This window comes from Anomalospiza imberbis, chromosome 24, assembly GCF_031753505.1.
Source record: "Anomalospiza imberbis isolate Cuckoo-Finch-1a 21T00152 chromosome 24, ASM3175350v1, whole genome shotgun sequence".
Taxonomy (NCBI): Eukaryota; Metazoa; Chordata; class Aves; order Passeriformes; family Viduidae; genus Anomalospiza; species Anomalospiza imberbis.
This window is the reverse complement of record NC_089704.1, coordinates 865,246-1,001,176: the sequence shown is the minus strand read 5'-3', so window position 1 is coordinate 1,001,176 and position 135,931 is coordinate 865,246. Positions and strand designations below refer to the sequence as shown.

The 135,931-nt window shown below is 51.0% G+C and overlaps 1 protein-coding gene across 2 annotated transcripts; it reads left to right on the top strand.

The window, feature by feature from the left end:
* Positions 1-43,561: 43,561 nt before the first annotated feature.
* On the top strand, positions 43,562-135,265 carry FLI1 (Fli-1 proto-oncogene, ETS transcription factor). Of its 2 annotated transcripts, XM_068172252.1 has the most exons (9): positions 43,562-43,966; positions 45,833-45,914; positions 92,571-92,779; positions 104,164-104,318; positions 107,483-107,686; positions 114,069-114,134; positions 130,692-130,754; positions 131,797-131,844; positions 132,838-135,265. In XM_068172252.1, exons 2-9 carry the CDS (start codon positions 45,876-45,878, stop codon positions 133,365-133,367), a joined length of 1,314 nt encoding a protein of 437 aa, XP_068028353.1. In that variant the 5' UTR covers positions 43,562-43,966; positions 45,833-45,875; the 3' UTR covers positions 133,368-135,265. The 2 variants fall into 2 exon arrangements, with proteins under 2 accessions (XP_068028353.1, XP_068028354.1); XM_068172253.1 differs by lacking the exons at positions 43,562-43,966; positions 45,833-45,914 and adding an exon at positions 58,031-58,544.
* Positions 135,266-135,931: the final 666 nt, after the last annotated feature.

The following is a 135,931-nucleotide window of genomic DNA, read 5'->3' as shown; positions in this document are numbered from 1 at the left end:
GAGGGAAAAATTCCGGTAGCAGAAAAGTGAGTCTGGGTTTTGTGGAAATGAGTTATTAACATGTCCTTTACCTCTCTGTTTGTTTTCCACACGGTTCCAGGTCAAGGAAAGTTTGTCTGTGACAAGGATTAGGCTTTGGGAACAGCTGTGTCTTTTCATATTTAATTCCTGAGCTGTGCCCAGGGCGTTTGGACAGATTCTCCTCTGTCGATTGTCAGGGAGCTCAGGACAACAGGACACAGGTGACATCCCCAGGGTGTGACGTCCCCTCCATGAAGGACACCCAGAGCTCTGGAGGAAGAAAGGGGATAAATAAGGCATGTTCTGGCTGAATCCACGCTGTCCCCGTGGCTGGCTGGTGCTGCAGGGTTATTTATGGCCGGGCTGGGAATTGCAGGGCTGGGTCCCACATGTGAAGTGAAAGTGGAAGTGTGTGGGTGGGAGGGGAAGCAGCAGCATCCCATTTATCAGCGCTCCCGAGGCCGAGCAGCTTTCCCGGATCCAGGCTGACATCTCCCAGGCAGCACTGCAGAACCCCAAAGGCACGATCCTGTCCCAGGATCCGTCCTCGGGGATGCCAGGGGCAGGCACACCCACCCTGGAGAGGGAAAACCCTTCCTGCTGTCCTACAGCCTGCTCTGGGTGCTTCACTCACCTGCCCACCCTCAGTGCAGCTCCTGAAAAAGGCAGCTGGGAATGGCCCAGCCTGCCTTCCCCCTTCCAGAGCCAGCGTGGATCTGTGGGGTTTCAGCAGGGGAGGGGGATGGGGCTGCAGGGCTGGAGGGCTGGAGGGCTGGAGGGAGGGGTCACGGCGGGGTGAGCTGATGAACAGCAAACAATCCTAATTTATGCAAAAAGCAGTCTGGAAAAAATGACATTCCTGCTTGTCTGCATGTGTAACATGCAGAGATCCTAAAGAAAGGAGCCAAAGATGTGCCCATGAATCAGAGCTTTATCCTGCCAGCCCCCCAGTTGGATTTGGGGCAGTTTGCCTTGGTAATTGCCTGGCTCCCCAGCACAGGCTGCACCAACAGTGCCCCATTGGAATCAAACAGGTCCTTTGGGCCTCGGATTTTCTCTGGTTTTCCACCCTCTTAGACAACAAACAAGCCATTAATGTCTGGAAGCACAGCCTGGATTCCCACTCCCAGTGCACAGCTCAGATCCCTGCTGGGGATGCCCAGTGCCACGTGTCCCGTGCCTGCCGCCACCTCCCGTGCCAGGGGAGACACTCTGGGTTCACAGCTCTGAAAATAGGATCCCAGTGTGCCTTTTCCTGATGGAAAACTCCCAATAGAGAGCAAGCACAGACTTTACTTTTGACCCCTTTTGGCTCTCCGCTGGGACAAGGACGTTTGCAGAGGATCTTTGGGCTAATTTGTGGATCTGTATCTTCATTAACAGGAATCTTCTCTGCCTTGAATAACCCCTGGTTTCTTCTGCTGGCGAGTCATAGACTCATGGAATGGTTTGGGGTGGAAAGGACCTTAAATCCCATCCAGTGCCACCCCTGCCATGGGCAGGGACACCTTCCACTGTCCCAGGTGGCTCCAAGCCCCATGCAGGGATGGGGCATTGACAGATTCTCTGGCAGCCTGACCCATAACTCCAAAGCTTTACCCATCTGTCCCTTGTCTGCAGGGTCTCTGCCCAAACCCAACCCTCTGGGCACATACCCAGAGTGCCAACCTGTGGAAAGCTGCATGTTTTCCCCAGGTTTGCCCTGGATATTCCCAGGCACAGCTGGCAGCTCCAGCCGGATGCCCCACAGCAGGATATGGAAATTTTGGCTCAGGCTGAGAGCGGGCGAGAAAGGGAGCCTGGCTCACAGGAAGGGTGATGGAAGGAGCCATGGAGCAGCGTCCTGGCTGCCACTCCTGCTCCAAGGGCTTGTCCCAGATGATGCCTCAGGTTTAGCTTTTCTACTCTGTGCTGCTTTAGTGTGTGGGTCTGGGCTCCATGTTAGGGGGATGCTGAGCTCTCTGCACAGAGCAGGGAGACAAAACAATTCCTGTTCCAGCTGGGGACCAAGGACAAATGATCCAAATCTCAGCCCCAAGAGCACAAACAACGTGGGCTGGAGAGAGAAAAACAAGAAGGATGGGACTGCATGGGCTAAAGCTGGAATGGGACAATGAACTCCAATGTGCAAATGGAGCAGAGCTGATCCCAGTGAGAGCCCCCGGGAGCGCTCGTGCATTTTGGGACCATTTTGGTTCATCTTGGGTGTGGCCCTGGCTGGGCTCTGGTGCTGCCCAAGGTGGATCCATTGAGGCCTCCTAATAAACCCCTACTTTAGCTCTGTCTAGTCTCTGTTCTAGGTCAGCCTTCACAAGGCATCACCGATGGGAGCCGCCCCAGGACTCACCGGGCAGTGATAACCAGCATTAGCTTCCTCCCAGTCCCTTGGGATCTCCCCAGAGTGACCTTCCTCCCCTTTTCCACCTGGATCTGTCGTGTCAAGTAGGCACTGGGGATGGTGATGCCCATGGTTGGCAGGGAATGGATTTCCTATCCTTGGCCAGCCTTTCCCAGCCCTGCAGGGATTTCCCCCCACAGCCCCAGCTCCGGGTGATGCTCCTGGTGGCAGGAGGAGCACACCCCGCTGAGGACATTGTCCTTGTCATTGTCCCTGCTCAGAAGGACTCAGCTGGTACCGTCCTGGGCCTTTTGAAGTCAGCAGGAGCCCGGCCTGGGGAAGGTTTATGGGGTGAGCCCAGCCTGGGGAGGGTTTATGGGGTGAGCTCTGGCAGTGCTGACTGAAGCTGTTTCCAGAAATCAATGAGTGCCATTTCCAGCACACTGAGGGGCTCCAGCACTGGCTCCTTCAGTGCCTGTAAATCTGCCCCTGAGGATTCACCAGCCTCAGCTGGGAGTTTTATCCCATTTGGCCCCCCCGGGCACTGCCATGGGCATGGATAAGCCTTGCAAATGGGATGAGGAATTATTCTGTTTCAATCCCATCCTGTGGACTGAGAGGGACCTTGCTGAGACCCAGCGCAGGCTGGATTCACCTACTCCCTCGATGAGCTTCATTAGCTCCAGCTTTTCATGGATGTAGCAAATGAGAGAAATAAATACTACAATCAAAGTGCTCAAACCTACGCCTTGCCTATGCCAACACAAGCCCTGAATGGGAGGAAGTATTAGGCTAAATTTAGCTCCTCAAGCAAAATCCAAGAGCTTTTATTTTTTCTTTAATTTTTTTCCTCTAGGTTCATACTGTAAAACATCTGCTGAACAGTTTCCTATAACTGTTTTTGGCTTTTAAATCAAAGAAAGAAGAAACAATGTCCCATTTTTGTAGAGAGAAAAGGAGGAGGGGAGTAATAGACCTTCCTCTCAAAGGAGGATGACAATGAGGATAGAAATAGAAAGGGGGGAGGTTTGAAACATCTTGAGTCCAGAAAAGGAGTGGGTGGATGACAGGTTCAGGTATCTCTGCTTGCTTTGGCCACTTCCCATTCCAAGAGGGGGCTGGCAGAACTGCTGACAGCCAGAGGGAAAAGCCACGGGCAGGGCTGGATCTGCCCGGGTGAAGGGGGGGCTGGGAAGGGGGTGCAGCAGGGCTGGGGGTGCACAAGGGAGGTCGTGGAGGAGGAAAATCAAAGTTATTTAACAGGAAAAAAAAAAGAGAAATTGTGCTCGGTTGTGCTGGCTTTTCCCCCAGCCCGGGAGAAAATTCCCTGCTCCTTCCAGTGTCCCATGGTCCAGCTGAGCTCCTCGGGGTGTCCCACAGCTGCAGCCACCTCCACCCACCTGCAGCATCCCTGACATCGGCGTGGGTGGCCCTGAGCTGCCACATCTGTGCTTGGTCCCCTGCCAGTCTCAAGCCATCCCCTGCCTGGATAAACCCACTCTTCCCTGCCCTTCCCTGCCCTTCCAGGCTTTTCCCTGCCCTTCCCTGCTCTTCCCTGCTTTTTCCTGCTCTTCCCTGCTCCACGGAGGCCACAGAGCCCTCCCCCGGGAGCACATGCACCCCACGAGGGGATGTGCAGCCCCTGGAGGGATGTGCAGTCCACGAGGGGATGTGCAGTCCCCGGAGGGATGTGCAGTCCACGAGGGGATGTGCAGTCCCCGGAGGGATGTGCAGCCCACGAGAGGGATGTGCAGTCCCCGGAGGGATGTGCAGTCCTTGGAGGGATGTGCAGCCCACGAGGGGATGTGCAGTCCCCGGAGGGATGTGCAGCCCACGAGGGGATGTGCAGTCACTGGAGGGATGTGCAGTCACTGGAGGTGATGTGCAGCCCCCAGTGGGGATATGCAGCCCCCAGTGGGGACATGCAGTCCCTGGAGGGATGTGCAGCCCACGAGGGGATGTGCAGCCCACGAGGGGATGTGCAGTCCCTGGAGGGATGTGCAGCCCCCAGTGGGGATATGCAGCCCACGAGGGGGATGTGCAGCCCACGAGGGGATGTGCAGTCCCTGGAGGGATATGCAGCCCCTGGAGGGATGTGCAGCCCCCAGGGGGGATGTGCAGTCCCTGGAGGGATGTGCAGCCCCTGGAGGGATGTGCAGCCCCCAGTGGGGATATGCAGCCCACGAGGGGATGTGCAGTCCCTGGAGGGATATGCAGCCCCTGGAGGGATGTGCAGCCCCCAGTGGGGATATGCAGCCCCTGGAGGGATGTGCAGCCCCTGGAGGGATGTGCAGCCCCCAGTGGGGATATGCAGCCCCCAGGAGGGATATGCAGCCCCTGGAGGGATGTGCAGCCCCCAGTGGGGATGTGCAGCCCCCAGGGGGGATTTGCAGCCCCTGGAGGGATGTGCAGCCCACGAGGGGACATGCAGGCCCTGGAAGGACGCGCAGCCCACGCTGTCACACCTCGCGGGCTCCTTGGCAGCGGGGGCTGTGCGCAGAGGCCTTTCCTGCCAAGTCACAGGATGCGATGACGGCGCGGCTGGGAAAAGCTTCAAACCAGCCCAAACAATCGGAGATTGTCTGCGGAGAGCGGGCTCTAAAATTGGCTCCTTGGATCAGCACCAGGCTCACCCCGGGGCCTTTGTCAGGAGCGCCGGGCCCGGCAGCGATGACGGAGAAGGAGCTAATCTCGCTTCCCATCTGGGATCGGGCTCGGATTAACCCGGCCGTGCCCGTCCCGCCGAGAGCCGCGGGCATCCCGCGCCCAGACAGCGGCAGGAGCCCTGCACTGCCTGTAGGAGCCACGAGGCTCAGGGGCCAGCAATCCCATCTTATTTACTGCCCCAAAAAGTTGCTTAGGAGCGTGCATCCCTGTTCCTGTGAGGGCTGGGGGATGGGGGGAAGAGTTGCGCTTTTTAAATGGATTTAGCACCAGTTGGGCTGGATTTGCTGCTTTTAAGTAAATTCCAGTTAGGTGGTGGCAGAGCCTCTCCTGTCCTTCGGGGTTTCTCATCACGTTTGTCATGAGGGGCTCTGTCACAAAGCCGCTGTAGCAGCACTGGGGGCTGGGGCCAGCATGACAACACATTCCCATTAGCCATGAACCTTTCCCCGCAGCTTTCAGCCTTGGCCCGGCATCCTCCTGACCCCAGCAGCCCCGCAGCACTGCAGAGCTGCTCCCGAGGGGGCGTCAAGCACGGGCAGCGTGTGGCCGACGGCTCTGGCAGAGCCCTGCGCTGCCCCGGGCTGGGCACACTGGCTGCTCCCAGCCCCACCCAGCAGCATCCCTCCAGCATCCCTCCAGCATCCCTCCAGCATCCCTCCAGCATCCCCCTGCCAGCCCGGCCCGGCCCGGCCCGGCCCAGCCCAGCTGGGGAAACCTCGGACAAAAAGAGCTCAGAGGAAATCCAGGAGCGGGGAAGTGGCAGGCGAGGGGCTGTGTCAGATCAGCCGGAGCCTCAGGAGGAAATAATCGAAACAAGGCTCTGGAACGTGCCGGGGATGGGATGGGATGGGATGGGATGGGATGGGATGGGATGGGATGGGATGGGATGGGATGGGATGGGATGGGATGTGTCAGGATCGTTCCCTGCCAGCCCTCTCTGGGCACTGTAGGCAGGAGCAGCCACTCCCCTGCCCCAGCCCCAGCCCATGAGAGGGTGAGGGAGAGGAGACCAGCAAATGGCATTTTGGTGGAAAAACTTCTCTGTGACCTGAACTCCTCAGTCTCCATGGAAGGGGCTTTGCTTTCCCCAGGAGATTCCTCTCAATCCCACTAAAGCTGGAGAGAAAAGTGTTTCAGGCACTTCCCAAGCAGCCAGAACCACTTCTCACCATCCTCTCTGGAACACACCTTCTCCTCCAGGCAAAGGGGGTCTCCAAACCCTAAACACCTCCAAGGCCCCTTTACCAGTCCTGGCTCTGCAGCAGGGGAGCTGTAGGGGATGGGGGCAAGTGCCCAGTGCCAAGGGGGCTGTGGTGGAAGCCCAGCACTGGGATAAATCTGTGAAACACATTTCAGCTCCAAAGGGATGTCTGTGGGATGAGAGGGCAGCGGTGGGGGGCAAAATCATTTGTCACACAGCTCGGCGCTGTGTGCAGGTGCTGGGGCTCACACAGGGGGAGGGCAGGGACTCACAGCAATATTGGGAAAACCCACAGGAATTGATGGAGAAACAGGGAGAAACGTGGAGAAACAGGGCTGGGGGACAGTGGGGCTCCCCAGGACGCCCCCACCCTGGTGAGGTGCCACACCGAGGGCAGAGGTGCGTCCCTCCTTCCCAGAGAACCTACCCAGGATCCGTGGGAGAACTGGAATGGGTTTGGATCTATGCATGGACACACAACACGTCCTTGTCTGTTGAGGTGCACCCCAGTGAGCAGGACACCCCGGTGCTGGGGCAGGGGTGGCACGAGGGGTCCGGTGGGTGTCCCGTGCCCCAGGTGACAGGGAGGCGATGCCAGGAGTGCTGCCTGCAAAGCCGAATTCCCCGGCTGCGTTTACATTCCTGCAGGCTGCCTTTGCCAGAGCGCTGATTGCAGGCAAAGCTTTGCAGCTTGGAAACTTGGACGGCTCCGGCTGTTTTCACTCTCTCCCTCTCTCTCCCAGGCTCTTTCATTCATGCTTCCTCTCTCTTTTCCCCAGTGCATTTCTCACTCACGCTCTCATTCATGCTCGCTCGCTCATTCTCATTTTCCTGGCTGTATTTTTAGCTCCCTCGCCGTTCGGAGGATGTGAACATTATCCCTGAGTCATGACTTTGTGAGGAAGCAGCCAGCCAGGGCTCCCATTACAGCCCGGCAGGGCTCTTATCAGCTGCAACACAGCCTTGCTGGGGAGGGGGCTTTATCTCTCCGCTCCTCTCCCCTTCCTTTCCCTCCAGCTGCTGCAGCTCCGGCCCCTCTGCGAGCCCACGAGCCTCATCCCCCCCGGCCGTGTCGTGATGCAGAGCCCGAGGAGTTAAATCAAGATTGGCAGCCAGGAAATGGGAGTAAAGCGTGGGGGCCAAAGAGCATCATCCACCCTCTATCCTCTGTCCTCCATCCTCCCCCCTCCATCCTCATCCTCCCTCCCCCATCCCCGGCCTTGGGGTGCTGCCGCCGGGATCGCAGCCAGGGAAAAGGTGTCTGGCAGGCTCTGACTCCGAAAGCTGCCGGGTTATTCCCAGCCCGAGCAAACAGCCATGAGGTAATGGCACCTGTGGGCTGAGCCCCGAGCCTGCTCCGCATTTGCAAACACAAAATCGCCCCCGAGGATTTCGCTGGCTCGCGATCAGGTGGAAGCAGCGGCAAAGCTTGCAGCGGCTCTGTTCCCACCCCGGGATGAGCCGTGGAAATAAAAAACATCCCACGTAGAAAGGATTGGAGCCAATCATTCATTCGGGATTCGTTCCCGAATGCCAGCGACACGCTGCGTGTCCTTTGGAGGGAACAAACAGGCGTTCCCTCGGGACAGGAGCAGCCTGGCCGGCACAGGCGGTGCCCCTGCCTGCGTCCTGCCCTCGGCAGCCCAGGGACAGCAGGGATGATTTCCAGGTGCCCCGGGTGGCTGCCGGGGGCAGGGGGAGGCCAGAGGGCAGATTTCGGTGTGTCTGACGCAGCCCCGAGCATCACGACAGGGCTGGGCTGGTCACGGCGCTGGGCGGGAGGCGAGGCTTCACCCTCCGGTGACATCCAGGCTGTTTTCAGCTCACTTCCTCTGCCTTTCCTCTCTAACCTTTCTGTTATCTCCCTGATACTCTCTCCTCCCTTTTCCACCCCTCCGCTTATTTTAGCTGCCTCTTCCTGCCCGCTCGTCTGGCCGCTGCCCTGCCCGGGTCCCCTCCCGTGCCCTGCCCGGGTCCCCTCCCGTGCCCTGCCCCGGTCCCCTCCCGTGCCCTGCCCGGGTCCCGTCCCGTGCCCTGCCCCGGTCCCCTCCCGTGCCCTGCCCGTGCCAGAGGAGGGCTCACTGCCCCACCCTCAGCTCCAGGGCAGACGTTGGCCCCATTTTCATCCCCATCCTCCCCAAATGTCACTTCACCCCCAGTCCCCGGGAGCAGAACTTATTGCCCCTTTTCCATGCACACTGCTGGGCACGGGAATCCCTGCAGCCTTTTCTCTGGCGTGGAATTCTCTGTGGTTATCCCTCACCATTTCCCTAAAAAACCTATTTCCGCATCCCAGAAGCCTCTTCCTGCTCGTGCCGGCCGCACTGATGCTCAGCCTCGGGCTGCTCTTTCCAAGTTAGACAGATCCTTGTGATCTGATTCATCTCTGATGTGAACAGAGCTCCTGCCCCCAGGAGAGGCTCCCAGTCCTTCCCCCCTGACTGCAGCGATGCTGTGCCAGCAGCCAGCAGCCAGACCTCGCTGTATTCCACCCTCACGGCCCTTTGTCCACCCCAGAGGACAACAAAAGAGATGCCACTGGAAACTGCCAGGAGAGATGAAAGCTGGCACGGGATCAGGAACCAGCTCAAGAAATTCAAGGAAGAAAAATCCACCCAGGGCTACTAAAGAAACAACCTTTGGGTCAGGAAATTCCAGTGCTGTGCCACTTGGAGCTCAGAGAGGATCCCAGGGGGTGGATCAGTCCCTTTTCTCCTGGTTTTATCCCTGGTTCCCAGTAGGAGACGAGAGTGGAGCTGCTGGTTTGGCTTAGCAGAACCATTTCTCCACACCCCTCTGAGCTGGGGGCTCTCTTCCTGGGATACACACAGAACTCTGGGGAAAAGGGATCTGGGCAGGGAATTTTTCCATCTTGGGCCATGGCAAGACACAAGGCAGTGGAGGGGGTGCTGATGGTGCAGGATGTGTCCCTGTGATACCCTGGGGGTACACGGGGGGCGGGAGGGGACCTGCAGGAACTCGGGGTCTTGGCTGGTGGTGTTTGTGCAAGAAATGAGCCCTTTGCAGCCCCGAGCCAAAACACTCCCACAGTGGAAGCCGGGGCTTCCTGGGCTGAGCCCCGTTGCTAAATAAAAGACAAAAGAAAGAGTAATTAGGTGCCATTAATTGTTGTTAAGAGGATTTTTGCTGGCAGCCAGCACTCCTCTCCAGGGACACAGCCCCGGCCTCACCCAGAACGGCTGCAATAACACTCACTGTGGATTGGGGTTATTTCCAGTGCCCTGATTGACCATTTTCTCCCAGTCCCAGTGGCCACCAACCCTCCCATCCTCCCCATCTCCTCTGGTCGTGCTCACACTGAGGCCAGGGGTGCTCTGGGATGGGGTTGGCAGGAAAGGAGAGGACAAGCCAGCACCACAGCAGGATCTGGCCCATTCCAGGCTAACCTGGAACAGCAAATCCATGGATGCTTCCAGTGTGGCAGCCCTGGGAATCTCAGCTGCCCTGTTGGTATGGGGATGCAGTGCAAGGGAATGAGGAAATGATTTTCCTGCAAGGACAGACTGAGGGAATTAGGATTGCTCACCCTGGAGAAGAAAAGGCTCCAGGGACACCTTTCAGTCCCTTCTAGGGCCTAAAGGGGCTCCAGGAGAGCTGGAGAGGGAATTTGGACAAGGGTCTGGAGTGACAGGACACAGGGAATGGCTTCCCACTGCCAGAGGACAGGGATGGATGGCAGATTGGGAAGGAATTGCTCCCTGAGAGGGTGGGGAGGCCATGGCACAGAGAAGCTGTGGCTGCCCCTGGATCCCAAGGCCAGGCTGGATGGGCCTTGGAGCAACATGGGCTGGTGGAAGGGGATGGAATGAGATGGGATTTAAGGTCCCTTCCCACCCAAACCATTCCTGGATGTCATGAAAATACTTGTGGTGCATCTGGCTTTGAGGGCAGTGCAGGGCGAGTCCTGGGGACGTTAAAAGGCTCCTGTGCCCCTGTCATTCACCTGTGCTCTGGCTTCTGTGCATTCCCATTAGAGTTTATTAATTATGATGGCTGTTATCTTCCTGTGTGATGGACGCAGCCCTTGGCAGGCCCTGGGACACTGCTGAGAATCAGAAGCAATTTAATAACGAGGAGCCAATGGCGAGGCCCTGCTTTCACTCTGCCTCACTGCTCAGGATCCCTCTGGTCCTCATCAAGGGCAGAGTTCAGCCAGAGCTGTGTTCCCCAGCTCCATCTGGTGCTTTCACTGTGGTCCTGAAACTGAGAGAGAGGAGTTTCAGACTGGAAATCAGGAGGAAATCCTTCCCTGTGAGGGTGGACAGGCCCTGGCACAGGGTGCCCAGGGCAGCTGTGGCTGCCCCTGGATCCCTGGCAGTGCCCAAGGCCAGGCTGGACAGGGCTCGGAGCAGCCTGGGACAGTGGGAGGTGTCTCTGCCCATGGCAGGGGTGGCACTGGATGAGTTTTAACTCCCTCCTCACCTAAACCATTCTGGAATTCTGTGATCCTGCTCAGAAACATCACAAATTTGTGAGGCTCAAGCAAGGATCCAAGCACTGCCAGAGCTGCTTCCCAAACTGGGGAAGGGGATGCCAAGAGGGAATGCAGCCCTGGGGAAAGAAATAAGGACGTTTGGTGCTGAGACTTGACTTAAACTTTCTCCAAATTATTTTTGGTTTTCCTTCAGTTCTCCCCAGGCACTCCCACTTGCCCCCCACTCTGCTCAGAGCAGGCATTCCCTCCCTGCCGAGGCCGCGGGGCAGGTGAGGAGAGGGCAACCACTGCTGGGACACCAGAGTGACCCAGAGCCCTGCCAACCTGCCCGCGGGGAGAGGACGTGAGCCCAGCCTGCATCCCCACGAGGAAACAACATCCTTGTAGGGACCCCATCTCACGCCAGACCCCGCTGGGGACGGGGTAACCCCGCATCTCACAGGCAGCGAGCCCAGTTATTGGCAGCACTGCAGCCCAGATCTTCCCCCCATTTTTGGCGTCCGAAAAGTTGGGTTTGCGAAGATGCAAAGACCAAGCTTTGCTTGACCAGGCTTAGAAGACCAAGCCCCAAACCTTTGTAGCTCCCCATTAAAAGCGCTTCTTCAGGCGAACTCGGGGCGGCAGCGCCTCCTCTGAGCGCCGCAGCTCCCGAGTCGAGAGAGGCTTTGCTCTGAGCAGCAGCCGCCTCCCGAGCAGCTCGGGAAGCACACGGACGCCTCCCGAAGGCGATCCTCGCCCAGGCTTCCCCCCGCTCCCGTGGGCTCCCCGGGGTTGCTCAAGGAGGCTCCGCACTCCTCCGGCGAAAGGAATTCATTGTGCCCAAGCCCATCCCGGCTTTGGCAGAAATCCCTGCGCCGCCCTGAGGTTTGTGGACAAAACCTCAGGTGGGGTTTTGTCCTGCTCTGCTGCGTTGTTTTCTCCCCCGGCAGCATCTGGAGCAGCTCAGAGCCTTCGGGCTGTTTATCTGCGCAGCACATCTGCAGGGCAGCGGATTGACTTTCCGATCGTCGGCTGCTGAGCTGCAGGGAGAGGTCAAGAGTCTGGCTCAGAGCACAGCAGGGCCAGGGCAGGCACCTCCAGGGAGCAATGCTGGAGCACGCCAGCACAGCGAGGGATCACAGAGTCCCAGAAGGGTTTGAGTTGGGAGAGACCTTAAAGCCCATCCCATTCTACTCATCCCTACACCTTCCACTGTCCCAGGCTGCTCCAAGCTCTGTTCAGCCTGGCCTTGGACACTTCCAGGGCTCCACTGCCTTGGCCAGGTCCATGCAGGGCACCCACACACAGCAGAATCCGTGGGGACAGCACAGGACAAAGCCCCAGTTCTGCTGCAATTCTCATCCCCAGCACAAGCCCGTGGCTCCTTTATGGATTATGTTATCCTCATTATTCAGCTGGAAACTGGAGCACGAGGAAAGGGATCTGTCCACTGTCACCCACTGCTTGGCAGAGTCGCTGCTGAGTCCCCTGAGCTCCACAAACCCCTCAGGCTCGGAGCAGGACACTGCCAGTGCTCCCCCTCCAACAAACGCCACACATCGCTGACATTTATTTGGATTGTGTTAAAAGCCCATTTTCCAACTCAAAGAGCAAATAAAATTGCCACTGGTGTTACAGCAAAGCCCCTCCATTCCTACACCTAAAAATCAGAATCCTTTTCTTTTCTTTTCTTTTCTTTTCTTTTCTTTTCTTTTCTTTTCTTTTCTTTTCTTTTCTTTTCTTTTCTTTTCTTCTTTTCTTTTCTTTTTTTTTCTTTTCTTTTTTTTTTCTTTTCTTTTCTTTCTTTCTTTCTTTCTTTCTTTCTTTCTTTCTTTCTTTCTTTCTTTTCTTTTCTTTTCTTTTCCTTTCTTTTCTTTTCTTCTTTTCTTTTCTTTTCTTTTCTTTTCTTTTCTTTTCTTTTCTTTTCTTTTCTTTTCTTTTCTTTTCTTTTCTTTTCTTTTCTTTTCTTTTCTTTTCTTTCTCTCTCCCTTTCTCTCTCTCTCTTTCTATCTCTCTTTCTCTCTCTCTCTTTCTCCCTCTCTCTTTTTTCTCCCTTTTTTCTCTCTTTCTTCTCTCTCTCGCTTTCTCTCTCTTTTTTCTTTCTTTCCCTCTTTCTTTCTTTCTTTTTTTTTCTCTCTTTCTCTCTCTCTCTGCCCTGGGGGTAATGATCTCAGCATTCCGTCAGTGCCACTTCCAAGCTCTCATCCATCAGCAACAGCGCTTGGCTTACAACATCATGGTTTTGTTCAAATTAAAGGAAAAAGAGGAGGAAATGTAGAGGTATTTCTCCGCTGTTGGAGCTGCTTGTTTGGAAGGTTCAGGTGGATCTGAGCTCTTTAAGGCAGTTTTAAACTGTCGACTTCACTTTAAAGACTTAATCCTACATGAAAAGCCTGGAGCTGCAGCAAAGCCGGGAACGCTCCAGGTGCGTCTCATCACTTGCAGCATTTCCCGGCATCTCTCGTTATTTTTGCTATATTTTCCTTTTTTCTAGGGCTAAATGTATGCACAGACTTCACATTTTGCTTTTCTCTGAAGTGACACTCCGCTGTGTTCTGGGGTTTTTTACAGCCTGCAGCCAGCAGCGTCCCTGGGAGCCGCCTGCCGCCGTCCGGCCGCACTGCAAGGCAGGGCTGGAGCCCGAGCCCCCGGGAAGGGAGGGGAGGGATGGGGCTGGAGCTCCCCGACCTCCCGGGAAGGGAGGGATGGGGCTGGAGCCCCCCGACCTCCCGGGAAGGGAGGGATGGGGCTGGAGCCCCCCGACCTCCCGGGAAGGGAGGGATGGGGATGGAGCCCACTCTTCTAGGGAAGGGAGGGGAGGGATGGGGCTGGAGCCTCCCGACTTCCCGGGAAGGGAGGATGGGGATGGAGACCCCCGCTCCCAGGGAAGGGAGGGATGAGCTCGCCCAGCCAAGGGCAGCACAAACCACCTTCCATCACGAGATCTGGCAGGTGCAGACAGTCTTGGGGCTGAATAAAGGCTCCTTTCTCTACCATTTTCTCCTCTTGGGAGGCAGAAGTCACAAGTGAGATGCTCTTTTCCTATTAAATATTGTTAAACATGTCCAAGGATTAAATATCCTAAACTCCCAAACCTTGGTCTCTGTGTTTTTGGCTTCACCTGTGCAAGACCTGGAGCACAAAGTCGCTGTTAACAGTTGCTGGATCGAGATTTTAATCTTCATTTTGAGTTCAGTGGATTCCCTCCCTCCTGGCTTTCCTGGCTTGCTTTCCACATCCATCTCCTAAGTGCTGGAAAGAGCCAAAAATAAGTTCTCCAAGCTCATCTCCTCTTGGCCACTCTATTGCAGGGCTGGGGAGTTTGTTCCAGCTTCCCCTGCTGTGGTAATTAGCTGAAGTTTTATTATGAGATTGCTTGGCATGAGAGGATGGAGGAGAACCACCTCCAGGTGCTGAAGAGCTGGGAAGGGCAGGGGTGCTGGAGAACCTTTGGCAATCATTGAGTGCCCAAGCTGGGAGCAGGAAGCTGGAACGTTTGGAGGCTTTTGGGGAGTAGAGTGAACCAAGTGAAGTCCAGAGCAGAGATCATTTCCTGGGAAGTGGCACTGCCTCAGGTGCCAGTGAGGAGAGATCCGCAGCACTGGGAGCTTTGCAGGCAGTTCAGAGGCTTTCCCGCACCCCAGGGCGCTGCTCTGCCAAAGGCACGTGAGGAGCCTCCCACTTTGGCTGCAGATCTGAACTTGCACAGCCCTCGGAGCCAGAGAGGACCATAGATTATCCAGGCTGACTTCCCGTCTAACGCAGGCCAGATGAGTCCAGCCCCTCATCCTGCTCTCAGCTCAGCGCTCCTGCCTGGCTCCACATCGCCTCCAAAATGGCATCCGGTCTTGATTTAAAGACTTCAAGAGATGGAGAATCCATCACTTCCCGTGGCAGCTTGTGCCAATGGTTATTTCTAATAAAGGAGGAAGTGATTTAGAGCTGGGCTTACATGTCAGAAGCCTCTTTGGGTAAAGGATGGCTCCCAGACTGCCTCCCCCTTCAAACAAAGCACAGATTACTCGCAGAAGGATTTGCCCCCAAGTGTTTCTGTTCTCTCCAGTGTTGCAGCTGATGAACCCTAAGTTGGTCTTTTCTCTACGAGCATCATCTTCTGAAGCCCATTGTGGCTGTGAAGATATTCCATTGGCACATTCCTTAGAAGCTGGTTGTTTTTCCCAGAAAAAATCCCAGCACGTTTTGCCAATGCACAGAAGAAATCCTCCCTGGGACCCTTCAGCCACCCTGGTCCTTCCAACCCCCACGGGCTGCCAGATCAGCAGAAGTTCTGCAGAAAACACCCCCAGAACTCCCCTAATCCCTATTAATCCATGGCTCCTCCGGCCTCTTTCCCATCCTCCTGGAGGAGCAGGGAAGAGCTCGCTGGTCCCAGCCCTGCTGGGCTGCCAGGACGGACAGGGACACCTGGGGCTGCCTCATCCTTCCAGGTTTTCTGAGCTCACATCCCTCAGCACGGGGGTGGGACAGCCCCGGCTAGGGCTCAACTCACCTGGACAAGACATGGGGGAGCAGGGACAGGGTTTGGGAGAGCTGCTGACCACTGGGACGTGCCTTGGGTGTGGGACGTGTGTCCCCTCCCCGTGCTCCTGCCTTGGACTCATCTTACTCCTGGATTCCCATTGGAGCTGACAGGAACTCATTCTTGCATGCCAGTCTTTGGATTCTTTTTTCTTCCTCTGTCAAGGTCGGGATTGAAGCTCTCGAGATGGAATTTAGTGTTCAGGTTTAGATGTCTATTATTTCTTATCTATATACTCTATATATAACTATAACTCACAAGTCATGAGTTCTACAGCATTCTACTAACAAGCTACAAAGTGGCCAACTATCTTTTGTTACAAGGTCTTTTAAGGCTAAACTGTCCAATTAAGAAATGAAACCTAAATTATTTTCACTTTTAACCCAATAACTAATCACCCGTGCCCACAATGTGGACTTTTCTGTTCAAGTGCACAAAACCACCCAAACCCATGGAGAAGAAGGTGAAGAAGATGTGCCCCATATATATTGCTGTATTCCAAAACCCCAAACTTTAAGTTTTCCACCACACGATATTCACAGAATTCTCAGAATCACCAGGTTGGAAGAGACCTTCAAGACCATCGAGTCCAACCCAGCCCCAACACCTCAACTGAACCCTGGCACCCAGTGCCACATCCAGGCTTGTTTAAACACACCCAGGGATGGTGACTCCAGCACCTCCCCGGGCAGCCATTCTAGAACTTTATCACCCTTTCTGTAAAAAACTTTTTCCTAATATCAACCTAAATTTACCTTGGTGCAGCTCAAGGCTGTGTCCTCTGGTTCTGTCAGTGCTGCCTGGAGAAAGAGACCAACCCCACCTGACTACAACCACACACTTCAAACCAAATTCCACACCCGTAATCCCAGTGCTATCAATCAATTTTGGGAGCCTTCTCCACGGCCTCAGGTCAAATGCAGTGTTCTCCTGGGGGTCATGGTCTGTCAGCACAAAAAGTCTGAAATTCTCAGCAGCCAGGGCTCCAACACTTGGGCAGGCTCAGAGGGCCCTGCTGACACCCCAGGGCCCTGCTGTGGGCACAACTGGGATCTCTCCCAGCTCCTGTCCCAGTGCCCTCAAGCCACACGGAGTGTGCAGAACCAGATGCTCTCCTGGGTGATTTTTATCCCTGGAATATTTGATGTTTCCTGCTCTATTAAAAGTGCTCCAGGTTCCCAGGTCATTTTTCAGAGCAGAGGGCCACAGGAGGTCCTGGAGCATCCCAGGATGTGTCCCTGCCAGGAGCGGCGCAGAGAGGGAGGGTGGGAGCTGCTCGTGGTGACTTAATGCTCTGAGATGAGAATTTGTGCATCCAGGAGGGCTCTGAGGGAGGGAATCTGGCACACACTGAGCGCCTGGGTGAATCCACCTGAAAGTGCAGCTGTGGGAGCTCCCTTGTTCCAAGGGATTAAACAACCCTTCCCCTGCTGGACGAGGACTCCCAGCACCGCAGCTGAGCTTGGCTGAGAGTCCATCTGCAAAAGGAGCTGGAGAAGAGCTGAGCCAAACCCACAGAGATTTTTCACCCCTATCTGGCACTGGCTTGGAGGGGACAGAGCTGCCATCAAATCTCAGGTCCCTCAGATCTTCCAAAATCAGATGAGAGAGATCTCCAGGGTGAGGGAAAATGTCTCATGTGGTCTCAGCTCCTCGGCTGATTGACACAACCTCCCAGCCCAGAGACCACAGGCAGGGCAAAACATGGCATGGAGGAAGAATGGGGATCAAAATCCATCTGGGAAGTTCGTTGTTTGATAACCACATCCTCCGAAAGGGACAGGGCTGCAGCAGCAGTCGGGCATTGGGAGGAGCAGGACTTCCATATCCCCTCTTCCCCCCGAACAAATGCGCCCGATTTCTCTCTTTGCTTACCAGAATTCCATCCCCATCCATCAGGATCCGAAACAACCAGGGATTTCTCCAAGCAGCAGCCTCAGCAGAAATGTTGTTTTCCCCAGCAGAAATGTTGTTTTCCCCAGCAGAAATGTTGTTTTCCCAAGCTGCCACAAGATGCCAGCATTTCAGAGCGTTCCTGAGCCGGGAGCCCGCGGCGTGGGCTGAGCCCCTCTGCTCCTCCAGCACCCCCGGGACCTCACCGAACCCCTCTGTCCCCTCATGGACCCGGGACGAGCATGGGCAAGGTGAAGGAAAGCGTCTTCATGGGAGCTGAGGGAACAACCTGCATTGGAGGTGGAGGAAAAGCATTTTTGTAGGAGATGAGGAAAGCACTTCTGTGGGAGATGGAAGAAAGCCTCTCCATGGGACGTGAGGGAAGCATCTTCCCGGGGAGATGGACGAAAGCACCTCCTTGGGGGATGGAGGAAAATACATTCCTGGGACCGGAGGAGAGCATCTTCCTGCGGGGTGGAGGAAAGCCCGTTGCTGGGAGTGGGAGCTGTGGCTGTCTGGGCTGCAGGCAGAGCAGGCTCAGCAGCTCTGCAGCTCCCTGCTGGTGCCCAGCCCGGGCTCCCCTGCTATGGAGCGCACCCCGGGATTTGTGGATGCAGGGAAGGGCACCCTGAGCCTGGGAGGGCCACAGACCCTCTGGCTGGGCTGAGGCTGCCTCTTTCCATGCCCAGAGGAAACCTCCTCCTCCTCCTCCTGAACTGTGCACATGCTTCTCTGAATCCTTCCTCAGCATCCCCAGGCACTTGCAGCAGCAGTTTTCCCTCTCACTTCCCCAAACAGAGAGAGCCAAACGAAGCAGTTCCCCATTTTCTCCTATCAGTTATCCCTGGCAGCCCTGGGGAGCTCCCAGCTCTCTTTCAGTTCTGTTTCTGCCCCACCTGCTCCACCCTCAGCCCTCCCGCAGGTCCCAGCAGGAGGAGAACGACTCTGTGGGCCCGGTTCTCCTTCAGGAGTCACTGCCCTGGGGCACAGAACTCCTGGATGTCCCTAAACCTGAGGGTGCCATCGAGAAGGAGCAGCCTAAGGGGCTTTTCCAATTCAGACGAGCTTCTTTCCTCCTGTGGAAAGACATGGAAGAAATACAGCTCCTCCCTCCCACTGATAACCTGCTGACCCCCGCTTGTTTGCCAGCAGCCCCCTGCAAGCCTTGGGTAATTCCCCTAATCCTGCAAACATCCCAAACCCCACTGGGCTCTCCCAGTCCATCCCTTCTGCAGGGGATGAGGGACAGGGGGTGCAGGAGCTGCCCAGGGCAGCTGAAACCCTCGGGGCTCCTCTGTGACTCCTTAACAGCACATCCACAGTGGCAGTGGGCTGGAGGACACCCCTGAGCACCCCTCAAAAGCTCTCCAACAAGATCCAGCAGTCCCCATCCCCTTTTCTGTCCATTCTCCCAGAGATGGGGAGATGGGACAATCAACACTCATTTGTTTCTATAAATAAATGTATTCCTTTCCCTTTTTTTCTTGCTTCACGGATCTCCCTTCCCACCCAGAGGGATAAGGCAGATAATCGGAAATGATGGATAATATACTAAAAATCCAAATCCTTGTTTGCTTTGAGGGTAGCCAGCTGGTTTGGAGCTTTATTACCCAGACCACAGCACGGAAGGACAATTTTCCTTGGGAATTTGTCTTTGCAATCACAAAATTCCTCACCTCACTGCAGCAAATCGGGATTGATGTCAGCAGAGAACTCCGTTTTCACAGCCCGGAGCCCAGGCCAAGGACTTTTTGTACCTTGCCATGATTTTTACACTTCCCAGTCTTCCAGCACTCTGCTTTCCACGGCTCCACAGAGGTGTTGGATAAATTTCCTGTTTCGCTCCTGCAGCAGTGAGCCACAGCTTTATCAGGGAATATTTAGGGAGGCAGACACTGCTTCCAGACAATGCTGTCTCCATAAAAGAGAGCTGTGAAATGGGGTTGTGCAATAATTCCTTTCCTGCTCACCACAGGCTGGCAGGTCAAACCCTCAGCTGGAGCTGACAGCGTGGGCTGGCCTGTGACACACAGGGATGCTCAGAAATGAATCTCTTTTTTCCACACACACACACATAAAATGGACTTCTCTGCTCCAGAGCAGAAAAGCAAATGTTTTACCGTATGCTCCTAATTGATTTTTGTTAGAGAGCAACTATCTCTTTCTTTAAGCAACCACAAATTATTGATTTGTAGTTTTCTGATAATATTTCCATTCTGCAGTTGAGGCTGTGCAGTCTTTGCACTCAGAAAATAAAGGAGTATTTCATCATCACCTTTCCTCAGGGAAAACTTCCTACCAGAGCTTTGGTACGTGGCAAGTTGGAAAGACTTTTCCCAGGTCAATGAGCAAACCTCAGCCCTAATCAGCCTCCCTGATCATTCTGTACCACACCCCACACCCAGCCCGCCTGGCACTGGGAATCCTGGAGGATTTAACTGGGACCTGCTGCCAGCCCCCCCCCAAGCCACAGGGTGCCCCTGGGCAGCAGCAAAGGCACCAAAACCTCTGCATTGTGCAGATGTGGCAGGGACATCCCTGCTCCTTCCCCTGCTGCTGTGTCACCAACACAGCACAGACCAGCCTGCAGAGCAAACATGCTGTGGCCAGATGTGTGGGACATCTGCTCAGACCAACAAAGCAAAACCAACACCAAAAAACAACTGAAAGAAAAGGGAAAGGAGGAGCGTCCATGGATCCTGCAGGGTGCAGGGTCTGGCTGATGTGGTGGGGACCCCAGGAAAGGCTGTGGCACAGTGACAGCTCAGCCTGGAGTGACATCCCTGCTCCCAGGGAGAGCACTCACAGGCAGGCCATGGAACCCAGGGGGATTGGGACACTCCAAAGGAAGTGATCCATGGGGATCTGCATCCCTCCTGCTGCCCCGGAGCCTTGGATGGACACTGATCCATCTGCACAGGACATCACAGGGTCTGGACTCACAGCATCCCTGGGGGTGAGGAGGGTCCTCATCCCCTCCTGCAGGCTGATCCCAAAGTGCAGACAGGCCCCGTGCTCCAGGGAAATGTCATCTGGGAGCCAACAGGGAGCAGGGCACAGCAGGGCCTTGGTGGCTCCTGCCCAAACCTCGGCCAGGATCACCCAGGATGTGAAAACAGGAGTGTCCAGCCAAGCCCCGGGTCCTGCTGGGATGATCCTGGACGCTCTGAGCACAGGACAGGAGCATGGGGTGTCCCCAGGCCTGCCTGGAAACACTGCCCCAAAAGCAACACCCCCATTCCAGAGGCAGGAGGGCACAGCCCCAGAAAGGGAAACGCACTGGGTTCCACCAGTGCTGGGGCAATCCCCTTGGGGACACCCTGAGCTGGTGTCCTCCCCCCTGGGGACACCCTGAGCTGGTGTCCTCCCCCTTGGGGACACCCTGAGCTGGTGTCCTCCCCCTGGGGACACCCTGAGCTGGTGTCTTCCCCCCTGGGGACACCCTGAGCTGGTGTCCTCCCCTGTGGGGACATCTTGATCCAGTTTTCTTCCCCATGGGGACACCCTGAGCTGGTGTCCTCCCCCCTGGGGACACCCTGAGCTGGTGTCCTCCCCTGTGGAGACATCTTGATCCAGTTTTCTTCCCCATGGGGACACCCTGAGCTGGTGTCCTCCCCCTTGGGGACACCCTGAGCTGGTGTCCTCCCCTGTGGGGACATCTTGATCCAGTTTTCTCCCCCATGGGGACACCCTGAGCTGGTGTCCTCCCCCTTGGGGACACCCTGAGCTGGTGTCCTCCCCTGTGGGGACATCTTGATCCAGTTTTCTCCCCCATGGGGACACCCTGAGCTGGTGTCCTCCCCCTTGGGGACACCCTGAGCTGGTGTCCTCCCCTGTGGGGACATCTTGATCCAGTTTTCTCCCCCATGGGGACACCCTGAGCTGGTGTCCTCCCCCTTGGGGACACCCTGAGCTGGTGTCCTCCCCTGTGGGGACATCTTGATCCAGTTTTCTCCCCCATGGGGACACCCTGGGCTGGTGCTCTCCCCGGGGTGACCCCAGCCCTACAGAAATGGGGCTGTTCTCAGCCTCACCCCCAGCCCACCTCCTGCAGAGGTTCATTGATTTAAGCTCAGCCCCGGAGCTCTCCAGGTGTAAATCCATGGGAGAACTCCCATCTTTTCCCCTGCCTGACTCCACCAGTCAGTGACAGGTCCCAGGACATGAAACCCCAACCCTGCCCCTTCCCCTGTGTGCTCACAGCACCCCTGGCCACCTCAGGGGCCTGATTCTGGTTCCAGTTGTCACATCAGGGCCTGTGGCTGGTTAAGGAAATCTCAGCAACCACAGCTGGCAGGTTGGGATTGGGTCACAGGCTCACGGATCATTCCTGCTGGTAAAGTCTGGATTGGAGGGTCTGGATCCCCTTGCATGATGCTCACACCCCAGTGGAGTGTGGGCTCTGCTCCTCTGAGCCCTGTGTGTGGGGCTGGGGGCAAAGAAGGGATGCTTTGTCTTGCTTGGGCTGAGCTCTGCTGCAAGCTGGGATTTGAACCCAGCCCTGTGACCCTGCTCAGAGAGCTGTCCCAGGAACAGGACCCCCCTCCCTGGCCCAGAGCTGGGGACAGCAGGACACTGTCACCTCCCAGCCACCACGGTGGTGGGTTTGACTCTGTAAATGTCTCTCTAGAAATACATTTCATGTCTGAAGTCAGGAGCAATGAATCACTTGGCAGAGGTGGAGCTCTGCTTTGGTGACAGGCTCTGGCTGTCCAGGAGCTCTCCTGGAGACACCAGGGTGCCACGGCTGAGACAGCCACGACGCCCAGAGTGCCACCACAGAATATCAGAAAGCTTCAACCCATACAGAGTAACACCACATCACTTCAGAAGGCTTCAAGCCCTTCTTGTTCTTTAGCCCAACCTTTTACACCCCTCATGTTCATGCCTTACACCTGTGTGCCCTCTGTTCCCTGTGTGATTGCTCAGCACACCTGGGCACTCCATGGCTCATTGCTGTCAGTGCTGCTCACCTGCTTCTCACAGCTGCACCCACTGGGGATGAGGCTGGGCCACAGCCCCACTCCCAGTCACCACAAACTGTGTGCGTACAATTCCCCTTTTTTTCCTTTGAAATAAATGCTGTCTCCTATTTCTCTGCACCAGGGCCTGGTGCTGCGCGGGACAATCCCTGATCTGGGTAGAGTGTCCCAGCAGCTGGAGCCTGCAGGAGCCACGTGCTGCACAGGTGACCCCAGGGGCAATGGACAGGTGACAGCAGAGCTGCTTCCAGCTTAAACACACAGGTGTTCCCCAAGGAGCCTTCCCCCAGCCCCTCTGGAGCCTGCCCTGCTCGTTCCTCCACAGCGATTTGAAAAGGCCGGCAGAAATGCAGAGACTTCTCTGCACCAGCAAACCTGATTTCCGTGGCCAGAACTCTCCTCTGTGCATCGCTGAATCCCACCGGAGTGAGCGGTTAGGTAAAATAAATGAGGAAAACTGGAGTTACAATGCTCAGAGAGCAGAAGTTGGCTTCTTTGCACAAAGAACATTTCTTTCTGTGGATGCTGCTGTCCTGTCTCTGTGCTTCACATCCCACTCCTTGTCTGCCAGCACTGCTCACCTGATGCTGCCCAGCCAAGTGGAAGCTGTCATGATCTGCACCTTCCCTTGGCAGTTTGGGGATGCAGTGAACAATCTCCAGCAGCTGGAAAGCTCCTGTGACACTGCCACGAGTGAGAACAGGAGTCTGACTAAGGCAGGGGTCAGCCTAAGCTCCCAGCCTCACTGAAGATATTTCCCAGGATTTCCACTCATCACCAAGAGCAGAATCCTGCTTGGAGTGACTGTGAATTTCTGTAAAAATGAAGAAAAATCTGATTATAGAGGAACTGGCTGTGCCCCTGTGCAGGGACAGGAACATCTCTGGAGCTGGGACCATCCTCATCACCTCAGCAGGGGATCTGAGTTTTATAAATGGGTGGGTATGGGGACAAATCACACAGACTCCATTTTCTTCATGGTGGAAAAAGCCCGTTCTTTATTCACACAACTCCTCTTTATACAGCTGTGCACCCCTCGTGTGGGACTCCAGTTGGTTGGTAGCTTTTTGCCAGTGACTTTATTGGTCAGTAACAAGTTGTTATTCTGTATTGACTGGTGACTCCAGCCGCCGGGGTGAACGTGCAGGGACATTTGTTTGTGAGAGATAGTTTTCAGTTTCCTATCTCATGGTGTAAAACCAGTTTATACAGGTGCCAGGCGTTTTCTGCCCGGGAATAGATTGTGATGTTAACGAACTCCTCACACCAGGACTTTTACGTGGGAATTTGCAAAGTGCTGGCTTTGACAAGGCCAGCCACTGATTCTAGGAGAGCAGGCTGGATTTTATGAAGCTTTTCTTTTTGATTTTTCTCCCTTACTGCAACAGGTGGGGAAACTTGAGAAGAGCTGTGATCCCAGGTATGCTGGGAAACCTGGGTTTTTATGTTTGAGGTAGCCTAGGAGTGGAGGGTACACACTTTTTCCTGCTGTTTCAGAGGTGCAGCCACCGAGGCCAGCTCAGCTGGAAGCTGTGCCCGTTTTCCTGGTGCAGATGGGCAGTGAGGCCATCCAGGCTCTGGAATGATCCCTTTCCAAAGGGGCCAGCAACCACAGCATGGGGCACAGGGTGTCGCAGAGTGTCAGGAGCCCCTTGGCAGACACGCAGACACACCCAGGGCAGGCAGCGCTGTGCCCATGGCAGGGGTGGCACCTGCTCCTGCCTCAGCCCGTGCCAAGCCTCCCACAGCAGGAAAGGTCTGGCTGTGACCTCCACAGCTGGAAAAGCTCCAGGAATAATTCACCCTCCCCCAGGGCTTGGGAGGTGTTGTTTGCCCAGAGAAGGGGCAAGGAGCTGTTGGGGATGGAGAGCTCCTTTCTCAGGGGTTCAGGAGACACCCAGAGCGCCCTGGAAGCTTCCATGAACACCACAGCAAACCCCCAGGGATCTGGGCTCATTCCAGGACCAAACCTGGAGCGTGGCTTTGGAGGGGATGGAAAGAGAGAGGTGTGGGGTGGGAGATGATGGTTTCCCTCACGGACCCATCAGCCGGGGACGATTCCTGTGGAGCTGCCAGGAGAAATCTCCTCTGATGGACACAAATCTCCACCCTGGGTGACATCAGGGCTGAATTCCAGAATTCCCAGGCAGACAGAGCCTGGGCAGGGTGCCCACACTGCCCTGCCCTGCCCGAGGCTCGCCCAGACAATCCTCATCCCTCAGCCCAGCCCTTGCCGAGCCCTCTGGCACTGAGGATGCCCCAGGAGCAAAGATTTACCTTTGGTAACACTTTGCATTTATGGCAGCAGTGTCACCATCTTGGTGTCTACAGCAGAAATGTCACCAGCCCTGAGCTTCCAGACCCAAACCCAGGGTTCCCCATGCCTCACACCTGGGTCCCAGGGGGAGCAGGCCAAGGAAGAGCCACGGGCCAAGCACCCCAGGACAGGCCACTCCACCAAGCAGGGTGAGAAATGCACTTTCTGATTCATTGGTGATTTTGAAGCTTTGACTATTCCAGATTTTTAAAAAAAAATAATAAAGAAAAAGAAGAAAGGGGGGAAGGAATAATGAAAATATTTATTTATTATTTCTAATTATTTTATTTTTTATTTATTTTTTAATCATGAAATATTTATTTTTGACAGAATCAAACCACCTAAATCCTGAGCTGTTGTGTTGTTTGACGTAGAATTAAAGGGCTTTTTTAAACCAAATGGCTCTCAGGATGAAAATAAAAAAAGTATTTGACAGCTACCAAACCAGGAGACCTCAAGTTTGAAAACACTGAGAAGGAAGTCTGAAACTGAGAGACATTTGTGAGGCATTTCAGAGCTGCAGGGAAGCTGAGCTGGGCTCCTGACAGTGGAACCTGGAGCAATGTCCCTGCTCATCCATCTGATCTAACTCCCTCTCCACCTCCTAGACCAACTTCAACCACACCCCAAAGTATGGATGTCCCAGTCATGATTAAATTTCTACAGATTTTATAAAAATCAGCAGCTGGGTGGAGGGAAGAGCCAGGCAGGGCCCTGATGTGACACCTTCTGCTTGGCTCAGTGGGGCCAGCCCAGCCCTGGGTGGTGGGAGAGGACATGGAGGGAGGAAGGGGAGCAGGGGACCAGGAACAGGATCCCACAGGGAAATAGGCTGGTTTCATTCTGCTGTCCACAGCACATCTGTAACAACTCAAAAAGCAATGGCCATGCAATGCTATTCATCCTTCTCCAGGACCCTCCTGGTACCTGGGTGGGCAAGGGCCAGGGCAAGGCTGCAGCCTCCCCTCTTTGATCCCGAGTCCAGGCTGGCCCCCTCCTGCTCCCCCTCCTGGGGCTCTGCTCTCACTGAGGTTCTGCTCCTCTGTTTCTGTTTATTTGTCCTCGACTGTGTCTTTGTCTTAGCCAGGAACTTGGAAAGCTCCTTGGAAAGCTGGCTCGGGCTGCCTTTGCCATCTGGCTGCTGCTCATGGCTGAGGATTCCAGTAGCAAACCAAACCCAAACACTGGGAAACGAGCCTGAGGAGGGCTCGTTTTTATGAGGACAATGGGATGGGAAGTGGGAGAAAGCCTGTCTGGTCCCAGCCTGGAGAGGAGCGCTCCCCAGGGCTCCTCAGACACTGGGAACTCCCGATGGTTTTGTGTCTCCAAGGTCCTAATGAACAGGGTGGAGAAACTGAGGCACAGGGCCACTCCTTGTGTCTGTGGCAGAGCTGAATGTCCTGACCCCAGGAAGAGTCTGGGAGGCCAGCCAAGGGAAGGTGGCTCTGAGGTCACCTCTCTCCCCAGTTTGGGTGCTGACCATGCTGGGACAGTGGCAGCTCCTCCCGGAGGGATCACTGGGAATGGGCCAGTGACAAATGGGCTCTGGCTGAAATGAAGCGATGTTATCGTGGCCTCTGTTCCTCCCCCTGGGGGGACCACGAAGGGCCCTGGCTGCCTGGGCCAGCTCCCATTTCCCTGGGTGGTCACGGGTGGCCGGGCACCGTGAATCAAAGTGTCGGCGCAGAGCAGGAAATGCCGGGATGGGAACGGGAGCTGAAACCACTCTGCCACGGAGGCTCCAGCCAGGGAAACCCACCCAGACCTCATCTGCCTTCACCCAGCCGCGCAGGGTGGTATTTGAGCAGCTCCCCAGCCCTTCAGAATCCAACCTTGGCATTTTTGAGGCCATTTTTTGATGGCTCAGCCATAAAAGCTGGGAGTTTGCAGCTGCCCTCTGTTCTCATTGCCCTCCTCTTTCAATGGCACTGTGGGAACATGAGCAGGTGAAGGATTTTTCTGGGGGAGGCCAGAGATGGTGTGTGGAGGTGATGGAGCAGAGAATCCCCATGGATTGAGCTGCTCCTCCTTCCTAAAAAATCCCCATGAGAGGCTGCAGGCACTCCCTGTGTGAGACCTGCACTGCTTTCCCTGGGAAAGCATGGGGCAGGGATGCTCTGCTGCTCACTCTGTCCTTCCCCAGCTCTGCCCTCAGCATGCCCAGCAGCAGCCAGCCGTGGCTGCCATGGCACTGGGCACAGTTATCCCTCAGGGATGGGGGAACAGAGCCGTGCTCTCATCTCCAGTCTGCACGACAGGCCTGTGAAAACTGCCAGGGACCAAGGAATCAGTGCTTCATTCCCAGAGCCAATCCCACAGCCATCCCTATAGCCAATCCCACAGCCAATCCCACAGCCATCCCCACAGCCATCCCTATAGCCATCCCTATAGCCAATCCCACAGCCATCCCTATAGCCAATCCCACAGCCAATCCCACAGCCATCCCTATAGCCAATCCCACAGCAACCCCTATAGCCAATCCCACAGCCATCCCTATAGCCATTCCCACAGCCAATCCCACAGCCAATCCCTATAACCATTCCCACTGCCAATCCCACAGCCATCCCTATAACCAATCCCACAGCCAATCCTACAGCCATCATTATAACCAATCCCACAGCCATCCCCCAGCCAATCCCACAGCCATCCCTATAGCCAATCCCACAGCCATCCCTATAGCCATTCCCACAGCCAATCCCACAGCCATCCCTATAGCCATTCCCACAGCCAATCCACAGTCATCCCTATAGCCAATCCCACATCCAATCCCACAGCCATCCCTATAACCATTCCCACCGCCAATCCCACAGCCATCCCTATAACCAATCCCACAGCCAATCCTACAGCCATCATTATAACCAATCCCACAGCCAATCCTACAGCCATCATTATAACCAATCCCACAGCCATCCCTATAGCCATTCCCACAGCCAATCCCACAGCCATCCCTATAGCCATTCCCACAGCCAATCCACAGTCATCCCTATAGCCAATCCCACATCCAATCCCACAGCCATCCCTATAACCATTCCCACCGCCAATCCCACAGCCATCCCTATAACCAATCCCACAGCCAATCCTACAGCCATCATTATAACCAATCCCACAGCCAATCCTACAGCCATCATTATAACCAATCCCACAGCCATCCCTATAGCCATTCCCACAGCCAATCCCACAGCCATCCCTATAGCCATTCCCACAGCCAATCCACAGTCATCCCTATAGCCAATCCCACATCCAATCCCACAGCCATCCCTATAACCATTCCCACCGCCAATCCCACAGCCATCCCTATAACCAATCCCACAGCCAATCCTACAGCCATCATTATAACCAATCCCACAGCCAATCCTACAGCCATCATTATAACCAATCCCACAGCCATCCCCACAGCCATCCCCCAGCCAATCCCACAGCCATCCCTATAGCCAATCCCACAGCCATCCCCACAGCCATCCCACAGCCACCCCTATAGCCATCCCTATAGCCAATCCCACAGCCATCCCCACAGCCAATCCCACAGCCACCCCTATAGCCAATCCCACAGCCATCCCACAGCCATCCCCACAGCCATCCCTATAGCCAATCCCACAGCCATCCCTATAGCCAGTCCTACAGCCAATCCCACAGCCATCCCACAGCAAATCCCACAGCCAATCCCACAGACATCCCTATAACCATCCCTATAGCCAATCCCACAGCCAATCCCACAGCCATCCCTATAGCCAATCCCTATAGCCAATCCCACAGCCAATCCCACAGCCATCCCTATAGCCATTCCCACAGCCAATTCCACAGCCATCCCTATAGCCAATCCCACATCCAATCCCACAGACATCCCTATAACCATTCCCACCGCCAATCCCACAGCCATCCCTATAACCAATCCCACAGCCAATCCTACAGCCATCATTATAACCAATCCCACAGCCAATCCCACAGCCATTCCCACAGCCAATCCCACAGCCATCCCTATAGCCAATCCCACAGCCATCCCCACAGCCAATCCCACAGCCATCCCTATAGCCAATTCCACAGCCAATCCCACAGCCAATCCCACAGCCAATCCCACAGCCATCCCCACAGCCATCCCACAGCCACCCCTATAGCCATCCCTATAGCCAATCCCACAGCCATCCCCACAGCCAATCCCACAGCCATCCCTATAGCCAGTCCTACAGCCAATCCCACAGCCATCCCACAGCAAATCCCACAGCCAATCCCACAGACATCCCTATAACCATCCCTATAGCCAATCCCACAGCCAATCCCACAGCCATCCCTATAACCATCCCTATAGCCAATCCCACAGCCAATCCCACAGCCATCTCTATAGCCAATCCCTATAGCCAATCCCACAGCCATCCCCACAGCCATCCCTATAGCCAATCCCACAGCCAATCCCAGAGCCATCCCTATAGCCAATCCCACAACCATCCCTATAGCCATCCCTATAGCCAATCCTACAGCCATCCCTATAGCCAATCCCACAGCCAATCCCACAGCCATCCCACAGCCAATCCCAGAGCCATCCCTATAGCCAATCCCACAACCATCCCTATAGCCATCCCTATAGCCAATCCTACAGCCATCCCTATAGCCAATCCCACAGCCAATCCCACAGCCATCCCACAGCCAATCCCACAGCCATCCCTATAGCCAATCCCACATCCATCTCTATAGCCATCCCTATAGCCAATCCCACAGCCACCCCTATAGCCAATCCTACAGCCAATCCCACAGCCATCCCTATAGCCAATCCCACAGCCAATCCCACAGCCATCCCTATAGCCAATCCCACAGCTAATCCCACAGCCATCCCTATAGCCAATCCCACAGCTAATCCCACAGCCATCCCTATAGCCAATCCCACAGCCATTCCCACAGCCATCCCTATAGCCATCCCTATAGCCATTCCCACAGCCAATCCCACAGCCAATCCCATAGCCATCCCTATAGCCAATCCCACAGCCACCCCTATAGCCAATCCTACAGCCAATCCCACAGCCATCCCTATAGCCAACCCCACATCCAATCCCACAGCCATCCCTATAGCCAATCCTACAGCCAATCCCACAGCCATCCCTATAGCCAATCCCACAGCCATCCCACAGTTTATCCCACAGCCAATCCCACAGCCATCCCTACAGCCAATCCCACAGCCATCCCTATAGCCAATCCTAGAGCCAATCCTACAGCCATCCCTATAGCCAATCCCACAGCCACCCTATAGCCAATCCTAGAGCCAATCCTACAGCCATTCCACAGCCATCCCCACAGCCATCCCTATAGCCATCCCTATAGCCAATCCCACAGCCATCCCTATAGCCAATCCCATAGCCAATCCCACAGCCATCCCTATAGCCAATCCCACAGCCATCCCTATAGCCAATCCCTATAGCCACCCCTATAGCCATCCCTATAGCCAATCCCACAGCCACCCCTATAGCCTTCCCTATAGCCAATCCCACAGCCATCCCTATAGCCAATCCCTATAGCCAATCCCTATAGCCACCCCTATAGCCATCCCTATAGCCAATCCCACAGCCATCCCTATAGCCATTCCCTGGGCCCAGAGGTTTCTGCCAGTCCCGCCAGGACCCCTTTATGTTGGGAAGGATGAAAGTTTGACAAAAAAGTCTCACAGATATGTATGCTTGGCAGAAATATTTTTGAATGTAGAATCTGAAGAAGGGATAGAATTGAAAGCAAGTTTTGATACAGAATAAAAGATTTGCTGAGCCAGTTTACTGGATAAGTAAGAAGGCAAAGGGTATGTTGGTTAGGAAGGGGTTTTTATGGCTTAGAGCAAAGGATAAACCCACCTCAAACAAGAAGATGTTTTTACCAAGGAAAAAATACCACAGGCAAACAAGACTGCCAATGTTGCAGGTAGAAAAAAGGTCTCAGAATTTTCCACTGGAAGAAAACTGAAAAACCACTTCTAGCTTAAACCGTAACGTACTAACTTTTAGTGATTGGAGAATAGTAACATGGATATGGTAATGATAGTAGTTCTGATAGGCTGTAGGTAAAAGTTAAGGTATAGATTGGTTCCTCTGGATTACGATGCTCAGCAAAGAAAAGTATATAATGCATTGTAACCAAAACCAAAGGGTCTCCAGGCTTGCCTGCAGCTGGAGCTGACAGCCCTAGGCACAGGCTCTGCCACCCACGACCCTGGACTGCTGTAAGGCCTTGGGTACAATGAACTGCATTTTGAAGAGCCGCCTGGAGTCCCGCATCTCTCATCCAGGCTCTTACTCCTCTGCTTCCACAGGTTCAGACTTCTCCTTGCACACAACTTGCTGCAGGTCGAGGAGCTGCTGCTTGGTCCCCAGCTCAGTCAGCAGCTCACATTCCCCTCCCAGCTCCAGGAGCTCCATCAGCTCTCTCTGATCCCAGGAAATGAGTTTTCCAAATGAGCCGTGCCCGGCCCATCGATAAAGAAGGCATCAATGGCCTGCCCAGTTTCTCCTTTGCTTTCTTAGGCCCCATAATGGATGAGGTAAGGAAGGTGTCCCTGCCCACGGCAGGGGTTGGAATGAGATGGGCTTTAAGGACTCTTGCAACCCAAACCATTCTGGGATTCTGGGATTCCACAACAATTTCCTCCTGCTTCTGGGTTTTCCCAATGTGTTTGTTGCCAAAGCTGTGTAAAATGTGGGTGTTTCCTGCAGCTCAGAGCTGCCTGGATCTAAAGTGTGTCCCGAGAGGAGGATCAGCCCCTCGGCTTTCCCTGGGCTGGCTGCATCCCTGCTGCATCCCAGCTTCTCAGGGAATGCATATCTATGTCTCCAAATTCATCCCTGGAGAAGCTCTAAACCTTGCACCCAGTGGAGACAACAGTGGGGCTTGTTGACTTCAGCAGCACCAGGAGACCAATCCATAAATTAACACAGCGTGCCGGGCTCAGGAACTCCCTTTATTGCTCCCTTCAGCCCTGGGCTGCCTCGGGCCCGGAGCCATTACCTGATCCATGCAACCAGGGGTATCTCGGGACCTCAGAGATCAAAAGGAAACTGCACGGCTCAGAGGGAAGCACTCTGGGCTGCTGGACTGCTCCCTCTGACTTTCTCTTCCGCAGGAGCTTTGTCACTGTGACCAAACACTGTGACCAGTTGTCACTGTGCCCAAAGCTGCGCTGGAAATCTCTGCTCGCAGCCCCTGCCTCACACAGGGACACTGGATAAAAGGGTTTATAGCCACGGAGCTCTCCACTTTCCCTCCACCCTGAGCATTCTGCCAGCACAGGAGCGTTCCCACACCCCCAGAGCCCCAGAGCAGTGAGTCCTGAGCTCCCCCTGAGCTTCCCACATCCTGCAGAGAGTCCTGAGCCCCTCCTGTGTTCCCCAAAGCCTGCTGTGAATCCTGACTTTCCCAAATCCTGCAGAGAGTCCTGAGCTCCTCCTGAGCTTCCTAAATCCTGCAATGAGTGCTGAGCTTCTCCTGTGTTCCCCAAAGCCTGCAGTGAATCCTGACTTTCCCAAAGCCTGCAGAGAGTCCTGAGCTCCTCCTGAGCTTCCCAAATCCTGCAGTGAATTCTGAGCTTCCCAAATCCTGCAGTGAGTCCTGAGCTCCTCCTGAGTTTCCCAAATCCTGCAGTGAATTCTGAGCTTCCCAAATCCTGCAGAGAGTCCTGAGCTCCTCCTGAGCTTCCCAAATCCTGCAGAGAGTCCTGAGCTCCTCCTGAGCTTCCCAAATCCTGCAGAGTCCTGAGCTCCTCCTGAGTTTCCCAAATCCTGCAGAGAGTCCTGAGCTCCTCCTGAGTTTCCTAAATCCTGCAGAGAGTCCTGAGCTCCTCCTGAGTTTCCCAAATCCTGCAGTGAATTCTGAGTTTCCTAAATCCTGCAGAGAGTCCTGAGCTCCTCCTGAGTTTCCCAAATCCTGCAGAGAGTCCTGAGCTCCTCCTGAGTTTCCCAAAGCCTGCAGAGAGTCCTGAGCTCCCCCTGAGCTTCCCAAAGCCTGCAGTAAGTCCTGGCCTGCTCAGGACCTGGGAAATTAAATAAGTTTGTTCTGCTGATGAGAACAAGTGACAAGGTGTCACCCAGCACTGCAGGGACATGGAATATGGAGCATTTTGCATCCACACAGGAGGACAGATTGCAGGGATAGAGGTTTCGTACTGTCGCAATTTAAGCACTGGGTATAAATGTGTTTACACTGGCATTTTTGGTTGGTTTAGAGATCAAGTCCCACCATGGGACTTGGCAGAGCTCCTCTCATGGGGTGTCCTTCCAAGATGTGAGGAGCTGTGTGTCACTCCAGCCAAACTCAGCCTTGGAGAGCCTGGAGGGAGCTGCTCACCCCAGGGCTGTGCATTCCCCTCCTTTGGGAATGGCCCCGAGTTTGGGACCAGGGCTGGACAACGGGAGCACAGGGGCTCCAAGGGCCTTCGCTGAGCTGCCCTCATCAATCTCCATCAATCCTCCCTCTCGTGTGCCCCAGTTTGGTCTCTGGACCAGCTCCCTTCCTCTTTCCCCTCCCCTCCCGCTGCCCCCCAGCACACACAGGCACATTTCCTTTTCCTTAAGCAAACACTTTTCAGATTTAAAAGTGAACTCCGGGTGCAGGCTGTGAAAAGACAATGTGGCCTGGCCCCTTATCTGCTGCTATCTGCTCCCGACAAGCTGCGAGCCCAGATTGGGCCTGCAGGAGACTGCAGTGTTTATGGCCACAGGAGGAGGGACGGGAGGGGAAATCTGCTGGGGCAGATAAGTCCAGGAAATGGGGCTGGAGCGGAGTCAACAAAGCCGAGCGATCAACCGGACACCTCAGGAGTGGCAGGGATGTGACTCAGTGTCACGACTCTGTCACGACTGCAGCTCCCCAGCAAGCAGAGAGGATTCACCTGCAGTGGTCCCTGCCTGCCATGGAGAACGGGAACATCCTGATCTCTTCACACACCTGGAATGTTTGCCAGTGAAGAGCCCAAATTTAAGCTCCTCAACCCATAAGCAGGTCCCTGAAATAACCCTCTTGGTTTTGCAGGACTGGGAGCACGAGCTGGGCCCAGCTCGGTGGGTCCCACCTGGGGTTTGTCACGTGCTGTGTAAATCCAGAAGCTCCCTGGGCCCCAGAGGATCACCTGGTCTTGTCCATGTGCCACCAGTGTGGCTCAGAACCCACAGCACGAGGCAGGAGCTGCTCACATGGGCACCAGGAGATTTTTAGAGCCGCCACGTTATTTTTATAATCACCTGTTATCCCCATGTGCACGAGGGGTTTGGTGGTAACTGGAAAAGCGTGTGGGCTTCGTCTGTAATGTATTTCAAGCACAAAAATATCTGGGCTAATTATATCCAAGAACAGCAGCTCACATTGTTCTGGCAGCCCAAAAACTGTTGTAAGCATGACTGCGGAATGGAAAAGTGAGGCTGCCTGCTCTCCTCTGGAAAACCAACTGAAGGAAGCTTTCATGTTCTGATGGTTGTTTCTAAGCAGGAAAACTTCTGCAAACTCTGTTCTTTGGGGCAGCTGCTCTGGTTTTACCTTAAACTCTGTAATTTATGACAGAGCCTTCATATCTGAGCTACTGAGAGGAAAGGCAGCCTCATGGAGAGCAGAGTGCCACTGAGGTCCAACAGCCTCCAGCTGCAGGGCCCTGGGCCACCCCAGCTCCGTCCTGGTTCAGGTTTTACTGGCTGAGCTCCCTGAGTTCACAGCATTTTCATCTGCCATGCACTGCTCCAGCCCTGGTTTGGATGCTGCTGTTCCACACTCACCTTGCTCCAGCAGGTTCCGTTCTGCTGCCCTGGCACACACCCAGCTCCAGCTGTGAGCCCCACGGGCCCAGCACTGGTGTGCTGGACTAAACAGTGCCCCAGGCAGTGCCCCTGCCCCAGGCAGTGTTCCTGTCCCAGCAGTGTCCCTGTTACAGGCAGTGTCCCTGTCCCAGCAGTGTCCCTGTTCCATCAGTGTCCCTGTTCCATCAGTGTACCTGTCCCCGGCAGTGTCCCTGCCCCAGGCAGTGTTCCTGTTCCATCAGTGTTCCTGTCCCAGCAGTGTCCCTGTCCCAGCAGTGTCCCTGTTACAGGCAGTGTCCCTGTCCCATCAGTGTCCCTGTCCCAGCAGTGTCCCTGTCCCATCAGTGTCCCTGTTACAGGCAGTGTCCCTGCCCCAGCAGTGTCCCTGTCCCAACTGTGTCCCTGTTCCATTAGTGTCCCTGTCCCATCAGTGTTCCTGTCCCAGCAGTGTCCCTGCTCCAGGCAGTGTCCCTGTCCCAGCTGTGTCCCTGTCCCAGCAGTGCCCCTGTCCCAGCAGTGTCCCTGTCCCAGCAGTGTCCCTGTCCCAGCAGTGTTCCTGCCCCAGGCAGTGTCCCTGTCCCAGCAGTGTCCCTGTCCCAGCAGTGTTCCTGCCCCAGGCAGTGTCCCTGTCCCAGCAGTGTCCCTGTCCCAGCAGTGTTCCTGCCCCAGGCAGTGTCCCTGTCCCAGCAGTGTCCCTGTCCCAGCAGTGTCCCTGTCCCAGCTGTGTCCCTGCTCCAGGCAGTGCCCCTGTCCCAGCAGTGCCCCTGCTCCAGGCAGAGTCCCTGCTCCAGGCAGTGTCCCTGTCCCAGCCGTGTTCCTGTCCCAGCTGTGTCCCTGCTCCAGGCAGTGTTCCTGTCCCAGCTGTGTCCCTGTCCCAGCTGTGTCCCTGTCCCATCAGTGCCCCTTTCCCAGCAGTGCCCCTGTCCCAGCAGTGTCCCTGTTCCAGCAGTGTCCCTGCTCCAGGCAGTGTTCCTGTCCCAGCTGTGTCCCTGTCCCATCAGTGCCCCTTTCCCAGCAGTGCCCCTGTCCCAGCAGTGCCCTGTCCCAGGCAGTGTCCCTGTTCCATCAGTGTCCCTGTCCCAGGCACCTCTGAGAGCATTCACAGAATCCTGCAATGGTTTGGGTTGGAGGCACCTGAAAGCTTCCCCAGTTCCATCCCTGCTGCGGATCCCAGGATATTCCTCAGGTGCTTTCCAGAGCTGGCACAGAGGAAACCAAGCCTTCCCTCCCCCTTCCTGCAGATTCCTCTTTCACCCCCACACCTTTTCCTGTGAATGGTTTGATTCCAGGTTTCATCCCCTCCATATTTTGCTGTCTGAGGCTGGTGGAAGATTCCCTGCCCACAGCAGGGCTTGGAATGAGGTGATCTTCAAGTTCCCTTCCAACCCAAGTCATTCTATGAAATCTGCATTTCTGCCATCTCCTCCCCTTGCACAGGGAACTGCTGGTTCTTGGCTTTTTTCAGTCAAGGTCGGGATTGAATCACTAGAGATGATATTTCACATTCAGACTTGGGTGTTTGTTATTTCTTATCTGTGTTACAGTCTCACAGCAGTGAGCTCTGCAGTTCTTCACTAACAAGCTACAAAATGGCTCACCATCTTTCATTACAAGATATTTTAAGGCTAAACTGTCCAATTAAGAAATGACACCTTAATTATTTTATCTTTTAACCCAATAACCAACCACCCATGCCCTGCAATGTGGACTTTTCTGTCCAATTACACAAAACCACCCAAACCCATTGGGAAGAAGAAGAAGGAGGAGAAGAGAAGGACAAGAAGGAGAAGGAGAAGGAGAAGGAGAAGGAGAAGGAGAAGGAGAAGGAGAAGGAGAAGGAGAAGGAGAAGGAGAAGGAGAAGGAGAAGGAGAAGGAGAAGGAGAAGGAGAAGGAGAAGGAGAAGGAGAAGGAGAAGGAGAAGGAGAAGGAGAAGGAGAAGGAGAAGGAGGACCAGGCTCTGCTCTAAAACCTCCATTTTGCTTTATATATATTCCTGTGTTCTAAACCCTTAAACTCTAAGTTTTCCACCCTGTGATATCACACACTTCTATCCAAACTCCACACCCACAATCCCAGTTCTGTCATTCCATTTTGGGAGCCTTCTCCACGGCCTCAGGTCAAAAGCAGTGTTCTCCTGGGGGTCAGGGTCTGTCAGCACAGAAGGTCTGAAATTCTCAGCAGCCAGGGCTCCGACAGGGAGCAGCTCTCCCCTCTTGCCCCAGGCAGCCTCTTTGGCCCATAGGTTGGTCAGAGTTGCTCTCAGCCTCTCCTGCTGTCCCTGCTCCGGCCGGGATGCCCTGGCAGTGCATGACAAAGCCCTGACACGGAGCCATCTGGTGATGCAGCGAACTCTCACTTCACAGCATAGCCAGGGAGATTTCCCAGATGGTGGCTCCTCCCCAGCTGGGAGCAGTCATTCCCCCAAAGCACTGTCCCATGGATAGGCTGCTCCAGCAGCGGCTCCAGGAGCCCTTTGATCTGCCTGGAGCCCCCGAGCTGCTGGGACAGTGGGAGGACAGGGGCCGAGGTCCCAGAGCTCCTCAAGGGAAAGCCCTGAGTGGGAAGGGCTGTAAAACACCATTTTTCTGGGTTGTTCTAAATTTCCTCTTTGTTTTATGGCTCATCTGATTCAGAGAGAAACCTTCTCGGTGGAGGAATGGAATGGGAAACACACTTCCATGTCAAAGCCTTGGAATGACATCAAGCTGCTGCTTTAGTCATTTATTTTCCTTTCATTCACCTTGGGCTTGGGGTTGTTTTAATCCTTTTCATTCCCCTGTTTATGTTTTTTGTGGAGCTGCCTTTCTGCTCCCTCCTGCTCTCCTCCTGTACCCTCCACAGTGGATGTCACAAGGTGAGATATTTTCAAGGAATTGATTTCTGGGAAGAAATAATGGATGTATTAGTTTGGTTGGTTGTTTTTCTGTGGAGATCAGAGCAGGTGGAGCCCCTTTCGAGCTCCAGAAAGGTCTTCAGGGGCTGCCTGGTCTCTCCTGAGCTGGAGAGCTTAAGTCCAGGTTGGCCAGGGAGGCTCCAAGGGAGAATCAGGGCAAGAATTTAGTGTTTTGCTTTAAAAAAAAGAGGAAAGAAGCAATCCCAGAGTGAGTAAAGGCCTCAGGCTGTGGAGCTGGGCTATCCAAAGAGGGGAATCTTTAGCAGAGGCAAGGGCAACCTCAAGTTTTATATCCCAAAAATGAAGATTTTTTATCTCTTCTAGAAGAGGTGCTTCATGTAAAATTTACTAAAAAGCAAAGAAACAGCAAATCTTGCAGGGAACCTGGGGTCGCAGCCACTTCTCTTTTCTGAAGAGGCAAAACTCCTCTGGAGGAAGAGGTTGGTTTTTCATTTCTTTTCCTTCTTTTCTTCCATTTTTCTAGTCAGCATCATCTGGCCAGGGATCTCTGTGTTGAAGGGACCTCAGAGAGGTGGCAGTGCTGTCACCAGGGGCCATGGCCACCCAGGTGAGCCTCTGCAGGTGCCACTTTGAGGGGTTGCATCATGGCCCTTCTGCCACTAAAAGGATGCTGAGGGGGCTGAACACGAAAATCCTGGGCTAAAAGAGGAGTGTCCAGGGCCAAGTGTCCAGCAGAGAGGTCCAGGAGAGGGGAGGCTCCTGCTGGGAACTGCTCAGGAGGGGCTGAGCTGGTGTGGGGTGAGGCTTTGTGGGATTCCTGTCTTGCCTCAGCCACTACAGGATTAAATCTCTCTGCTACAGGAATTCCTGTCTCCCCTCTGCCACAGGGATAAAATCCCTCGGCCACAGGGATGAAATTCCTGTTCCACTTTTGCCACTGTGGGATTAGATCCCTCTGCCACAAGAATTCCTGTCTTGCCTCTGCCACAGGGATTAAATCCCTTTGCCACAGGGTTTCCTGTCCCACCTCTGCCACTACAGGATTAAATCTCTCTGCTACAGGAATTCCTGTCCCACCTCTGCCACAGGGATGAAATTCCCGTTCCACCTTTGCCACTATGGGATTAGATCCCTCTGCCACAAGAATTCCTGTCCCACCTCTGCCACTCAGGGATTAAATTCTGCCACAGGGATGAAATTCCTTTTCCACCCTTGCCACTATGGGATTAGATCCCTCTGCCACAAGGATTATTCTCCTCCCTCTGCCACAGGGATTGGATCCCTCTGGCACAGGGATTAAATTCCTTTTCTACGTTTGTCACTAAATGATTAAATCCCTCTGCAACAGGAATTCTTGTCCCACCTCTGCCACAGGGATTGGATTCCTCTGCCACAGGGATTCCTCTCCTCTCTCTGCCACAAGAATTCCTGTTTTGCCTCTGCCACAGGGATTAAATCCCTTTGCCAAAGGGTTTCCTGTCCCACCTCTGACACTCAGGGATTAAATCCCTCTCCACAGGGATGAAATTCCTGTCCCACCTCTGCCACTACAGGATTAAATCCTCTGCCACAGGAATTCCATCTCTGCACAAGGATGGGATCCCTCTGCCACAGGGATTCCTCTCCTCCCTCTACCACAGGGATTAAATCCCTGTGCCAAAGGGTTTCCTGTCCCACCTCTGCCACTACAGGATTAAATCTCTCTGCTACAGGAATTCCTGTCCCACCTCTGCCACAGGGATGAAATTCCCGTTCCACCTTTGCCACTATGGGATTAGATCCCTCTGCCACAAGAATTCCTGTCCCACCTCTGCCACTCAGGGATTAAATTCTGCCACAGGGATGAAATTCCTTTTCCACCCTTGCCACTATGGGATTAGATCCCTCTGCCACAAGGATTATTCTCCTCCCTCTGCCACAGGGATTGGATCCCTCTGGCACAGGGATTAAATTCCTTTTCTACATTTGTCACTAAATGATTAAATACCTCTGCAACAGGAATTCTTGTCCCACCTCTGCCACAGGGATTCCTCTCCTCTCTCTGCCACAAGAATTCCTGTTTTGCCTCTGCCACAGGGATCAGATCCCTCTGCCACAGGGATTAAATCCCTTTGCCAAACGGTTTCCTGTCCCACCTCTGACACTCAGGGATTAAATCCCTCTCCACAGGGATGAAATTCCTGTCCCACCTTTGCCACTACAGGATTAAATCCTCTGCCACAGGAATTCCACCTCTGCACAAGGATGGGATCCCTCTGCCACAGGGATTCCTCTCCTCCCTCTGCCACAGGGATTAAATCCCTGTGCCAAAGAGTTTCCTGCCCCACCTCTGCCACTCAGGGATGAAATTCCTGTCCCACCTTTGCCACTACAGGATTAAATCCTTCTGCCACAGGAATTCAGTCCCGCCTCTGCCACAGAGATTGGATCCCTCTGCCACAGGATTCCTGTACCACCTCTGCCCACCCCACTGCCTTGGGGTCTGAGGTCTTATCACCCCATCCCTAAACTTTCCTTCCTGCCTTTTGTCCGTGAGGCTTTCTTTGTCCAGGAAATGTCACCGTCACCCTGCCATCCCACCCCACACAGCTTCAGGAGGATCTCTCCAGGGACTGGTAAAAAGCCACAGGAACTGAGGCTCACAGCAGCCCCCAGCCCAAACTGCTTTAACGGGAGTTCCACGGCATCCCACAGACAGTAAATCATTTCCTTGGATGTTTATAAACAACGGGAGTGGAAACTCCCACCTTCTGTAAATGATCAGGACTTTAACAACACCAAACTCACACTTTTTGTAACTCCACAATAAACATCCCTCAAAATAAATGCTCCAAACCTGTCCTCAAATCCAGACAGTGAAAAGAGAAAGGTTCTCATTCCCATCAAACAGACAGGGAACAAGGAAATTAAAATTCCTGGGGCACTCATGAACCTTCACCTAACATTCCTTTTTCAGGAATAATTTAACATCCAACAATGACAGCAATCCCTTTTTCCCTATGCCCTCATTTTATCTCTGGAACTAAAGCTTTCCCTGTGTTGTGATAATGATTTTATCAAGAATTTATGATTATTTATTTGAATACACTGACCATATCCATCACTAATATTAGGGTGAAGTGTGTTCTATTTCAAAGGTGTTTTTCCTGCTAGAGAGTGATTTAGCAAAGCTGAAATATTTGTCCCAAAATATATTTACAGTGGGTTTGCGGAATTTCAATGGACTTCATCAAAGTGCCTTTAATGATTAAACTAATTAGTGGAAATGAAGGAGCAGATCCTTGCTGAAATGGGGATTTCTGAGCTTTCTAAAGGAAACCTTTTAGCATTGGTAATTTATGACAGAAAATAATGCTAAAATTCTAAAATCATGCTAAAATTCTAAATTTGTCCTTCTTATCGATGGAAAATGAAAATAAATTCTAACAGAGAGGATTTTTCTCTCAGAATAATAATTTAATTTCAGGAATATGGCTAATTTTAATTCAATTTAACTTCTCCTTGAAGCGCCAGCTATGCAAAAGTACCTTTGTATCAGGTGCTGCTTAAAGATAGCACAGGGGAAAGGCAGAAATTGCAGGCACAGAGGGTTTTTATCTTGTCCCCAAACCCCGCAGCAGCACAGCAGATGCAAACCCAGCTGGACATCTCTCCATGGCAGTTGTTTCACCATTTCTTCCCGAATCCAGGAATTCAGGGGAATTCAGGAGCCTGGTTTTATTGCAGCTCCTGGACTCACCTGTGAGGTATGAACCTGGTGCCCTTAGAGCACACAGTCGCAGTCCCTGCAGTGTGGAAGCTGTTTGGGATCCTTCATTCCTGGAGGTTCTGCCCTTGGTCACTGCTGGATCTTCCCGTTCCCACCCCAAACACCCAAATCTGGGTGGTGTGGTGGCCAGTTCCACTGAGACAGTGGTCACCTCACCTGGGGCAGCTTTCCTTGGCAGGTCTTGAGGTGCCATTAAATTATGGGCCAAGTCTGGGAGAGGAGCAGGGACCAACAAATTGTCATTATTTGCCCATAGCATGTGGTGGCCAGTTCAAAAGCCCACGTTGCCCTGCCAGGAGGGAGAAGCTGAAGCACAGCAGTGTGTGTGTGGTTCCATGTCAAGCACTGGAGCTCCATCTGCCTTCCCAGACTTTCCCCTATTCCTAATTAACATGTTGAGGAATTTTAAAATGTAATAAACATTATTTCTAAACAACCTGAAAGGAAAGCTTGCTTCTCTCTGGTTTGATGTAAACATTTATAGCGCAGCTCCATCCCTAAACAGTTAATCTTATAGTGACCTATTAAAATAAAATGAATTGTGTTATAATTCATCCTAAAGCAACCTCGGGGTGAGTGTATCAGGTAACTCCTGCTTTTGCAGCCCTCATGACGTTTTTAATCAAATTCAGCTGTAATTGCTGGAGCATTCACATGCCTCTTTTAATACCCTGCCTCCATTTGGGACTCATATGAGTCTGTTTTCTCTTAACGTAGCTAATAAATAGAAAACATGAAAAGAGCACATTTTGCAGGGCTCGGAGCTTTTCCACCGTTGCGTTTGTTCCAGCGATTGTCTGCCGGGCTGATGGGAACGCGGCACTTGTCAGTGCCCAGGATAAAACCCTTTGTGGGGTGGAAGTCGCTGGGTTTGTGTCGCTCACACCCCGTTAAAGGGGACAGGGACAGGGCCGGGAGCCGAGGGCAGGATTTCCTCGGCATCTTTAAAAACCCACTGCCGCTGATGGACGCCGAAATGTTGCTTACGAACAACTCCCCCACGTTTGGGCAGGAAAACCTGAAATGCGGGCTCTGCCTGCGAGATGTAAACAAAACTCCTGCAACTTTCCCTGCCCAGCGGAGCAGGGGGATGGTGGCTTGGGGGTTTTTCAGTCTCCGACGCTACAGCTGTTTCCAATTTGCCAGCAATTTTCTTTTGGGCTAGTAAAGCTCCCAGGATGGCTGGAACTGGCCACATGGGTTTCTCCCCTCGGCTGTGGGGTTTGGTTACAAGGGGCAGCAAACCCAGCTCGGGATTCGGGGCAGGCGTTTCCCCTGAACTTGGGAGCGCTTTACATCCCAAATTCCTGTTAACGCCAACCTTTAAAGGATTTTTCATTGCAGGTTGTGCGTGTGCTCAGGGGTCCCCGCCGGAGCCAGGCTGAGACTGCTTTAAAAGTGCAGGAAAATAAGAGGAAAATGAGATCCGGGGCAGGGATGCACTCGCGAGTTCCCTGCCCCGCCAGGAAAACGGGAAGAGGCGTCAGTGAACACGAGAGCGGAGCCTGGGGTTCCTCCTGTGCCGTGTTCTGTGTAATTCACACGTGGAAACGTGAGAAAAGAATGAGCGATGGCTTTGAAACGTGAGCCCGTGCGGTCCCGGCTGGCCCGGCTGTGCAGAGAGTTGTTCCCATCCTCGCAGAATAATGAGATTAAGGCTTGGAAAGAGCATTTTTAACCCCGTGCACGCGATTTTTAAAAAGCCTTTAATGATGACAACGCTGCTTTTGATTTTAGAGCGTTGTTCTCCCTATTCCCTTTCTGTCCTGATTGTTCCCCCGATCCCTTCCCTCCTCCGCGTGTGTCCCTCCTGTGGCTTTGCTTTTCCTTCCATCCCAAGGAAGCTTCTCCCTATTTTAGGGAAGCTTCTCCCCCGTCCCCTCACCTTACGAAAGGGTTTCTCTCGCCACAAACAACAACAACAATTATAATAACAACAAAGAATCCAAAGAATTTCTATATTAAAAAGTGGCGAGGTCCCTGGTTGCTGGGTCCAGGTCTGAGTCTGTTTTCCTTGGAAATTGGGAGGAATGCTAAACGCCTCGTCTACCAGGGAGTAAATTGTGTGCGGAGCTCAAGGCACGGCTCCCAGGTTGCCCTTTCACCCCTTCACTTTATATGTTCCTCTTATTAAGGAGAAAAATGTTTCAATATGTTGGAATTTGGGGCAAAGCCGGGAAGGAGAGAAAGAGAATAGAGAATGGAAGAACATTTTCCAAATAGTTTTGGTAACCCTTCTGAGGGTTGCATTTAAAATTGATGTTGTACGAAAATCCCTCGAAGTTTTTGCCCAGGTTAACGCAAAATATTGTCTGTGAAGGTTTCTGAAGTGACAAAATGCACCAGGAACGTGACTCCGATGGGGAAAAACCATCCCTGGATTGAAGATGTGTTTCCTTTCCCTCCTGAACACGTTACTGTTTGATAGGCTCTTGTGAAATAGCTAAAAAGAGCCGGAGGTTTCGGCTTGCAGGCAGAAATACGGAATTCTTTAACCAAAAGAATCGTTTGGAGCCGATTCCATCCCGCTCTCCCAGCCGTGTGCATCTGCAGCGTGCTCCGTCATGCTTTGGGTTAACTCTTTTCTAGGTAAGAGTCAGGAAAGAAAACCTCAAAATAAGGACCGATGATTTAAAAACGGATATTTGAAACTTCCTTATTTTAAAAGGGGGATTTAAAGTAGCACTTGAGCTCCACTCAGCGTCTCTTTTCGGCTTGACTCCTCAGCAATACTTTTTTTAAAAAGTTGTGAATTTTTTCTTCTTTTTTTTCTCTTTCTCTTTTTTTAGTGTGTTATTTAAAGTCGCTCATAGCGCCAGGAGGGCTCACGGGGCGAGGATGTCCCATGGCCAGGAATAATCTGAGGGAACAGCTGGAATATTGATAAGGGGGGGAAAACGGAAATCAAATGAAAAGTAGAGGGCAGAGAAGCAAGGGAAAGGAAAGCAAAGCACGTCCTGGAGCTGCGAGCAGCACAGAAGCCCCCTGAGGAAATGCCTGCTTGATGCAGCCTGTCTGGATGGGCTGGGAATTTTAACTTCAGCGCTGCTTTGGATCCAGCAACTTGAAATCTCTCTTCTCCCCGCAAAACTGCAGCGGCAAGGGCAGTGCTCCGCAGCTGGGGGGGAGCCGGGGTTTGGTCTCAACCTGGATCTTTACAAACTGCTCTGCCACTGGCTGAGGGGAAAGGCTCTAAAAGGTGAGTCCTTCCAACCATAGCAACAAGAATAAGCGACTCTAAAAGTAGTTTAAGAGGCCTTTTTCTATCGCGGCTGACGCTGGCAGGGCGAGCCGATCGATAAATAATCCGCTGCAGGCTCTTGAGAACCGGCTCCAAAATATGCAGATGTATTTATTTACATGCACAGGCGTAATTACAACAGGGAGGTAGAGGAGGCGGGAGGGGGATGCTAATCAGGGGTAAAGAGGAGAGCGCGGAAAACCAATATGGGAATCCTTGATCCCAGAAAATTTACTGGCGAGGCAAAATTACCTTGTCCCTCCACTCTGCCTGCCCCCACCCCCCGTCGCAAGTTCAGAAGCAAAAGAAACTGGAATGTGTTAGGAGGGAGGACGACAGGAAAAAAAGGAATTGTACTTATCAGAAACACATTGTCCGCTTTAGAGCCGCTTGCCCTCCCGTGCCAGCTGGACGGGCAATAAATACTTTAAAAATCAATTAAAGGGGGGTTACGTGCAGATAGCGAGCTTTTGTTTTCCAGTTGTTGGGCTGAGGATTTTTTTTTTCCTTGTCTTTATTTCTTTTTTTCCCTGAACTTCACGGATGGTTCCGCGGCTCCAGGGGTGCGGGGGTGTCCCCGGGCTCTGCGGGGTCTCAGCTCCAGCGGCCGGGCAGCCACATGAACGCGGGTCTGTAACTAACCCGGGGCTGGCTCGGATCAGACCGGGACAAGCCGAGCTCAAGGCGCTGGCAGGACCCCGCAGCTTTTCCTCAGGAGCTTGGCAAAAAGCCCCAGGCCAGCAGCCGGGGTGCGCGGCTCCTGCGCATCCTTCCCATCCCGGCGGCTCCTTTCCCTGCGGTAATTCCCGGCTACATCTCTGAGCCTTCCTTCCACCCCGGAAAGCGGCACAGAACCGCAGCAGGGAGCGGCAGGCGGGGACGTGTGCGAGGGTGCCTGGCAATCTTAACGATGCACTACTTAGGCTTCGCTAATTACACTTAGCTAATTGTTTTCTGGCGCGTTCCAGAAGGGCTGAAGACCCCCAGAGGATCGGGGAGGACAAATAAAATCGGTTTGTCGGATGTTTTGGTGGCTGCGGGTTTGTTTTCCCACACACCATCACGTTTTGCACCATCGTTGTTAATCTCTGCGTCTCTGCAGTGACGATTTTGGGGGTTGGAGGCAGAAAACACTCTGTTCATCAGGAGCTCATCAAGGCTTAGGAGAACAGGAAAACAGATGGGGTGCCTTGAGTCTGAGACGAAGTCTGAGCAGGACCCGAAATAGAAACGGGACTGACAACCCTGAGAGTTCTTTTAATATTTGCAGCGATGCTTTCTTTCGGGGTATTTTTTAATTTATGGTTTAATTATTGTTGGCGAGGAAGGTTCCTTAAATCAGTCGGGGCCGGCGGGTTAATGGCTCGGGATGGTTTCAATGAGCCAGGAAAGGCAACTGCCCCTCGCTCAGCCCAGGGAAACCTCGGGGTACGAGTCAATGGGGTTAACTAGGCTCGACATGAAAACACGAGTATTTCAGCTGGCTTTTAATTGTTGGCTAAGAAATTCAGTTAATCAAATGTCAAACATTTCCCTCTGCTCTGGTCTAAAGTGAAGAAGGCTCTTTTCCTGAGGAGGAGGGAGAATCCAAAGGGAAAACCAAACTGGTATTAAAAAAGAGAAATTAACCCCTGCTCTGTGAGTCTCTTACTTGATTTTAGTTACTGTGTTGATGTGGTTCTCTGTGCTTTAAAAGTAACACTTAAATGCTTGCTCATTCCCCTCTATATTTTATTACCAATCTTATTATTTAAACCAGGCTTTATTCCTTTCTATTTCTACATGCATATATATGACTGGGAGTATTTTTATTATTTATTTCAGGTCAAATTTAGGACCTTTAAATATATCTAATAAAGAAGTAAGGATGTTTCAGACTGTACCAGACACTTCGTCTTACGTCAAGGTAAGACATGACAGCATCTTTAAACAGGTAATGTCAAAAATTACAATCCTCCCAAATTCACGGTCATTTGTATTGGTTGAAAATCTCATTCCCTTTCTTACTGAATTTAGCAGGAAAAAAAATCCCTTGATCTTCAGTGGGAGAGGGGTCAGAGACTGAAATATCAAATGTATCATTTTGGAAAGGTGCAGGGTTGAGCCAGAAGCTGTAACATCGATGACAAACGATGAGTTCAAGCGGGTTTGTCTTTTACCCCTCATCGGTGCTGGCTTTGCTGCGTTACGCTGTGGTCTTCAACTCCAGTGTGGTTTGGTGCTCTGGAACCAGCACACCCATGGGGCTGTGCTCCCGGGCTGTATCCCAGAGTTCTGGCACAGTGGTTCCTTCCATTTCCTTCCAACTTTCTGCTTTCCCAGCCCCCCTTAGTCCTGAGCCAGGGCTGAATTTCATTTCTCTTCTCTGCCGTGCCAGCTCCTGAGCTCCATGTGCAAGATGATCTGTAGAGTTGTGTGGTTTCTGAAAGGTCCATTTCAGAATGGATTTAGAGGGGGAAAATATTGAATGAGTTAAAGGCAAACATTTCTGTCAGCTGCTGAAGCAATGGATTGTCACACCAGGCAGTGCTGTGTGACACTGGGATTTCTTTCTGTGTTCCTGAAGTTCCTTTCTGTGCTTCAATGTTTCCATGCAATTTAGTAGGAAAATTAACTTTAGTTATTTTGTTTTTAACTGATATTACCAGATCTGGCACTTTAAATACTTGTTTGCATTTATTTATTTATTTAAAGTAAAAAAAAAAAAAAAGGATCTTACAATGTATTTTGATGGACCACTTCTGCCTCTTTCTTTTTTAAAGATTAAAACAGAAACCAAAGCAGGGTTGGTTGGGCACAGCTTTGTCCCTTTATACCTCAGTTGAGCTCTATATTATATTTGACATCATATAGAGGTTTTTTCACAACAGCTCCCAAGAATGTAAATAAACCAAGCCTGGGACATCTGGGTTACACGTTTGAGGCAAACCCTGCATGCAGCAGCACTTAGGGAAAATCTAAACCACAAGCTTCTCCTGTGTCTGAAGAAACACAGGAGGGTGTTAACTACAGCTGGGTGGATAATTTGTAATGAATAATTTATTACAGGAATTTGGTCTCTCTTTCTTTTCCTCTTTCCCTCTCTCAATGATCTGTGCCCTAGGATTACTGGGGATGATTCCTGTGAGTAATTCTGAGGTCATGGCTCAGTTTGGGCACTGGTTGGGACAATCAGCAGTGGAAATGAAAGCTTGGGATGATCCCAGGTCGTGTGGCACTGGCTGAGCTTGTGATGCCGCTCCACATCACTACAACAAGTCCAGCCAGGAACGGGCAGGATTCTCCCCTGGGCTGATATCCCCCAAAATCCCACTCCCATCTTGGTGGTTCAGGGAATGTTGGTGAGGTAATTTTGCTCAGTAAGTTCTCGTAGCTCTGGACCAGGTTCTGGAACAACAGAAATGGTGGAAAACAGCCGAAATCCGAGTCTGGGGGAGGCAAATCCCCTTGGCGTTCAAGCACAGGAAGGTGCTCCCCAGAGTGTGACTGGCTGTGGCCAGCTGGAGTCGGGGGTGCAGGAGATGCCCCAGGAGGCTCTGTCTGCAATGAGGAGATGAAGGCCCTGTGACATCCTCTGGAGTGGTGTCACTGCCTTGGGCTGGGAGGCAGATCCAGGGCTGCTCCGTTGGGAGCAAAATTCCTTTGGGATCGTGGAAGAGAGCCCCAGGCCTGAAATCCGGAGCGCTGCAGCAGAGTGGGAAGCCTGTCCCCGGCTGTGGCTGTGTCGGGCCAGCCTCCTCAGGAAGTGCAGTCCTGCAGGAAAAGGGCTGGGACAGGGCTCCCTTCCCAGGAGTTCGTGCTCTATCCACCAGGGAGAGTCCCCAGGTGGGACCCGCAGTGTGGAGGGAGGCATGAGCTGCGGGGTGCTGGACTCTGCCTCTGGCACAGCCCTTCTTCCTCAGCTGATGGCGTTTTGGGCAAAGATACTGTCTCTGCTGTTTTGTCTGCAGAGCTTCTCCCACACCGATGGCAGCGGGGAAATGATTTGTTCCTGTGCTTAAAAACATCAGCAGGATTTCAATGAAGGCTGACCCAAAATCCTCTGGAGACAAAGGAAATGTCTGCCACTGGCTCTGAGTGGTTTGAGCTGGGCAGCTCTGTCCCAGAGGGACCAGAAGGGTCTGGGCAGCTCATTCAGAGCAGTTCATTAAGGTGGGAGTGTGGTGAAATTCAGGGAAGTTTGAACCTTGAACACACAGGTGAGGTCAGTCTCTGCCCCTCTGGGTTTGGTGGCAGCTTCCAGTGACCCAAATGCACCGAGAGGCAGCAGAGAGCCTCTGACAGTGCCTGCCTTATTCCCAGAAGGGCTGGCATTGATGGATGTTCCAGGCAGTGGAAATGTGGCTGTGGATCCCCTCCGTGGTGCAGTGAGCTCCATGCTCCTGAGCAGGGCTCCTCCACCCTCTGCTGCTGCATCTCCCCCTCTTGGAGTGTGGGTGCAGCTCAGCAAGGTCCCCCTGAGACCTCCCTGCCTTCCTTCCCTTCCTGCTGCCCCACCCTGGCCTGGGAGGGCTTCCCAAGCTCTGGGGAGCACAAAGTTTGAAAATCAGAAGATTGAGAGGTTATTGAGTCCAAATTCCTCTCTCTTTCCGTGTCTACTCTGCTTATTATTACTCTAATTATTTTTTTTCATGGCATTCCTTCTCCACCAAGCCTTATTTGCTCTCTTATGGAAGGGAGAAGTATTTTCTTTGTTACTTTTGTGGGATGTGTACACCACCCGCACCAGAAAAAGAGAGATGGGGATTGATCTGTTCTACAAATCCTCCCCAACAGATGGACGGTGTGCGTTCACTTCAGGCTTACTCCGTTCCTTGGACAGAAAATGCCTCATCCCCCTCAGCTGGAGCCCAGAGGGGGCGGCTGCAGGGTGTTCCACACACCTACAGGGTGTTCCACAGGAATTCCAGGAGGAACAAATCCACCAAATATCCTGAGACACCTTCAGGCCAGGGGGTTCTTGTCACGGCTTTCCAAAAGCAGGCTGAGGGGTGAGGTGAGGTGAGGTGAGGTGAGGGAGCTGCAGGAGGCAGAGAAGGATTTCATTCAAAAATGCTTGGTTTTAACAAGGATTTTTATGTGGAGTCACTGGGATTGGAGCTCAGCTTCTCGGTGCTGCAGCCTTGAATTCCATCAGAGCACAGAGGGGTTATCAAAAGCACGGACAACAGATCCCACGGAACTCCTGACAGGGGATCCCAATCCCACAGAACTCCTGACAGGGGATCCCAATCCCACAGAACTGACAGGGGATCCCAATACCAGAGAACTGACAGGGGATCCCAATCCCATAGAACTCCTGACAGGGGATCCCAATCCCACAGAACTGACAGGGGATCCCAATCCCATAGAATTGACAGGGGATCCCAATCCCACAGAACTCCTGACAGGGGATCCCAATCCCACAGAACTGACAGGGGATCCCAATCCCATAGAATTGACAGGGGATCCCAATACCAGAGAACTGACAGGGGATCCCAATCCCATAGAACTCCTGACAGGGGATCCCAATCCCACAGAATTCCTGACAGGGGATCCCAATACCAGAGAACTGACAGGGGAACCCAATCCCACAGAACTGACAGGGGATCCCAATCCCACAGAACTCCTGACAGGGGATCCCAATCCCACAGAACTCCTGACAGGGGATCCCAATCCCACAGAACTCCTGACAGGGGATCCCAATCCCACAGAACTCCTGACAGGGGATCCCAATCCCACAGAACTGACAGGAGTTCCCAATCCCATAGAACTGAGAGGGGAACCCAGTCCCCCAGAACTGACAGGGGATCCCAATCCCACAGAATTCCTGACAGGGGATCCCAATCCCACAGAATTCCTGACAGGGGAACCCAATCCCACAGAACTGACAGGAGTTCCCAATCCCACAGAAATGACAGGGGATCCCAATCCCACAGAATTGACAGGGGATCCCAATCCCACAGAATTGACAGGGGATCCCAATCCCACAGAACTCCTGACAGGGGATCCCAATCCCACAGAATTGACAGGGGATCCCAATCCCACAGAACTCCTGACAGGGGATCCCAATCCCACAGAATTGACAGGGGATCCCAATCCCACAGAACTCCTGACAGGGGATCCCAATACCAGAGAAATGACAGGGGATCCCAATCCCACAGAACTCCTGACAGGGGATCCCAATCCCACAGAACTCCTGACAGGGGAAGTCAAGCTTCTCTCTCATACCCACTTCTTGTAGGGGCCTTAATACAATGGAGGGCTGGGAATTCATAGAAATAAAAACAATTTTGACCCTTCATGGCTTATTCTGCATAACTGTTGAAGAATTTCTATTCCTCCGACCATTAGGGACTGGCTAATCTGCAAGTATTTAATAATTCACAGTGTATCAGAGGGTGCTAATCTCGTCTAAACACAAGGACTTGACTTTAGAGAATGAAACACAGAATATAATTGGGAAATTAAATTTTAAAAGAAGACAGCACTGGAATCCTGACTGGAGGGATATGGAAGGGTTTAGAGCCATAAGCAAAGCATCATGACCTCTGAATACTGATTTTTTAATTATTATCATTGTGACAGCTCCTCCGGGTCACAGCAGCCCTCGCTCCCCTCCTGCCCTGCCAGTCTGTGCTTTCAGATGTGTATAAAGCAGCACAAGGATAATTTGGGAGTTCATTGTTCACCCGTGCTTTTCTTCTGCCCTTGAGCAACATCCAAACGCTTCATGTCCTCGTCCTCGCACACTCAGCGCTTCTGCTTTCGCTTCCCGTGCCCTGCCCTCCCCGAGACAGCCCCGGCGCTGGGTTGAGCCTCTCTCCCTTGCTGCTCCTGGAGCTCCTTCCCTGCTCCTGGAACCCTTTTCCTTCTCCTGGAACCCTTTTCCTTCTCCTGGAGCCCTTTTCCTTCTCCTTTTCCTGCTCCTGGAACCCCTTCCCTGCTCCTGGAGGTCTTTCCTTCTCCCGGAGCTCCTTCCTTCTCCTGGGACTCTTTTCCTTCTCCTGGAGCCCTTTTCCTGCTCCTGGAGCCCCTTCCCTGCTCCTGGAGGTCCTTTCCTGCCCCTGGAGCTCTTTCCTTCTCCTGGAACTCTTTTCCTTCTCCTGAAGCCCCTTTTCCTTCTCCTGGAGCCCCTTTTCATTCTCCTTTTTCTGCTCCTGCAGCCCCTTTCCTTCTCCTGGAGCTCCTTCCTTCTCCTGGAGTCCTTTTCCTTCTCCTGGTGTCCTTTTCCTTCTCCTGGTGTCCTTTTCCTTCTCCTGGAGCTCCTTTTCATTCTCCTGGAGCTCCTTCCTTCTCCTGGAGTCCTTTTCCTTCTCCTGGAGCTCCTTTTCCTTCACCTGGAGCTCCTTTCCTGCCCCTGGAGCTCCTTTTCCTTCTCCTGGAGCTCCTTTTCCTTCACCTGGAGCTCCTTTCCTGCCCCTGGAGCTCCTTTTCCTTCTCCTGGAGCTCCTTTTCCTTCACCTGGAGCTCCTTTCCTGCCCCTGGAGCTCCTTTTCCTTCACCTGGAGCTCCTTTTCCTTCACCTGGAGCTCCTTTCCTGCCCCTGGAGCTCTTTACTTCTCCTGGAGCTGCTTCCTTATCCTGGAGCTGTTTTCCTGCTCCTGCAGCCCCATCCTTCTCCTGGAGGCCTTTCCTGCCCCTGGAATTTCCACTCTGGGGCAGTTCCCAGTCCAGGTCCCAGCCCGGCCAGGCAGACCCTGCCGGGAATGTCCCTTGGAGGGGCAGGGAAGCACAGGGCGGAGAGGAGCGGCTGTCCCGCGTTTCCTCTTTCCCCCTGCAGTCCTGCTGCCCCCGCTGCCCCTGCGGAAAGCGGCCCCGGCCCTCGGGAAGGGCACGGAGGTGGATTCTGCCCCGGGAAGGAACCTCACTGCAAGCGCGGGGTTCCCGCTTTAAGCCCGGGTTTAACGCAGCCCTAAGGTTTGTGGTGCAGCACAAAGAAGGATATTCATGGAGGGAAAAGGGGCTGCGTGGCTGGGAACAATATTGGGTTTGTTCTTGCTCTCCCTCCGCCTGGAAAGTTTACAGAAGCCCTAAAGAGAGAGGGGGTAAATTCTTATTTTAAGGACAAAACAGTGGAGTTTTCTTTGGAGCGGCCACTGCCAAACCCCGGCACGGACACGTCCCTCTCCCGCCGAGCAGGAGCAGAGAACAGGTTGCCAGGAAAGAATATCCCGGGATTTCGTTTGTTTTGAGGCGGGATTGGTGCCTGCTGGACCGAGCGCTGCAGGGGGACCCGTGCGGGCTCAGCCCGCAGGTGCTCGGGGATAGGCGGGTGGAGCGGGCAGAAACCTGCCCGTGCTCCCAGGAACAGCTGGAGAACCTGAGCCCGGCAGGAAAGGCAAAACCAAAGCCTCCCTGGACTGGTTTTTCCCCGCTCCGGCGGCTGATGTTCCTACTGAGTGCATCCTCCAGCGCTTTATCCGTTTCTGCTTTTTTTTTTAATTTTATTTTTTCCCCTTTTCCCCATTCCTGGCATCCCGGAGGGTTCCAGTCCTTCTCCGCTGGGCTCGGGAGGAGGGGACAGGCACCTCCAGAGGGTGGGCACTGCAGTAGCTTCGGGGGCAGAAGCTGCTGTGGACTCCTCCGTCACTCACCTTCCACGGTCACTAATGACGTTTATACCCATTCGTTTCTCTTGCTTTCCCTCTTTGACACCCATTTCTCAGGGCACAAACGCTGCTAAATTGTCGGACTTTTAGCAAGTCGTTGATTAACGCCTTATGACAACTTGGTGCTTAAGGATTTAGGTCTTGTTTGCACCGATCTTTCTACTTTAAAGAGAAAAATCCCTCTCCATGTCCCCGTGTCCTGCCTTTTTCCCGTACTCAGCCCCGCGCTGCGTGGGGAAGGGCTGGCATTGTTCCTTTCCTCTTTACCTTCAAGATGCGGCTTGAATTCAAGTCGAGGTGGGAGGAAAAAGTGTTTTTCTTCTGGAATTGTGGCACGTTGGAGCTTTCTAAAATAAATCGGGCACAAGGGACGAGCTTTTCCAGTGACCTCTGTCTTTAGACAGCAGCAACCAACCCCCCTCCCCAGCTCTGCGACCTTTTAAAGGCCCCATTCTTTCCCAATTTACAGGAAAAACGCCCCCCTCCCAATATGCTGGATCCAGGGAATTTTGTATTCCAGCCCTCCCTATGCTTCCCAGCCCCGTGGTTAGAAGGAGAGGAGGTGTGGAGGGAAAGGGGAGCAAAAAGGGAAGAAAAGACAGAGTGAATGCTAAGGGGAAAAATGCTTTAAATCTTTCCTGTAAATCTCCAAATATATGAAGTCTGAGGAACAAATTCAAAGCAGGCACGGCCGCCAGAAGAGAAGTTAGAGAGAAATATTCTGTTCCATTCAAGCGCATCAAGGGTCTCGCTGAAGTCTTGTTTGGCTAAGGTCAGACGAGACTGGTTTCTCCAATAAAAATAAATCTCAAATTAATTATGGCCTCAAGCGAGGGGCCAGACGTTCGGAGCTAGTGCACTGCAGTCTGTTTTTTTGGCCTTCAGTATTTTTGTTTTTTGTGCCTCAGCTTTTCAATAACTGCGGGATGGGGGAGGGAAGGAGGGCGGGGGCTGTTTTATTGGGACACGGAACTCAAATAAAAGCATCCAGGACACCCCTGGCTCGCCCCGCTCGCCCCTCATTGCGACGCAGCTTCAAAGCTCCTGCATCTTCTCCACCCCACTTTTAAGACATTATGTTTTACTTAGTACCGATTAGCGGGGAGTAACTTCCAGGCTTCAGCTTCCCAGATCTCCTGGGCTGTTCCTGTCGGGAGGAGGGACCCGATCCTTCAGTTTTGCGGCTGGAACACTCTCCTGATTCCCTTTTATTGCTGCAGCTGAAAAGCGGAGGTTTGCCCAATTAACTGGGTCTAAAATTTGGATTCGTTTCGGGGGATCAAATCCCAGGGCTGCAGTTTGGGCTTTTTGCTTGTAAGAATGTGGGGTTAGAAAATAAACACGTTTTTCTTTCTGCGATGGGGTCAGTGCCAGAGGAAAGTCAGAGCTGGGGATTTTAAACGTCCACTGGAGCTGGGGGAGAGTTTCCTTCCAGTGAAGGCTGGACGGGATAAACTGTGGCCCCCTGCAAGTCCAGGATGACGGGAATTGTGCATGCGTTAGAGAGAATAGAACGTATGGCAAATTATCCAGAAAGCGATATTATTAAATATGTAACACACACAATGTACCCGGCGCGGGCTGTGTAAATGCACGTGTACTGAAAGCTCGTTTTACAAGGGGGACACTTTGTCACATTCAGTGGGAAATGAGGCACTTTCTAGCCACAAAGCCAGGGCGTGGATGTTGGGGGGTTTTTTTGAGCTCCTCTTCCTTATCCCCGCGTTAGTTCACAGCGACAGCTCCAGGCTGGGCTCAGCGAGAGCTCAGCTGATGCTGCTGGGGTCAGAGAGGGTGACAGAAGCCAATCCCCTCTCCTCTCCTCGGAAAATCAGATTCCCAACCTGCAATGGGGCTCGGGAAGGTTTTCACTGTGTTTGTTCCTAGGGAATAACCGGACGGTTTTAACTGTGAAGTGATGCCCGCTAATTCCGTGTGGGTAACAGACAGAACATCCAAATGTTTGGGGTTCTGCGAGGGACTGGCACAGAGCTACACCGGGGGTTAACTCCTTTGGGTCTGGACACGAAACAGCTCCAGGCCACATCCCCCCAGTGGGATGGGGCGATTCCATTCCTTTCGTTCAGATCGCGCCCAACGCGGCGTTTTCACCTTCTCCGTGTGGGGCTGCAGCCCTAAGGACGGGGAGAGGAGGTGGGGACGTGCCAGGCGCCCGAGATCAATATTGAGCTAATTAAAAACGCCGCTCGACAATTCCGTTCCAGTCGTTAACGGAGTGAAATCGGAAAGTAATAATAATAAATAGTAATAATAGAGGAGTAACTGATTTCTACCAGCCTGTCCCGATGTAAGCATTTGAAATCTTCCGTGGTTACCAAGATCAAATGATTTTCCAGCTGTCTAGTGGTGGCCACATTAAACAGATCCTAATTCCTTTGCTGTACCTACATGTGCATCCGAAGGGCGAGCAACAGATCCAGAGTGGCGAACACTGCTCAGCCCCGTGCCCGCCTTTCCCCCGCCTGTCCCGGCTCCCTCTTTCTTGGTTAAATGCAACAACAGTTAAAAACTCCGTTAGATACCAGTTAAATACCACTTAAAACCTCAGTCCAATATTCAGTTAAATAACAGTTAAATACCCAGTTAAATACCAGTTAAAACCTCAGTCCAATACTCAGTTAAATAACAGTTAAATACCCAGAGTCACGGCACAACCACCTAGGATGATTCAGAGCTTGGCGTCCGGAGGTTATTAATATTTCAGCCTTTTCCAAAAAGTATGGCATAACTTCAAAGGCGGCTTTGGGTTTGGTTTTGAGGTTTTTAGGGGTTGTTTGTTTTTTGTTGGTTTTGTTTTTTTGGTTTTTTTCTTTTGGGGGGGGTGGTGGGGTGGAAGGTGGGGGATTAAACCTAAAGCAGAAAGAAAAATAATGCAAAGCTTCTCTTTTCTATTTTTCGTTATTTGGAGGAAAATAGCAGATTGTCTGGCTTGTCTTTAGAATGTATAACACCTTCGCTCATTCCCTCATCTCTTGGGTTCTCCCAAATGCTGCTTTAGCCCAAATACAGGAGGAGAAGCACGGAGCATCCCTGACAGAGCCGGTATCACAAGTGACCTGAGCAGGCTCCGCTCTAGTCATCCCCAGACATGCAAAATAAACCCCTGCGGGTCACGGTGCCCTTCTGGCCATAAAATGCAGAGTTGGGTTCCAAAAATATCTCCCGGTGGGATGGCGGGGGGTCTGTTTGGCAACTTCCCGTCTTTGGGAGCGCCGGGGATGCGCAGCGGGGGCCGGATTTGTTTGTCCCTTCAGCCCGGAGCCGCGCAAAGGGGGTTTGAAGGTGCCGGGCTCAGGGGTTTTGAGGGTGTTGGGCTCAGAGGATTTTGAGGGTGTCGGGCTCAGGGGTTTTGAGGGTTTTGGGCTCAGAGGATTTTGAGGGTGTCGGGCTCAGGGGTTTTGAGGGTGTCGGGGTCCCGTCCCGCGAGCTGGGCCCGTTTTCAGGTGGTTTCCCCCGCCTCTCCCGGATCCTCGGCTCCCCCACTGTCGGTCCCGCAGCCCCGACTCGAAGTGCCCTGTGAGGTCGATGGGTGACAGAGGTTCCTGCCAGGGGATTTTTTTCCTCTTCCTTTCGCGGTTGAGATCCTCAACCTGTGCTCTCCCTCACCCCCCACCCGCGTTGTTTGTCGGGGCTGGTGGGGAGCGTTGTCTAGAGAGGAAACCATTCGGGTTTTGAAAGGATGCGTTTCACTCTTCCCTTTAACCTCTCGCTTTTCTGGTCGCTGCAGTCTGCAGCCATGTGGGAACGCCGAGGGGGGAGCCGGGACCGGAGCACTGCCGGGGGGGCAGGACAGAGGGCATGGAAAAGCAAGAGGAATGAGGAAAGCAAAGGGTTAACGGTGATTTCTTTTAATTGAACTCCAGTTTTGTGGCCCTAGGCAAGGGGGGACCTGACCCCGCTAGCAGCATCCAGATGTGCCGCTCTCGGGGGACCCCGGCGCAGCCCCCGGGAGCGCGGAGCAGACAGGAGAGGCCGGGGCCGCGGGGCGAGGGGAGGCGGCCGGGCTGGCCCTGCGCTCCCCCTTCACCTCCCGGCTGCAGGCGGCCTCAATCGCTGGCAAGCAGCGAGCCAAAAACCTCCAGGTCTGGTCACGTTCAGCCCCGTGTCTGCATCCGAACTGAAAAATTGTAGCTGAATTGATGAGGCTAATTTCAGAGGAGGGGGAGGGAGGGGAGGGAGGGGCAAGGGGGATCTGCGGCTCTCTCCTGCCAGCTTCGGGCTTGGAGAAATAAAGTATTAATAAAGCATCTCTGCCGCGGCCGGGGAGAAACACTGGTGGCATTATTGCATTTCCCTTTTGGAAGGAGCAGGGGCAGGATAACTTTGGATATAATTTTGCTTCCCCTCATCCCCTTCCCCGTGGCTGGACTAAAGACGGGGGAAACAAAAAGCCTGGACACGACTGGCACTGGACAAGGTAACGCTCTCCACCGACGGGCAGGGTGTCCTCCTGCCCTGGCACTCTTCTTTCTTGCCTCCACCCTCCTTTCCCTCCCTGCTCTGTGCCCGGTTTGTGGAAGTGGGGCAGGAGGGCTGTTGCACGATGTGTTCCGCCGTGGTTATTTTGGCAGGGGCGGGGGAGCGGGGGAGCTGGACAGGCGGGTATTGTCTCATTTCCCCGCTCCTTTGGAAGGCTTCGGCTTTTCCCGGAAAAAGGAAAACGCGCGTTTCTCCTCCGCCGCTCGCTCCGGTTTGAATGAGAGGGAGGGCTGCACGTCAGGGGCTCGCCAGCTCTGAAGCGAGGTCTAAAGGCTCCTGGCTGAGGGGTTTTGTTTGCTGTGCCCGTCAGGACACGGCACCGGAGCGCTACATTGGGCTGTTCTGATAATTATTGTGAGGTTCTGACATTTTTATCAAGTGGGGGTGTCCCCCTGCTCTGAGAGGATTTCACATCTTCGCGGGGAGCTCGCACTGGGAGAGGAGGCTGGGAAAGGACTCCTGGAACCTGAAAGAAAGGACGGAAAACCGTCCATCCCAGTGCTTTCCCTTCCCAGCCCCACACCCCACCCCGCGAGACGAGTGGGAGTGAGGGAAGGGGCGAGAGTGGCCGAGAGCCGCGGTTTGCCCGCAGCCTGTGTTTGATCCGTCTGTCTGTCCTGCATTATTGCACTCAGCGCTCGCTCCTGGCAGGGGCTGCACCCTCGGCTCACGCTCCGTGCTGGGAGGCGTGAAGGAGAGGGCTCGAAATATGCTTTGAATACGTTTTAATAGTCAGACTTTTTCTTTTCTCCCTCCGCCTGCCGTCACCGAATTGCATTTACGGTTTTCTCCCCTTAATTTTTCCCGTTGACTGGAAAACGCATTAATAAAAAAATCTGTGGGAAGAGACGGAAATTCAGTGAGTCAGGCTAAAGCTGCTCCAGCCAAAAGAAAAAAAAAAAAAAAAGCAAAACCCCACGTTAAACTAAGCCGTGAGATGACACAGGCTGGCTAACACGGGCTGGGGTGCGAGGCAAGCTCTGCGCTGGCCGGGCTGTCCCAGCGACAAACAGGAGCTGTGACAGAGGTAGCTATTGTTCTGCCTCTTCTTATCTAAATGGAGCAAATATCCTGTATGTAAAATATATATATATTCATCAAGAAGGCAGGACCAGCGTAGAGACGAAGGTTTCCTCCTCGAGTGACTTCACTTCCCAAAATTAGCAGAAAAAAACGTTTCATCCGGTTAACTGTCTCTTTTTCGCTCTGCTGCAAGAAGCAAAGTTAAAAAAAGAGAGAGACCGAGAGAGAGGGAGGGAGGGAGAGAGAGGGGGAGAGGGGGTACGGAGAGAGCAACAAAACCGCTGGAAGGGCAGCGCGAAGAGCGAAAAGAGAGAGAAGGATAAAAAACTTCAGGAGGCGTCAGTCGCAGGCTAAACCGGGTCAATGTGTGGAATATTGCTGGTCCCGGCTGGAAGTTATTCCCGATGGACGGCACTATTAAGGTAAGGGGGCAGGAGGGGCTGGGGGTCCCCTCGGGCTGGGGGGGCTCCGGGAAGGGGCGCGGGGCTGGGGGCCGGCTCCGGCCGGGCTCTCTCCTCCTCCTCCTCCTTCTCCTCCTCCTCTTTCGCCGCCGCCGCGCCTCGGGGCTCTCCCGTCGCCTCCCCGGCGCTCGGGGGATCGCAGCCGGGCCGAAGCCCTGGGCCAGGGCCCGAGGAGGGGCCGGGGAGTGCCCGGCTCCGGGGGCAGTGCCAGTGGCAGCTCCTGTCCCCGGCGTGGCGCGGAGCTGCCCCCGCAGTCCGTGTGTCCCTGGCCCTGGTCCCTCGCCCGGCCCTGGCCGAGGCGCTCCCGCTCTGGTGCTCTCCCCTGCGTTTCCTCCAGCAGCTTTTTGGGGGGTTTGGCGGGGAAAAAGCCCCGGGCTGGAGGAGAAACGTCTCCCTGGCTTGGGGGAAAGGGAAGCAGAGTGAGGCAAATAAACCATCAACATAACCAACCTCTGGTGGCCTTGAGCAACCGGGGACGCTGCTGGGGCTGCGAGAGCAGTTCCCGCTCCTGCCCTCCGGCCAGCCGGCCGCTCCTTCAGCCCTGCAAAGCTAAACCGAGCCCTTCCAAGCACCCCGAGCTGCTTCTCCAAGGCGAGGCAGCACAGGGCTGCCTTTGGGGGACACTTGTGCGATTGTGACGGGCTCTTCTTGGGGAGCGCTGCGGAACAGAAGTCGCTCGAACAGAGGAGCCTTGAAGCGAGAGACGCTGTGGGTGTGTTTGGGTTGGAGGATTTCGAAAGAAGCCTATCGCCTGCCTGGGTGGGGTGTCGAGCTCGGCTTAAAAGTGCTTTTTTTTTCCCTCTCTTTTTTCTTTTTTCTTTTATTTTTTTTAATTTTCTCTTTTTTTTTTTTTTTTTTTTTTTTTTTTTTTTTTTTTTTTTTTTTTTTTTTGCTGACCTGGGTAGAACGAAGTTGCAAACGGGCAGGAACTGAAACTGTCTCCCTTAGATTGCAGCTTGTGACAAGTGCACGGTTTGGAAAGGTCTCAAGAGAAGGGGGAGGGAAGGAGATGGGCAGGAAGAGAAAATGGAAAGAGGAAAGAAAGAGGGAATGAAAGGGTGAATATCAGAAAGGAAGGGAGAAAGCAGGAGTGTTGAAAGCACAATATTTGGGAGGTATGGCTGGAATAAGACAGGTTTTCCCCTCCACCTCCTGTGATCTGTAGCAAAAGTAACCTGGGCCTCATTCAGGATACATTTAATGCACCACAACTTTCTTTGATTTGTGGAGCCCTAAATATTGTGCAGTGAAAGTGCAGAAATTCCCCATCTGTGCCTTTGCTGTGGTGCACAGGTGGACCTGCTTTTCTGCACAGGCCAGGAGCCCCCCGGCCCATCCCTGGGCAGAGCTGGGCCGTTCTCCTCTCCTCTGGAGCCCCGGGAGCTGCTCCTGTCCCCGCTGCCCTGAGCTCTCCCCCCGCTGCGGTTTGGGGATGAGGAACTGCAGCGCTCCGAGCTGGGCTCAGTCACGCTGGAGGCTGTGGCCAAAGGAGGAACTCGGCCACAGCCCAGGTCACTGGCCCGGGGCTGGGCCTGCCCTGGGGCTGCTCTGCAGCCGCTCTGCCATGCCCCGCTGCCCTGCTAGGGCAGGAATCCTGACACTCTTGGGGCTGGGAGACACAGGATCTCCTCCTGGGCTCCTTCACCGAGCCATTCCAGGATCAGCAGCACTTTGCAGGTCCCTGTGTCCTGTTTGTCCCCTCTGCCAACGTACCCTCTTTCTGTGCCATACACTGAGATCAGTGCTCCTGTCCTGCCCACAGGATTAGCCAAGACTTCTTGTAAATTTTCATGCTGGGCAGAAAACTGCGGGATGGAGGGAGTGCCAGCCTCCCCCACAGAGAGACTGGCTGCAGGGAAGGGTGAGACCCCCTTGCCTGGCTTCTCGCAGGTGAAGGGCAGCACGAGAGGATGTGGCTTGAGATGCTGCAATGCTTTTGGTGTGCTGAGCTCTGTATTTAACCTGTGCTGCAGGGTGGGTGTGACTCTGAGGGCACAGCAAGGCAAACCCGGGCACATCCAGAGCAAAGCAATTAAACAGCAATCGTGCCCTCAGCTCTGCTCTTCCATCGAGGCGTTGATTTATCTCAGAGCTCTGCATCTGTGTGTGTGAAAAAATACGGCAGAAGGATGCACATCAGTGGCTGGAGAGCAAGAGAAAGGTTATTTCATCATCTACAGCAAGAACACGGGGCGGTCCCAGATGAAATCTGAGTTCCGGCATGGGGAAAGGCGCTTCCCACCCCAAAGTCAGAAATATTCCTGTCCTTGGAGAGGACTACTGCTGGATTTGGGACAGGGCTGTGCCCTCCAGATGATTTTCTTCTTGAGCAATTTAAATTTGTCAGGTGGCTGGTTTTTTAAGCCTATGCAATGCTATTGCACAGACTTGATTGTTTTAATTGAGCTGAAGCCTTTCACTGCAGGCTGGCAGATGCAGGGGTTTGGTCCAGCCTACAATGCACATCTCTCCCTTTGCCTGCAATCTCCAGTATTTGGCTTTGTCTTAGGCTGCATTACCAAGATAGGCTTGTACTTTCCTCTTCATCTTTCAATCAGAAAGGGTCTTGATGACTCCTGACTGCTGGTTTTACCTCCCTAGAGTAATTTACCTGCAAACCTGCCCAGCCGCAGGTGAAGGGATAAATCCACTGGAGGCTTGAGCTGGCCCAAGGGCTCAGAGCCATGCTGGAGAAACAGGGCATGGGCAGAGAATAAATGTGGTTGGGATGATCCTTGTGGACATGGATCCCACGTGGACATTGTGTGCAAGGATGAATTGAGTTGTCCTCAGGCTTTCAACCCAAGCAGGGAATTCCATGGATATAAACATAAGCCACAGAATCAGCTTGGGATTTTAAGTCATCTTTCCCCACCATGCACTGACTGACATCACATGTGACAGTGCCGAGCCAATGCACCATAAAAATGAACACATTTGTATTTATTCACAAAGGATATTTTATCTTGAAAAGAATTACATCACCTGCTGAGGAGGTTGTTTTTTGCTGCGTTCTCTGAATACTCTGTGTAATACCTGCCATGAGCAGAACTGGCTGGCTTGGGATGTGCCCCCTGCAGCAATGCTCAAAGAGCTCTGTGGAGGAAGAAGTGCAGGAAATCTGAGTTATTTCCACCTTCTGTTCATATTCTGCGAGCAGCACTGGCAGATGATGATGGCAGCCAGTGAAACTCCTGACTCTTGTGTTAGCACTAATTTTAAATAGTCACCAACATTTTTATTGCACCTCCAGACACTCAAATCCCATCTTCTTTGGGCTAACACCACACTTTGACTGACTTGCATTGTGTTTGGGGGACTTGGCTTTCATTGCCTCACAATAAATCAGAAAAGGGCACATCTCATCAACAGCAAGATGCTCATGCATGGCCTTCTTCACAATAACAAATGGTGTGGTTTCGAACTGCTTTAATTGTTTCAGTTCCACTTTATGTGTGGAGAATTATTAAAGCAATTATACTGGCCAGAGCCTGCCTGTTCATGAAAAAGCATATTTTGTGTGGCTCTTGCCTTCATTCCAGGAAAAAAAAAATTATTCTGCTGTTGTGGCCATCAGAGAGCCCCTCCGAGGGACGTTCAGTGAGGATTTTGCATTATTTAAGTGGAGGACAGCAGTGCCCTTGAATGGAGCACTGGTGTGTTGGCGTTGCCATAGCAAAGGGTGGGGCCGGGTTTTGGAGCAATCACTGTCTTTTGTGAGCTGGAGGCGTTTGCTCACCCTCTCAAACTTGGCCGTGGGGATCTCGGACTAAGAAAATGTTTCCTTTTTGAGCAATTTTAGTGTCTTGTTTGGCTCTTTTTAATCACCCCAGCTTTGGCCCCAGAGGGACGGCCTTTCCTGGCTAAAGGGTGTTGACTCCTGGGGCAAGGCTCCTAATCTCCACACTGGAAAAATAATAAATAAATCACAAAGATTTGAGGGACAACAGCTTTCCATGTTGCTGTCCCTCAAAAGCAATTTGGAACAAAACCATCTGGAATTTCCAGGGCACAAACAGCAATATTCCCTCCTATCCCCATTCAAAGATACTTGCATTGCATAATAACTTTCTAACATCAAAAACCATTTAGAAAGATTTTATGATGGGGATATTTTGATGCTGCTGCTCAATTTTCCCCTCGAGATTTGTGTGCAAAGGGACATCTCCTGCCCTAGCATGAACCTCCAGCCTCAGTGTCCTGCTGGGTGCTGCCAGCTCACAGTGCTCAGTGCTGACTCCCACTTGCCAGCAAACACTGGGAAAGCCTTTTCCAAGCCTGTAGTATATTTTTTCCTGCTCAAAAAAAAAGATGTTTTCTCTGAAGAAAACCTTTACCCCAGAAAACAATGCAACTGCTTGGATTTGAAGCCCTTGGGGTTTCGCTGCGAGGCTTTGAGGAGGTGCTGAGAGCCTGGTGTAGTTTCTCTTCACCTCCACAGGATGTGGTCACTCAAAGGAGTAGCAGTACATGTCTTGAGGATTTAATGCTTTTATTTTAGTTATTGATTTTAATTCTGGGCTATTCCTTCTCTGAGATGGGGGAAGAAAGAGCTTCTGTCCCTGCTCCCAGCATGTCTTGCCCTGGGAGTTCTGTGGGGTGCAGAATGCTGTTCCTTGCAGTGTCACCATCAGGAGCAGCACAGGGGAGGCTGCACCTCGGAGTGAGCTCTTAGATGACACCCTGAGAAGTGAGATGTGCTGGGGGAAGGGCACTTGGAGCAAGGTTTGCACACAGCAGAGTTTATTTCCTTCAGGTCTGCCCTTCCTGGACTTACAGGAACGTTTTCCTCTTGAGTTCAGCTCCCATCTGCTCTGAAGGGTCAGGTCTGGAACACGTGAATGTACAGCCTCAGCACAGAGCATCTCCCAGCCTTTTTGTCCCCACAACCCATCGGTGTTTGAGGTGCCTTTACAGCCCCTTATCAGCTGCCCTTGAAAAACAAAAGTCTCTCCTTGTGGCTGTGTTCATCTGAGCACTTACAGAGAGACCCTGTGTCCCACCTCAGAGCAAATATGCACCAGCAGGAGAATTAAAGGAGTCAAGGGAGCATTAATTTCAGGGTTTCAGGTATTTGTGGGTTTGCTGAACCCCTAAAGTGGCAGAAGCCTGGTGTGCATGGATGTGCCCCTAGAAAAAGCAGGTCTCACACATCCAGTTAAGTTCTACAACTTGGTTTGAAGCCAATTTGCAGCAGATATGTGAAATTCTCTTCAGATCTCTCACCTGAATTGGACAGCAGGTCTGTTTCCCTGCCTGTGCCTCTCCTGTGCTTTGAACACAGGTGCCCCATGCACATGAGGCTCTGGCACCTCCCTGACATGGGGCCTGTCACACAGCCCTGGGCGAGGGCCAGGGACATTTTCTGAGCCAACAAATACTTTCAGACAAGATTGTGGCCACACATTTATAGCTGGGTTTGAAATACAGACGAAAATATCCCCCCAAATGTGGGTTTCTGCCTCCCTTGGGGATCATTTGCCTGAGGTGGAGCCGAGTCGGGGGTGCTGTGTCACCTCAGACACCAGGGCAGCCAGGTGCCCTGGGCAGCCACCGTGTGTGACAGGACAGTGCCTGCTCTGCTCTGCTGAGTTCCAGGTATCAAAGCCTTCAAGATGTTGATGCATTTTCTGCTTGTTTTCTTCCTCCCTCTCATTACCAGGCCACATAATTACTGATGCGTATCTCCCCCGCTGGTAACACCCACCTGGAACCTGGCTCTGGTGCTGAGCTTACCACAAACGGTGCCTCCCTCTTGCCCTCCTCCCCCACCTGAAGCTTCTCCTTCAGCCCGAGGCAGAGCCCCAAACCAAAGGGATGTGCAGCAGGAGGTTCAGGCTCTCCTGACAAACCTCTTGCCTCTCCAACAGCACCAAAGGCAAAATTTGGGAATAACACCATGACAAGGACTAGGGGAAATAGAGGAAGAAGGTTCAGTCACACAGAGGTTGTGCAAAATTCCAACCTTTGCTTCTCTTCAGGATGCTGTACAGAAAATAACTCTTCATGAGTGTTCAGCACTCTTTTTTTCCTGATTTTTCACTAAAATCCGGTAAGAAGCACAGCCCAGAAGAGGAAGTGTCATGGATAAGCTTGCTGCTTTATTTGCATTTATCTCCTTCTTGTTCCTCCAGCACAGACCAACTCAGGACTCTTCCAGGGCTGTGAAGGAGTCAGAAACAATTTAAATAAATTAGAAAGCCTTAAGCCCAGCCTGCCAAAGCTGCACACCCAGGAACTGAACGTTATAATCCTTGTCAGTCATCCAGAGGCAGTGAAAAATAACCTAGCAGGCAGCAGAGCCTCTCATTACTCATCTGCTGATTCTTCATTCAGCAAAAAAACTGCCCTTCTTAATACTGCTGGTTTTGATCTGAGGGGAAGAGATAAATCAGCAAGAATACAGTTTTTTAAGTTGGTTGATGAGTGAAAGAAAGAAACTGGAGTAAGGTATGGTGGGGTCAGGGGAAGGTGTGGTGAGTTCAGGAAACCGACTTCTGTATGATGAGAACATACTTATTTGAATGGCTTTTATAGCAGCTTTTCTCAAAAAAAAAAAAAAAAAAAAAAAAAAAAAAAGGAAAAGATTAGGTGAGGTTAAAATACTTTTTTACAGCTAAATGCAGAATTTGGCTCTCTGGTTTCTTCTGAATATCTCTTCTTGTTGTTCCAAGCTTGATTGACTTATAACTGCATCTGAACCAATCTCACATCAGTTCCTTTTTATCGGGCAGAGTGAGACTTCCTGTGCTCCACAGTCTGGTTTCCTGATGTGTTTCCTTTTTCCTTTTAACAGAACAAAGGAAACTGTAACTCCTCCGCTGCTCCTGTTCCCAATCTCCTTGGGACTGCACACACTCTCACCATCCAACCTTTGCCTTGTCTTTTCTCTGCCTGGAGCTCCAGTGCCCTCTTCATCTCTGCCAGCTGCAGAGGGACAAGAACTCGGTGCTATTGAAAGGAAACCACTGCCACTGCCAGCTTTTAGTAGCTAAAATGAAGTAAAGCAGAAAGGGAAACTCTTCACCCAAAGGCTCAGTGTGTCACTGCAGATATGGGATTTTTAATGTCCTGCTGAAGAAAATATCAAGTGTTGAGGTCTCAGTGATTTGCTCAGGCTGATGTTGTGAACTTTGATACTTGAACCTGGGAATTTATGTCCTGAAATGTGTGGGCCACTGGTGGAAATGCACCCCAAAAAGGTCACACATGCACAGTCACTGCCGTGGCACACACTGGAACTGGCAGCTCTGTATATTATATTTTAAACTGGATTATTTTCAAAGCACCACACTGAAGGGCAATTGCCCTCTTCTTGCTCTGGTTTTCCCTCAGTTGTGAGAGGCTGCAGTTCTCCTTCAGTTCTGCCATTCACACAAGGCTGCAAAATCCAAATCCTGCCCTGAAGTGAGGATCCTTTTCCTTGGGAAAGCCCTTTTCCCCCCGTTGTTCTGCTGAGATGCTCCATTCCTTTATAATCCCCATATCTCAGAGCTGAGGCTTTTTCTGCACAAAAATCCCAAGTTCTTGTTCACTTGAGTGACAAGGATCCCTTGTTTTCCTGTTCAGACAGAGGAACACGAGCCCAGAGCAGGACTGAGTAGATGCCTATCCAAATCCTTCAAACACAACCAGAATCCACTGGACTAGCGTGGAGTTGATGTTAGTGCAGAGTTCAGAGCAAAGCTGGGCCTGATTACAGGGAATAGACATGGGATATCCACAAATTCCCACTGAAATCAGTGTAAAGTGTTAATGCTGAGGTTTTATCCATTCATCCAGACCCAGGAGCTCAGCAGGATTTCTGTGAATTCTGTGAGTTCTGTGATGAGAAAGGAGAAGGGAAATTGGGCTGTGCAGCCCCTTGGCCACCCGGCTGGGGAGGCAAAGGGAATTTGCCAACTCAGCCTGCCCAGAGCAGGCAGCTGAAATCCAAGGCTCATTTATTCAAACCATCAGCACTCAGGAATGGCAGAATATGGAATAGGATTGGAGATTCTGGACTTGGCTCTTTCCTGGATATGCCTGAACGTGTGTCTGTGGTGTGGAAGGGTGGCCAGAGCAAGGCCCTGGTTACACCAGGCTGAGGCAGCAGAGGATTCCTGCACCACATCCAGGGACAGGCAGGCAGAGTTTCCAGGGAATCCTGCTCACCCAGCACTAAGGAAGCAGTAGGAGCTGCATTACTTGAATTCAGGAAAATAATTAACATCACTGCCCCCCCTAGAGAACTGCCTTTCTGCCCAATTCTGTGCACTGCTTTGAGGTGTTCTCATGCACCTTTAGAGTTGGAAATGGCATTTTTAATCAAATCACTTTGGGCTGCCCAGCAAAAGGCATCAGAAAATTATATCCCTGCTGTAAAATCCAGGGGAAAATCAAGGAAGTTTTGCCTTTTCTGCTGTGTTCTGTTTATGGAACAATTTCTATACAGTATAATTCAATTTCCATAAAAACTCCATTGATTTAATCCCTAGTAAATTTTGAGGATTTGTCTGTGAGGGTTGTGCTGCAGCTCAGCCTTTAGGACTGACTCCTGATTAGAACCAGAAGTCATGGCTCTATGATTAATTCCCTGTATTATGGGGATTGTCCCCAGAGGCTCCCATCAAGGAGAACCCTGGCACGTAGATGGAATAAGAGCCCAAAATCCAAGCAGGCAAAAGGAAAAAGGAAAAACAACTAGGAGATGAAATGCAGGAAGCATCTGGTCACTCAGCAAGGCACCAGCAGAGATGCAAAGATTCTGTTCACAAGTTCCTGGCGTCAGAATTTCCCAGGGACTGGTGAATTTTAAACACCTTCCATGGTTCTACCACTGAAAAATCACCAGAGGCAGAAATGATTGATACGGTACAGGCTGAAAATGGGACAGATCCCTTCAACATTGATCCCAGAAGCCTGAGAGCTGTTTTGAGCAGTTGCTGGGGGTGTCTCCAAGACCACTGAGGATCCAGACCACAGGTCCTTCCAGGCCACTTTGCTGCATCAGGGACAAATTTTCTGCCCATGACACTCCCAACCCAAAGCAGAATTCACATGACACAAGCCGTAACAGCCTTCCTTAATTAGCTCTAATATGCCCATGTATATCTTTCCACAGCACAAATATTTATATTTAGCAGATATTTCTAAACTCATACATCTGACTTTGTTAGAATCAACCAAGCTTTAAAATAAGCACTCACTGGAGTGATATGTTAGGCCAGAAGTCTCAGTATCATCCTGCAAATATTACCAAAATTGTCTTTACCAGCTCCAGTGACAGGAGAAGGAATGAGCCCCGGTGAGGGACAAAGAGCACAGGTCCCTGGTCAGGGTCTGGGGTGCTTTGACCTGCACACATTTCTCCTGAATCTGTTTTTCTGCCAGACAAGTGTGTGTGCAAGTTTTCCTTGTGTCACATTCTACCCCAGTGATGTGAATTCCCCCAGGACACTGGGATTGTGCTGGAGATCTGAGATGTCTCCAGAAGTCAAAGGGAGGGACGTGATGGCTCCAGCTCCAGCTCCTGCCCTGCCCACCCTCATCCAGCCTCTGTGCCCAGCCTCCCAGGACACGGTTTTGTCCTGCAGTCTGGGCTGCAGGAAGGGGAGCAGGAGCATGGGCAGGTCCAGGATGGAAAGTGTTCTTACCCACACAGGAACTGGACAGAGAAGATGCAGGACAGGACTTTGCCAAGGCACCTCTTGGGCCTTTCCTCTGTGCTGCTCTTGGCAGCGAGACTGGATCCTCTGGAGTGTGAGCAGAGTGTGCAAGTCTGGGTAAAAACCTTACTCACATGCAGCCCCACAGGATCCTTTTCATGGCAGGAAAAGTGTGAATCCAGTCTTAACTCCAAACCCAAATTTCTTCCTGCCAGGGATATGTTCTGTCTGTCAGCACTGAAGTTATGTTTCTCTCCTTTGCTGCTTTCCATAGAGCACCCCAAACCCAGCTCCACAGCTGCAGGAATGCTCTCCCAGAGCAGCAGGCAAAGGTTTCAACAAAGGGACAGAGTTCATCCCCTTCAGAGAGGGAAAGCAATGCCCTGAGGTTCAAGTTGGCCTGTGATAAATCCTCTGGATTTGCACCACGGCATGTGAGAGCAGACGTGCTCTCATCCTCACAGGACACAGGCTGCTCAGTAATGGATGGAACAAACTTGCAGTTTGCTCCCTGCTCCTCGGTCTTGGTATTCTCCTATGTCATCTGTGCTGCAGGAAGGATGTAATTATGGTTGGTCGTTAGTGTGAGGAATTATTTGTGCTGCAGCAGTGCCTGGAGACCAGTGTGGTCTCTGCTGTGTGTAACAGGAGAGTCCTCCTCAAAATTCCTAAACAGTGAAGAAAAGTTAAGGCACTTAATTTGAACTCCAGAGTGGGAGCAGTTCTAGGGCTCTGCTCTGCTGTCAGACAGGACCAGGTTCTGTCATTCATTTCCCAGAATCTCCAAGGTTTCTGTAAAGGATTTTCTTTCCATCCCCACTGCTCCCCATTGAACAGGACTTCCGTAACTTCTTCCTTCTGAGGTTTGGACACTTTCTTCTGACTTGGGGCTGGCATTTGCTCATGACTGATTCATGCCTTTCTCATGCCAGACACACTGCAGCACTTTCCCTTCCCAGGACTTCTGTCCCCAGTGCATTTACAGACCACTGCTGTACCTCATTTGCTGGGACAAACAAAACCCTCATGATCCCTTCACATCTTCCTTCTCCTGGTTATTCCTTAGCCCTCAGCTGCACCTGATTCCATCTGGATTTGCCTTTTCTCAGCATCACTGGAGTGGCACACGCTGTTCCCAGGGCTTGGCTGGAAATGCCCTCCTGATGCAATCCTGGGATTGGGATGCTTTGGCTTTTTTAGGTTCTGGTGAATCAGAAAAATCTGTGCTGTTAATTGACTCCAGTCTTTGTGCCAGCAATGCCCAGCCTGGCTCAGTCAGTTGTGGTGCCACTGTAGGATCTCAGGCACTTCACCTCTCTGTACCTCAGCTTCTCCTCCGTGGGACTCAGCAAATGCTCTGTTCCCTCCCTGCCTCCTCTGCTCGGGTTGCAGCGATGCTGTCCCAAGTTGGGAATGACTGGCTCTGTTCAGGGGCAGCAGAGATCTCAGTGCAGGCCTGTCCTGCAGTGCCATGACATGGGCAGAAAGATCAGTGGTCGTTCCCGTCCTTGTCCTTCATTAACATCCTACAGCCTCCTGCCTGTCCTGGGAGATGGGCGTAGTTCCCAACCTCTGGGGTCCTGCACGTATTTTCAGCGTGGCTTTGGAGAATGGCAGGAATGCTTTCCCACAGACCAAAGGCCATTCCAGAGGAAGAGGCAGGGTGTGAAGGCCTCCAGGTTTTCCAGGGGTTTGCAGCAAGTGCCCTGGAGGAGGAGGCAGCAAAGTCCATGTGTGTGCCTGTGGAGCTGCTCCATGGATCCACACACACAGCACTGCCAGGGTTTCAGCAGGGCCCAAATACCAGATGGCTTCTTGCATAAGCCAAACTTGACGTGTTTAAAAGCTAGCAGCCAGCACAGGCTCAGGACTCTGCTCTGGTTCTCTCTTCCATCCATCCATCCATCCATCCATCCATCCATCCATCCATCCATCCATTTCTTACCCTATTGCAGTGTGAGGTTCTGTTGTTTCAAAACTAACAGCTGCAGGCTTCCAAAAATAAAAAAGAGTTCATTAATTAACATAACCCTAAGCCACAGAAACTCCACCTTGTGAGCAGCCCTTTGCTCACCACGTGCGGCTCTGTGCCAGGCTGGGGGTGCTCAGGTGGCCGGGCAAACCTTTGCAAATATGGGATGTGGAAGGTGTGGGCACTCAGCAGAGAGGGGAAATGTGGATGGAACAGGGTAGCAGAGGAGCAGAGAGGGAACTGGCTGTGCAGAGAAATCCCTCCAAGTCCCGACAGACCACTGTCCCAAGTGCCACCAAGGTCTCTCCTTACCCAGGTCATGACCTCAGCTGTTTTTAGGTGGGCTCCATTCTGGTTGAGCTGAGCCTCCACAAGGTGTGTTCTGCTTTCACAGCCTCTCCTAGCACACAAGAACCACTCTGTGGTCCCCTCACGTTTCCATCAGTGCCTCATGTCCTCCCCAGGCTCCTCTCCCTCTGCCTGGGTGTTTGGGGTGCCTAAAAATGCAGCAGTGGGGGATACAGGGTTTGTGCACACAAGGCTCAGTGGATGGGCAATGTCCTGAGTAAACAAAGGGCTCTGGAGTGTCATCAGCTCAGGGATTAAAGGGATGTGCTCTCACCCTGTACAAACAGCAGGGTAAAGTGGTGGAGTTAAGCAAACAGCTGTAAAATGGCTCAGTCTCAGGCAATACTAATTTCATATATCACAGAATAACTGCATGGGGTGGGTTGGGAGGGACCTTAAAAATCACCTTGTTCCACCCCCTACTGTGAGCAGGGACACCTGCTAGACCAGCTCCAAGCCTGGCCACGGACCCTTCCAGGGATGGGGCAGCCACAGCTTCTCTGGGCAATCTGTGCCAAGGTCAAAAATTTTAATTTATGATCCAGGACACTTGACATTCATCCCTGGCTCTGCCAGTGACTTTTCGTGCAGCCTCAAGAAGCCATTGAACTCTCAGGCAGGCCTGTCATTCCCTGTTTATCCCTGCCTGCCCATCCTTGAGCTGTTTGGGATAGGAGCCATCCCCAGGGTGTATTTGCACAGCACAAGCATAGGGGCAACTTGAGGGTTGCTCATCCTGGGTTGGGACGTGAGAATTTCCCCAGGAATTGTGTCCAAGACCTGCCCTTGGATATTCACCTTCTGTTATGACTCAGTTAAAGGGTTATGGAGAAAAGGATACTTCTAGAAGAGAAACATGTTCAGAAACCTGCCACTATCTGTGACAAAGTTTTCTTAGCACATGAGATCCTAATCAGACATCTATTATTTAGTGAGAAGATAAGGAGGAGAGCTCTCTCAGCTGGTATCTGCTCTGCTCAGCAGATAACAATCAGCTCACATGGCCCTCTTTAAAAACTCTCAACTTTGGGTAGAATCAAACCCTGCAAGTGGAGTCTCCTTGGCTTTATTCTTTCTCCTTACCCAGAAACCCAGAGCAAATCAGCAGAGGTTTCTGTGCCTTGATTTTCCTAATTGTAAAATAATAATGGGAAATGGTCTTCTGAGGTAAAGCTGAGAAGTGACAAATCTCCACAAAGAGTTTTGTAAGCCCTGGATAAAGAACGTGCAGGTGCCTGAAATGTCAGCAGAAAATCTCTCTGAAATCCAGTTCAAAGCAGCTGGATGCAAAAGCTGCAGCTTTTGAAACTAGGAAAGAACTATTTATAGGACATAAAGTGTTCTGGTGCTTGTGAAACACAGAAACAGTCTGTGCTCTGCAGCCCTACAAGCTAAAGCAGTGCATTAACAGGGCCCTCGTGGGATGCGTTGTTCTGGGCCTGTGCAGCCCGAGCTCTTTGGGATGAGCAGGGAGCGGGGGATGCATCCCACAGCGTCCAGAGCCCCGTGGGATGGAGCTGGCATGGTCTGCTCAGTCCTCCCAGGACACTTCTCCTCCTTCCAGCCCTGACAATCAGAGATGCTAAGGCCCCATTAGCCAGGCGCTGCTCTTCTGGGGCAGAGAGGGGTGTGAGGTGTCTGGGATCCCAAAAAACCTGTGCTCTGGTGATGTGCTGACCAGAACCTGAGAGCAGCAGAGGAGCACAGCTCCCTTTGCCGTGCCTGGCTCTCTCAGCACTGTCATTGTTTGATTTTGGGCTACTGGGGCAGGTGCAAATCTGTTTCCAGATCACACCCCGGCACATGGCAGGCAAATTTTCCCAAGAGGCTGCAACCACAAGAAACAGCTCTTGTCTCTCAATGCTCCATAGAACTGGGGGCTCCTCTGCAGCACCTGACAGGGCCTTTCCTCCTCTGCTGCACCTTTGTGTCTGCTTGGACAGTCATTTGTGACGAGTGCCATTTGTGGCGAGCTGGTTCTTAAAAGACAAAGGGGTGAAAAAAACGCACTTGAAATGAGTTTTGGTTTTTGAGCAAGCCCAGAGCCTTGGTTGGGTATGGGGGCAGTGCAAGAGTGAGCGCAGGTGTGGGAGGCTGTTACTTCATCATTCAGAGAGAAAGGATGCATAGGCTAAACAAAAAGATGAAGAAGGCAAATGAAAAGGTGCTGAAATTATATAAAAAGATGCACAAGTTATACAAAAAGATGCACAAATTAACAGAAATATGCAGATCCTAAATAAAAAGATACACAAGGTAAATTAAAAGATGCCCAAGTTGTATAAAAAGATGCCCAGTTTACATAAAAAGGTAAGCCAGGCAGGCAACCTGAAGCCTAGAGGACCTGGTCCCTTGATAAGGTCATTCACCTGCTCTTCTGGGCATGAATTAGCGTGATTTAGAAAAGTGTTTTTTATCTCACTAGTCAAGGACTTTGTTATTGCAGGAGCTGCGAAAGGGGCCATGAAGCCCAGGTATCCTCCCTCTGGTTGTACCTCAGTGGAGTGAGGCAGGGTGGGATGAATTTGTGGAATAGTAGGACATTCAGAAATACTCTTTGCACATAAATAGCAGGAGCTTCAGTTGTTACCTTAGTGAAGGAAATGAGAACAGCCTGGAATTTGCAGTTTTTTTAAGGACAGTACCATTGCAGATTCGATGAAACTTCTGCACCTCCCAAAGGCACAGAGGGCAGCCCTGGGATGAGGCTGGAGTGCATTCCCTGTTTGCCAGCAGAGCCTGAGGAACATGAGGAGCTGGTGGGAGCCACCAGGCAGGTGGCAGCAGCCACCAAGGCCCCTGCAGCCACTGCTCCCCTGTCACCGAGCTGGGCCCACCACAAAGCCCAGGTGTGATGGGAGTGCCCGGGCCAGAGGCGATGGGATCTGGACACCACATGGCCAGGGAGGCTCTGGGAAATCAGGGAACTCAGAAGAGAAGCCCGAAAAGGGGCAGTGTGAGGCCAACTGGCTGCTGCAGAAGAATGGAAAGAGGGATGCTGGGTGACAGGGCAGTGCTGCTGCCAGCTCTTGCGGGATTTGGTTTTCATCTGGAAAGCCTGAATTATGCTCTAACTGCATAAGAATGTCACCTTTTATTTAATAGAACTGAATTTCTTAAGATTGCAGGGAAAAGCTTGAAATTACATCCTAAAAAGTTTGAAAAAGTAATTATAAATACAATTCCATGTTCAATTAAGGTTATGTTCAATTAAGGTTATGCTCAATTAAAGCATGGGACTGGAAAGCTCCTCATGGCTTGTTGTGTGCATCCTACTAAGGCTCATCAGCGCCAGCCATGAATAAAAGTGTAAAAACCAACAGCAGAATGGCTTTAGGAGTCTAATTTTAGTCTGTGAGTGATGAACTAGCAAGGGAGGATAAGGTAGAACCTGGGGGGTCAGGGATGGACAAGAATGACTTTATAAAGGAGATCTGAGAGGACCCAAAGCAGACACGCCTGGGGCAGCCTCGAGCCCCACCAATTTGTAGGACGGAGGAAGAAGCCCTGGGGCAGAGCTCGGGGCCAGCGTTAGTCCTGCCTCAGCCGTCACTCCGTCAGGGATGGGAGCTCTGACAGGTACGAGCTCATCGCTTCAAAATTAAACCTGGCAAAGCCCCAGCAAAAGCCTTTTGGGGAGATGAGGTCAGGTTGTTCTGCCCCCCCCCCCGCAGCCCGTTCTCTATTCTTGCCTCTCTCCCACAGACGCTGAAAGGAGCAGGGGTCGGAGCATGTTTATTAATTCGGGATGACAATAGGACACCTGGACCAGCACCTGTCAGAATAGGATGCAAATGAGCCCGGAGAGCTGCCCGTGCTCCTGCAGCCCCAGTGAAGCACTAAGAGCACTGATAATGCCTCGCACGGCATTCACGGGGCATTGGCTCAATTGCAGTAATTAATGCGCCCGTCCCGAGCCGCAGCTCCCATTCACGGGCACTTCCTGATGCTTTGCTCTCGCTGTTTGGTTTTAAACACACAAACCCGGGACTTATTATATTTGCAAACAATGGCCTCGTGGAGATGCTCTGATTTACTGCAGAGATAGAGGGGGATGATCTTTGAAAGCCTAAATTAAAGCAGGATTTCCTTCTGTTTTCTCAAAGGAAAGGTTAACATTTGCTAATAACTGTCACAGGCTGCAAACGGTCTCAGTGTCATATGATGGATTTCTCTGATTGCTTTTAATCAAGGTTTTCAGATATCATGGGGTGTAAACAGAGAAATGAGCTGAGCGCTCGTGAGTTGAACAAACCTCAGGAGATGTGACTCAGATAAGGAAGAACTGTTCTGACAATGAAGTAATAGCAGGTTCTTTGCTGCTCGAGTTCCACTTTTTATCATGATTATTTTAGCCTTCCCCATTCCGTATCTGTGGCCGAGATAAACTGCTTGGCAGGGATGGACATGTGCTTGCAAAGGCTGTGTGGGAGGGTGGAGGGCTCTTTACCCCACAGAGATATTAAGTTGCTGCCCTATTTCCCCTCCCATATTTGGGGTTTTTTTTGCCTCTTCAGGGAAATTTAGATAATGGGAATGAATAAGAAAAAGTCTCTTTACATGTTCAAACCAGAGTGAGATGGTAAAGGTGAGGCTGGGGATATGGAGATGATCTGTCCATGAAAATTTTTACTTCTTGTTGGAGGCCTTCCCTCGAAGAAGGGATAAATGGGAAGGTGTTTCAATACCCCATCTGAAAATACAGGACACAGAAATGATCCCCCAAGAGAATTGCAGGAAAGCACGAGTCTGTGCTGCAGAGCTGAGCTGTGATAAAAGATATTTTGTGCTACCAGTTTCTTTCTTAATAGGACCCAAAATGTGAGAAGAACTTTTGCGTGGCTGCAGCAGGGCCTGCATTTCTCAGCGACTCAGGACACGGATGGGTGAGAGGTTGTTTTCCTCTCGTGCCATCTCAGGGGGGATTTGCAAACCTGCAGAAACCAAGATTTGGGCCATACCCAGTGGTACCAGGGCTCAGTGGGAGAGGGGGGTGGGGGGACTCCTGGTGCTCAGCAAAGCTAGGAAAGCCAAGGGGATGAGGGAGTCTGGCAGGAGCACATGGGGTGAAGTGCATGCAAACCTCCAGCTGACACAAGCTGTGTCCTCTCCCACGAAAAACTTCATCATAATCTGTGCAAACATCACTTCAGGATAAACACAATCCTGCTATAAATACCCCCGGCCATTTCCTGTTGTTCTTTCTGCAGCTTGCACAGGGTTTGTGTCTGGCTGAGGGTGTGACTGAATCCACACAGTCACTCATACGTCCCCTGCTCTGTGCTCCAGTGAAAATAGCCTTTTCAGCTTAAAATCAGCCTCTCTGGGGTTTGTGCCACTGAGCTGAATGTTCATCCTTAATGAACCAGGAGTAATCTTTATGGAAGGAATTCAGGGCAGCAAAATGGTAAAATCTCCTGCTATTGACATGAGTTGATTTGAATGTCTATATGAACTTAATTGCAGTTAAATTAATTACACTTCATGACTTAATTACACTTTAATATACACTTCCCATCCCTGGAAATGTCCCAAGCCAGGTTGGATGGGGCTTGGAGTAACCTGGAGTAGCAGAAGGTGTCCCTGCCCATGGGGTGGAACAAGATGATTTTTAAGGTCTCCCTTAAAAATTTGTTCCATCCCAGGTTATTTCAGTTTATACCCATTCTTAATTTTGATTGTCAAAGGAAATCGAGCACATTAAAACCTGAATTAAGAGAAGCAGAAATGCAAGCGCCTCCTGCCTTGTTTTATGCCTGATATTTACTGAATTTTGTGTTTCAAGTGGATATGTTATTTCAGTGAAAATGGAAGCAAAAGTCATACTCCTGTCTGCTTGTTAATCACAGACATACCTCAAGGAGAAAGGAAACAAACTGAGGGGAGGGCTTTGGATCCTAGTGTATGAATTAAGTCTTTAGAGAAGTGGACTGAAAGTTTCTGCAAGTACAGAATTTTAACTCAGCAGTTTCATTCAAACCACTAATTTTGTTTTTAATTTTTTTTAAATAGTTTTGGCAATGTGCTTTTTGCTAAAGAGAATGAGCTGAAAGCCTGGGTTATAAATACTTGGCTTGGGCTTTCTACCCAAATAGAGCTAAAAACTTAGGGTCATACATTAAAGGTAACTTGGGCACATCCAAAGAAGATACTGTGCTGTTTGAATCTTCAGAAGTTCCTTCCCAAAGTGAAAAACAAACCCAGATTTACATTGCCCAGAGTTATTAAGCTTGGATCTGTCTTTGTGGTTGGTTCTAATCAGAGGATCGATCCCATCTTTATGAAACTACAGAAATTAAAAATTGTTCCTTCAGTTTATATGAGAAATTGAGAAGGGAATTTTTCAGATCATGGACAGACTGGAACTGCCCCACTGGGGAAGGAATCAGGGCCCAACTGATCCCTTTGCTCCTGTCCACAAAATCAGGCAGGAATGCTCAGAAGCAGAATATTCTTTTAAAAGACCATTGTAAACCAGTTTCCCTGTGAGTGCAAGCCAGTGAGGCAGAGTGGGTGTGAGCAATGGAGCTGTTTGCTGTGAGAGGCAAGCAAGGAAATGGGAATTGCAGGCAAGGCTGGGGAGAAAAGGCCTAATGAATGAAACAGAGACAGAATGTTCTGTCCCTGCTCTGGCTGGTTGGTACTTTACCTCCGTGTTATTTTATATGAGCTGAGCGAAGGCACAGAGTAGGATTTGAGAAGATTTAAATGAAGGATAAAATGTATTTGCTTGCCTGATTCAGATTTTCCCCTTCAAAGATGCCCCTGAAGAAAACCCCTTGTTTACACATCCCCCTGTGGCTCAGCACCTGAGGCAGTGCACTGGGAACCCAAATCCTTGTGCTCTCAGCCCAGTTTTGCTGCAGTTGTGCTGTGTGACCCTCAGTGAGTGACATTCTTGGGCCTCCTGTGACTGTGTGTTACAGAAAAGTTGTTCAGAGATGAGAAAAGCAGCGTGAAATCTGCCCCTAAAGGTGACCTTCAGCATGTGAGAGAGGGGCAGGCAATATTTTGACATGTTTAACAATCCCCACCAACATTTTTCCTTGATGACACTGCAAAGGTTGTTTCCCTGGTTAACCCTGAGGTCCCCTGGCATTCCCAAACAAGTTCTTTCTGGGGTGACATGGAGAAGGAGGAGGGGACAGTAAAACATCAGTGATTACATCAGTGTAAGATATGTAAAAGATCTGCCCATGATCTCCACAGCCTCTGCTTCCCCAAACCTACATTTCTCTGTGTAATTAAAGTGTGACCAATAGAGGCTTTTGCCCCACCAGCTTCTACTGGGAGCTGACTCCTATTTCCAACCTATTCCTCCCCACATCCCTGACAGTGCCCAAGGCCAGGTTGGACAGGGCTTGGAGCAGCCTGGGATAGTGGAAGGTGTCCTTGCCCATGTAAGGGGTCAGACTGGATGGGCTATAAGGACCTTCCAGCCCAAACCCCGCTGTGACTCTGCAATTCTAATTTTGAAATGCTTTACCCACTGTAGCTCCATCAGGTGTTTTGTCAGCAAGTCTCCAACAAGGCCCCGGGTCCTTTCAAAGTTTTGTTCCTTGTGAGAGACTGATTTTTTTACTGACAACCCTATAAACATCATCTGAACCAAAGTTTGGGATCTCTTTGTTGCCCCCATGGAAGAGGAATTCCATCATCACCCTCACCTGAGACCCCCAGGAAGAGGCAGGGCAGCTCCCAGGGAGGCACTGCTGAATTGCTGAAATCTCACTCCTAGAGGATGCTGATGAGGAAGGTGACTGTAAGACCTGCCACGAGGCACTCCTTCTTCTTCCCTTGAATGTTCCTGTGGGACCTTCCCAACCAGGGAGAACCTGTGCCTTCAAAGGGGCCCCACTGAGCTCTCTGAGTGCTGAGGGCTGGGAGGAAAATCAGACCCCCAGAAAACTCAATTCAGGTTTGCAAGAGCTGCTCAGAGCAGTCCGTGCCAGGTATCACAGGAAGATCCAGCTTTCTTTTGGTCTCTCTGAGACCTCCATAGTCCTGCCAGGATAAGAATCTGATGTAGTTTGAGTCACCATGATATCAAAATGCCAAATGTCAGTATTGCCAAACCTCAATATTGAGGTACCTGTGCAGTCAAAGGGCATCAGCCAGAGCCAAAACAAAATAGATTTTCTTAAATTATTTCTAAGCATCCAATTGCTTCTTTAGTGTTTGTATAACGTATTAAAAATATAATTAAAAGTCTACAGATTCCAACTGCTTGGCTATTGGAAGTTTTCCAGGACAGATCCTGTGTGGATTGGAATCATTCTTGCATTCACACAAAGCACACAAATACACAAAGAGTTACAGGGAAGGCTGGATCACACATCACCCCAAAGGCAAAGGCAGAGCTCCCATGGGCAGCTTTAATTTGGCCCTGTCCCCAAAGGCTGTGACAGAATTCACTGTGTTTGCACCAGGGACAGATACAGGAGATTCCTGTGAGATACAGTCTGACCTTTTCCTACATGGTGTCTTTTCCTCAGAAAGATGCAAATGGATCCAAGCCCTCCTGTTCCCTGGAAAGGCTGAGTTCTGACAGGCTGCCCTACTTGGTGCCTTCTCAGGTTTTTCAAGTCTTCCTTTCAAACTCCACTTTAGTTAGAAACCAATTGCAATATTTTAAGGACACTGAAAAGATTAAAACTGCAATGAAACACTCAGAATATCCAAAACAAACTTTGGTTAATTTAAGGTGGAATTCTATGGATAATTGTTTTGACCTTCTGTCAGAGATTAGGATAGAAAATTTTCCCCCAACCGCCAGATTTTTTTCAGGATACAAGAAGGATCTCCCACCACATTCTGGACTTTTTCATCCCTTACCCCATGGCCTTGACACCCTTTTTACCCCTCATTTTACACAGAAAACTTTGGCTAGAGCTGAACAAACAACTTTGCTGCCGAGATGGTAAATGAGCCCCCATTTCCCAAATGTCGCTGTGGTACTGAAACCACAGGACCATCTTGTGGGTGCTTCCTGGCCATTTCCTGCTTGCTTGAAAGCTGAGGAAATGAGGTATGCTGAGGTGTGAACTCTGTTTGTTTATAGGGGGAGAGCACTAAGAGACAGAGACACAGCCCATGACCAAGGTGCTGGGCTCAGAAAAGAGAAAATCCCCTAAGAGCATATTCCTAAGGCATTTACAAATGAATGTTAAACCCTGCACCTGGATTAACCTTCAGGGACTGTCTGACACTCTCAGCCAGGGCAGAACCTGGCCTTGGCTTAGGACTCTGCCAAGGTGTGCCTCAATTGATTTTCTTGGGTTTAAGCCCTCAGCTACACTAAAATCAGGAATGGGTCTTTGAGGGATGGTTGGTTGTTGGTTTGGTCTAGTGTGGCTTGGCCTGGTTTGGTTTGGTTTGGTTTGCTTTGCTTTGCTTTGCTTTGCTTTGGTTTGATTTGGTTTGGTCTGGTTTGGTTTGGTTTGGTTTGGTCTGGTTTGGTCTGGTTTGGTCTGGTCTGGCTTGGCCTGGTTTGGTTTGGTTTCCTTTGGTCTGGTTTGGTTTGATTTGGTTTGGTCTGGTTTGGTTTGGTTTCCTTTGGTCTGGTTTGGTTTGGTTTGATCTGGTCTGGCTTGGCCTGGTTTGGTTTGGTTTCCTTTGGTCTGGTTTGGTTTGGTTTGGTTTGGTTTGGTTTGGTTTGGTCTGGTTTGGTTCAGTTCATTCTGGTTGGGTTTGGTTTGGTTTGGTTTGGTTTGGTTTGGTTTGGTTTGGTTTGGTGTGGTGTGGTGTGGTTTGGTTTGGTTTGGTGTGGTGTGGTTTGGTTTGGTCTGGTCTGGTCTGGTCTGGCTTGGTTTGGTATGGTTTTGTTTGGTTTGGTCTGGTTTGGTTTGGTTCAGTTTGGTATGGTTTGATTTGTTTTGGTTTGGTTTGGTCTGGTTAGGTTTGGTTTGGTTTGGTTTGGTTTGTTCTGGTTGGGTTCAGTTTGGTTTGGTTTGGTTTGGTTTGGTTTGGTCTGTTTGGGTTTGGTTTGGTTTGGTTTGGTTTGGTTTGGTTTGGTTTGGTTTGGTGTGGTTTAGTTCAGTTTGGCTTGGTTTGGTTTAGTTTGGTTTGGTTTGGTTTGGTCTGGTTGGGTTCAGTTTGGTTTGGTTTGGTTTGGTTTGATCTGGTTAGGTTTGGTTTGGTCTGATTTGGTTCAGTTTGGTCTGTTTGGGTTTGGTTTGGTTTGGTGTGGTTTAGTTCAGTTTGGTTTGGTTTAGTTTGGTTTGGTTTGGTCTGGTACAGTTTAGTTTGGTCTGATTTGGTTCAGTTTGGTCTGGTTGGGTTCGGTTTTGGTTTGCTCTGCAGTGCTCCCGTTCTCCTGCCAAGACAAGAGCAGGGCCATCCCTGGCTGTGACCCAGCCACAGGGACTGGCACAGTGTGAAATGCCAGCCCAGGGACTGGCACAGCTCAGGCCACGGAGGAATTCCTTGGGCAGGGATAGCCCCTTCTCCTCCACACCTCGGAGAACCCAGGCTGATACCAATTGTTTTAATCCTCTTTAATCAGAGCTTTAACAGCCAGCAGGTTCTCCCTTGAGCCCTGCCGGCAGAGCTGGGTCTCTGCAGGGTGGCTGCTGCTCACTGCAGGCAGGGCTGGGAGGCAGGCTGGGTTATTAGCAGGGAAAGCTGATTGATTTATGAGAGCAGAAGTCTCCTGCTCGCTCCAGCACAGGTTATTCTCCAAATGCAAACTCTCCTTCACTTCACACACACAAAGTGGCCGAGTGCTGTGTTATGAATGGGCCCCTTTGTTACCCCGGGCCTGACACCACAGACTGTTTAGTTCATGCCTGTGCTTTAGCAAAGGAGGACAGGGTCTGCAAGACAGATGTGCCCTTTAATTGCAGGGAAATATTAGAAGATCGTTAAGCCATTTCTGACAGGGCTTTCCTCTGGCTCAGGGAATGGGGAGTTGTTTTGGGAAGGCCAAGGAGCAGCCCTGTCTTGCCAGCCCCACAAACAGGACCTTGTCCTGCTCCCTCACCCCAACACTAAACAAAACCAGAGAAGGTTCATTCAGAAGCCCCACTTTGCTGCCAAAGCTGCAGAGCTACGTCTCAGAGAGAGCTCTCCTTACACTGCATCTGATAAAAGGCTTTTCAACACAGCTCAGGGGACTTGCCCTGCTGGAGATAAGAGCAGCGCTATCAGCACTGCTGAGAACATGGAGATGTGCCGAGGGTTCTGCTTCTTATTTGTGTTACTGAGCCCAGGCTGAGTGGAAGAAGCTCTCCAGCAAAAGGAAGACACACTGCAGTCAGCTCAGAAAACACCCCAAAGTGCAGGGGGAAAAAGGCAGATCTTCTACTCCATAGGAGAGAGATCTTCAGGGGTGGCCTGGGGTTTAGTTTTGGTTTAGTTACACTGACACAATGACTTGGAGCAGTGTTTGGGTGCTTTGTGTTGGTTCCCATGCTGCAAAATTACTGGAACAGCCACATCTGTGTCTGCAGGGCACCCCTGAGATGGTGGCTTTATTTTTTGAGATCATTGCTCTTGAACTTGACAGCCCCTACTTCAGTTATCAACTCAGAGCTAATTATTTAATTTAAAATACAGCAAAATAAATCAGGACAAACCCATCACATTGATTGTACAGGTGGGGATCTGCTGAGGGATAACGTGAATCCCATAGAGGTCTGAGCACAGGTCCTGGGGATGGCAGAAACCTGCAGAATCAGCCCCAAACTGGCCCTTGGGGACAGTGTGAAAGAGAAGGAGAAGGATGCAGACCTGAGTGACCTGGCCAAAGTCACAGCACTGAGTGGGCTCTGGGCTGGGATTTGCCTCCTGGCAGCCCTGGCTCCCAGCCCCTCCCAAACTTACCAGGAGCCTCTGCTGCAGCTCTTGTCTGCCCTCCCTGCAGCAGAACATCCAAAATCCCTGCCAGGGGCTCACGCACAGACCCTGCTGCACCAGACATTGGATCTGCCAGGCATGGAAAACTGCCCTTGGGCACAGACTTGGACCATTCTATGACTCTGGGACTTCTCGAGGTGCTAAGGGACCTCATTTATCTGAGCCAGGCTCAAAGCCCTTCTCAGTACCACACTGATAAAGCCAACAGCCTTTCTGTTAATGGTCATGATAAGATATTTTGGAGAGGGTTTTTTGCTCAGTCTCAGAGGAAAGTCAGTTTTACTTTGTCTATCAATCCTGCTCCTGGGGTAACACTTGGCTGTTCTGTGGCCTTCTTCTCCAAGGACAAGGGATTTACAAAATCTGAGCTGTTTGGAGGGCATCATCATACAGACAGGGAAACTGAGGCATGGGGACATTAATACAGCTGTGAAAGAGCACTTCTCTCATTTTTACTCTCACATCTGCTGTTGGATGAGCCAGGAGCCAGCATGCACTGCCTGGTTCTTGTAGATTCTTGCTGATTCAAGCCTGGTTCTTGTAGGTGTAACACCAGAGAAGGCCTTGGACGTGTTTATTTAGTGGGAATGTTTGTCCTCAGCAAGAGCTTCACTATGTTTATGCAGCAGAGGCTCTTTCCCTGCTGCAGCTCCCTGGAACTGTTGGTGGGATGGTCTTTGCTCTGCCATGTTTGATATCAGGAGGAGGAACAGCACCTTGTCAACTCCTTTTTGTATGGCAATGTAAACTTTGGGTTCCAGCCCAGATGCCAGGATGGGATTCAGCCTTTTTGCCCACGAGGTAGGTGTGATGGCAATCCCTGAATCCTTCCAGGACCTTCCTCTTGCACCAAAGTTAAAACACCAGTGTTCCTTTGTAAAGAAATCAAAAGTCCCTGGGAATTTCCACTGGTGTAAACTGAGTTTTCCTGTTCAAATATCTTGATGGGGATTGACAAAGAAAATATCTCCGTGTAATCCTGCAGAGCTGTTTTCCTTGGAATGCCAGGGGCAGGCTTGTTCACAAAATCTCTGCTTTTGCTAAAGGCGTAGGCAGAAACAATCCCCTCACTGGAGCCACAGGGGCTGGGCTCGGTGCACAAAGAAAACACAGATCCATGCCATCCCAGCAGGGTGGCAGCCCTCAGCGCCTCTGCCAGGGTCAGCAGAGCAGCTGGGGTGTGGGTCAGGAGCCAGCAGAGGCTGGAGTGCTGCACAAGGGCACCTGAGTGTGCCCAGAGGTAGGGAAATGCAAATCTGGTCCAATCATGATATTTGAGAGGGATTTATGGCACTGTGGCTCCCAACACCTGTAAATGAAAGTGTGATTTGTGTGACTTCAGGCTCTTTGGGTATCTCTCCATCAAGACCTGACCATCCTAGTCAGAGCCCTTTTTCTGGTACAGAGGCAGAGATCAGACTCCCAGTGCTGGATCAGGAGAATGCATCTGCTCCTTGGGGAACAAACAGGTTCCTGTGAGTCCTGGACCACCTCCCCCCTCTCCTCTTATCTCTGGGCTCTGTGTGATGCAGGCCCTGGCCCAGCCTAAGGAACCTGCTCTGGGCTCAAACTCCGAGTTTGCACTCTGGGTGTCTTGGGCACCCAGAGCCTGAGATCAGATTTAACCCAAACCTGGCTCAAGGCTCAGGACACAAATAGACTCAAGCCTTCACACTGGAAAACCCAAGCCACATCTCATTTTGGACTCAGCTGCAGGGTTGTGTTGGACTTGTGTTTTACCCCATAGAGTGTCCAGAGCTTCACTATGCACTGTAGGTGTCAGTGATGGATTATTCCTTATACTTCCTTTTAGCTGAGCATTCCCTCGAGAGCTGCTGAGGTGCTCCAGGCTCCTGGCCCAGGGAGCAGCGCAGGCTGTGCTCGCTCCTGGAGATGCTGCTGGGATCCTTTCGTGCTGTTGTTTTTCCTCAGTCTGGGATAAGTCATCTCAGGCTGCAGGAGCTTGTTTTGTTCTCTGCGGATGGAAACAAAACAGCCCCTGATGGCCACTTCCTGATGGGCTTCCTGCGATTGTGCAGGGAATGGTGTCAGGGAACAAAACAGGATACGGCACGGGCTTGTGAATGTAGCAGGGACAATGGTATCAAAGCGGAATAAAAATAATGAATGGGCACTGCTGGAGCCTTGAGTCACAACCTGAAATATTTGTGTCTCCCGAAGCTGCCACCTCCCACCTCTTGAATTCCTGGGAGAATGCTCTTTTTACAGTTTCCAGTGCTTTGGCAGTAGGAACCCAAAGAGAAAAGATGAGGTTTCATGGTTTGCATCTATTCCTTCGTGCTTTTAAGACTCTGCTTTCTGTCCTTTTCCAAGGCAGCCTCAGAGGAAGCCCAGAGATGGGACAAACCTTCTCTCATTACAAACCCCCAGTATTTTTGGGTTTCTCAATTTGTTGTTTTCCTTTCTAGGGCAAATCATTTATATTGAAAAGCTTCAATTTATCTCTGCATGCTGGAAACAAAACCAGCGGGATTGTCACAGTCTCAGTTTCTGACACGAGTAAAAATACCCCTCAGAAGCTCAGTTTGGAGGGACAAGGTGACACCACTGCAGTGGCAGATGCAGCTCAGGGTGAGCTCAGCTCTCCTGACACAAAGTGCTGGGTCAGTCTGCAAAATCCTGATGGAATTCTGGCCACTGGGAAGAGCCTCTGGCAGCACATCAAGACGAGGGGCTGGGCACTGGGTGCTCCAGGACAGAGTTGAGGTCAGCACAGCATTTCTGCATTTGTGCTCCAGGATTCTTGGGGTTTGTCCGCGAGCCAAACTCTGAAACCATCTTGCAGTTTCCCTCCCTGTTTCTTCAGCAGAGAAGACCATAAAAATGCTACAATAATATTTACTGAAGGGTGCATGTTCCCAGTTAGGTCCATGTGTCTCTGTTTACAAACACATCTGCTCAGAGCAAGGCAATTATTTTAAAAGCGTGAGGGGACAAAGAAATGAAATGAAATGAAATGAAATGAAATGAAATGAAATGAAATGAAATGAAATAATGAAATAATGAAATGTGAGCTAGCTGGGTGGATTTGAATGATCAGCCCTGGGAAGCAATCACCCAACAGTGTCAGTCTCAGTGAGAAGGGGATACAGCTTTGGAGGAGAAAAGCTGTGGGCACAGAGAAATGGAGATACAAGCACAGGAAAGTGACTGAGGGGAGTGCTAATACCTGGCCATGGCTGATTGATTTTCTGGGAACATGACATGGCTTGGAAAAGATCTTGTGAGATCATACAGTCCTCAGCCTGAGCAGGGTCAGGCTGGTTAATCCATAGAGGTGAATCCTTTTGTGTTCTGTTCAGGCTCCTGAGAAAATCTGCAGCTCAGGACTGTCCCTCCCAGTCAGAGCCATTCTCTGGCTTTGATCAGATACCAGATTTCCAGTGATTCAGTAAAATCACCTCCAAGATAAAAACCTGGCCCAAGCCATGCCAAAGGTAAAGCTTCCAGCACTCAGGACAGGTTTCACTCTGGCCTCATCCTGAATTGTCTCATGTGTCCTGGCTGGCAGAACCGGGCAGGGAACAGAAGCCAGGGAATTCTCTGGGAAGGGCAGCCAGGAGCTGCGCTTTGTCCCAGCGGACACACACCACCTCCCAGCAGTGGGGAGGGCAGGAGTGCTTGGGGAGCTCCCTGTCCACAGCCCAGGGATGGGATGAGCCAGCTGGGGACTGACAGGGCTGCTCCTGCTCCTTGCACAGCTGCTCATGTTCCAAGGGAAGAGCTGCAGCACGCTCCAGGATTTCAGGTGATGGGGATGGGATGGTCCACCCAGCCTCAGCTTTCACATTTACATTACTTTCACATTGTGAAAGTAAATGTCACATTTACTTTCCAGAGGTCGAGGGGCCACAGACATCATTTGGGCAGGTTCTTCTTAAATTCTACCTCCATTCCTGGGCCTGTGTTGAGATCTCACAGAGGCTTTTCCTGGGGATTTCCCACAGTTCCAGGCCTGGTTTAAACCTCCTTATCATTATGCTTAATGCAGCAACTTGCTGGGAAAGAGAAACTGTCACCTGGTTATTCCCAGTTGGCTGGAAACAAACCAAAATAGGCCCTGAAACCATTAATGTGAAGTCTAGACGGAGGAAAAAAAAGTCTTTGGTCCAGATCCTATAAAAGTGTGCCTGAAGTAAAGTGCTTTTCTGAGAAGTGAAGTACAGAAGAATGATTTATATTTTTATCCTTTTTGAGTCTACTTTTGGGGATCTTGAGATGAAAATAATAGAGCATTGATTTTAGCAGCCTTCTTTTACCCACTTGATACAAAATTTCATGGGAATAGTGAGCATAAAAATAACCCCCAAAAGATAAAGGTATATGTATTTTTTTTTTCCTTCTGAGGAGTTTTACCAAGTCATTTTGCCCAAATTTTGAGCTAATTTCAGCATGATTTTGGTGGTTTTCAGAGTTTTTGCTGTTTCTGCTGCTATTACTCCTGCTCTGTTTCCCCCTAACATGAGTTACCACTTTATGGTTTCCCATTCGTTTGAATTGTGAAGGAACTATGGTGTATTCCAAGGCTGCCAAGCTACACTTGGATGGAGTAGCCTGGGTGGAAAGAGAAGGAAAGGGGAGGAAATGGAAGAAAAGGCAGCCGGGGCCGAGTGGGTGGCCCTCTGTCCAGGTCACTGTCCTTCTCTGTGGCTCTGAGCAAGTCTCCAGTGCAGACTGGACAAAATCCTGCAGTGTGGGATGCCCTAAAATTATTAAATGAAGCCTCTCTTTTATACCCACAGAAATCCTCAGATATGCAGAGGCTTGGACACAGTGTTCAATGTTTACTGCCATCTTAACCCTGAGTGCTGCTGCAGCAGGAAAGGGGCTTAGAGCAGCCTGGGATAGGGGAAGGTGTCCCTGCCCTTGGCAGGAGGTGGAACAGGAGGAGCTTTAAGGTCCCTTCAAGCCAAACCATTCCATGATTCTGTGACAGCAGCCTGCATCTCATCCCATCCCTCCTGGGGCAGGGCCAGCTCTGGACAGGCATTCCAGCAGCTGGGATGTCCCAGCCCCACCAGCAGCAGCTCAGTGGGGAAATGCTGTGAGCAGCACAGTGGAGGACAGTGGGCAGTGCTGCAGGTGAGTACCAGGGGGAAGAACAGGGCACCCTGAAGTGACAGCTCTCATCCTGCTGGACTCGCCAGGGGGATGATGGATCTCCAGCTGCAGCCAGGAAATGCTAAGCAGGACTTCAGTGGATGGTGAAGGGTACAAGACCAGATTGTGGTTGTTGGCAATCAAATGTTCATGGTTACAGTTTTCTAGGGGGAGTTCTGGGGGCTCCCTGCCCCAGTCACATCCTGTAAGGAAGGTGGAATAGCAGGAGCAAACCTCAGGAAAAGTGGTCTGGAAAAGCTGCAGAGGCAATTCTTGGATTGATTGGGAGCAAGGGAAGAGTGGATATCTGAGAGTGTGTCCAAAGGATTCCTGTGTGTGTCCCAGGGGCAGCACTGGCCAGGGCTCAGGGCCCCACAGTGTGCACAGTACAGGGCAACAGAGGAGGGAAAGGCAGGGAGAGGGGAATGCTCCCCAAAGCTGATGCCAAGGACCGAGGGCAGGTATGAGAACACTCTGTCTTCCAATCCAGTGCCCGATCCTCCCTAATGTGCTGCCCCATGATCAGGGCAAACCCTGCTCCTTTTTGAATTTCTCATTTGACTCATTTTCTTGTAAGTCTGATGTTATCTCTGTGCTCCTATGTGATGTTGGCAGCAGAAACACTGACTTGTAACACTGCAGTGCCAAAGTCATCTCTACTCCAGGGCTGCTCCTCGGTGCAAACCCTGGGCCGTGTGTAAGGCTGCTGGACCTCAGATTTTGGTGTTTTACATCGTTAGGTCTGGGCTCTTCAGGTCTGTGTTGGCAACATTCTCTTTACAAAAATATTTCAGGAGTGATTTTCTCACAGGACCAGGAGTGGTGACATTTTGGGGAGGGGGCAAAAGGAAAGGAAACAGCCACGTCTCTAGCAGTGGAGTCATCTCTCCATGGCACAATGGTTCATGTACTCAGCACTGTCTTCTCTTCTAAGGCAGCCTTTGTGGAGGAGGATGAGGCTTTGATCTTTAGCAATGCCTTTTAAATGTGGTTATGGCCAGAAAAGTAAATGTAGAGAGCTAAAATTTGATGTTCAGTGAAATCTAATTGCACACACATGGAATAACCTCAGTTATTGGGGACACCTGGGGTGAGAACACTGCCTACTCACCTCACCAGCCCTTGTTCCCCTGGCCTTTCTCCTATCTCAAATGTCCTGTTCAATTCATTAATTAAGTGAAACCTTTGCTAAAGTGTGCATGTCATCTCCCTTTGCAAGGAGATCAGGAAAACTTGGTTGAAGCACTGGCAGCTTTCCAGCCCTCGCAGAATGTCAGACTGGCTGTTCCTGTCCTCAGGGCCACAGCCAAAGTCTGCCTTCCACTATGTCCCCCTCACACCTGGGGCCTGGGTCAGGATGGCTCATCCAAGTAGAGGCAAACCTCATCATTCACTCTCTTTCGACTGGAAACTGCTGTATAACTAGGAGGCACAGCATGGATTCCTGCCTGAGGGATGCAGGAGTGTGTGCCAGCTCCTCCTTTGGGGCAGTCACTGGTGGGCTGCCCTGCAGGGGCTGGGGCTGGGCTGCCCAGGGAGCTGGACAAGCTGCGAGCTGCCACAGCAGCATTTATGCCAGGAATGTGATTAAAAGCTGGAAAAACTGAGGCCAGCCCATTCCCAGAGGCACTGTAACGTAACATATATGCCAGAGGAGCACACACAGCTCCTGTCTCGGCCTCAGGCCGGCGGCCCAAGGCCTCAGGCCGAGGCAGCGCCGTGGGGGGACCTGGCGGGCTGTGCCCCGTCTGGGCAGGCTGTGTTGGCACCTGGACACCTCGGAGTGTTTTCCCAGTCTCCAAACGCTGAGCAGCTCTCCATTCCAGGGCAGAGAAGCTCGGTGCTCCATGGAGCTGCTGCTCTGTGCCTCAGGCAATGCCCTCTGAGCCTGGCCTGGCCGGCTGTGTGTGGGGAGCTGAGCCCACAGCGAGCACTGGGAGGGCTGTGCTCGTCCCCACAGCCTGGGGCCGAGCCCTGGCCCCTTCCAGGACAGCTCGCCCGAGTCCCAGGCAGCCCTGGCCTCATCCGGGAGTCCCCACCAGCAAAGGCTGCCTGCTGCTTGCCCCATGCTTTTTCTGTGAGCTGGATGTGGGCACAGGGCTGAGCTGGTGGCAGCGGGGCTGGCTCAGTGCCACCCAGCCTGCCTTGCATGTCACCAGCACTGCTCGTGCTGTGCCCCTGGAGCTGAGCAGGTGTCACCAGCCCTATCTCTCCTCATCTGCCGGGGTGCCTCACCTCCCCTGGGGCTGAGCCTTTGTGCTGCCACCAGCTCGGGTTTAGCTCAAAGCACTCCTGCCCCAGGAGCTCCAAGAGCAGCCGGAGCATTCGCATTTCTGCTCCCGTTTTCAGGATGACACTGTTCGTGCAGCACAAGGCAGAGCTCGGTCCCAGCGCCCCAGTGAGGTTATTGCTGTCCCAGTTAACACCAGTTGCATGCAGGCAGCTCTGAGCAGCCACTTGTCTTTCAAGGAAGATCCTTATCTGAGGAGGTTCTATGCCACATACTCTGTGTCACAGAGCAGTGTGTACTTGCTTGTATATGTAAAGTTGTGCTTCGTGCAGCCCCAGGGGCTTGGTCCAGGGTTATTCTGTGGAGTGTTGGTAAGTTTAGGGGTTTTTGGGACAGACAGAGAGATCCCTGCTTCCAATTTCTTTACCACCAGAAAATTTCTTCTGAAATAAAATGGCTTTAGGCAGAAAAAGCAGCCTGGAATTAAGAGTGCCTGACTAAGCTTGAATTCCGAAGAGCCCTCCAACCCCTGCATAAGTCCTGCTGAATTGCCAGTAAAAATCTTGTGAGCAACCTCTCACTCTGATTTTGCAGGATAACTGTCATTATAGTTATTTTCCCAGATATTTCACTAAAACAAAAACCAATTTCATGTATGTTTTTAGACTGAAAATCTCCAAACCCAAATATACAGCATCTTTATCAGATGAATTTGCACACATTTCCCTTGTCTCTGCCTAGCTGAGACTGGGTCTAGAGGGCCCTAAGCCGCTCCAGCAGCCCAGTGTGGGGTTCACCCACCACCTTAGGTAGGAAAGCTGGCACTTTGTGTACTGCGAGGAAGTAGAAGCCTGCAGAAAACGTGTCATTGGGAACCCCTGCCTAGCGTGAATCCTGACCTCAGTGAGTCAGAGGAGCAGCAAATCCTGATCTCTGATGGGAAGGCTTTGCTCCCCTTTAAGACTGAACCATCTCTTGTTCTTGTACCTCCCTGCACAGGCAAAGTTTGCAGCCTGGAGATAATGCCAGCCCTTTGTGGGGTTTCTGACACAATTCACACCAATCCTTCCCAGGGACACCTTCCACTCTCTCCCTTACTCTAAAGCTGAAAAAGGGAGGGGAATTTTTGAAAGGTTGTGAATGCACCAAGGAAAAGCTGCAGGAAAGGTTGAACACAGCGTGACCTCCTTTCACCAACTGGGCAGTGTGGGCTAAAACTCCTTTTTGCTGTTTAGTGTCTGTAACCAGTGTGAGAGGTTGACCACAAAGTGCAGCAAATGCTGGAACTTCAGCAGGATTGATGCAGATGCTTGAGGGTTCCTCTGAATTCAAGCTTAGCCAGGCCCACTCAAATTCTAGGCCACTTTGGCTTGTTTAGGTTTGTTACATGATCTGAGATCAGAGATAGAAAAGTGCTGGTTTTTGTAGGCCTGACTCTCTTTAAAAGTGGGTTAACTTCAGGCTGAGGGGGGTTTTCATGTTTACCCAGCCGATTCTGAATTACTGATGTTTTTTGTGACAATATCATGAGCCTGGTGGTGTCTGATTTGTGCTTAGATTCTCATGTCTTTCCAGGAGCTGCACTTCTCTAAGCTGTCAGAATTTCTGTTTCCCTCCCTGGTTATGGAAGAATTTACAAAACAAACCTCTGAAACAACTACCTGGGGGAAGGGTGCAGGGAGAGAGCAATAAATTATTATTTTTAGAAGCTCCCTGTTGAGGCTGTGCCCTGTGAATGTTGAGCACGGGGGGTTAGCACACATCAGGTTTCAGCTGTGTGTTCTGCAGCCCACACACCACTGCTGGGTGGCTTTTGAGCACTAAGGGCCCAGAGCAGGTGAGTCTGTAGCTTTGTTTTGGAGTCTGCTCCATCAGCTCAGATGAAAGTGGGGGCTGCTTCAGTGCGGGAGGTTCCTCCTTTGGTTTCTGCCCTGCCACTCATAAAGGCAGCTGTGTTGTGTGTGGTTAGCTGAGCTCTCTCCAGAGCAGGCAGCCCTTGCCAGATGTACTTTGAGTCAGGCAGGGCTGTGCCAAAGCCATCAGGAGCCCGGCACTCCTCGCTTGGAAAACCCGAGCACATCCACACAAGGAAATTGATAGCCAGAACTTTTTGTCAATATTTGGAGTTTCAGCAAGGGAGGGAAAAATTTAAAAAAAAAAAAAAAAAGGATAATTTCCTGTTTTCAAGCATTTCTAGAAATGCACAGTTGGGTAACACACCAGCCCTTTGCTTCCCACAAAATAAACAAAAAGTGTAAAGTAATGCATTTTTTCCCCCACCACAAACACCCATAACTGTGACCTGCTCTGGCTGCTTCTCCTTCAGCAGCAACCTCAAAACACAAACAGCACACAAACCCTCCGAAAGGAGACGTAGAGACCTTCACATGCCACTCCAGAGGTGTTCCCATACACACCAGCTGGCTTTGGAGCAGCAGTGCAGCAGGTGGGCAGGTCGGTCACTGGCACTGGGGCTGAACTGCTCACAGCGAGCATTGGGGTGACACAGCCCCCGTGAGGTGACACGGCCCCCATGAGGTGACAGCCCCAGCAGCTCCTCTGCTGTTTGCAGAGCTCCAGTGAACCTGAACGCTGCTCCCACCCAAAGCCAGCAGCCAGCAAAGCAGAGCAGAGCAAGCCCTGGTTTGCATAGGGGCTCCTGGACCCCAGGCTCTTGCTGCTCAGGGAGGTGGCGGTGGCAGCCAGCACAGGGCAGCTGTGGGGCCCTGCAGGTGCTCCCAGCTCAGAGGGAGAACCAGAGGGCAGTTCCTGCTTTAGTCATGGCTCTGAGAGCTGATTCTGTCTCTCCCCAGGAGGCTCTGTCGGTGGTGAGCGACGACCAGTCCCTGTTCGACCCCACGTACGGCGCGGCCGCGCAGCTCCCCAAAGACATGACGGCCTCTGGCAGCCCCGACTTTGGGCAGCCCCACAAGATCAACCCCCTGCCCCCCCAGCAGGAGTGGATCAACCAGCCCGTGAGGGTCAATGTCAAACGGGAGTACGACCACATGAACGGATCCAGGTAAGGCAAGACCCTTTCCACACTTACAGAGTCTTAATCACGGAATCACAGAATGTCCTGGTTGGGAGGGACCTGCAGGGATCATTGAACCCAGCTCCTGAATCCAAACCTCGAGCCCAAACAAAGGCAAAGCACACACTGTCCATTTGTGCTCTTATCCTGCACATCAACAAACCTCTCTGTGCAGGACCATGTCCCACTCTCCTGCAATTCCTTCTTTTGTGACTCATTTTTAACAGCCTGAGCACCTTGCTCGTGCAGGTCTGTGGCAAGCACATTTCTCTCTCTCTCAGGATTTTTATAAAGGTGCACAGAGAGAAGTGAAAGAGAAAACAATTTCTATTTCTGCTCCTTGTTTTTCTCTTGTGGAATGTGCTTGGAGAATTGTTTACCTAGAACGAATGCCTGGTTGGATCATGGTGGATTGTTTGGGCCTGATGGCCAATGAGATCCGCCTGTGTCTGGACTCTGGAGAACAGGGTCATGAGTTGTGAGGTGAGTTAGTTAGATAGGATAGTTAGAGAGAGTAGCATGTAGTTTTTAGTATCCTCTTTTATATAGTATATTAATGTATCATAGCATAATTATAATAAAGAATTCACTCAGCCTTCTGAAATAAGTCAGACATCATCATCCTTCCCATTGGGTTCGCCGACATCTACAACACTGGTCCTGCAGGATGTGTCCCTCCCAGTCTCCGTGGAAACTCCACGGACTGGGCATGAGACTGCCAGGGCAGAGCTCGTGCTGCAAATGCTGCTGTAAACCCCACATTTCACCTCTGACTTCAGCACCGCACGGCTGTGCCATGTTTCCAGGGGCTCACAAAGGGAACATGCAGCAATAATTGGAGTTTCTGCCAGTAAAGCACTGAAAGCTGCACTGCTGGGCTTCCAGGGCTTCCCTGAAGGACACTTTTTATTTGTGCTCTACCAGGGCATAAGAGGGCATAAGCAAACTTCTGGAAATGGAAAGCTTTTTGATGTCTCAAGATGCATCAAGAGAAATATAGGTTGGATATTAGGAAGAAGTTTTTTACAGAAAGAGTGATAAAGTTCTGGAATGGCTGTCCGGGGAGGTGGTGGGGTCACCACCCCTGGGTGTGTTTAACAAAGCCTGGATGTGGCACTGGGTGCCAGGGTTTGGTTGAGGTGTTGGGGCTGGGCTGGACTCGATCTTGGAGGTCTCTTCCAACCTGGTGATTCTGTGAATTCTGTGAATTCTGTGGAGAAGGGAGAAGGAGGAGACTGAGGTCCTTTATGGGAGTCTGAGAGGTAGAGCAAAACCCAGAGCCTGTGCCTGTTGGACTTCTAGATACCGAGAATTTTAGACTTTCTGTGCTAACAGACTCTGATTCCCAGAAGAACACTGAATTTAACCTGAAGCCATAAAAAAACTTCCAAAATTAATTGATAATACTAAAAATACTAGTGTATCGTTAATTAAAAATATATAACATCACAAAGTAAAAAACGTAGAGTTTAGAGTTTTAAAATATAGTAATTATTAATATAAAACAAGATAAAAGTTTTAAAACAAAACCAAGTTATTCTTCTTCACCTTCTTCTTCCTTCTTCTTCATAAGTTTAAGTAGTATTTTGTAATTAAACAGAAAAGTCCACATTGCAGATTTAAAATAAAAGTAAAAATAAAAATTAAAATTAAAAAATATAATAAAAATAAAAATAAAAATAAAAATAAAAATAAATTAAAATAAATGTGCCCACCCTTTCTGAGTGGTTTGAGGTGACACAGGGAATTCAGGAGTCACTGGAGAAGGTTCTTTGTGTTAACCCCCACAGGGTGCCTGGGGATGGTATAGCCTGCCCAGCTCACAGCCAAAGGACAGCCCAGTCCCTGTCATTCCTACTTAGAAGTGAATCATTTCCCTGGTCAATGGGAAATTGAAGGGCTTGAAAACATTTTGTTAATGGATTCTTTGCTTCTTTTCTGCTAAGGCTGGGATTAAATCATGAGATGGTATTTTTTTGTTTGGACTGAGATGTTTATTAGTTCTTATCTATGTCACAGTCCCACAAGCTGTGAGTTCTACAGTACTTTAACAAGGTGAAAAATGGCCCTGTATCTCTCTCTGCAAGGTCTTTTAAGGCTAAACTGTCCAATTAAGAAATGACACCTAAATTTTTTTTTTACTTTTAACTCAATAACCAACCACCCATGGCCTGTAATATGGACTTTTCTGTCCAATTACACAAAACCACCCAAACCCATGGAGAAGAAGGTGAAGAAGAAGGACCAGCCTCTGCTCTAAAACCTCCATCTTGCCTTATATATATTATTGTATTCTAAACCCCTAAACTCTAAGTTTTCCACCCTGTGACATCACACACTTCTATCCAAACTCCACATCCATCCATCTATCTATCTATCTATCTTTCTATCTATCTATCATTCAATTTTCAGTTCTGTCATTCCATTTTGGAAGCCTTCTCCATGGCCTCAGGTCAAATGCAGTGTTCTTCTGGGGGTCAGAGTCTGTCAGCACAGAAAGTCTGAAATTCTCAACATCCAGGGTTACAATGTTTTGTTAGAGCAGCCCAGGTGGCCCCTTTTAGAAACATTGCTACAAGTCCACAGCCTGGAAACAAATTTCACCTTATTGAACATAATTTTTAAGTGTAAAAATTTCATTTTCTTTTTCAATTTTAAATATAGATATAATATAGATACACTTTTGGTTTTTAGCAAAAGCTTTTAGAGTTCACATTAATTTTAAATATGATTTGAATGTCTAAGTCACAAACATCTCTGCATTTGTAGTGCCTCATGGTGAAGCTCTCAAGCGTTTTTCTACTTTAGAATGAGTTTAGCAGCACATTTTTCTGGTTTCTGAGAACACAGCAGAGCACAGAGCTGGAAACAGAAAGCAGTCTTACACTTTCAGCCCTCTACAGAGAGATGATGCTGTTAAAGACATCAAACAGCAGCATGCTGTTTTTTCCTCGTGCGTGCACAGTAGATGCTGATTTTGCCCTCAGATATAGGTCTTTGTGGAAGTTGCTCTCTCGTGGCATCATTTGCAGGCTGAACTCCATCTCATCCTGATTGTACCTCAGGAGCATTTCTTGACTCCATGAAAACCCCATGGGTATTTGCACTGTGTTCCCAGTCTCAGAACTTGGGTGAAACATGAGAAAATGAGTAATTTCCAGAAAAAGCATAACGCAGAGAGAAGGATGGATCTTGAAAGTGCCTGGGGTTTTGATCATCATGGGGGTTACCTTTGGCTACCAAGGATAGTTTTCTCAGGAAAAGGAGGAAGGAGCCTTTGCAGCATTGCCAGGCTGCCCAAATCAAGGCTGGGGCTTAGACCAACCTAGGGTAGTGGAGGTGTCCCTGCTCATGGCAGGGGATGGGATGGGATGGGATGGGATGGGATGGGATGGGATGGGATGGGATGGGATGGGATGGGATGGGATGGGATGGGATGGGATGAGATGGGATGGGATGAGCTTCAAGGTTCCTCCCAACCCAAACCATCCTGGGATTCTGTGGTTGCTGCAGTTGCTCACACCCCCAGTGCCAGACCCACGCACACAGAGGGGTTCTTCCCTTTCCACTCCTCTGTCTCAGGGATATCTGGCAGGGAAAAGGAGCCCTCCACATCCTCTGAGCTGCCATAAACCACATGTGTCTGTGCTCTGCAGGACCTGTAAGCCCAGGCGCTGTATCATCCTGAGTGTGTCTGTACTTGTACACCCAAACTGTCCGAGTGTTCTGTGTGCTCTGGAATGAAACGTCCCGGGCCGTCCTTCTGTGATGATTCCTGTGTACCCATTTCCTCCTCTGCTCAGAAAAAAGGGAAATAGCTCTGCCTGGACAAACTGATTCATGAACAGCTGTAGGAGCCCTGGGAGCCATGGAAAAGGCCCTTGGAGTGTGCTGGTTCTGGGCAAAGACTCCAAGGTTCTTGGACATAAAATCCATGCTCAGTGTCCCTAAAGAGAGGTAACCCCCTGTCAAGAGAGACAAAAAGGCTGCTGTGAAAGTCAGGGCCATGCACTGCCAGAGCTCCCACCCTGCCTCTGGATAACTCCTTAGCATGGGAGCTCCAGGGCACCCAGGACAGGAGAACATTCCCTCCATGCTCCATCCCCCCGTCCCTGCCAGGCATGTCCATCCCAGTCCAGTGGGGATGGACTGGGCCACTCCAATCTCTCATTCCCCAGCCTATCAACTGCCTGGCCAACCCCACACACATGTGAGTGGCCAATCCCCACACCAATGCCAATGCTAACCCCAATGCCAACCCCATTGCTAATCCCAATCACATTCCCAACCCCAATGCCAATGCTAACCCCAATGCCAACCCCAATCCCAACCCCAATGCTAATCCCAATCACATTCCCAACCCCAATGCCAATGCTAACCCCAATGCCAACCCCAATCCCAACCCCAATGCTAATCCCAATCACATTCCCAACCCCAATGCCAACCCCAATGCCAACCCCAATGCCAATCCCAACCCCAATGCCAATCCCAATCCCAACGCCAGTGTCAATGCTAATCTCAACCCAATCCCAACCCCAATGCCAATGCCAATGCCAACCCCAATGCCAATCCCACCGAACTCCAGCTGCAGGCTGAAGAACATGCAGTGCCCCTCTGGCTCTGCTTCTCTTGCTCTCAAGTGTCCTCTCCCTGAGTTGCAGCTGCCCCCAGCAGGACCAGCCTGGGCTGTGCTGTCACCTGGGTGGGAGTGCTGCGGGACTGGGGGGTTGTGTGCTCTGCCAGGGACGGCTCCAGGGACTGCAAGTGCCAGGGGACAGCAGGGACAGTGCCCAGCTTTGCTCTTCCCTCAGACCAGGAGCAGGGCTGAGGGTGTGATGGGGGTTTGGTCCTCAGCAGGGTGGCAGAAGGGTCTTCAAAGGACCCCTCCAAGTGTTAAACAACATGGAAAGCCCACCCAGCTTTCTACCCCATGCCAGGATCCCCTGGTTTATCCTCAAACTGGAAAGAATTTTCCAGATAAGTGCATCCTAACTGTCTGTAGGGGATGCTCAGGCAGGCATCAGTGTTTTAGGGGAGAAGATGGGAATTCTGTATTATTGCAACATTCAGATGTAGAAATTTCATGAACTCCTCTACTGTTATCAGACCCTCAGGCTGGTTATGGCCTCAAAATCTGCCCTTGCCCTCAGAAAGCACCTTGCTTAGAGCAAAACCCATTTAAAATTATATTTAAAAACCAAAACAAAATAAACAAAAAAATTTTCACATTTGAAATTTTACTGAATAAAGGAGGAGGATTATTTAGAGGAATACTGGGTAAAGTTTAACCCAATTTACAACCAATGTTAACAATAGAGTTTTCCATATATTTTACATAAATTAAAAATGAATTCCAGGATTGACTGTATTTACTGAGTTTTACCAAATTTACGGAATCTGCATTTGCAGCTAAACTTAGTGAGCCATTTTAAAAAATTTATTATAAAATGTGCCTGATCTTCAAATGTGAAGGAAAGTTTTCCTGTGCTGATGGATGTGGGCAAACTTCCCTGAGCAATCCCAGCTGTGGCACGGATTTTGTCCGTGCTATTTCAAAATAATTTTCATTATTTCAATATTTTGAAATAATGAAATTTGGCGATGCTTTGGAGCCGTTCTGCAGAGACATTGCAGAGCAGCTGTGGCTGCCCCTGGATGCCTGGAAGTGTCCAAGGCCAAGCTGGACAGGGCTTGGAGCACCCTGGGATAACGGGAAGTGTCCCTGCCCATGGCAGGGGTGGGACTGGATGGGCTTGAAGGGTCCTTCCAGTCCAAACCTCTCCGGGGTTCCGTGATTTGATGTTTCACTTGCTCCAGAACATGGAAATACCGCCAAGGTTCGGGCCCCCCAAGGTGTTTGTGTCAGCCCGTGGCAAGGGGAGCTGCTCTGGTGCCTGCAGGGATGAGCTCCCCGCGGAGCCGCGTGTGAGCCCTCTAGTGGGATTTGCCGGCTCCTTCTGCCCCAGCATCTCCCTCCTGTCTGCCTTTACCTGCCTGGGACAAACAACCTGAGCTTTGCCATCCTTTTGGCAGTTCTGCAGCCTCTTTCAGTGGAGTTTCCCTCCTCCCGAAGCATTCCTGAGAGCAGGGTTGAAGTGCAGGCAGATGCAAGTTTGGAGGAGCTGGCAGTTCCCTCTGTAAGAGGGGACCACAGGCAGAACCCCGGTGTCTGTTCTTCCTTCCTTCACTCACCAATAACAACAACAAATTAAAATGGGGCTCTACACCAAAAAGCAGCAAATTTAAAAAGAAAAGAGGAAGAAAGGAGGAATGAAAGGATAGGAAAAGAGGGATAGAAAGGAGGAAATATTCCCGAGTCAGGTTCAGAAATTCCTGAAATCCATTATTTTGCTCTTTCAAGCAGAAGTCAAAGGTGGTTCCTAGACAGAGACCTGGGACAGTGATTGTTTTATTTCCCCACCTCTGGAGCCCAGGCTGGAGCTGTACAGAGGATTTACTGGTCAGTGTCAGGCGAGCTGCTTGTCCATTTTGGCCAGTCTAGGAAAAACTGTCCCAAACAAAAGATGCAAACTCTTGGCATCCCCAGAGAGAGCTGCTGGAACAAGGAGCCTCTGGACAGTGGGAATGAGTTGTGCTTCCTGTTCCTTGGACTCTGCCCCTGCCACCGGAACTGTGCTCTGGAGAGCTTGTGAAACCAGCCTGTGCCCATTTACCTGTGGGCATCCACAGCCTGAGCAAATCCAGCATGGAGAGCACTGCAACATCTGAGAAAAGCCAGGGACTGATCTGGCAGCTGAAATGCCCTGGCACAAACCCTTTCAAATGATGAGGGAGTATTTCTATGAATCCCAGCCTGCCCCTGGGTGATGGTGAGCTGAGGAAGGAGCGACATTCCATGAATTCATCCATGGCTCACAGCTCCCCGCTCTCCTCTGACACTGTGGTTCCCCAGGCTGAATCCTTCCCTGTGTGGCCACAGCTACACCCTCCTCCTGCTGGGGTAAATCCCTCACCTGGGACAGGGCAGGGGCTGCAGGGGTGATTCAGACTGGCAAAATTGTCTCAATTCCCAGGAAAAGGCTGTGTTTGGTAGGAAATGCTGGGTTCCAGAGGACACAAAGTTAAGGATGTTCTCACTTGCTGTCACTGAAGATTCCATGGTGCTTGCTCAGGGACAGCTCAGTCTCCTGCCCAGTTGGGTGATGCTATTCCCAGTTATGTGTGTCCTACAGGGTCAGCTCTGGATGCAGCCATCCCCAAAACTTCCCCAGAGGGAAGGGAGGCAGCTCTGCAGCCACAGGAACACGACCTGCAGGGCATCTGGAGCACATTCAGTGTCCTGCAGGATTCATGGAGTGGCTCCTCTGCCCACAGTGCCCGGCAGGGCCACCTCAGTCCCTTAAAGTTCTCTTGACAGCTTTCTGCCAGAGGTTTCTGGTTGGGCTGCTGAGGCACAGAGCAAGGGGTGGGCAGAGTCTGAACTGCCAGAGCAGAGTCTGTCATGTGAAAAAGCATCCCAAAAACCTGAGGGGATCTCGCAGCCCCGGGGTTATTTTGGTTACTTCACTGCCAGGGTCATGTGGGTGTGCACGATGTGAGCAGGGAGCACAGCCAGCCAAGGACTCTGCTCTGTCCCTGTGCTCATTCCATGCCAGCAGAAACATGGAGAGGCTCTTCACAACGTGTTGTTATCCAAGAGTCTGGATATCACAGAGTCACAGAATCCCTGAGAGGTTTGGGCTGCAAGGGACCTTAGACACCATCCAAATCCAAACCCCTGCCATGGGCAGGGACACCTCCCACTGTCCCAGGCTGCTCCAAGTCCTGTCCAGCCTCGCCTTGGACACTTCCAGGGATCCAGGGACAGCCACAGCTGCTCTGGGCACCCTGTGCCAGGGCCTCCGCACCCTCACAGGGAACAATTCCTTCCCAATATCCCATCCATCCCTGCCCTCTGGCAGTGGGAAGGCATTCCCTGTGTCCTGGAGCTGTATGAGTGAAATATATAGAATTATTTGATTATAAATAGTGCCTGTCCCATCTGCAGGGGCATTTTTCAGGGAAATTTTACTCCAGAGCAGGATGGGAGAGAGAACTCTGGACCCCAGGAAGAGCAGGAGAGGAGGTTGGTCACTCACCAGGGACAGTGATCTGTGAGCACAACAGACTGAGCCCCTGGAGAACAATGTGAGACCCTGGGGCACAGTGTCACACCATGGAGCAGAGTGAGACAGCCTGGAGCACAGTGTGAGATCATGGAGCATAGTGTCACACCCTGGAGCATGCTGTGACAGCCTGGAGCACAGTGTGAAAGCCTGGAGCACAGTGTCACACCCTGGAGCATGCTGTGACAGCCTGGGGCACAGTGTGACAGCCTGGAGCACAGTGTCACACTCTGGAGCATGCTGTGACACCCTTGAGCAGAGTCTGGCACCCTGGAGCAGGATATGACTCCCTGGAGCACAGTGTCACACCCTGGAGCATGCTGTGACAGCCTGGAGTACAGTGTGACAACCTGGAGCAGGTATTGACTCCCTGGAGCACAGTGTCACACCCCTGAGCACACTGTCACACCCTGGATCATGGTGACACACCCTGGAGGACAATGTGACATGCTGGAGGACAGCAGGAACCCCTGGAACACAGAATCACACCCCTGAGCATGGTGTCACACCTGGATCACTCTGTCACATCTGGATCATCACACCTGGATCATCCTGTCACACCTGGAGCAGTGTCACAACCTGGATCATGCTGCCACACCCAGATCACTCTGTCACACCCAGATCTCGGACATCCCCTGGCCCTCCCTGGCCCAGGCCATGCCCCGCAGCACTCAGCTCTGTGCCCAGCAGCACTCAGCTCCGTGGCCCGCAGCACTCAGCTCAGTGCCCAGCAGCATTCAACTCTGTGCCCAAGCCCTCAGCTCCGTGCCCAGCAGCACTCAGCTCCATGCCCAGCAGCATTCAACTGTGTGCCCAGCAGCATTCAACTCTGTGCCCAAGCCCTCAGCTCCGTGCCCAAGCCCTCAGCTCTGTGCCCAGCAGCCTTCAGCTCTGTGCCCAAGCCCTCAGCTCCGTGCCCAAGCCCTCAGCTCTGTGCCCAGCAGCCCTCAGCTCTGTGCCCATCAGCCCTCAGCTCCATGCCCAAGCCCTCAGCTCTGTTCCCAGCAGCCCTCAGCTCTGTGCCCAGCCGCACTCAGCTCCATGCCCAAGCCCTCAGCTCCGTGCCCAAGCCCTCAGCTCTGTGCCCAAGCCCTCAGCTCTGTGCCCAGCAGCACCCTGCTCTGTGCCCAAGCACTCAGCTCCATGCCCAGCCGCACTCAGCTCTGTGCCCAAGCCCTCAGTTCTGTGCCCAGCAGCACTCAGCTCCGTGCCCAGCAGCACTCAGCTCCGTGCCCAAGCACTCAGCTCCATGCCCAGCAGCACCCTGCTCTGTGCCCAAGCCCTCAGCTCTGTGCCCAGCAGCACTCAGCTCCGTGCCCAAGCCCTCAGCTCCATGCCCAGCAGCACCCTGCTCTGTGCCCAAGCCCTCAGCTCCTCGCTGCTGCCCCGGGGCCGTTTCCTGGCAGCGCAGGTACCTTCCCAGATGGCAGGAGCAGTGCCACAGGGAACCGGCAGTGCCGATTCACCCTGCGAAACCCCCGTGTCCTTGCGGCTCCTCAGCCTCTCCCGGCTGCCTCGGGGACATCGAGCCCTCAGCAGTTGCCTCTCTGAAGGCGGATTTTGGTTCCCTGCCTGGAAAAACAGTAGGCGAACCAGTAAACCCTTAAATTCGAACATGTGTAAGTTATACATCTTATTTCCATTTTGCAGCAACATTCCCTTCGTCAGACATGAGGAAAAAATTACCGTCTGCCTTGGAATATCTCGGTGGAGCATTTATCTCCCGGCCATGATAACTGAATTTCAGGCACTGCTCCCTCCCCCCCAGTTCAGGTTAAGAGACAAATTTGTTTAGTGTCCTTGTTGGAATTCTTGCCAGCTGAGCTCGGAGGGTGGGATTTGTGCACTGTCATAGTTCTTACCCTGCAGGGAATGGTTCCCTCCCAAAGCTCTTGGCTTCTGGCAGAGGAGGACAGCTCTGAGATTAAACATGGCCTAAACTGCCCTGGAAATGGGATTAAATCTGGGGTTGAAGCCTGGGCTTGCTCTGTGCAGAGGTTGTGCACTAATTCCTGCCTTGGGAAGGTGAGGGCAATGATGTGCCCTTCCCTGCAAGTCCCTCGAGGTGGGATGTGCTGTGTGTGCCTGGCAGGCTCGGGGTTGGGCTTGGAAGGGAGGAAAGGCAGGAGCTGCTCCTGCAGCTGGAGAAAAGCACAATCCCTGCTCCCTGTCTGGGCTTTGGAGACTCACATTTCTCCCAGAGCCTTCCCAAGGGTCTGCAGTAGGCCAGGTTTAGCACGGTGCTGGATGTCCTCTCTTTGTCACTCCAGCACCTCAGGAGTTCAACTGGGGCCAGAGCCCTTTTCACACCCAGTACTGGGGTCTGAAGTTCTTGACTCATGCCTGGGCTATCAAAGATGCCCACATTTCCTCACCAGGTAGTGAACTGTGGCACTATTAATCAGAGAGTAACATAATAATAGAATAACAGAAGAATAGAATAACAGAAGACTAGAATAATTGAATGATTGAATAATTGAACAATAGAATAATTGAACAGGCTGTGTTGGAAGGAACCCACAAGGATCACCAACTCCTGTCCCTGCACAGGGCACCCCAGCAATCCCAGCCTGTCCCTGAGCATTATCCAAATGCTCCTGCAGCTCTGGAGGCTCTGAGAACAGACAAGCTCCATCCCGTTCAGCCCTGTACAAATCCAACTGTGCTGCCATTGGGTGTTCTCTAGGGACAGCCCTGTCCCTTTGGGTGGGTGTTCTGGGTGCTTTGTTAATGTCATGAAAGGGCTGTTCTGTGTCCCTGTGAGCTCTGCAGAAACACCTCAGGGCAGGTGAGCAGAGCGCTTGTGTGCCACTGCCAGGCTCCAGTGCAACACGAGGGGTGTTTTAGCACCACAAAGGATGGAACAGCCTGACAGGGCTCTGAGGAGCAGCCAGCCTGCCTGCAGGACTGCTGGAATGCACTGAGCAGTCAGGGGTGAGAGACTGGGCATAACCCACAGACTGGTGTCCTGGCCACTGGCTCCTTACCTGGCTTGGGAGTGTTGGTATTTCAGAGCCACTGCAGACACTGCCTTGTCTGGAGTCGTTCCCTTGGAGTCTCCCCCTTCATTATCAGAGATTCCCTGTGTGCCCCACAGACCCCTTATGACACCCAGTACCAGGTCAGCTCCACATGGGAGCTGCCAATGTCCCCCATGGGCCCGTGTCTGTGTGTGCGAGCCAGCCCCTCCTGTGTGCAGGGATGGAGGGGCACAGATGGTGACCCAGCTTTGCCTTTGCCTTGCAGGGAGTCCCCCGTGGACTGCAGCATGAACAAGTGTGGGAAGCTGGTGGGAGCAGGCACCGAGTCCAACCCCATGAGCTACAGCACCTACATGGATGAGAAGAATGGGCCTCCCCCCAACATGACCACCAACGAGAGGAGGGTCATCGTCCCCGCAGGTACCACACGGGCTGGGGCAGCTGTCCCTGCTCTGCCTGGGAGAGTTTTTTGTTTGGTTTGTTTATCCACTCCCAGAGGAATTTTGTCTCTTACAAACCACTGAAAAAAGTAAGGAAAATATCAGCGTTTCTGGCTAGTGGGAATTCCCATGTCCCAGTGCATGATCTGAATTGGGATAGGCAGCAGATAATTGGTGCTTTTTCTTTTCTTTTTGTTTTTCTTTTAAATTTTTTTTTTTCCCAGAGTGAAATGTTGTTTTGGTGTGCTAAACCAAATTCATCTCCTGTCATGTGTTAGAGGAGAATCTGCTTCCTGGGACATGCAGGGGATGATCAAAAGGGAATGAAGTGGGCCCAAGTTATAACTCCCCTGGTGCTCTCAGGATCCAGCTGCACTTTCAAGTCAAACTGATTGATTCAAAATGAGCTATTTTGTTTCCCTTTTTTTTTTTTTTTTTTTTTTTTGTTAGAAGTGGAAACCCAGAAAAATTATATTTTGCAGGAACTGCGTTATCCTTCCAAAAATTGTCACATAGAAACTTTCCTGTCCAGCTTTGTTTGTGTTTGGTATCCACATCTGCTGCCTGGAGCTGGCAGGATGCTCTGGATGCATTTGGACAGTCAGGGTGAGAGCTGCTGTGGGGGGAAGCCTGAACCTGGAGTGAGGAGCTGTTTCCCTGTGAAGTTTATAAACAGCCAGGGCCAGGAAGTTTCCAGCAAAGGGGCCAAGTGCTGGCCCAGTGACATCCCAGAACTTGCCCTGGCTCTGGGGCTTTCAGCAGGGCAGGCAGGGCAGGAGGAAATGCACTCGTGGAATTCAGCGCCTTTCTCTGAGCGTGGCTTGACCACGAGCAGATGACAATTCCCAAGCATGTGTTTGCCATTTAGGATGAAAAGGTAAAGCTTGAACTGAATGCATGAAGAGAAGCCAATAAAGGATTGATGGCAAACCTCTAAGTCCCATTCAGGCTGATGTTTGAGGGACTGGCTGAGCTGCCTGGGGACAGCAGCGCAGTCATGTCCAGTGTCACCCTGCCTGGAAAGGTGCAGCTGGCACCAGCCAGTCCCTGCATTATTAAAGGTGTTCCAGGGGCAGTATTTATCCTGTATGTTTAAAAAAACAATGGGTGAGCTAAAGTTTAGCATTGTTTAAATAGGGGAAATTTCTTTCAGTGCCCCCAATGGAAGAGAAGGTTTGGAATCTCCTCTTTGAAGGAAAGGGAAGAAAAGGACTTTTCTCTCCCTTATGACCATCCACAAATCAAACCCTTGAGATCCTTGTGAAAGAGCAGCGATTTACCAGACTTTGGAAGACAATAATGAACATCATCCCAGATCTCTGGCTGCAGGAAGGAGTCATCCAAGAAAGGCATTTGGATATTTTAATTTAATCCAGAATGGAGATTTATAGCACATTAGGGCGAAGATAAGCAAGAATAATGTCACATTAGGCTTACAATAGTAGTAATAATGAGCTCTAAGCCATGTTTCAAGAAGGCAGATTTTCAGACACCATTCAATGTCTTTTACAGTGTTTAAAGGGAGGCCACAAATCCACTCTGCCCTCTAGATATTGGGTTGTTTTCAAAACTCAAGACAAATAAGTCTTTCAATTAAAAAAAAAAAAAAATAGAGAATCCTCCCTTGAATACTTGCATTGTAAAATTTGCAGCCTTTGCCAGTGCTTAGAAAGCAGAATTTCAATTAACTATTGCCAAAACCTGAAAGAAATCCATCTGTCATTCTCAGAGCAGACTTGCAAAGGTGTGGGGTTGTAAATTCCCTGTTCTGAACTCAGCTTTCAGCTGCTCAGGTTTTCTGGTGATGCACTGGGGAAAGGTCTCAGTTATAATTTTAGTTCCCTTGGTCTCAGTTCCTCCATTACCCCAGGGCTCAGGTGCCCAGGAATGCCAGGTGTGGGCTTTTCCTGAGCTTTTGTGCCCAGGGCTGCCCTCAGCCTGGGCACCCAGTGTCCAGCCCTGGGCTGAGGCATTGCTTCCTATCCGCTAAAGCCAGGCAGAGGCACTTCTTGTTCTGCCCAGAGCACCCCCAGAGCCCTGGGCGTGTTCCTGGTGCGTGTCCTCGGCTCCCCGGGGTCTGAGGTGTCTGAGGTTTGTCTCAGAGCTGGACCAGCTGTTAATGACACATCAGACATCTCCAAAGTTTGAACCTCTTTGCAATCCTCTCCAGCTGCAGCAGAACAGGAACGCGCAGCTCCAGCTTGGAAATCGGATACGTGGGGAGCAGCAGCACAGGAAACATCTGAGAATGCTGATATGCTCTGAAAATGACTGTCAAGTGCTGTGGCACCAGCTCTTGCTGGGGCCCTCTGATCTAATGCCCTTTGCAGAATTCAAAGGCTGATTTCTTTTTTTAACTGCTGGTGCGGCCACTCATCTCCACGGGGCCTGAGCTCCAGCCGGGCTCGGAGCGTCTCTTACGTCACCAGCAGCAATAAAGATCCCACAGCTGGAGCTCTGCTGACACTCAGGGACGCCCAGACAGCACAAAATCCACCCTGGCCTCGCACAGCTGGCTGCCTTTACAGAGACAGTGGAGGCAGAATTGTGCTCCTGCCTGGGGTGAATAACTCCAACTCACACCCAGGACAAGCTGCCCTATTTTAGCCACACTTTTATTTTATTTTATTTTATTTTATTTTATTTTATTTTATTTTATTTTATTTTATTTTAATTTTTATTTTTAAAATTTTATTTTAATATTTTAATTTCTTTTCTGAGTCCCTTTGCTGACCATGAACACCCCATGCTCAGGGTCTCTCGTGCCATCTGTGGGCTCCCTAATGCCCATGGTGGGACTCGCACAGCCCTGATGTCACTGCACAGTCTTGCCGAACAGGGACAGGAACTCCCTCTCAAAGGGCTCAGCTTCCTTCAGGAAGCTTTTTTCCACACAAAGAAGAGTCAAATGTCACCAGGGCTGTTCCCAAGCAGAGGAGGGAGCTTTGGGCAGGTGGGACACCCAGAAGTGACCAGGCCAGGCTGTCCATCCTAAGCCCTGCTCCAGCACCGTGCCTGTTCATCCTGGCAAAGGGGGGCAGTAAATTCAATATACCTGCTTGTGGAAGCAATGGCTCGTGCTCTGCCAGGGCTGCAGGGACTCTGGAGGTGTGTTTATGCCCATCCTCTGTTCTCTCCTGGCAGATCCCACCCTCTGGACCCAGGAGCACGTGCGCCAATGGCTGGAGTGGGCAATCAAGGAGTACGGCTTGATGGAGATTGACACCACCATCTTCCAGAACATGGATGGCAAAGAGCTCTGCAAAATGAACAAGGACGACTTCCTGCGCACCACCTCCCCCTACAACACAGAAATTCTGCTGTCTCACCTCAGTTACCTCAGGGAAAGTGAGTATTGCCCTGGCCCATCCCAGCCCCTGCCCCGGGAATGGAACTCCCAGGGCTCCTCCTGCAGCAAGGGACAGGGAAATGAACAGAGAAAGGCAAGCAGAGAGAGCAAACAGGGAAACGAGGAATAAAATGGGCTTGGAAAGTTCAGATGAACACAGATGGAGCTACTGATGCTATCAGGGAGGTGAAGAACCAAGCAGGGCTCTGGAGGAGATTAGATAAGTCTTACAGATAACAACATCTGTGGCTATGCGATAAAAATACACAAATGTGCCATGGAGATGAAACCTGACATTAACTGATTTGTCTCAGGCAAACGATTCCGTAACTCTGCAGTTAGAGGGTTGTGCCCTTCCCATAAACAGGACCCACAACTGGCCAGGGTTGGACCTTTCCTGTGCTCCTGCAGGCCCAGGTTTGTTGGAGAGAGTTGAAAACCCAAGAGTGATTCCCCATATGTAAATGTGCTGGAGCAGATGTTATGCAAATGAGCAGAAAAAGGTTGTGGAAGCACTTTATTGCTCCTTTCTGCCCCCCACTTGAGTATGGGATGGATCCAATCCCCCTTTTTGCTCTATTAAGCCCCAAACCCAGAAGCTGTGAGCAGTCTGGAAACAGGAACACTCAAACAGGAATGATCACCTTAGGGATGGCACATGCACCTGATGCTGGGAGTCTTAGATTTCAGCTTTTCCAAGACTTCTGTGCAATCATGATCACATCCACAGGTTCCAAATGTCTCCTCTTCACCTAGAAATGGAGCTAAAAGCATTTCCTTTCCCCTCAAAGGTGTGCTGAGGGTAATGGTGCTCTGATGAGGCAGAGAGCTGGAGCTGGGCCCCACATGCTCTTCTGTTTTTCTCAGTGAAACAGCTTTTATAGGACTATCATTACTTAAGCACTCAAAAATCAGGAGAAGGTGCCATAAATCAAGGTGGAAGAACAGGGAGAGAAAGGCAAAAGTGTATTTTCTCCACTAGAAAATCCAGTTGTGATGAAAAGGCAGCTGAAGATGTCTCCTCTGGCCAGTGAAGCAGAGATACAAAATTTAGGGTGTTTCTTCAAAGTTGATCTCTTCCTGACCAAAATCAGTGGAGTTTCACAGATTCCAGTGGCACAGAAGTTAAATCACAGATGGGTGCCTCTGGAAGCCCCACCTTTATTTTTCTTGAGAAGTCGAGCCAAGGAAATGATTCACAACAAAAAACCAAACTGTTGGATTTGAACAGTTTCTGTCCCTTGTGACTGGACAATTAAATAATTTCCCATACAAAATCATTGGCAAATTTAATTCTGTTTCATCAGAAAAGAACTGCTAGTCCACAGGAAGCTTTCAAAGGATTGCCTGTGGAATTAGACAATTTCCTGGGAAATGGGAAGGCAGTTTTGTGCAGCCAGCAGTGCTTTGGCCAAACCTGCTGACTGGGGCTGGGGAAATCAGGCACTTTGTAACCGGAAACGCTTCTAAATTCTCACAAGATCAACACCCGAGTGAGACACTTGAACTGTCTTATTGATAAGGTCTGAGAATTGACTGATAGATGGGTTCAAAGTACACGAGCTGGCTGGATTTGGAAAGCTTGACAGAGGAGCAGAATTCTCCAGGTGGCATCTCCAGGATCATCCCCAGTGTTTGTGTCCTGTTGTTTGGGCTGACCAAAGGCAGTATCAGGGGAATTGCATTGTTGATCTCATGGCATAAGCCCCAAAACCTGGGTTCAGTGGCCACTTTTACCATCTGCTGCTGCCCATTTGCTCAGGAGCAACTTCCTGCTTGATCCCACCTGCCCTTGGCCTGAAGTCTGGTCACACTGCTCTCCATGGCCAGCAAGGTGGCACCAGGGCACGCTGACATGCAGGACAGCAGTGCCTGGGTCACAACTTGCCTTTAAATACCTGGAATTAGGAGGTTTTGCTGTCTGTAAGGTGGCACCAGCCATGCTGCCTTCTTGCTGGGCCCCTCCATTGGGATTGTGAGCAATGATACTCACTTCCAAAAATTAAGAAGGTTTATTAAAACCTTATTAAAAATACGATAGAAGACTGAATAGAGAAAATATAACAGCACCAGGAGCAGAGGATTTTTCCCACTATATGCTCATCCACACAATGGAGGTTTCACCTTTTAACCCTTTAGCCCCTGCCAAAGTTCTGTCCATCGACTCCTTCGCTGTCCAGGGGTGGAGATCACTTCCTGACATCTTGATTGGAGGTCAGGTGCTGCCACAGTAACGAGCTGACCCTCCCAAATGCCTTGACTACCCAGGCCACCCCCTGATAACAATGCAAGGGGGCCAAACATAACTATAAATCTATAAAACTTCTCTTGGCATATACATGATATTTTCTTTTAATTGTGAAAGTCAGCCATGGCATTCCTCCTCTATCACAGGATGGTGGGTCTGTGGAGCAGGGGCTGTGCCTCACACCTCCACAGCCCAGCATTGCAGCCCTGGTGCAGCTGCAATATTTAAGTGCTGCTGCAATAATGATCATCAAAACATCCTGTCCTGCCAGGGCAGTGCCTGCAGTGATTTCTGGGCTATGAAGCCACTGCAAAACCCGAGGAACCTTGCTGGACTCAGGCAGACTGCTCACTCCTGTTTCACAGGGAATTCAGTCCCAGTCCATCCCAGCTTTAGGATGATGGATCTGTGTGTGCTGATCCCAGACATGCTGCGAGTGCCACTCTCATCAGAGCAGTTCCTGGCTGCTGGAGGTGGGCAGAGCATTCCTGCTTCCCTGCAGCTGTTCCCAGCCCGAGGACAGGCTGCTCTGGGCAGCGCTGGCTGTCTCCCTCGTGGAGTAACGCCTTCCAGAGGAGCTGATGGCTTTTCCAGACCAGTGGCTGTTCAGTGTCGAGCCTGGAGCTCAGTGCCATAGGGATTTGGGCTTTCATTTTCACGAGTTTCCCCCTTTTGGAAGGGTGTTTGTGCCACAGACATTCTCTGCTTTGGGTAGGGAGTAGGTGATGGCCACGAGCACAGGAGGATTTGGGGGAGTTGCAGACCTACAGGCTGGATTGCCTCTGCCCAGGCTCCCTAAAGGTGCTTGTGGTCTCAGGATATTAAGCTGGATATGTGATGATTTATGAATCTTCAGCTTTGGGGTTTGTTTTCCAAGAAACAAAGCTGATCTGAACTTTCTGAGCTGTTTGCTCACGCAACAAGGAGACCCCCAGAAAATGACCTTTCCCAGAAGGTTCTCAGCATTTTACACTCCTAATCAGGGTGAAAACTTCCTTAAAGCTGCCTATGAAATACATTATTTTGGCACATCTGAGTCCAGGCTGAAAAAATAAACCAGCAGCATCTTCATGACCTCAAAAAAAGCTCAGTCTCAGTTTTAGCAGTGGAAGGCTCAAGGTGAGCTGTGTAATGCAGCTGAGAGTAACCTAAACTCATCCCACAGCACCTTTAGTCTCTGGCTTAGGCCTGGCTCAGAAAGGTGCAGTTGTTTCCTGTTGCCACAAGCCACTGAAGCTGGCAGGAATTCCTCTGATCCTCAAGAGGATCAGTCCTGCAGCACTCTCCATCCTTTGGAGCCTCCCAAAGCACCCCAGTGCCTTTTTCAGGGAACTCCCTGTCCACCCCCTCAAACAATCATCTTTCTTTGCATGCTTCTTTTAGTTCCCTCTCCAAAATTGTGAAGCCATGCCTTGATTTGCCTTCTTTTTGTTCATCCCCACCCACTGTGGGGCTCCAGACTGATCTTTCTCCAGCACATTCTGCCTGGTGAATCCTCTCCAGGCAGCTGTTGGGCAGGGAAAGGGAGTTTTGGATGCATCCATGCTGTGTTTGGGATGAAGATCAAAAGAAGCTGAGCTGCCACCTCCATCCTTTCCCTCCCTGGTGGTGGGGGTCAGGCTGTGGGATGTGCACAAAGGGGAAGAGCCTGAAGGGGAAAGAATGAGGCTGTGGTGAGAAGTAGAAATGTGATCAGTGGTTTTGAGCCATGTGTTAAATGCCCAACAAAACCATCCTGCCAAGTGCAGCAGGACCTGAATTCCAGCAGGAGCCGTGCAGGGCCTGGGGAAGGTGAGGGTGAAAAAGACTTTCAAATTAAATAGACCTCGAGACTGTGAACCAAGATGTTCCTGCCCTTCTGAAGGATGCGCTGCCTTGTGACAGGGAAGGGTTTATGGGAAAAACTCTCCTGCTTTTCAGTCCTTCTCCATCGTTTTGTAATGAATGCAAGGGAAATAAAAGAAAGGGAAGGGTGGGGGGTGCCATAAAATAACGTGTTTGAACATTAATTATGGGATAACAGCCCTCACTGAATTAACCATACCAGAGAGCTGATCCATCCATGGTGTCGCTGACCAGGGAGGGGGAATAGGAACAAAAATGAAAATTCATCACAGCCAAAGCTCTCCCCCGCAGGAGAGAGGGAGGAGCAGCCTGGCTTGTGTCTGTCTGTCTGTCTGCTTCCCTCTGTCCTGATCTGGGTCTCTGCTTTTCTCCCTTTCCCTCCTTCATTGAAACCTTTAATAGGAAACACATTTCCCTCTCTGTGGTGTTCCCACCAGAAACCTCAGACTGCCGGCCAAAGGTGAGAACTTTGAGCAATTAAACCGGGGGAGGCGCCGGTCCTTTCCAGTGGCTTGGGCTGCATTTTTTACCCTAAAGTAGCTATAGGTTGATCCTGCTCGCTCAGTGCTATTCATCACCCCACCCCCACCGCCCCAGCCACTCATTTGCAGCCCATTTAGTCATAGAAAACCACGTTTCTGAATTCCCCAGCACTTCCCTGTCTGGCAGGGGGAAGCTGGGCTGGGCGGTGCACTCAGGATTGCTTTAAATAACCTGAAAAGGAGAGAGTGGTGGACAGGAGTTTCCCCACAGATATTCAAGAAAGAAATGCCAAAGCCAGAAACCATCTGATGAAAACACGAGTTACATGGACAGAGTTGTTTCAATTCCTCCGGCAGCCAATCTCCCTAAATATTTCCGCCAATCCCTTTGGCTATTGGCAGCTTTCAGAGCCAGGGTGCCCTTGGGATCCCCCTGAACTCTTTACCTCCTCGTTCACTATCCATCCTGGTCTTTGGAAGCATCCCCTGACTTGCAGCATCTGGTACCATCCATCCTCCCCTCCCTGCCAGCAGCTTTGTTTCCCAGCACCTCCTGCCTCTGTGTCCTGCTGGCTTGTGCAGTCTCGGCTTTGTTTGCCTTTGGGGAGGACAGAAATCCACTGCAGCAGAGGGCAGAGGGCCAGCAGGACCCAGCACCTGCAATGGCTCTCAGATCTGGCAGGGAACTGCCCAAACCTCAGCTGTCACAGGAGAGAGACTCTCTGTGAGCACCGAGGGGCAGCTGAGGTGATTTGGGACCAGGTGCACCAGAGGAACGTGGGACTGCAGGGCTCAGCCCCGAGTCCTGCTCGGCTGCTGCTGTGGTACCTGCACAGAGGGGTTCCTGCCCTGCTGAGGGGCTGGGAATGCCCAGGGGCAGGGTCCCCTGCATGGAGGGGATCTGCAGAGCTGTGAAAGCACTCGGGGCAGGATTGGTGCTGCTCCAGCCAGGACAAACAGGACCCTCTGCCTCTGGGCTGTCACAGACCCAGCACCAGCTGCTCCAAGAGCTGCAGGGAAGGTGAGCCCTGGGGCTGATGTGAGCACACTTAACCAGACAGCCATGAAATGGGTATTTCATGCTGCCTTCCCTGGACTCCCAGGATCTCCTCCTCCATTTCCAGGAGAGTTTACAGGAGAACCCGAGGGAAATGCTTAGAAAGGAACATTTCCCCCACAGACTGCAGAACAGAGACCCTTCCAACAGGTTCTTTTTGTGCTGCACTTGTGTGTCAGTGGGGCTGGATGGAAAGGCCTCTCTGAACCAAGGGAGCTGCTCCCAAATTCCCCAGAGCAGGGAGATGCTGGAATCCCAGTGAGAGCTGTGCAGCTGCTGGCCCCAAACTGAGCATGTGACACTCTAAAAATGGCCAAAAAGGTCCTGACAGTGCAATTTGTGTCTTTTCTCCTGCCTGTTCCTCAAACAGGAAATTTCTCTACCACAGCCAGAGAGAGAAAAGCTTCTTCCTTATCCTGTCACAATCTGTGCCACAGGCATTTCTGGAGGCTGTGCTGGGATAGATCCTGTACCTGTACAACCTCACCCTTTAAGATCAGTTTTCAATGGAGGACATCAAGGCACTCAGTGAAGGAGACAAATACCTTTATTTTTTTGCAAGCGAGGAAACAGCAGCACGTGTGACCTGCAGCTACCAAGCCTTCAGATGAATTTCACAGAAAATTAGTGCCTAATTAACAGCAAAATTAGTTTTCTTCATGCCATTAACAGCATATCCTACCTGCCCTCGTGGCTCCCCGTGGCAGAGTGTGCCCAGACTGCTCTAACTCCCTTTCTTTGCCTTGCAGGTAGCTCACTGCTGGTCTACAACACTCCATCCCACACAGATTCCTCACGGCTTGCCACCAAAGAAGGTCAGTGTTTTGCATATAAATGTCCTGGGTTTGACTGGGTTAAAACTAGATCTTGTTAATAATATCCTTGGCAGCAAACGTTCTGCTCCGCTCCGCATTCACAGCACGGTTAAAAAGGAAAAATTCTCACTGTGCAGCCCCACCCAGGCTGGAAATGCCATCTCTGCTTCTCCAGCCAGCACCGTGGCATCAAACGTGTCACTGTCACACTAGTGTTTTGCTGAGCTGGTGAACTGGTGGCACATTTTCTGTTCCTGATGTGAACAGTTTGGAATCTCACACAGACAGAAAGGCCTGAGACACTTTCTCTCTGAGTTCACAGCTGAAAGGATCAAATCTTCTCACAATAAATTTCACTACTGTAAAGGCCACTGAGGTATTCCAAACCCATCCATGGATCTGTAGCTCATTTCAACCAGCAAACAAGATGAAATGTATCTTTTTGACACTTTCATTTTGGAATAGTTTGATTTTCTTTATGGTTTCAAATAACCCATTTGTTTTTTATCTAGTAGAAATTCTGACCATGTAGTTACAGCTTAGAAACCTTGGAGTTTAAAAGTTAATAACCCTCTTGAGGCTCCTTCAGGCTTTGGAGTTGTTTGTGGGTTCTTCAGTCAGGTGTTTCAGGTTTTTCTCTGCAACTCCAGCCCTGCTTCTTGTTCTTATTTTTATTGACGACATGGACTCTCAGTCAGGATAAAGTTGTGAGCGTTGGTGTGATCACAGAATCCCAGAATGGTTGGGGTTGGAAGGGACCTTAAGGATCATCTGTTCCAGTCCATGGCCATGGGCAGGGACAGGATGAAGCACATCCCTTACCTACCTAGAGAAGTTGAATTGATATAGTGAATATTTGGGTTAATTTATCACTCCTGAGTAGGGTGATAAAGAGCAAAAGTCCGTTCTGTGCTCTGTAACTCCTTTGTAGGGACAGGAGCTTTAAATGGGGTTTTCCTTTCCCATTGTGCTGCTGCAGGTACATTGGGTTTGCTCCCTGGGCTCTGTTCAGCTCCTCCTTGGAGAAGTTTCTAGGGAGAAGTGAAACTCCTGCCCACCTTCCCTGGAGCCAGCCTGTCCCTGTGCCAGTTCCCTGACTGTCACAAATGGTTCTCTGCTCTTCAGGAGAACGTGGCTGCATGGACGAGCCACAAGTTTGGATTAAAAAGAGCAGTGGGGAAAAGCAGAAGGTCTTTTATTGAAGCAGCTGGAGAGACACAGCCTCCCATTGCACTGAGGGGCTGCAGCAAACAGACCCCGCGTTTAACAGCTCCTGCAGGGAGTGTCTGGCTGCCTCCTTTCTGTGCTGTCCTCAGAACCCTCCTTTCTCCTTGCATTACATCCCCAACATCTGCCTCAGAGGTGGACATGAGAGCAGGGCTGCTTGCTCCAGCAGCTCCTTTTGTCCAGCATGTAAATGCCCACTGGAGCTCCCTGGCACACTGTTGCCTCCTCTGAGGCAGCACCAGCTGATAAAACAGGCCCATTACAAGACAGAGCCACTCAGGCTTTGCTCTGACTGCTGCTTTGACATTAACAATCTGTTTAAAGTTCATCTGAGCTGGGCTTGCACTGTGTGAATAGAGTAGGGACATGTGCTCCTTCACAATTTCCCCTTACACCCAAACCTCTGCTCATTCTGTCTCAGGCCAGGCAGTTGCTAAAAATAAAGCAAAGTCTGATTTTTTTATATTTTTTTTTTCTTCAAGAGAAAGTATCTGTTTAGAACGGCACTCCTCTGAATTTTTAAACACTTTGTGACTTGGGCCTTGAGTCACTCAGGCTGAAAGAAATTTGAGGGGAAAGTGTCCCTCCCCCTGCATTTTTAGTGGCCTCGAGGGTGTCTCTGTAGTGCAGCTGACAGAGCTCTGCGTTCACTGCTGTCAGTGTGGAGCCCTCAGCTTCACATGGAACTTTCATCATGTGTCAGTAAAGGACCAAGCACACCCAGGAGAGAGGCAAATAAAAATTAAGAACTACACAGAAATGTTGAAATCCCATCTATTCCTCCCCCATTTCTCCCTATAAGGCATAAATTCCATCATTCCTCCCACACTGGATGTTGGTGTAGCATAAACTGCCCCACTCCAACCCACTGCAGCTGACTGAGGTTACTGAGATAAGGTCAGGGAAAGGGACAGGACAACACAACAGGCTGGCAGATAAGGGACTGGGGGAGCAGAATGAAGTGGCTCATCCAATAGCACAGCAGAAACTCATGATGCTCATAAAACTGGACTTGGAATTCTTCAGTCTGTTTTTTTTAGGAAACAGGATTTTCCTTGTTTCCTTTTTAATGGGCTCACTTCAAGATTATGTTCTCACTCCAAAAGATTATGTTCTTTTGGAAAAGGAATTTCAGGTTAAAAATATGATTTTTTAAACTATTTTTTAACTTCTCAAAAGATTAAACAGTTTTCTTCATGCCAGTGCATCTGGAATCTACCAATCCTGTAAATATTCTCTCTATGCCTGTGAATAAAAACAGATGAGTTTTTCTAACCACCTTCCCCTGAGGATTCAAAAGCAGGTGATGAAATAGTACCAAACATGCCAAAGATAGGAAAAAAATACCATTTTCTTCACTCCTCCTGTAGTTTTTCTACATAACTAGTGCAAATAACCTGCTTGTGCAGATTGCAGGGAGAGACTGGAGCCTTTTGCATACATTTACACTGTGCTTTACACAACAAGTTCCATCCACGGCTGGAAAAAAGAACCCACACGTCAGAAAAAAAAAAAAAAAGTGCAGCTGCAGCACAGACAGCTGCAGATGTTCCAGATGCAGCACAGGCTTTGCTCCCTCCCCCAGCACGATGTCCCCAGGAGCACAGGGAGCCTGGCCCGTGTCCCAGTGTTGTCCCTGGGCTGGGTTTGGTGCCCTGGCTGCAGCTGCAGACCTGACTCCCTTTTTCCCTTCTGTTTTGTGCCCTCTTGCTCCCTGCAGTGCCAGCTCTGCAAACAGGAGCTGCAGCTCTGCTTTAGGGCAGCTCAAGTGCAGATCTCTGCAGCAGGAATCTTGGGAATCTTTACAGCACATCCTGAAGTCCCACAGCTGGGGCCCAGGGCAGCTGAGGGTTCTCAGAGCAGACAGGTAGAACCTTGTCCTGTTCCAAGGAGTCCTGCTGCCTCAGCTTCTCCCCTTCCCAGCCTCATAAACACTCCAAAGGATGGGACCGAGCGTCACTGGGACAAATTGTCTTCAGCTGCCTCTGAGGAGCAAATGGCTCTGATGAAAATCACCAGTGTTCTTTGGCTGGAGAGCAATTTTCTTGGAAATGAAATGAGGCTGCTCTCATGGCTGAATGGAAAGAGCTGTGTCCCCCTCCCACTGCAGAGATGGTCTGGGTCATTTTCTGGGACTGCTTGGAGAAATGAGTGATCTGCTGTGGGTACTGGAGACAGGGACAGGAATCTGAGCCCACAGATCTGCCCCAGTCCAGGGAGACCTTAAACTGCTCTCCTGTAGAACAGTGTCATTTGAGCAGGTTTCCATAGGGAAATGGAAAGAATATTCACATACAACAACATTGGGAGGCCAAAGGGCCACGTCCCCAAAGGGCTCTGAGCTCTCTGGCCTCACTCCAGCACAGTTTTAAAGTTTTTAGTGTGCCGGGGTCTGTGTAATTCCTGTGTTTAATACACGAGCAGAATGCTGTGCAGGAGCTGAGGCCAGGGCAGAGCTGGGGGCTCCCAAGGAGGCAGAACCCTGGTGTGTGGATGTGTGAAGGTTCCTGTGTCCATGCAGCCTGTGGGAATGCCTGGGCTGGGATGTGTGATACTTTCCAAATCACAGAATTCACAGAATTCTCAGAATCACCAGGTTGGAAGAGACCTCCAAGACCATCGAGTCCAAACCAGCCCCAACACCTCAACTCAACCCTGGCACCCAGTGCCACATCCAGGCTTGTTTAAACACACCCAGGGATGGTGACTCCACCACCTCCCCGGGCAGCCATTCCAGAACTTTATCACCCTTTCTGTAAAAAACTTCCTAATATCCAACCTAAATTTCCCTTGGTGCAGCTCAAGGCTGTGTCCTCTGGTTCTGACAGTGCTGCCTGGAGAAAGAGACCAACCCCACCTGGCCACAGCCACCTTTCAGGAGTTGTAGGGAGTGATAAGGTCACCTCTGAGTCTCCTCTTCTCCAGGCTGAGCAGCCCCAGCTCCAACACGTGCTGATCCCAGGGAAGTGGTGTTTGTGCAGGGAGGTGGCAGAGGGTGTGAGGAGAGGCTCAGCATCACAGGTGACAATTAACCAGAGGGGTTCCTGGGGCTGTTTGTCTCCAGGTCATTCAGGATCTTGGTTCAAAAGCTGCATTCACACAGGTCTGTTGTCTGCACACGCTGGGCTCAGCCCAAGGTAACAGAATCCCAGAATCCCAGAATAATTTAAATTGGAAAAGCCCTCCCAGACCATCAAGTCCAACCTGTGCCCCATCCCCACCTTGTCACCCAGCCCAGAGCACTGAGTTCCACCTTCAGGTGTTCCTTGGACACCTCCAGGGATGGGGACTCCAAACCTCCCTGGGCAGCCCCTTCCAGTGTTTAACAACTCTTTCCATGAGGAAATTCCAGCCTGAGCCTCCCCTGGCACAGCCTGGGCACGTTTCCTCTTGTCCTGTAGTTGTTCCTGGGAGAAATTCCAGCCCCCACCTGGCTCCTGGCAGGGAGTTGCAGAGAGGGATTTGATCTTTCTTGAGCCTTTCAGATTTGGCTGACAATGGTGACAAACCAGCCCAAAGTCTCAGAAATCCAACCAAAACTCAAGCAGAGCACAGGAAAAAGGGATGTGGTACCTTTCAAAGAGGGAAGAAATCTCTATGTGAATGCATGAACAGGGATGGAGGGGGGCATTTTAAGGGTTTATTCTGTGGCTGTCCCATATTTATGTTCATGTTATAGAAGTCGTTGTGTGAACAGTGAGGATGTTTGGGTACAAGGTGTGTGTTTGTGCATTTGGTGGGGCTGTTGGCAAATTTAAGAAGATAAATCAGTGAACTCCAAAATCCAGTGTGATTTCCTGGGGCTTTGTACCAATGTCCATTGTGAAGCCCTAAGAAAGAGTTTCCTGGTGTTGGAGCATCAGTTAAAATCTCTCTCACTCCAATTCCCTGGTACCTCACAAAATATGAGTCTGTGCATCTGCTTTTCTCACCATTAGGGCTGCAACCTCTGTTCCCTTTAAACCAGTAGGAACTCCTCAAAACTCTTCTTTCCCACTTGTCAAATTGAATGACAATTTGGGGTAACAGGTTTGGATTTTGGGGGACTGGGGAAAGAGGGGCAGAGACCACAGGGAACGAGGTTGCATAAGCACAGTTCCCACAGGAAAACCTCTCAAATTCCTGCATAAAGCCCTTCTCCCGAAAAGGTCATTTTTCAGATCTAAAAGGCTGTAGTGAAAAATATTGACCACGTTCAATAAACTCTCCTCTAAGTGTGTCAGTGCAGCCCCTTTTCCCAGCAAAGGTTTTAAACTCCCCGCTTCAGTTGTGGCAAAGGAAAAGCAGCTGCAGCTTTGTGCTCTCCTAATTGTCTGTACTTGCTAAAACATTTCTCTATGATATCTGTGCGCCTGGTGATGAAATATCCCATTTTTAGCTCGGCAGCAGAAAAAGGGGAGGCTTTTTTAGGTCTCCTTTCATTTTGGCTGTGTGGCCAAGCAGGGATTTATGAGTTCAGGGGAGACAGTAGCCAGCGCACTTGGATTTTGCTTTTTATACTTTCTTTTTTTTTTTAATTGTTTTCCTTTGAAATTCCAGAGTTAGTGTTTTGTCTGCTTTCTCCCTGACCCTCTTCGGAGGCAGGCGTGTGTTTTTTCACCAGAAAAACTGGAAACAAAGAATCGTTGTCTTTAAGCTGTAGCAGGCAGGAAACCCAACTCACAAGGGATCACCCCGAGCCAGCGCTGTCCCAGAGTAGACTCCAGTTCTCTGAATTCAACCTGACAGCTTGTCTGGAGCACTTTCTAAGTAACCATTATCCTTCCTTTCCCCCAGCAAAAGAGCCATTATTATTTTGCCTGGAGTGCAGTGCAAGGAGTGTTTTTGTGCTGGGGGGGGGGGGTGTCACACGTTTGCTGGGGTGCCAGGCTCTCCCTCCCAAAGCCTTGGAAGTGCTCGGGCTGTTTCCTAAAACAAGAGTTAATTTGTTTCCTGATGATGACTTAAAAGCTGTAAAACTGCCATGGCTGTGCATGTGTGTCTTCCCTTTTCTCTCATGAGTGTGTGGCCTTTTTCTCCGTGGATATGAGGTTTGGGGTTTTTTTACTTCTGCATTTGTGTGTTTTTCAACAAGAGCAACCTCCAGCCTGTCAATGGTTTGGTTTTACACCCTGCGCTGGGGGTAACATCCACACATTGCTGTGGGCACATTCCTGCCTGCTCCTGGGTGTGTTTGGTTGGTTCTGTAGGTGTGCAGAAGATGTGCAGCTGTGCCTTGGCTGTGCCTGCAGCCCTGCGTGGCTCAGGAACATCTCTGCTGGCTGGAGAGCATCTGCTTTTCCAGGCTGGCTCTGGGAAGGGTTCTCAGGACACATTCTTCAGCCTCTGTGCACTGTGCATTGGGAATTCTGCTGCTGATATTAAAAAAAGCAACAACAAGGAAAAAAAATCTTCTCATTACTTCCTTCTTTTCTTCATAATGTGTCTTTGTGAGGCTAGCTGGGCTGAGGCAGACGTGGCTCAGGAAGTGCCAGCGCTGCTGGCTCGGGGATGTTTTCCAGCCACAGGCACCACTGGGGGCTGTCGCCTCTGGCTGGGGCAGCAGGGAGTGACTCCAGGGCTGAGTGGGGAGCAGGGCTGGGCTCTCTGCCCTGTGGGAGCTCCTTCCCTGCTCCCCTGCTCAGGGACAGGGCACAGGGCTCAAACAGAGCCACCCGTCCTGAGCATGCCCTGCCTCAGGAAATCCCCTCTGGAAATCACAGTCCCAGGATGGGTTGGCTTGGAAGGACCTTAAAGCTCATCCAGTGCCACCCCTTCCACTGTCCCACACCTTCCACTGCCCCAGATTGCCCCAAGCCCTGTCCAGCCTGGCCTTGGACACTGCCAGGGACATCAGCACTGAATCCCAGTCCTATTCCTACACCATCCAGATCCTGCCTGACTCTGGAAATAAGTGGACTTCAGCCACAGGGCTTTAATGCATCACTGTTTTAGAACAGTTCAATCAGAAAGGTTTGATCCCTCTGATCTGTATTTCTATAAAGGCAGCAATTCATAACCAGGCTCTCAGCTACTTTCAGACACTCCCCAAGCTAAATCTGTCCTTCACATCCATCTCTGCAGCAGATTTCTCACCTAAATCCAGCAATCAGTCCATTCTCACTTGGTTTGAGTTGACTTCAGGTCAAAACCCAGTGTTGTTCCTGGATTTGGGATCTGTGAAACAGGTTAACAGCAATGTAGATATCAGAGAATCACATAATCATTCAGGCTGGAAAGGCCTCTGAGATCATCGAGTCCAACAGTGCACCCAGAAGGATGCAAAAGATGGCTTGATAATATTTTTCAATTGTGAAATAATCAAATTGCCTGATAACGTAAAATACTAGTAATTTTGAAATAATTCTGCACTCAGTGAGTTGCCTCCTCTTAGTGAAGAGACTTAGAATTTCTGATTTGCACCTCTGACCCTGGGAGTGGTGGTTACTCAGCTCAAGGAACAGCACATTGTATCTTGAAGGGGCAAAGAAAGAGTTTGGTGCTGAAGGGCTGGGAAGTGTCATGTAAGCATGGGAACAGTCACAGTAACACTGCCCAGGAATGACAAAGACATGCGGCACATGTGTTAATTAATTGTTTTAATTAGCAGAGATAGAAAGTTGAAAAGCAGTTCCTTGCAGGACAAGCGATGCTGTGAGGGTTTGAGGCCTCAGTGTGACACGCGTGTCCTTGCACCTGGGTAAATGTGATGGAAGTTGGCAGAGCCATTGGAAAAGGCCACAGGAGTCCTCAGACCCTGTCCTGCTCCAGTCCTGGTCCCACCATCCCTGCCCACACCCACGGAGAGGTGAGAGCCCAGAGCCTTCAGAGCTTTGTGCTGAGGGGAGCTGGAGCTCCTCTGCTGACCCTGGGGCATTTGGACTCTGTGAGGGGCACCCAGAAATGTCCTGTGGATGTGTGAGGGGCACCCAGAAATGTCCTGTGGGTGTGTGGGGCACTCAGAAATGTCCTGTGGGTGTGAGGGGCACCCAGAAATGTCCTGTGGGTGTGAGGGGCACCAGAAATGTTGTGAGGGGCACTCAGAAATGTCCTGGATGTGATGGGGGCGCTCAGAAATGTCCTGTGGGTGTGTGAGGGGCACCCAGAAATGTCCTGAGTGTGTTAGGGGCACCCAGAAATGTCCTGTGGGTGTGTGAGGGGCACCCAGAAATGTCCTGTGGGTGTGTGGGGCACTCAGAAATGTCCTGTGGGTGTGTGGGGGGCACTCAGAAATGTCCTGAGTGTGTTAGGGGCACTCAGAAATGTCCTGGGTGTGTGGGGGGCACTCAGAAATGTCCTGAGTGTGTTAGGGGCACCCAGAAATGTCCTGTGGGTGTGTGGGGGGCACTCAGAAATGTCCTGGGTGTGAGGGGCACTCAGAAATGTCCTGAGTGTGTGTGGGGCACTCAGAAATGTCCTGGGTGTGTGAGGGGCACTCAGGAATGTCCTGGGTGTGTGTGGGGCACTCAGGAATATCCTGGGTGTGAGGGGCACTCAGAAATGTCCTGTGGGTGTGTGAGGGGCACCCAGAAATGTCCTGTGGGTGCGAGGGGCACCCAGAAATGTCCTGGGTGTGTGATGGGGCACTCAGAAATGTCCTGGGTGTGTGAGGGGCACCCAGAAATGTCCTGGGTGTGTGAGGGGCACCCAGAAATGTCCTGGGTGTGTGAGTGGCACCCAGAAATGTCCTGGGTGTGTGAGTGGCACCCAGAAATGTCCTGGGTGTGAGGGGCACCCAGAAATGTCCTGGGTGTGTGATGGGGCACTCAGAAATGTCCTGGGTGTGTGAGGGGCACCCAGAAATGTCCTGTGGGTGTGTGAGGGGCACCCAGAAATGTCCTGGGTGTGTGAGTGGCACCCAGAAATGTCCTGGGTGTGAGGGGCACCCAGAAATGTCCTGTGGGTGTGAGGGGCACTCAGAAATGTCCTGGGTGTGAGGGGCACCCAGAAATGTCCTGGGTGTGTGATGGGGCACTCAGAAATGTCCTGTGGGTGTGTGAGGGGCACCCAGAAATGTCCTGGGTGTGTGAGGGGCACCCAGAAATGTCCTGGGTGTGATGGGGGCACTCAGAAATGTCCTGGGTGTGATGGGGGCACTCAGAATGTGTCCCTGGAGCCAGGGAGGGACCTTGTGGGCTCCACAGCTTCAATGTTTCTGCCACCGTGTAATCCAGTGCCTTGGATGTTTCTGGGAGCAGCTGGGGGTGGTTTTGGCCCCCTGGTCCCTGCCGAAACCTGCAGCCTGGGTTTCTGCTCTCCAGCTGGCTGTGAGCCCCAGCCCAGCTCCTCGCTGGGATCCCCAGGAGGGGAAGGGGCAGCATGAGGGCTGGGCACGCACACCTGGGCAGGCCTGGCTGAGGGGCTGGGCTGGCAGAGGAGGGGTCTGGGTTTGTTCCCATGCTGGGACCTTTCCAAGGCACCGGGCAGGTGCCACCACTCACAGCCTCACCTGGGCAGGAGAGGCCCTGGGGCTCTGTGCCCTCCTCTCCCTCTCTCCCCATAAAGTGGCTGCCACAAAATGGACCCCAGGGACCACTTGGATTAATGACAGGTCTGCACCCCCAGGACACATGGGTCTGCTTTCCCCATTTAGGGAAGCTAATTTAAATTCCAGCCACCAGGCCAGGGACCTTTCTTCCTCCTGAAGCAGGAGGACTACTTGCAAAACCTAGTCTGTTTTGCAACAGCATGAAAACATGTCTGTTTTTCATGGAGAATCCATGGCCCAAAGCTGGCATGCAGGAGGAACTGTTCTGGGATGACCTGCCTCACCTAGATTGGCAGCACAGGTATTTCCAGGCAGGACTTGGCCTTAGAGATTTCAGTGAAGTAGATCAGGAGAAGGGGAAGGAGAAGGCTGCAAATCTGAAGTGGGCCATGAGTTCCACAAGATTCTCCAGGTACCTGACCCTCCTTTCCCTCTCTCCCTATAAAGTGGTTGCCACAAAATAGACCCCAAGTGACCACTTGGCCACATCACAAGTCTGGATCCCCCAGGACACCTGGTTCTGCCTTCCCCCTGTCTCCCTTCCTGGCTGTGTCTCTATGGCTTAGGACAAGCCCCTTCCCACCCTCCAGCTGCTGAATTTCCTTGGAGGTGCCAGCTCCAGAGATTCCTGGGCTCTCCATTCCTTCCCAGCCTTGCCTGTAGTGCCAGCATGGGTGGCGTTCCAAATAAGATTCCCCTATAGTGCCCATAAAGCATTTAGTCCATAAATGACCCAGCCCCACTGTATCCATCCTAGAAGAATAAAGGCCTAAAAAATGTGGATATTCCAGGCCCCAAGCTCGCTGTTCTCCTGGAAAGCCTCATCGGGCTGGTCGCACAAAGTGGTGCCTGACTCAGGCCTGAGTGAGAAAGCTCCTCAGAGGGGCAGGATGAAGGGGCTGTCAGCACTTCCCAGCAGCTCAGGAAGCACAGGCACTGTGAGCCCATTGTTCAGTGAAACCCCCCCTCGCCTCCCCTCTGTCCCAAACTCTCAGATTTATAAAACACCAGGGTTGGTTTTTTGGGGATTTTTTTTGAAGTTTATCAGAGAGGGTTTGCTCCCTAATACATCATATCTCAAACACAGACTCCCTAAAGCCTTGCTCACTGGGCTGCACTCAGGCTGACAGGACCGACAAGGATTTGGGATGGTGGTGTGGGAATCCACCTGGGGATTTTCAGGCTGGTTTCCTGGGAAGGGAGTCTGTGTGTCTGTCCATCTGCCCCCAGCTATATCTATCAGTCTGTTCAGACTAAATATGCCCCAGAGGGGCTGGGAGGGGACACAGCTCCAGGGGAGACAGGGGCTGTCTGGAGAGCTGAACACAGAGTGGCAAGGGAGAAGCCGAGGCAGATTTGGGGTGAGAGAGTGGAGACCAGGGCTAAAAGGGCACAGAGAGCAACGCTGCAGCCTGCCCCCACAGGCTGGTTCCTGGGGAAGGCAGTGCATCTGGAAAAGGCAGCTAAGGCCTGCAGAAAGTGCATTTATGCCTGCGAATAAATAAAATGATATTTAACCTTCTTCCCAGGCGCGCTGTGAGTGCGAATGTTTGCAAAGCTGTGAGATCCTCGCTTGAAAGGTGTTGTGAAAGTGCAAAGCATTATTAATATCCTTTACCTTCCTCCTAATAGACTGAGCATTCATGCTGGGGAATTTCTGGACATAAACCAGACAGCTGCAGAATGACAGTTCTTGAAAGCATCTATGATTTATTTTCTGCTCTTTAATTCCATTTTGTATTGAACACACATTTGTCATAGGGCTCTTGTTCCACGGGGGCTTTTAAGTCTAAACCAGACACGGGGACCTGATCCTTTCTGGGATAAATTTGCCCCACTTCACTGTAGCCATTTGCTGATTTACACCAGGAGAGAAGAGCAGTCCAAGTCTTTTAATTGAATTTCCATCCTATGGCAAGTTTTGGTGTAAAATCCATATGGTTTAAATGACAGATAAGACTATTCCTGTCACCATCTCGCTGCAGTTCTGTAGGATCTCTTCGAGCCACTGGGCGTCAGGTCCTGGGAATGATCCTGTTTTTGCAGGAACCTGCAAAAGTCTGGAGGGGTTCCCTGGCTCTGCCTTCTCCATTTTGCTTTAAACACATTCAGCTTTCAAGCCTGGGCCTGGAAGCCAGGAGGGCTGGTGTGGTTCTTTCACGTTGCAGAGATTTTTGTGAAATAAAAATAGCTTCCTGCATTTGGATTTTTTTTTTTTTTTTTGAGAAGGAGAGAAAGAGTTGGAAACTTGCAGTAGCTGGGTGCACATGGTGTTTCAAGAGCAGGACTGATTATCATATTTAACCCTTCTTATTATGGCCAAGTCACACTCAGGGCTGAATTTCATCCTACAGCACAAGGCTGCTCCTATATATTCCCACACTTTGCTCCATAATCCATATTTATAGAGGAAAAACTGAGGCAGAGGGACTTGGTCAGCCTGGATTAAACCTTAGGAGGAGGAAGAGGAGAAGGAGGAGGAAGAGGAGGAGGAAGATCATCTCTCCAAATCATGGCCTATTTATTTACCCAAAATATGCTGATGACTCTGGATCAAGCAACCCCTTTGTAGCAGTTGATTCCCTTGAGTCAATGATCTGACCCCCAAAAAAATCAGAGAAAGCTGAAAATTTTCAGTGAGTTCCACTACTTTTTGGGAAGGAATTTTTTCCCTACTTTGAAAAGGATTTTTCTGTTGGAAAAAGAATTGTTGCCTTCCTTTAACAGAATCATCATATGGCGTTTCCATTAATGTTACATACAGAGCTGTTTATGGATTGAACAACCCAAAATGTACATTAACATCTCAGTTGGTGGACATTGCTGAAGGTTTTGCTTTTCTCAGTGCAGAACTTGGGTTTTTCAAAGCGTTTCCCCAAACATGGCTCTGATAGCTGTGGTTGTAATAACTCAGGGATATCCCAGGGGAGCAGTGGAAGTCAGAGCCTGGCTGCAGGGAGGACATGGGAAAAGGCAGGGCCTGCCTCAGACCCTATCCCTGCTCCACTGGGAGAGCTCCATCTCACTGGGATCCATCGGGGTTTCAGCCAGGAAAATGCCCCCCTGCAAACAGCCCCAGGTTAGAGCAGGGACAGCTGCTGGACACTGGTGCTGGGGAAAGGTCCCTACAGCACCAAAGCATGGGACACTCCTGCTGCTGCTGATGCTGTGGCCACGGGAGTGGGGACAGCGATCCTGAATGGGACAGGGATTCCTGATGGGGACAGGGATCCTTAATGGGGCAGGAATCCCTAATGGGAACAGGATCCCTGATGGGAACAGGATCCCTAATGGGAACAGGGATCCCTGATGGGAACAGGGATCCCTTATGGGAACAGGATCCCTAATGGGAACAGGGATCCCTAATGGGAACAGGAATTCCTGATGGGGGCAGGGATCCTTAATGGGGCAGGAATCCCTAATGGGAACAGGATCCCTGATGGGAACAGGATCCCTGATGGGAACAGGATCCCTAATGGGAACAGGGATCCCTGATGGGAACAGGATCCCTAATGGGAACAGGGATCCCTGATGGGAACAGGATCCCTAATGGGAACAGGATCCCTAATGGGAACAGGGATCCCTGATGGGAACAGGATCCCTAATGGGAACAGGGATCCCTGATGGGAACAGGATCCCTAATGGGAACAGGATCCCTGATGGGAACAGGGATCCCTAATGGGAACAGGATCTCTGATGGGAACAGGATCCCTGATAGGAACAGGATCCCTGATGGGAACAGGAATCCCTAATGGGAACAGGGATCCCTGATGGGAACAGGATCCCTAATGGGAAGAGGATCCCTAATGGGAACAGGGATCCCTAATGGGGGCAGGAATTCGTGATGGGAACAGGATCCCTAATGGGAACAGGGATCCCTGATGGGAACAGGATCTCTGATGGGAACAGGATCCTTGATAGGAACAGGATCCCCAATGGGAACAGGATTCCCTAATGGGAACAGGATTCCCTAATGGGAACAGGATCCCTGATGGGAACGGTATCCCTAATGGGAACAGGGATCCCTGATGGGAACAGGATCCCTAATGGGAACAGGGATCCCTAATGGGGGCAGGAATTCCTGATGGGGGCAGGATCTCTGATGGGAACAGGAATCCCTAATGGGAACAGGGATCCCTAATGGGAACAGAATCCCTGATGGGAACGGTATCCCTAATGGGAACAGGATCCCTGATGGGAACAGGGATCCCTAATGGGAACAGGATCCCTAATGGGAACAGGGATCCCTAATGGGGGCAGGAATTCCTGATGGGGGCAGGAATTCCTAATGGGGCAGGAATTCCTCATGGGAACAGGATCCCTAATGGGAACAGGGATCCCTAATGGGGGCAGGAATTCCTGATGGGGGCAGGAATTCCTAATGGGGCAGGAATTCCTCATGGGAACAGGATCCCTAATGGGAACAGGGATCCCTAATGGGAACAAGGATCCTTAATGGGGCAGGAATTCCTAATGGGGCAGGAATCCCTAATGGGAATTGGGATCCCTAATGGGGCAGGAATTCCTGATGGGAACAGGAATCCCTAATGGGAACAGGAATCCCTAATGGGAACAGGGATCCCTAATAGAGGCAGGAATTCCTAATGGGTACAGAGATCCCAAATGGGAACAGGGATCCCTAATGGGAACAGGGATCCTGAATGGGACAGGGATCCGTTTTGGGACAGGTCTCTCTGCTGGAACAGTGTAGATGAAGTTGTCACCTCTCTCTTCCCCAGCTGTCCCATCCCACTCTTTGTCCCAGCTGAAACCACAGTGGTTTGTTTTCCAGTCTGATCTATTTGCAGTGGGGTTTGTGGTTTCTGCAAAAAGGGAGAAAAACAAACAAGTAAAATAAAAATAAAAGCAGGCAGATTACACGAGCTCTGTTTTCCCCCATTCCTCTCTCTTCCCTCCTCCTCTGGCTCCCCCACCCTCCTCTCTCCAGTCCCTCTGTGTTTTCCTTTCCATGCCAATAACTGCAAGGCTGTAATTTCAAAGCCTCAGCGGCTTTCCCAGCGCTGGAGGAATGTGCCGGTGCCTGGGATGGATCCTCAGGGAGCTGCACAGCTTCACAGGCAGGAGGTGCTGGGCAGAGGGGCACTTGGGACATCCCTGGAGGATGCTTGTCCCCCTTTTTAATCTCCTTGAAACAGCCTCCTTATTGTCACCTCAAATCCTCAGCCTCCCCAGGTTTAAAATCCAAATTTAATTTCTGTGAAATAGTGACAGGGTTCATCTCCTCCTCCTCTGCCTGTGGTCTTGGGATAAAAGAAAGGGGTCTCCTTTTGGCTGGGATGGGTCACACTGAATTCCACTAGGTGCAAGGACAGCACTTCGTGGTCAGAACGTGTCAAGCTTGAGAATTGCCCAAAGAGCCCCATTGCTGCATTTACACCCGTATTTACACTTCTGTGAGAGGCTGGGGGAGCACTGGAGATGTGGGAGAGGAAAAAAACACAGCCCTACAGAAGCCAAGCCAGCTGGGACCACAAAGTAAAGCCAGAGTCTTACAAAGCTTTTTTTTTAGGAAAAGTTCTTTTCAACCCCTGTGTGCCTGTTGTTTTTTGTCATTAGATCCCTCCTATGATGCAGTCAGGAGAGCAGGATGGGGCACTAATGGGAATTCTGGCCTCTCCAAAAGTAAGTTGTCCCAATGGGAATCACAAACTGTGCAATGGAAGATTAAAATGAGACTTGGGCACAGCTGGCCTGTGTCAGAGGGGCAGAAGATTTGGGAACAGATAAGAGGTAGAACTGGGGACAGATAAGAAGTAGAATGATGTTATGGACAGAGTAATACTTGTAGGGTTTGGTTAAGGGGCCAGGAGCAAATCATCTGCACAGACACCCTGTTAATCACAGGCCTGTCCCATGCTGTGATGGTTTTAGGGACAGATCCGGACAATCTGAGAGTTTCTGCCAACTTTCCAGAAAGGCAAAGTCCAGCAGGCAGATGGGGCGCCTCTGCTCCAGCCCTGCTCACTCCCAGTTCTTGTTCTTACTGGGTTTAGGGTGCCTTGGATTCCCAGTAGGGGTGTTATGGTTTTGTTTTGTTTTGATTTGATTTTTTTTTATTTTTGATTTCTGGACATCCCAGACCAATTCTCCATCCCTAAAATCTGTGTTTCAGCTGGCCCAGCCTGCTGGCTCTGAGCCACTGTCCCCTGTCCCACTGCTGGGGCTTCTCCCTGGGCAGGGTGGGCACGTCTGACCTTCAGCAAGGTACTGCTGCTGTAAATCCCCATGGCAGCACCTGGCAGAGTTCCCTCCCTTGGCTCTGCAGCTTCCTGAGCTGTGCTCACCCCAAATGTGAGAATTATTCTTTGAGTCAGTTTTCTGTCGTGAGAAATGATACAAAGAGGAGGAGCAGATCTTCCTGTTGAAGAGATTTATACAAACCATCATGATATTTTCAACTAAATGTTTGATAAACCCCAATTCTTTTTTTTTTTGCCTTAAAAATAATTTGCATTTGAAAAACACATGGGAAAAGCTCTAATGTGGAAGGAGATTGGCATTTGTACATTTAATAATCCAAATTTTGTTTACAACATGGATGCAAAGTTCAGTTACAGTAAAAGACAGAAAATTAATGAAGTATCTACATAATATTTTCCTTGTCTCACTGACTATTTGGCAAATTATAAATATCTATGTATTGCTTTCCTTACTGGTGTATTTTCATTTTACACTGAAATTTTAGATTTCTAGGGACATCTCTTAATTTTATAGTGCAAGCCCCAAACTATCAGCTCTTAGTCTGAGCAAACCTTTCCCTTGCAGTTGCTGTGATTCCTGTGGGATGTGTTTTGTACTTCGTACCTGTTCTCTGTCCCTTCAAACCCCTTCTCTCTTTCCAGGCCCTCCTGTCGCAGGGACGCAAAATGTGAATAAGACAACGGAACAGCAGCGGCCCCAGCCAGGTGAGGGTGGGTCTGTGACCCTTGCCTGGGGGAATTCACGTGTGGAGCAGCCCCAGGCAGGGCCAGGCAGGGGAGGGCTCAGGACAGCAACTCTTCCCAAGGGGCTCTGTGGCTGCTCTGTCCCTGGGCCAGGATCTGCAGTGTCCCCGTGGGCTGATCCCCTTGGAGCATCCCAGCTCGTCCCATGCCAGCAGGGTTTCCCTGGCCCAGAGCGGGGTGGGGGAGGAAAGCAGCCCCTCTGGGCAGCGCAGGGGGTGTTCCCTGCTGCCTCCCCACCTTCCCTGCCTGGCACAGCTGCTTCCCATCCCCTTCCTCTGCTCCGGGGCTTGGCTCTCTTGGAACCAGTTCAATCCACCAGCAAACGCTGCAGATCCAAATCACCACAACCAGAGAGAGGCAGAGCAGAAGTGTAGAGATTAGGGCTGAGGAGGCCCCACAGAAAGGGAAGGAATTCATTCCTAATAAATGCTCTGTGGGGTTTGCAAGAACCGCTCAGCCTTGGTGGAGCCAGCGACAAACTGCTGTTACTCTCATCTCTCTAATGCTGTGTTTCCCCCACAAAGAGAGATTTGGGTGATTATTTCCTGCCCTCCCAGGGCAGCAAGCTCAGCTGCTAATAAGTGAATCTGAAAATCTCATCTGCTCTCCTTTTTATTTAGCTCTTTTTTGTTAGGAGAAATACATTTGCTTCTGCTTTGCGGCTGTTCTCCTATCCCACAGGTTTTTTTCCACGTTTGATGTGTTCTGGTTGCCACATAGTGCAGAGTATGTCCAAGGAGATCCCAGACTGCAAAAGCAGGCAGGTCTGAGAGCAGTGCCAGAAACTGTGGCTGTGCCATTTCAGATTCCAGAAATGCCTGGTGGTTGTTTGCTAAGAAAGAAAGATGGAGCACTTCCAGGTCCTGGGAGAAGGGATAGAAGGAGTAAAGAAAGAAAATGAAAATTTGGTCTCTAGGACAAACATAATGACCTGGAGTTTCTTTTTGATGAAACATCCTTTAAATTTTGTTGGATGACTTTTCTTTTTTACTTTATTTTTTAGATCCCTACCAAATCCTGGGGCCTACCAGCAGCCGTCTTGCCAATCCAGGTAAGTTCGTTTTACGTTTCAGACCCCCCTTATCAAAGAGGTGAATTTTCCTTTGGAGCTGCTACTCCAGCCTACACAGGGGGAGCAGCTGCTGTCCCTGCACCCCTGGGGGGACCTGTGAGAGCCACTGAACTAGGAAGCTGTGACCTCACAAGGGCTTTTGCCAAAATCCTTACAGAAAAGTGAGGAAAGTGGTGCAACAGCATCTCTGTCAGGACAAAATCCCCATCCTGGATGTTCTGACCCAAACCCCGCAATTCCTGAGAAGAGCTTTATAGGGGGCTTAAGTGCTGGTCTCTCAGATTTGCAGCACAGATTAATTTTTCACTGCCTACTGTGGGTTACAAGAACAAAGGCAGAAAACATCTCTGAAAGTCACAGTGTAACTGTCCCTAGTACATCATCTGCAGTGAATAATCCCTGATTTTAGGGAGTAAGTAATTTGCCTGGAGCAAATCCTGCTCAAACTAACCAAACTTGTGCATGTGGGATGCCTGTAAGGAAACAACCTCCTAAGTCTCTTAACATACACTTAACTACTTGTACAACTACACTGAGTAAAACCAGGAGTCATCTGGGGAACAAATCATCCCATGTAACTCAGATCACCCACTGGAAAGAGAGCTGGAGGTATCCAAAACAATCTCCATGGCAAACAGAGAGCGGTGGAGGGATGAAGTACACTGTGCTAACCAGTCAGTGAAAACTCTGCAGAGCACTGTCCTCATAGAAAGCCCTGTTTATGAACAGCCTGAGGATTTTAAGGCCAAAGGCAACCATTATGAAATGTAATATGACCTCAGGCCCAGGCCCAGAACAAAGGGCTGAGTAACTTGTTTGCTGGGAACAGTTTATCCACTCCTAGGGCTGCCTTTCCAAGGCCTGAAGGAGCAGTTCCCAGTCAAGATCGAGATAGCCCTTCTGTTTCCTGCCTTTGTGTGTGCCTGAGCAGGAAGGCCCGAGTCATTTCCTTTCCCCTGGCTGTGTCTGCAGGGAGCGGGCAGATCCAGCTGTGGCAGTTCCTGCTGGAGCTGCTGTCGGACAGCTCCAACGCCAGCTGCATCACCTGGGAGGGCACCAACGGCGAGTTCAAGATGACGGACCCCGACGAGGTGGCGCGGCGCTGGGGTGAGAGGAAAAGCAAACCCAACATGAATTACGACAAGCTGAGCCGGGCGCTGCGATACTACTACGACAAGAACATTATGACCAAAGTGCACGGCAAGAGGTATGCCTACAAATTTGACTTTCACGGCATCGCCCAGGCCCTGCAGCCCCACCCCACCGAGTCCTCCATGTACAAGTACCCGTCGGATCTGTCCTACATGCCGTCCTACCATGCCCACCAGCAGAAGGTGAACTTTGTGCCCCCACACCCCTCCTCCATGCCTGTCACATCATCCAGTTTCTTTGGAGCGGCCTCCCCCTATTGGACCTCCCCCGCAGGAAGCATTTACCCCAACCCCAACGTGCCCCGCCACCCCAACGCCCACGTCACACCACACTTGGGCAGCTATTACTAAATGCTTTGATCTGCCAGTGGCCTTGAGCAGTCTGTTTGGACTTTTTCTTTACTCCTGGGATTTGTATGGTTTTTGGGGGGACCCTTGATGGATAATTGTGGCCTTTCTGGGGAAGAATTAAAACTGGATTTTTGTTATTCTTGGACCAAACCTTTTACTTTTGTAACTTTGCCTCTTGTGTCTTGAACTGAGAGATGGAAGCTCCTGTGGGCCAGTACTCTGCATTTTCCTTGGGGTTTAAGGCTTGTGTCCTCTCTGGGAAGTGACAATGAAGATGGTTCACTATTCCCTGGAATGATTATTAGCTTTTGGATTAGAACAATTTTTAAGGATTCAAAGGTTTTTGACAAGGCATAGATCCAGCAGTGGGTCGTAGGAAAAGATGACCACAATGGGGTTTTTCTCACTGGCCATTTGACCATTCAGTGGAGGACGTTGGGCTGCAGGGGACCACAACTGGAATCTTAGCTCTAAGGCAGAGGAGGATTTTCACCCAACTGGAAATTAAATATATATATATTCATATATATATATGTACATGTATATTTTAAGAAGTAAAGGGCATTGAAGGAACTTTTCTAGAGTACAACTTCATTTGACTGTGTGTGAACTCAGCAAGCAGCAGAAACCAGAACAAAGCGTAAGGCAAAGTCAAGCACAGACATTCCTGGGAAGCAGAAGTGAAGTGAATAAACGACAGCAGGTCCCTGGCTCTGCCCGAGCCACGGGGCTCTGGAAGCACCGATTCGCGAACGCTGTGCGTTTGTCAGACCGTCAAACCAAGGGTCAACAAACCAGAAGGCAGATTACTGTATAAATTATGCAGAGTTATTTTTCCCTATATCTCACAGTTTTAAAAGAAAGAGTAAATAAAACGAGTTGACCTCGGTCACAAATGCAGGTTTGTTTTTTACTATCAGCTCGGTTGTTTTTTGTTTATTTTTTTAATGTAATTTGTACATCTTTTCAATCTGTACATTTGGGCTGTAGCTTTGTACTTTTTGCTAAAAAAAAAAAATAAAAAATAAGACATGAGTAATGTATCTGTTGGAGATAGGCTTAGTCCTGCAATTGGATCCATGACTGACCCCCAAAATGGCCAGAAACCCTCCAGATTGCCCTGGGTTTGTCTAGAGGAGAGGATTTTCTGTATTAGTCTGTTGTAGCTGTCTGCAAATTAACTCCACTTACTCCCATGTTTGCATTGAGGCTGATTGAAAACAGGCCTAACATCTCAAGGCAACCATTGCAATATTCTGTGATCGCTTTTCACCCAAATCCTGAACTTTGGGAAGATCCTAACCACTTCATAGATAAAAAGACCCAATTCTCCTCTTTTTGATGGCTTCTGCTGGGGGGTTCTGTGGAAATGCGACCCTTCCAGAACTCTGAGCCATCCCCAGCTTTGCAGATGTGAATGTGACGCTGCACAAGCAGCGGTTTGGTGCCATAAACAGAGGGTAAACCACAAGTGTTTGGGGTTTGGAACAGATGTCTGGGGGGTGAAATTTCCATGTACAACCCATTAGCTGACTTGTATTAAGTGGCAGCCAATTAACAGGATCACAACTATCTAGTCTAGACCAACCCCTGGGACTCTGTGGGGGCGGGATTTGGTCCATGTGCATCCCATTGCAGGAGGGGAGTCTGAAACCAGAGCATTGGAGTCTGCTCAGAACGTTAAACACAAGCACTGATGCCATTATTTAACAAAGTGGGAAGAGAAGATCAAGCTAATACAGTTAGGTCTTAGTGCTTTCGGGGTGTTTTTAAGCAACAGTTCTGCCATAATCGCAAAATTTAAGTATGAAGGAACTACCCATGGAAATGGGGCTTTTGCTACTATATATATGCAATGTACTTTTTGGATATTAAAATATATATAATTTTGCAAGCTATCTTGGTGGGTTGTTTTTTTTTTTTTAAATATGTATTAATGTTACAATGAAACAGTTGTATGAAGAAGATGATGTAAAAAAAAAGTGACAAAATAAATGGTGGTTTTCTTCTCTAAGGCATCAAATTGTCCCACTCTCTCCCTCCCCTCTTACACTTGCACGCACTTGAAATTAAATTCAGCTAAAAAGGGAAAGAAAGCAGCTCCACGGTAGTGGAAACCCATCCTGATCCCTGTAGTATTGACCACTCATTCCAGAAAATTGTTGTCAGAGATAGTTAGACTGGATTTGGTTGTTGAAGGGATTACAACCCAGGCTCTGGCTTTTGTCCATGGAGAGACAAAGAAAGCAGGAGGGCAGCCAGAGCTCAGCAGCTGAAGTGTCGAGGTGGTTCTTGGGGTGCCCCAGGGCCCCCCAGGAATGTCAGTGTGTGCCCAGCCTGCTCCTGTTTCCCACCTATCCCCAAACCCCAGGGAGAGCCAGTGCTCCACAGCATTCCTGAGGTGGAGGCTGCAAAAACAAGCTCTGCCAAGGAATCTTCTGATTGTGGATAAAGGTCAGGCCGAGGCACTTCCTGCACTTTTGCTTGGTGGTCCTGAGAGATATCTGGAGCTCCTGCAGACCTGATAAAGCCTTGGGAAGGCAGGGCTGCACAAGCACAGCACT

What these genes read in the sequence shown, in the direction of transcription:
- FLI1 (XM_068172252.1), top strand. Translation starts at nt 45,876, where the DNA reads ATGTTTCAGACTGTACCAGACACTTCGTCTTACGTCAAG. An exon ending in GACCACATGAACGGATCCAG is followed by an intron (nt 92,780 to 104,163) that starts GTAAGGCAAGAC and finishes TTTGCCTTGCAG; the next exon opens with GGAGTCCCCCGTGGACTGCA. An exon ending in GAGGGTCATCGTCCCCGCAG is followed by an intron (nt 104,319 to 107,482) that starts GTACCACACGGG and finishes CTCTCCTGGCAG; the next exon opens with ATCCCACCCTCTGGACCCAG.